The sequence below is a fragment of the Aulostomus chinensis genome, chromosome 11, assembly GCF_037954235.1.
Source record: "Aulostomus chinensis isolate RoL2024-O1b breed Wild chromosome 11, RoL_Achi_v1.0, whole genome shotgun sequence".
NCBI lineage: Eukaryota > Metazoa > Chordata > Actinopteri > Syngnathiformes > Aulostomidae > Aulostomus > Aulostomus chinensis.
In genome coordinates this window covers 6,787,891-6,910,497 of record NC_141330.1, presented here as the reverse complement: position 1 = coordinate 6,910,497, position 122,607 = coordinate 6,787,891, and the positions used below count along the sequence as shown (strand labels likewise).

Genomic DNA, 122,607 nt, shown 5'->3' with positions numbered 1-122,607 from the left:
GAAATGAATACTTTCCAAGGGCTCAAAAATTGCTGTTTTGTTTGTGTTTACCCCAGAAGAGGGCGCAACACTGTCTCTATTAAGCTTGTGAAATGGCAACAGGTTGTGCTGATCCGCGATTTTTCATCCCTGATTTTCTACAGCACAGAATTTGTGAACTGTGCACATAGGATATTAAAACAAAATGTCTTTTTACATGAATAAAGAAGCCTGGTTGTTGAATATTTTGATCTCAGGCTGAGGACACAATACACTGAAATGTTAGTAAAAAAAATTACTGTGAACTACAGCTAGAAGGAGCATTTAACAGTTCTGGTCTTTAATATTTTATTAGTGTGGCTGTTAATGTAGCATTTCTGGGTTTTTTTTTTCCAATATGATGGTCAAAATTAAGTTTTTCTGAATTTGCTGTGGACATAATCTAAAGGTCCTAAATGATGCCTTCTTGCTTATGAACGTCAGAGAACATCAAATTGAGGCCATAAATACGAAATCTCAATATGAACTGGCTCGGTAATTCAACCTTTTTGCTCTGTATCCATTTGAAAGAAATTTGGTGATTTTGCAGAGGGTTTGAGTGGATTTACTGAAAGGACTGAAACAAGCCTTTAGGCTTTTGCAGCTATAATGTGAGGACACTGTCTTTCCATGGTATGTTACAGAAGGGTGGCTCAAGTCCAATGCAAGGAAGTTCGTAGAGACTCCGGTCTGGAGAGGCGCCATTCAGTATTCGGTTTATACAGCAGGGAGACGGAGGAATGTTCTCTGTTCACTTTCATACAGATGAAATTGGAACTGACTGCATCATTAATCCACGGCAATAAATTATTATATGTTTTTAAATTAGATATGTAATTTTTTTCATGATTTAAACTGAGGCTGCACGATGGTGCAGTGGTCAGCACTGTCGCCTCACAGTAAGAAGGTTCCGGGTTCGAGTCCCGGCTGGTGCATGGGATCTTTCTGTGGTGTGTCTGCATGTTCTCCCTGTTCCTGTGTGGGTTCTCTCTGGTACTCCAGCTTCCTCCCACAGTCCAAAGACATCAAGAGGGGACGTGGCTGATTGATACTCTAAATTGACTGTAGGTGTGAATGGTTGTCTGTCTATATGTGTTGGCCCTGTGATGGACTGGTGACCTGTCCAGGGTGAACCCTGCCTCTTGCCCATTCACGCTGGGATAGGCTCCACCCCCCCCCCCCCCGCGACCCTTAATAAGAATAAGTGGAAGACAATGGACATTTAAGCTGAAATCCAAGGAGAATAAACAAAATTAAAGTTGCTCAATTTAGAATTTTTAAATTTAAAAATTAAATTCAAATTAAGGAGAGAAACAAAACTATTAATATAATCTATTAAAATGAAGTAGAGTGGACCAGAGGGTTTACTGCCGTCTTTTCCCAACCACTGGGCTGTGGCCCATGGCAGGACTTTGAGTGCCCTCTCGCCAGGCCAACCAGTACCATGAAAAATGATGCAAAAGTTCCCAAAGAGACAAAGCAACAGGCACAGCGTGGCATAAAACACAGCACTAAAATGAGCAAGATGCCAGATTCTTTCAATCTTATAGATTATCAGACTGCAATAGAGGAGATTAGCCATAATTTAGGATCTGGGTTTTTGGAAGACTGTCTAGATGGGCCTTGAAGTAGAGATGTCTTAGAGGACCCGGTCTACGGCACATAGCTGAACTGAAATGATCTGCTTGTAGTTGCAGGTCCAGGCGGGTGTCCCTTTCTGCCTTGATATCCACCTCGACCCTTTAAACTTTTACATCATCACAACTATTTTCCAAGTAGTTTCTGGTTTTAGTGGACCGATCCCAGTGAGGGCGGCAGGATTTTGCTCTCTGGATGGTTTGAAATATAAAATGCTGCTCCTGGTATAATCCGTTGCATACACGGTGTCACTTCAAGCCGTATTCATTTGTGGTTCACAGCTTTTTTTAAACCCTGATATTTACGATTGAATCAATTTGTAGGAACTCAATGAAATGAAGTTATTGAAAATTATTTGGCTACATCTTTTGTAAAACGCTCCACAGGTTAACCTGATCAACATGCTACCAAGATTACAGAGGGAAGGCCTCAGGCATTCTGTCATTAAATTAAATGTGAAGTATATTTTGTCTGTCCTCACCTGTCCTCAAACTAGCTGAACCTTGATTTCCATGAAGCATGTAGTTGGGAAAAGTGCTAACACAACTGAGAAAACAAATGTTCTGGACAGGACTTTTCATGTAGAAATTCAAGACAAGTGCTGACAGTCCTTCATGTCGTATCTATGACAGGGTAACCACAGCTTATGATCGATGTCCTCAACAGTGAGAGCATAGGATAACAAGACTCATGAGTGTTTTTGTACAAAGGAAACTGCCTAAATAAAGTGAAAAACTAATCATTTGCATGCCAAAAAAGTGGATAAGTAATTTCAGCTGCATTATTTTCCCCACATGAACAATAATGCTTCTTTACCAATCAAGCAAGTTTAGTCATAGTACATCATTCATGCTACTTTGTTATTCTGTCATTCAAGAACAAAACTGCGCACACAAAGGCAGCAAAGATTAAACTACTCTAATAAATAACAGATTTACGGAACAATTTTATGTTAAACACACAATTCTAGTTTTACACTCAATTTCATAGACCCATATAACAGGAGAACTGTTGGACACAGAGGAGCTCCATGTTCTTTGGCCTCCCATCAAGGTGCAGATGTTAGAGCACTTGACAGATGATGTGAAAACTTCACCCGATGCCTTTGGTCTCCTGGTTATGGAGCATAGCAGGCACAGCTTGTTTATTTCTGTCTAACTACTGTATACAGAGAGCCAACCGGTGAAGTCACAGCACCCATCTCTCAGGTAGGTATTGATTCAGCCCATCAGCCTCCACATGTGACTCAGAACTCAGGAGTTGTACGGGATGGAACGTCAGCAGTTAGAACACCTGTGTTTAATAAAGTTATGACAGAAACCTGAAGAGATTGATCCCTTAGTTCCAGCATGTGACACACAGGTTTAACATATTAGGTTAATTCCAGAATGAATTAGCTGAGGGTGTGTTGACTAACTGGCACGCTGTCGTGAAGGGAATTGGAGCACCTGCGGGAGAGGATCTAAGGCCCACGTAACAAATCCTTGAACATTTAAGATGTACTGAATGATTTAGACACACAATTTACAGTCAAAAACATTTTTTTCTTCTTGTTCCCACAGTTTAATGCTTTAACTTCACTGCGTACAATGATGTATGTGCGGGGATACACTGTCTGATTTTAAAAGGCTGTCCTATAAGCATGATTTGTGATATCACACATATGTAGGACTTGATCCTGGTCCAAATATCCATGTATGTGCATATGATGTTGAACTCTGACACCTTTAACAGGTAGAATTGATTTCATAGAGAAGTAGGAGACATCTGTTTTTTCTCTGTCAAAATATTTTTTTGCTTATTCATGTAAAAAAACAATATTTTTGATGAGAGGGAACAGAAGTAGACGGTGATTTGAATGTGATAATTATAATTATCTGAGCATGAATTATGTCAGACATACATCGCAGTATTGTGCAGACGGATCTTGAATCTTTCCATTTGTCCTGATCCTCTTTCGTCGAAAGGAAGTCTTGTAAAAGTGCCTCAAAATCATGAAATGAGAATACAGCACAGAGTAATAAACTGGGTTTTTAAGTGAGCTTTTTAATGGTTAATTATGGAAAACAGAGGAGATTCGACAAGTGGGTTTTAAAACTACATTGCACAGTTTTGATGCAATGTAAACTGTTACTTCCTCACTATTTCTGGGTGCGCTTATGATCCACAGTGGCGAGAATTCTAAACATTTGCTTTGAATGTGTTTGTGTCCCCACATCCCCTGTGCCCTTGCTGAGAAATGCCAGATGCCGAGGATTTTAGTGGGTAAAGGTGCACAGGATTTGTTTTAGATCAGTACACACAGTGAGACAGCAGTAAGTAAAATGGGGTTAGTGTGACAGATGCTGCTATAAGACTCAGTGACAGCGCACTGAATCCCCATCACTGTCCATGTGAATGCATGCGTATGTGGATAATATTTCAGCCTGGCTCACTTGCCGAGTTTCTGCTTTGAGTCAAATTTGGAACACCAGCAAGATGACAGCGACAGCCTCCGGCAGGCCTGACTAAACAAAAAGAGACAAATTGAGGAAGGAATGAAGGTCGCTCCTGCTTATAGCCTGGTGTTGAGGGTGTCTGCAGTAGAAAAGCTTCATTTTTGTTTCTTAACTGGAGAGAACTCCCAAGAGGCTGTTCTGTCATGTTTCATCACATTTTGCTGTATTTATTCAAGGGTCATAGTGCATCAAGTGTGTCACTCTACAGAAACGCATTAGAGCGCAAGGACAAAACAAAGTTACAGATAACAGCGGCACTTTATAAACATATTAGCCAGCTTGAAAACCCCTAACGTACCAGCATCTAAGTGGTATTTCCTTGAAATTTCAGGAATAACTAATTTTGGAGTCTGCATCTCCATGGAAGTATGATCCTCCATCTCTGAGGGCTGAGGTAAAGCACTCCTCTGTAGCCAGGAGCTCCTGTTTTCAGATAGCATCCACACCTCATTTGTATATACTACTGCCAGTTTCGAGAAAGGATTAGACTTGAAATTTTAGAGGCAAAAGAGCGAGTAATGAGAAGTAGGATCCATGAATCATAAAACAAATGAAAACAAATAGGAACAATCCAGATGGAGATGAAGTGAAGGAATATGTTGCGTCTCAAAAGAATAGGTATCGGGAATATCTTCTGTGTTTACGTATTTAGTTCACAGCTCATCGTGCCCACAAATTTCACACCATATAAATCAAAGCGTAAATTGGCGCCAAGCACCTTTGAGGAGTCATTCTCGAAGCCCTCTAACTAATGGTGTTTATAAGTACCAATCTGTGGCATGAAAATCATCAATTGTAGTCAAGATAAATTACAATAAGGTGGCACAAATTTATTTCTATGGATTGGTTGTTTTCTGTCCACTGTCTCGTATAAGTTGCGACATCCTAGAGAACTTCAAAATGAAAAGGAACTCACTCCCCCCCCCCCCCCCCCTTCATGCGGACATTCTAATGGAATAGAAATTTGCGGATAATCATTAACAGAACACTCCTTTAAGTACATAATTTATTCTTTCAAAACACAACTCTAAACCACATCTGACGTTAGTAAAAAGAAAACATTTTGTTTTGGAAATCCCTCAGCCGGTCCTCCAGGTGAACTTAATAAGTGAATGTGGTTTATGGAAATATGGGCTGTTACAAGAAGCTGTTTGGTACCCTGTAACTTGTTTTTCTTTTTTTCACTTTAGGTTAGTATCTTGCCTGATAAGACTGAGAAACATGTGGAAACTATTTAAGGAAAATAGGCCTAAAAGGTCTAAATCACCACGATTTGAAGGGATTTTAATGGAACAATGTTGCAGACCTCTATAACACTAAACCGCAGCACATGACTGGCCTAATGGCTGGCTTGTGTCTTACAATTTCCATGGCAACCAAGCATCAATGAGTTCTCCCACACTCAAGAGAGAAAGAATAAAAGTTGAAGGCTGTGTTTCTTCCTGGTGCCTAAAACAATCTTGTGGGCTGAAATGTCAAATAAAATGCAGCAAGAAAGGCATGATTGCAGGTTATCTCATGGTGGTTAGTGGAACAATAAAATAATGATCTGCTGATTATGAGTTTCTCAGAAACTTATTTTGAGTGAAATGCAAGAATGCCCGTAACCCCCAATCTTGATGTACCAAACCCATTTGGGTACTGCGCAAGCACTTGCTCAAAGAAGCTGGCAGCGCATTTGTCTCGAGTTCATCCAAGACAAACACACTCCTCTCGCTCAAAGTCCATCGATGAGCTGCCGTGGTGTTCAGACCCCTCTCTGCATGATGTCTCTGCATCTGGTCCGCAGCACCGCTTAACTTTGCCAGCGTAGGGTGTTCGGTGTTCGTGCAAACATGGTAGGGACCTCTATTATACTTGAGTGTCAGTTACTGGACTGCGGTTTGGGCATGATGTAAACTTGAAGCGTGAGCTAAAAATAAGTGTTGCATGCAAGTTTCAGGTGGGCTGTGTGCCTCGGTGCCCCTTGCCAACATCTTTCTCCATTTGAATCGAAACAGTGTTCGCCGGAGGTGGGCACCATCATTCCTCTCCCTTCTATCTGCTTGTTTTCCTGTGGCAGCTTGTCTCTAGTGTTTATCTGCTGCCCTTTCAATTAGATAGGGACAACAGAGAAGCCTGTTTGGACAGAGGTCTGTGTCACCTCAAGGCTATGGTTGCCATTGCTGAGGTCATGCCTTGTAAGGGAAATGAAGCACTACTGTTTCCCCTAAACACCCAGAAACACAAGTGATTACACTGACTGATCTTTCCAAGGGTCCCTGGTTGGTGAGGATCAAAGGCAGCCGGGAGACCACCTGGAACTTCTCTTGGCAGTAGACGTGGCCTGCTGAGGGATGAGAGGCTCTGGGAAAAGGCACACAAGCTCTGTGCCTCTCATTCTGGTCCAGATCTTCATGAGAACACTGGCTCTTTGATTGAGGAACCTTCTTTGCATCCAATGTGCTCTTTCTATGCATTCAATGTCACATTCAAATACATATGAGGATGAGTGATTGGGATGAAGCTAAATTTCAGAGAACTCAGCAAGGAAAGCTTGGCATCCCTGATTCAGGGCTTTACTCTTGGCCCAATCTAAGCTGACTGAATAGGATGGATTGCAATCATTAGTTGGCGTGACAAATCACACCGACATTCAACTAAAGTGCTAAAGCTTTCAAATGGCCAGTGTTAGGCAATGTTAGTACACACTCATTGCACTGACGACTACAATATTGACATTCTAAAATTTACACTCGCTCTGTAATCTCATCCTCCAAGAATTATTTTCAATTTCTCTGCGTCAACTCTGCAATTACACCTAGGTGTATTGAAACTTGTGAAAGAGACCAGATATGGAAAAATTCTGCAAATCACCGAGGGGCGTAACAAGACCAAGTAAAATGTTGGACCATTTAGCTCCGAAATTCCCATCTTTGGGCCAGTAGTGTGTTTTGGCTCATAGATAGTTTTACTCAGTGCAAGAGAAAAGAGGGGATACATTTGGTGCTGAGTTGCAGGTCTGTGTAGATGGCAAGAGAGTTCAACTCTTTCTACAAGCTGGGGAATAAAAAAAAAAAAGGAGACAGGAATCAAATACAAAATGTGTTCCCAGTTGTCTGAAAATATGTCTACACACAAACTGATATTGCATGCATACGGGCAATATTCTGAACACATGGCAGCGGTATACATAGCATTTACATGACCGCGACAAATCAATTCTGTACGCTTTATTAAGACCATACCAAATGGTTAAACAACATACTGATTGTATCTTATTGTGGTTTGTTGTTCTTTTTGTCCGTTGCAATGAAGGCAGGACAATTATGCTGACCAAAGAGCAATCGATGAGTGGCGGTATTAAATTACTTAGAAATATCACACATATCCACGAAAGAAGCAAGACCGTGAAAACTCTCAATAAACATGAAATTGATCAGACTTTTGTTCCTTTTTCCCACTTTGTTCATCACTAATACTGTGGCAGATTAGGAACTGGAAGCTCGCATGCGACTCCAAGCGGCCCGTATCTCTGTGCAGGCTGACAGCAGGAACTGCCTCTGCAGAACATCTTTTCAGGGCCATTTTGAGGTGAGAATTAACTCTGGGTTCCTCTGAACGGTCCTTCTGAGAGGCTGCTGGTCTCGATGCGGATAGACCAGACTCACAGGAATGTAAATGCTGAGTACACCACAACAATAATGTACATGTCACGAGGGAGCTGAGATAGCTCCTGCTTTGACTTTATTCTGCTTCATTTTGCTCTTCTGCTGCTTTTTTTAGTTTGCCATTGCATTAACAAGTTCCATCCCAGCAGACTTTGTCTCAAAACTCAGTAGTCTTGTTTGCAACAGAGGCAGAAAATTTGAAAGAGAAGCTGTTCCTGTACTTGTGGAAACTGCCTGTAGATGCAAATAAAGGGTCAAAGGTCACTTTCACCTTAGGGGAGCAAAATATAGCAGGAACGCCATAATGAAATTTCTTCAAAAATAGATAGATACCCCCTCGGATTCAAGGGTGAGCTGAAAAACTTTGACGGTCAAAGGTCAAAGTCACTGTGACACAACTATTATGTTTGATTTTCTAGTTTTCTAGTTCTTGTGACCCTTCCTCTTGCAAGTCTTTGTCCAGGTAATCGAATCATAAAAGGAGTTGGAGAGACTTTCCACTTAAACATAAAAGTCTGAATGATTCGAACACAACCTGTCAAGGAGCAGAGCCGTCGGCTCCGGAGGGTCCAGAGCACAAATAACTCTTTGGTATTTGTTTTAGTCATTTGAAAGACACGTTAGATGAAGGGGGAAAAGTTGAAAAACTGCATTTAAAACCGGGACTCATCGCAACCTGTTATTTAAATGATCAACTCATAATGTACCTGTCAACCTCACAAAAGTTTTATTTTCGTTTCGATGTCCACTGTTACTACATGAAAAAATATAAATTGAAGAGAACCACTCCACGCACAGTTATTGCTTCTTTTAAAGCTGAAATACTTCGATGATCATAAAATTGACAGATTAGTCCTCTATTAGTGCTGTCTCATTTCCATTGCTGTCCATTTGTGAATGGCTGCAAGCCCCCTGACACCAGCACAGCTGAGCTACACTATCTGAGTCATGACAGTTTACATCTGTGGTGTAAGGCAGAGCCCTCAGTGTCTGATACAGATGTGCAAGGCACCGTTTACATCTGTAGGGCTGTCAACGAACTCCAACGTAAAGCTTTTCAGAGCAACTGCTCCGGCCACCATGTTAGTGGCTCATTAATTCAATATCTCAGGAACAAGATGAGACACTTTCTTCAAATTTGGCAGAAATATTCACCGGGAATCCAGGATGAGCTAAAAAGATTTCGGAGACTACAGGTCAAAGGTGAAGAGTTCAGGTCACTCTACCTCGCAGAGGCCACTGCCAATGAACGTGATATCTGTGGAACACCGGGAAATTTAGTACAGACGTCCACCGGGACTTAAGGATGAACCGGAAAGAGTTTAGTGGTTTGGAACTGGTGGTCGCAAACAGGATCTGAACACTCATCTCTGGTGTCATTATTCATGGTTGTGAGAAGACAACATGTTGGTACAAGTACTAGGTAGACCAAGAGCTGCAGAGTTTCCCCGAGTTTAATATTTGGTCCGATCTTTTGAGGCCACAAATTGACTCACTGACGTCCCAGTCACACGAAAATCCAGCACTGACATAAACAGTTATTTGGCATTCTTGCTCGGAGCTTAGAGATTTGTCCACAAATATGCAAAAACAATGATTTACACAGCCCAGGCCCCCCAAGACTTGAGACCAGAAAGAACTTTGTGGCACCTAGACAGACTGTCTTAATCAAAGTTCCACTGAGATGGATTCATCTTTGCCAAACTCTGATTTGACTACACCAAGTTTGACTCCTTTTATAGCGGCCTAAAATTACTCTTAAAATGAAAAGTAGTTAGTCCGCGGTCCCCCTATGGAGAGCTATATGAGATTTGTAATACAGGCTTCAACAGGGGAGTTGGGATAAGGAGCCAACCTGCGTCTGTCTCCAGGAGGAACTAAACCTGAGTCTGAAGGAATGTTCCACACCATAGAGAGTTTCTGTGGTGCAGATCAGACTCCAGATGAACAGGCTATTGTGAAGGGATTATTAGTTCCCATGTAGTCCGTATGCCCTCCAACCCCCTCTTTTACTTCTCCACAACCGTCTTTGTGCCTGACTCTACTTTCTGGGTCCACCGTGCTGAGAAAATTAGGTTCTTCTCCTCAAAGATTCATGTCCATTAATTGACTCAGCATCTGTTAGGTGGTTTGATGTGCTGGTATGTAAAATAAAACATGACATTGGACTGCAGATGCGCGTTTGTGTCATATTTTTTACTCTTAAGAAATGCTTTTGACCTCGTTTCTTTTATTGCCTTGCACCTCCTCTTTAATGGTTTCAGTTTGACCTGACCTGAGGAGAAGAGAACAGTTTGCCATTGGCTGAGGTTTTGGCACTGAGGCATCCCAAGCCAACCACAACACTCTCCACAGTGGGCCTGAGGACCTGTAAATTAGACAAGCTGCCCCAAATCCCCTGTTTTTTGATTAATCGACTGAAGTGATCTAATAGTGTTTTCTAACTGGGCAGGCAAAAACAGCAGATTTGGCAACGCCCTGACAGGCTCGCTGTGCAGGGTCCCATAAATTTTGCGCTGAGTTTAGGTGTCACTGAGGTCGATCTGTCTATCTAGAGGATGAGGAGGGATGAAGACACTCAGCTTGCCCCTGTGATGTTATACGCTGGGGTATTGTTGCATTGAACCTCTCCCAAACCCTGGGCCTGGTAGCCTATTTATGGGCTCTTTCATGCCTCACCTACTTTCAAAAACATTCCATCATTTTTGCACCATTAAGTTTGGTGTCGATGGATGTGAGATTCCTTAGATCACTCTTTCCAGCCTCCCAATCTTGGATGCAATTTTGACACATTTGTAACTGCGTTTCTTCATTGTGGTTATACAGTATGTTAGCAGGCAAATATACGATCAACAAAAACTGTTGTAAAAACCTTTATGAGTTGTTTACGTGCAATACATGATACGTGGACAAAGATTATGATGCATTCAGGGGGGAGGGATGATACAGTTGAAAAGCCACATACATAAATATCACATATCGTAAAGCATCATCCTTTCCTCTGTCCTCTCCTGAGGCTTCGTCTGGTGAAAATGAAATGCCATTCTTCCTGCATTTACTTCATGTCTTTCTTACCCTTTTGCAGTGTTTTTGAACAATATGCATTGGAAGAAGTGACCCCCCCCCCCCAAAAAAAAGCCACGACATACACAAGGAGACAAATTCTTTCTGCTCAACCATCATTTAACATTAGGAAATCCTATAACTGCAAGACTGTTATAATTATGGAATTTACTACTGGTTAAATTAGCTGTTTAAGCACTGACATGTGTTTTTAAGATTATGATTACTTTGCCAAAGGGGATTTCAAATACCACATTGTTGGTTTTCATTAGCATAACCATTTTCCACTTTTGGTTTTTATATATTATTTGATTGATTTCCTACCTTCCAGACAGTCTATGGTTTTAATTCTGTACAGTCGAAGCCATATGAAAATCGAGAGTTAGTTTCATACAGGATATAAATCACAAAGAGAATTTTATCACTTGAATGTTTTCGTAACCAAAAAAAAAAAACCAAAAAACCCTAGTGATTGTGCAGATGAGACCAGAATTTGTGGTCAGCTGTATTGTTGGAGCGGAGCTGCGCCTTAAAAACTGTCTTTGTTTGTCTTCTCTGGTGCAGCAATTAAGAAAAAGTGTAGCAGAGGAGGACTCACACACACACACACACACACACACACACACACACACACACACACACACACACACACACAGAGCGAGCAAAAAACAGGTTCAACTACTTGCTACATTACAGGACTCGATAGAGAGTTGAAAAATATGCAAAGGGGCAAGTACTTCACTAACTATATTACTAGGAATTCAAATTTTAATGACAAAAGTATATTTATGTATTCCACTGTTCATCACCTGTACATGAACCTATGTTGCACCGTGCAAATAGCCAAAATCAACATTTTAATATTATTATCATTATTAGTATTATTATTATTAGTATTATATTACTGTGTTGTCTTGGTCAATGACAGTTCAGGAGTTCATCAGAACTGACAAAAATCTGATAATAATTATGAGAGGAAATTATTTCGGATTGAGAATAAATAAAACAATAAAAATGGCAGGATTTTTGTTTGTGAACAAGGACATCCCAATGTGTTCCTGACAATGTTGCTCCTGTACAGCATTTCAGAGTTGATCATCCCCATCTTTCCATTCCAGGACATTTTGAAAGAAATATGTTTTTGAGTCCTTCTGGAAAAACACGCCTGGAAGTTTTCTGTGATTGATCAAGATGTGGCATGTCTGCATTTATTGTGACGGTGATTGGCTCAGCAGCAGAGTTTGCGGTCTACAAATTGATGCCGGGATAATTTCCCAATTTTGTTAAAAAAATATAAGTTTAGTAGTGAGTCCCACAATATGAGAAAAAGATTGGGCATAAATCTCACTTAAAATCAAGTTTTGCCTGGTGTGCTGATACCTGCAGTGGGATTGTGTTCTCTCGTGTGTGCGTAAATGTGACCGGACTTGAGGAAGAAACTGCATCAGGAGACTTCTTTGAGCAAATGTAGAGATGACAGGTAAGAGGAAAACCGAAGAAGGAGGTTGAGAGAGTGCAAATGTCTGTTCCTGCGTATCGGTACATGAGGTGGGACGTTTTCGCCCCTGTTTCCTCACTCACCTCTGACATGAACCACATCTGGAAGGGATCAGCTGGAAGGGCCGGAGACCATGAAAAATTAAAAAGCACTTGAAACACAGCAAAAATATTTAAATTGAGTGAGCAGATAGGATGTGTGAACTACACCTCCTTGAACTGCAGGAATGTGGAACTGGAGAATCAATGGAACATGCATCTCTTGTTTGCTTTCTCCTCTCTTTGTAATCTAATATGCAATCTTAATGTTACGGCTTTATAAAAGCCCCATAAAATGAAAAACACCTTTTCCTTGCGTTCACCCTGTGTGGTCTTGGTTTTATGCTCACATAATATGGAACAATCCATTACCTTCCATCATTTCAAACCCATAATAAACGTAAAATGACACTTTGCCACAACTTTAGGACAATCTGAGTACATTCAAGTAGAACATACAAGACATACGCTTTCATTTTTATATATATATATATATAGTGTGTGTGTGTGTGTGTGTGTGTGTGTGTGTGTGTGAGTATGTGAGAGAAATTCGATATGCTTTCCACAAGAAAAATACCTCTTTTTTATGCTTTGCCCAAACTAATGATTTAATATCAGATGCAGAAAAAATAAAATCGGCTCCCTCTAATTTAAATCTGCAGAGGCATATTGCATTCTTGGGGGTGTGAAGCTAAGTTCAGTTGTCATGAAACAAATAAAATAAATAAATAAATGAAAACGTTGTAATGCTGCATATTTTGGTCAACTAAACATTTAGCTGAAGCATTTAAGCATATAAATTGTAACGACCTTAAGCCCCTCTCCCACTTAGCAAAAACTCAGTTTACGACTTCTAAAATCTTGCGTTTGTCCGCAGTGCAATTAAGTGAAAATGAACATTCACTCCCAGGTCCCATGTTTCTCAGCGTCTGTCAGGCAGCGGCATGCATGCTCTCACATCACGAGAGAGGAAACCCTTGCATTTGGAAAAATGGGATAAAATATCTTTGCTAACATTATTAACTGACCTGTAATAGTTGAAATATTTGTTTTTCTAAATAATGGAGCTTTTCCATGCAGCTGACTAAGAGGCTCTCACTTAAGATTTTTTTTTTTTTAATGATTTTCACATCTCAGTTACTCAAAAAAAAAAGTTTTTTTTTTCTCCATTCCAGTGAATGCATTAGTTTTATTTAAATCACAGCATTTCAAATGTTATTTTTCTCCCTACATTAGATATTACAAGCATAACACACACGACAGTTGTTACCAAAGAAGAGATGTCTAGTAATTAAAGTAAAATCAGATGTTACTGTGCATCTAGCACTGAATATAACATTACTCCAAACATCTGATCTGCATAACTGTCATATAATAATATTTTTATAGTCTATCAAACATGTTACAGGATATCAAGTGTTTTCTTCAGTTGCAGTGTGGTGGCTCTATTTTAACCAGCTGGGGTGAATTTGGGAGAACAAAAAGATCAGTGCCCTGTTTGTTGTTTTTCTTGTGTGCGCTGGTCTTGGATTTCATTGATGTCCCAGTCTTGTTTGTGTTCCTTTTATTTAATTTGTACATTGATGTTATCTCGTCAATCTTATCTAAAAAACAAAAACATGTTCTTTATTGTTATCACACCAAACTAAACCCTAAATGTATAAAGTTAATATTTGTGATGTTTATTACGGCCACATATTGTGCAGAATGTTACTGCTTTGAATATTGATTCTCGTATTAGTGAGCTTCCAGACAGATTTTCGTCACAATCTCCTGCAGATCAGCAATGCTTAAATTCTTGGTCAAACTATCGATGCAGGAGGTTTAGCTCCCTGCCAGTATTTCTGTTGTGTTCAACGTAGGAAAGAAACATTGAAAAAGTGAGAAAAAATGGAGCTGGCAAGGGAAGAACATGAAGTAAAAGAGGTGAGCGTGAGCATTAACTGTTCTGTGGACTTCAGAAGTTGACTGAAATACAGCTACGGCTTCCGCCTTCCTTATTTCTCGCAAATCTCAAAAAACACAGGAATTTGATTTAAAGGAATTTCCTGTCCGTGACATATCTTTCGTTACACAAACTAATCTTTTGGTTCCTCAACAAATCCTCACTGGCACCCTCTCTTTCTTCCCCTCAGTAATCAGTTATTTGATCGTCCATAGGGTCCGTCTCCTACTGCAGCACTTGAGCTCAATTATTGGGCTGTGAGCAATTTGTAGACAGTTTAACTGACTCATAAGCCCGTCGGGAGAAACTGAATCTTGTCAAGCGTTTTTTTTTTCTTTTTTCTTCTTCTTCTCTTTTCCTGTACTTACAAACTTGCATACAAATCAAATCAAAGTCATTCTTTGAGGGTCAATTAGGAGTTGTTAGGACAAATGTAGCGTGTTTATTGAAGGACTATCGGGGGTGCAGTGAGCCTGTGTGATCAGCTCTGATTTCAGATTTTTTTTGAAGTATGGTGTTTACTGCACAGTGACATGCAAAATCACTTGCACATTCCTATTTCCAACAGAACTCTTATGTTGTACTTGTACAGATGGGAAACAAGAACCATAAATGATTTATGCTCGGTCTTTGATTCGAGACACGTGCATGTTGTAAGAGTCAGCCCTGCTGCATATCAGATTTTTTTTCCTACTCTTTTGCTCAAAACACACAGCCGTGTATAAATGAAATGTTTCACTGATAATAAATAGGGTTTTGATGTTTGAATAAAATAAATGAGCCGGCCATAAGTATGATACAAAAAAGAAACAGCATATTCACAGTGAATAAAAATGTGAATTTGTCACGTCGGACATTTTGAATTAAACACAAAAAATGAACTCGCTTTGTCATTCGTTGCTTGAGACACCATCGCATCCACTGTCGAAATTCTGCTCTTTTTTAACAGTTAGCCAAAGAAAAACAAGCCCTTAAAACAGGCTATAACAGCCATGTACTCTGTAATAGTTTCACTGGAGCTTCATAAATGTCTTTCACAGTTATAAACTTTAAAGAAAAACTATTTCCATCGAGCCAAGCAGCAGTTTTAAAAAAAGATAATGTACTTACTGAAATCTTTGAACAGGCAGGTAATATGTCGTATAACAGTTACAGATACGGGCACCACAAAAGCGAAACCTGTGCTGTCACTCCACATGTTTCTGTAAATGCGCTGAAAAGTATATTTATTTAACTAAGGCTAATAGAGTTGTTTCAGATGGTTTGGATTCATCAGCCAGATTGGACATCTGTTCCTCGCGCAACCAAAGAAAAAGGACTTAACTTACAAAATGTGTTTATTTTGGAGTCTGCTTTAAAAGGCCTGTCCAATCTTAACAAGTTGTCAAGTTATACAACAGGCAGGTAAACTATACAAACTGCCTGCCTACCTGCTTCAAGACATGACTGCTATTTCAAGCGTAGAATTAGATATATTATTTTCACTTGGACATATAGTACTCTAAAAGACGTTTTACTGCAAATGAGGTCCACGGGAACACCACAGAAAGAAAACATGGGACTGGAAACAGTTTCCAATTCTGAAATTGATTGACAGCAAATGCGCTGTAACGTAGGGCAGTTAAATGTAATGTCTTGGTGCAGAAAGAGTGCTGCAGTGGTTAGGGAGGCCTTGTAACAGTGTGATTTTAAAGAAATGGATAAACAAGCAAGATTACAATTCTTTTGAAAGGGAAACCGGGGGATTGACACACACGTGCAGGGATCTCACAGGGAGCCAGGGAGTACGTCTGAAACTAAAATCTTTATTGTTAACAAGAGCAATAAGGACCAGGCAGTAGACGTAGAGCAGTGGGGAAAACAAATTTGAAAAGAAGCAGGACAAACCCAACAGTCCAAAGCACCGTTCACGAGAATAAACACGCAGCTGTCTGCAACCACGATGTGAGCCTGACCTTTGACCTTTACCTCTACCTTTGATCCCCGTTGCAAACGTGGAGAAATTCCTCTAAGGTGTTCCACGAGAATGGAACAGATATCGTGCACGTGTGAAGTGACAGGGACCGTGTCCTTCAACGTCTGACCACCAAAATCTTTTCCCTCAAGTCCCGCAAGAGATATTGTGTGAACAAGAATGGGACATACATGGAGGGACAACCTGAGGACGTAATACCTGGAATTAAAGGCTGTTGCCAGAGCGGGGGCATCGAAAAATGACAACAAAAAAAGATGGCATGGCTCCATATCTGATATTAAATATAAAAATATACGAGCACCTGAAAAGACAAGGCTGAAAAAACGAATTACAAACTGGAGACAAATAAGTGCAGAAAAATGTATTTCTTTAAATTCATGTATAAACAAAAAGGAAGACGCCGACTTCCCGTCACATGTGCTCAGAGTTGTTTGCTGCAGGCTGAATGAGAAGTGGTGGTAAATAACAGGGAAATGTATGCTTGATAATTATTTCAGTACAACAAGAGTCCCTACGTCAAATTTCATCATTTCATGTTGAGTGCAAGATCTTGAACAGGCCTCTGATTTATAGTGCGGATGAAAATACTGTCTCATCATAGTGATGCGATTGTGGGTTGAATTGTGCAATCAATTAATAGTCATTGTCAGCACTATAAATAAGCAGAGCCATGTGTAATGACAGAAATGGTGTTAGTTGCTGTTAGAAGATCCTGCCAGCGCTAGAATGGAAGCCATGCGTTCATCTATTTTGGAGGCTTGGTCCACTCTCCCCCACCTGTGGCTCGCACACTTGAATTGTGACCATTGATGCGCTTTTGCCTCGTGCTTGAAGTCCGTTTCATTCTTTCTTTTTTTCCCAGGGTAAGAAAAGAAGTAAAAGTGACAAGAGAAGAAGGAAAAAAAAGAAACTGCAAAAAGAGACACAAACGCACATGTTGTTCATCTGTTTGAAAGAGAGCTCGTGTGTTATCGGTGACGATCAATGGGCACGAGAAGCAAAGGAGCAGACTGGAAAGGTAAAATCACTCCACAATAGAGGAGCAATTTAAGCCAAATTTAGGTTAAAACCCCATATCTAAGAAAAGCTGTGGTATGGCTAACAGCTGTGCAAAGCTCTTGGCTTCACAAGCAGCACGATTATTTCCTCGTCACTATTATTTGTTCCTTAACGTTATCAACATCAAGTGACGCAGCGGAGTTCAGAAATGAAGCTGCATTAGGCTGAAAAGACGCTGTAGCTTCTGCTCAAACCAAACGGTGAAGTATGAAATACATAAATATAAATCAGATAAATACAGAATTGGCAGAGTTCTGTACTATTGCGACGATGGATTTCATATTTCACACTGCACACTGAGACAAAAACAGTTCTTTACTTTCAGGTACACTTTTGAAGAATGTTTCCTCTGTTACTGCAAATGTTTAATGGTGCAATTAATGAGAACTTTGTTTTGCATAATTGGATATGAAATTAGAAACAATCACACGATGTTATGCGCCAGAACTTAGATGCAGGCTCAGAGACAAGAGATCTGAAATATCAGGGTTTATTCAGTCCAGGATTGGGACACAAATTATCTGTCAGTCCAGGGAACAGTATAGAGTCGGCAGGCAAAAATCGATGAGAGTAAAGCTCGAGGGATAAAACTCAATAGACAATGACACTTGAGGGTGGGGCCAGGTAATCACCCACGGGGCAGTCGATGGAGGTTCTGAAAAGAGAACAAATAGATACAAATGAGGTGTACTATCACGCTGTCAGCTCTGCTACTGTCCAGCTTTGAGCTGAACTCTACGACATCACAAGGATCGATGCCAAGACTAGTATGCTAGCGTGCTCACATGAGCTGATATTTAGCAGGCATCATTTTTCACGTTTATATCATAATCTAAAATTCAATTTTGCTGTTGCTCACGGTGCAAATTATTGGACATATTAACATTAGGACTTATGGCACAAGAGTTTTCCAGGTTATTGGTTCATTTTGAAGAGGAAATAATGACAAAATGTTATGGGTATCCAAACAATAATTGTTGAGGAACTTGAATACCATGTCATAGGATTTGTTCTCTTCTGACCATGAATGTGAACCAGATCTCAACTAAAAAGAAAATTAATAAAATTAGTCAACCTGCTGGAGCCACAGATGAAGAGATCACGTAAGTCAAGAGATTTGATCTTGTAGGTCGTCAGTCTCTGCAAAATTAGGTAGTGGTTTGTAGTTTTGCCTTTTTATGTTTGGAGCTACAAGGCAGACAGATTGTCCAACCCCCCCCCCCCCCCCCCCAAAATGCAGTTATTGATTTAAGCCCAAATGTTTTCCTGTAAACTGTCTAATTCGATGTGACAATCAAAGCCATTTAACTATGACAAACTTACGTGATGACTAATCATCTCCTGCCAGCTTTCATTAACAACTTAAAAGATGACATTATCCAATTTTTTTTTAAGTTCTGGAGCTGCCTTTGAGGTCAAATACATGCAGCAGACTCAGCCATTCCCTTCCACAAAAGAAAGAGTCCAAAAAAATATCTGGAAATCGACAAAATATTATTTTAGAATTAAAAGTAATATATTGGGACTGCAGAAAATTGTGGAATAAATAATGATTTTAATTTTTGGTACTGAAGAGGCCGCTCATGATGTGGTTGAGAATGACATATTTTTCTTTTTATTATAAATACAAGCTTCCACTCCAGTGGGAACACCAACAGAGTCCCCTGCCAAAGCTTACATTAGATCAAGGCAGCTGACAGAAGTGATTTTCTATCGTGATCCTGCATGTGGGAGGATTCCCAGCATGTCGACACAAGGAGGCTCTCTCCAGCGCAGGTCAGATGAGGACACAAAAGAGTGGGTATACACTCGCGGTAGAGTTAGAGATAGCTGCTCCACCACTTGGTTTAACAGAAATTGTCAAAATAACTTCATGTTTTCTCGGAAAATACTTTTTGGTCACCACAAGGATAATGATAAGGTGACAAATAAAACGTTAGTGCTCTCTGAGTGGCAAGTTGTTTTTTGTTGTTGTTGTTGTTGTTGCAATTTGATGATGGCTGGAAATGTGGAAGCCATGTTCCACATAACTCCAAAGGGTTGCGTGCCGCTATGATTTATTTTACATGATAAAGTACATGCCAAAGTATCATAAAACAGGAGCGTACAGCTGCTGTGATTAGTAAAAGCAGTAAGAATGATTTGGGTTAAACCTGAGTGCTGTAATATTCCTCCATTCAATATTCTGACATTTAAATATAGAAATACTGCTGCTGAATATGGAGGCCAGCTTTTGAAAAGGTGCCATTAATCAAGACAGGGTCCTCAACAGGGTATTGACTTAGCCTTCTGCATGGGAGGACATCATTTCTCTCTGCTATGACGTCCAGGACCAGGATGAGCATCAAACCTGTGGCCTCTCATTGCCATTCATGATACTATAGTGAAAGTACACCAGTATGGAGTATCAGCATATTGCATTGTAGATTGCTGACACAGTGATTCTGCTCCAGTGTGTGTGCAAATTCTATGTGTGACCGATAAACATAAAGTGTCCATCTTACAGCTACTTGGAGCTAGCAGCCTGCTAGCACCACTGGAGTGTCAAGAATGCTGGGGATCGGCCATGTCTCGGTCAGAATAACAATCTAACAGTTCTTTGTGGCTTGCCCCCAGTCTTAGTTCACCAGTCTTGATGGAAAGACATAAATTTGTGGTAGGTATACACTTAGCTTTCAAAGCAAAGATTTAAGTCATCCTTATTCTTTCCGCAAATATGTAACTTTTTTTTTTTGAAAGCTCAAAACCAAAACTTAGTATTGAGGACTTTTGTTATGTTGTTAAAAACAATCACATCAAGAAAGAAAGAAATGATGCAGCATTCATGTTAGGTGGCAGGGACAATAACAGCAAAGAAAACACATTTATGTAAAAAAAAATTTAAAAAAAAATCACACAGTGAAGCTACCTGATTCCCTCTGTGGATTTGCTCTGCACACATTTCTGCGCATAAATGCTCCCACACAAATCAACATAAACACGCGACTCCTTGCCCAGCTTGCATGCCGTTCAAACATATGAAGCAGTTCGACAAATTATACTCTGACGGAGTGTGTGTAGGCAGTCAACTGAGCCCCAGCATGCTACTGCATATAAAGGGTAGAAAGTAATAAGTCAAGCAGGGCCACAGCTGGCAACGCTCTCATGAATCACTTCCCCACCTCTCACTCCTGCAGCCCGATGCCAACCGAGCTCACCCCCACGTATTGTACGTTACCTTGAGTGATATCTCTACTTGCACACAATATATGAAATCTTAAGTCATCTCAGACACTTTAAGGGGCCCCCTTTTACTTTCAAATGCTAATGAACTCATTAGCCCCTGGATGAGAAAAACACACCGGCCATGCAGAGAAGTTTGGGGGGAAGACTGAAATGACGCCAGGCTCCTTTACACCATGGAGGATGTTACTTGTGATTAACACCCCGGACAGTTCCAACACATCTGTGGGAGGCGAATCACGGTTAAGTGAAACATAAACAATATCAGTCAGAGAGAAGAAGTCTGGAGCTGTGTAATCCATGCACCACGCGGGAACGAGAGAGGAAAGAAACTCAAAAGTAGGAGTGGAAGAACAAAAAGTTGAGATAGAAATTCAGGTCTTACTCTGGTTTAACTTGGATTCATGACATCGCTATCTCCTAATGCGCCCCTCAGTGGGTCTTTAAATTGTCAGTTTTTATTGCAGCACTTAAATAACTACAAAAGTACATTATTTTATTAAATAAAACAAAGAGTGATGTCTTCCTGCCCTGATACTTATTTTGCCATAAATCCTTCAAGCTGCAGAGCGAGCATCCTCCAGAGCCATCCTTTGGACTAAGCTTTATGCATGGTTGGGTAAATAATTAATTTACTTTAACCTAGAAAAAAATATTAGGTATATCTAACCAGAATATGGGATTTTTTTTTTCTTGACATTGAATTTGTGGGAAATCAAGAAAAAATATTTTTTGGCAAAACCAAGATGCAGGAATGCTTGATGGTTATGCCAACAAAGGACCTGGGAGACATCATGTGTACCATTCTGAGCACATGCAGCACCTGTACAACAAACAAGTTCAAATCTTTCAGTTAGCACATATTGCAATTGGTTCATAATCTTTTATAGATCCCTGCAAGAGAAACCACTGACTTACCTGCAATCACTCAACATGCATTGATGAAAGAGGAAGTAAATGTCCAGTCTCGCATGACTGTAGCCCCTGGAACTCATGAAGATAGCGTTAAGGTATAGAGGCTGGAGTCTCGCTTTCGATGACCTCACACATCTTTCTGTTTTGTATAAGGCACATAACAACTCTATGGTTATGTAGCATGGATGTAACACACAGACCTTTCATGTTTACAGTAATGTTACCAGGGTGGCCCCATGTGTTGTTAATAAAAGCGTCAACTCCTGCCGCCTCTTTTCTTTCCACTCTTGGATTTATTCCTGTCTACCCAAACAGTAAACAGGTAAATCTCCGCTCAAAGACGCTCGTCTGTTTCCCCTCTGCTCTGCCTATGTTGCTTTGTTCCTCCTCTGTGTGTCATTGTAATTTCTGCGCGGGGATGTTGGTTGTTGTGGCCACTTTGATGGTGGCAGCTTCAGCATGATCAGGTGGTGCTGTACCAAGACATTCAGCATAAACATAGCTAGTGTAAAAAAGTAAAACCACTTTGAGATAAAAAAGATCAACGAACTAGATTGTTTACAAAGGGTACAGCTTAAATAGTTCACTATTGGTTGAAACCTAAACTAGTATGACAAAGGAACCAGAGTGAACTAAAAGCACCAAAAACACAAAGGTGTATATCCATTCTGGACTCATTCAAAGCTAATGAGAATCCAATGATTGTAAGTTGCAGGTGATTTTCCTCTAATGAAATGACCAAGTAGGGCGGTGCAGTGGTGCAGGGGTCGGCACTGTCACCTCACAACAAGAAGGTTCAGGGTTCGAGTCCTGGCTCAAGCACGGGATCTTTCTGTGGTGAGTCTGCATGTTCTCCCTGTGCCTGCGTGGGTTCGCTCTGGTACTCTGGCTTCCTCCACAGTCCAAAGACATCAAGAGGGGACTAGGCTAACTAGATACTCTAAACTGACTGTAGGTGTGAATGGTTGTCTGTCTACCCGTCCAGGGTGAACCCCGCCTCTCACCCGAAGGCTGCTGGGATAGGCTCCAGCCCCCCCATGACCCTTAACAGGATAAGCGGTAGAAAATGGATGGATGGATGTAAGTGGCCCACTGGCCCTTTAATGATCATTATAGTGGCAGTAATTATGTGGTGCTATTGAACTGCACAGGCCTACACAGTGACAGGTGTTCCTAATATTTCATCCATCTCATTAACATGAACTAGGATTGAGAAATCCCAACCCAGTACAGTTCAGTTCAGTGCAGTTCACCAGCACCTCAAATTTCAGCTTCCAAAATGACCATTAAGATAAATAAACTCATCTCTCAACCAGATTCAATAAAAACTGAACATTCTAATCTTTGTGAAGGGAGGATTTATTGCATGGCTGTTGTGTTATACTGCATTAGCGAGTATATATGTTCAGTGCAGTTCAGTGACAGATGATTTACAGAATACCACTTCACAAATTTAGCTTTATATTATCTATTTTCTTTTTATTCTGTGCTGTTTTGAGAGGAAATGGTTTGAGAATGTTTGTGGTGAAATCAGTGTGCACTCCAGCAAATATGTATTGCAGTGCTACTAATATGTCACCAGCCCTGATATAAAATAACAAACCGTAGGGTAGTATTGGCTGTCACAGCTGATTGCCACAGCAGTGCAGAACCTCAAACAATGTTTATTTATTGATCATGCATGGTAGCTCAGTGGTGAGCACTCACAGCAAAAAGTTCTTGAATTTGAATCGCAGCCCTCCCAGATCCTTTCTTGTGGAGTAGGCATGTTCTCCCAGCGTCTGTGTGGGATCCTGATGGGTGATCCTGTTTCTTCCCACCAGTAAAAGACATATAATGCACATTAGCCTGCGAGGAGTTAATACTGCTGTCAGTACCCCTGACTGAGACAATGGTGGAAAGACCCAGAGTTGGTCCCACTGTTTCATAGAGAACAGGTCAAATGCAGATAATACATTTAGTTTTCTTCTTTTCCTTCTTTTTCTATTCAAAAGGCTTATGCGTATAAAACTGTGACAACTTGACCACGAAATATAACTGAGATCTCCAAGATTAGAGAGCAAATTTGCAAGTTTGTCTGATCTCCGACAACCTAGACCAAATCCAAGACTGACATCATTCAGTATAGACAATTACTATTTCCCTGAATCTCATTTATTTTTGTATTGAGCGATTGCCCACTGTTGACCAGAAGGAAAAAATAAACAATTTTCTGCCTCTTGGCAACCAAATTTAACTGCGGTATCCATCTGAGGATTATTAAACCAAATGTGTTTTTTTCTGACAGGCCTAACAGATGTTTGTAGTCAGCTAAACATGCAGGGAGATCGCTCCCGCGATAGTAAAAGCCCCCTTGATATGATTATTATGTCCTCATATGCCATCTTACACATCTGATCCATGAAATAGACAAACACACCATCGAGCGCTAAAGTGGAATGATAAAATTTTTGACTGTGTACTGTGTATTATAAATGTCTCTGATTATTATATCTGTGTGAAATGTGGACATATAAAGTCTTTTGACGGCCCATTTGTTGTCTTTTTCAACTCTTACGATTTGTCCATGAATAACAGAACTGTTAAAACTGGTAAAACGGCAACTGTAAACTGTATCCCAGTACCAAACCAGCATTTTAAAATGTATGCTTGTCATCTTGTAGATAGACCTGACAAGGAAAGCACTCATATCATGATTATTTTGACTTTATTTTGATATGTTTATTGCTATTAAATCACAGCAAAATCCAAGCAGCAGTCAAATGCTACCAGTTCTTAGAGACGACTATGAAGGTAAGCGGACTGTGTGTGCCTCTGGATAATGACCCCGACAAGCACGAGCTAAGGGTGCTCATAGCCACCTGCTACAAAACCCCAGAAAAACTGTCCAACTATGTTTCATGCACATTGACCTTTCTATGCCATGTCTTCTTCATCCAGCTGTATGATCTGTAATCCAGAAAAAACGTTGATTTGGGCTCAAATCAATGCATACGGTTTGGCACTTCCATGAACAAGGGGGATGAGCACAAGTAAGTTGGTTGAAGTGAATGTTTCAGCTGGTCATATGGCTGGATGAGTGCAGAACTGGAAGGTTTAAAGTTGGCTTTAATCATAGATTACTGAGCATTCGGCTGGATAAAGAAGATGTGGGTTACACTGGACGATTGACTTGGGAGTTTGTTACCAGGCATTTTTGGACATTTTTCTAGTTGTTTGTACTGTAGCTCCTGGCCATTGAGCGCCATTAGCTTCAAGCTAAATGTGCACTGACGGCTCTTTCTGCATTCTGGAGGCACAAAAAAGTGACCCAGTAGTTGGTAGCAATTAATTTCCCCTGCAGTCTTTTACTCATATCATGTTCATGAAATCACAACCGCTGATTACTTTTGATAGATGAACGAATCATATGTTCATCATCATCTATTCACCTCAGTGAAGAAAGATGAGTTAAGGTTCCGTGTAATATAAAATAAACATATCCATTCAAGAGTGCCTTGGAGGGTAGTCTCATGCCAATCGATGGAGGGGATGTCATAACGAAGAAGATTTAATGATATGAGACCGCCTGGAATCTCAGCACCAGCCAGCAGCCAACTTGTCTGTTCACATTTCTTTTTATGACCAGTGAAGTAAATGATAACTTAGCCTTGCCTTCTTCTTTTTTTTTTTTTTTATTTGACATAAAATCCCAGAGAATTATTGTTTGATGTTCCACTCACTAATATAGATCATCTTGTTGTGCACCAGTCCAAGCACAACTGCAGAATTATGGCACTGACCTCCATGACCACGCTCACCTTGAAACACCTTTGCCCCTGCTCTGGATGTATGAGATGAAGGTGCGTCTAGATATATAGGTCACACTGCTTTACACAGCACTGTATATCATAGATCAAGCTAATGTCTGATTGCCCGAATATCTGTTTGCAAGATTATGCAAAAACTCTCAGGCCAATTTTCCCCTAGCGTGGTGGAGGCTTGTTGCATGGACCACAGCAGAATCTGCTTTGGTATGTTGGGTTTTTCTGACAAAGCCTTGTCAAGAGGGTTGCCTTCTCTGAGTGCCTTCTAACCATTTAAATTTTAGTAACTTGGTAGGGCAGGAGAAAACGGTTTTAAACACCTAATGAAGTTATGGCAGATGTTTTACGTAGCAAACCGTTATTTTGACCTGCAGCACAACAAATTAAAGGCTCCCTTACGGCCTCCTGTACTCTCCATCATCTGAGGTAAGTTTTTTGTCTTTACTGAAAACAGGTGCTGCAGTTAGAACATGAGAATGGCAAGGCTGTGCCAAACATTACATTTGTGGGCCCTAAACAAGCAAATAGAAACACTGCTGAGAGACTCTGAAGCTGGACGTAGTACTGAGGGGACGTGACGGTGGGTTCAACACTACATGTGACCCTTTCCATTACACTTCCTCATTCTTCTGTGATAAAAATATTATTATTTAATGAAGTTTTAAAGTTATTCTTGCAAATTTTTCATTCCATCCATCCATCCATTGTCTTCCGCTTATTCCTACATTAAGGGTCGCAGGGGGGTGGAGCCTATCCCAGCGTCAACAGGCGAGAGGCGGGATTCACCCTGGAAAGGTCGCCAGTCCATCTCAGGGCCAACATACAAAGACATACAACCATTCACACTCACAGTCACACCTACGGTCAATTTATCAATCAGCCTCGTCCCCTCTTGATGTCTTTGGACGGTGGGAGGAAGCTGGAGTACCAGAGAGAACCCACACAGGAACAGGGAGAACATGGAGACTCCACACAGAAAGACCCCCTGCTGGAGCCGGGACTCGAACCCAGAACCTTCTTGCTGTTAGGCCACAGTGCTGACCCCTGCACCACCATGCAGCCCCAACTTTTTCATTTTGATTCGGAAATGCATGGTTATTCAGGGTGAACAAACTCCTCATCCTGACCTCCGGGGGCAGCAGAGACACTTTTAAGAGTTTAAAAAAAAAAAATCTTACTGACCTTCACAGGTTAAATATACAGCAGTAATATCAATGTGTCCTCAGGATGTGTCAGTGCACTATATGACCCTTGGATGTGGTTATGGGTGTCATAAAGCACGCTTGATGTTGTGATGCTAGGTGTGGCCAGATGTGAAACAGACTAGAAACCTTCGATCAGAAAGGCCAGTGAATCACTGCTCTCCAGGCTGGTGTTAAATACTTACTAGTAAATTAGGTTGTCATTCACTGCACACACACCACCACAACAACGATAAAATATGTTATGTGGAGACAGTTACAGAACGCCAAGACATTGTTTGCACCTTGCAATAAAAAACCAACTGTGTTGGATAAGAGCAGCTGGATATTATGAAGAACTTTTGCAACATTGACAACAGTTTTACAACATTTATCTATATCCGCATTCACGTCTGTGTTTTACAGATATCTTCAGCTATTTGCATTCCTCTTTGTGGCTCAGTGATGCTATGGCTGGAATCTCAAAAAGACACCATTTCACCTAGTCTCAGCTAACATCAACTAATGCCCTCAAAATAAAACTTCACCCTAATGAAAATCATATGGACGGAGTTCAAATTGCAGATGAGTAATTGGAATCCTTTGAAGTGAGTAAATCAAATTTGTTTACTTTGGGAATTTTCTTGCAGTTGAAACCTTAGAGCGTGCAGCTCACCTGGTTCAAATTGTCTCAGAATAACAGAAAATGTTTATGTATCGTCCAAGAAGATGTTGCAGAGAAGAATTTAAGATTCCCTTTTCCAGGACGACGAGTTCATATTACTTTTTCTCGAATATTGTATTGCATTTCATTTTTACATGTTCTGTATAAAACGGCAGCAAATGGGAAATCAGAGAGAAGTGGCAGAAACCACAGCACTTTCAGTCATCGATGTACTGTTGAAGATAGGATGCAGAAACTTAATGGCCTCAACATTAAGTTTGTTGGCTATCTTGTAAAATGGAGTTGCCACATGCACATCGTTTCAAAGGAACCACATGCCTCGCGTGTACAAAAAAGAGGTGATATTCTGGTTGTTCACTTGAGGACCAATATGGCAAACACATGTTGGCGGCTGCTCACTTTCTGGGCATGTTGTTTCCAATGTGATCAATCTTTATTTTCAAGGGAAGAGTTTCTATTCACTTGCCACAATATCTTTTATTTAAGTGCTGTGCACATGATGTTTATGACTGCTTAGCAGGTCATGAATGTGCGGCTTGAAAAATGAACTTCCTTTTTCATAAACATCCCTTCAATGAGTGTTTACACATGTATAGATTTTTTTAAACATAATAATTGTGAATTTGAAAATTGCCTCCCCGTAAATAATGAAATCGCCCATTCAGACACTCATATTGGGAATTAAAGAGTGCTTGGAGTGTGAATTCTGCTGCCGAGATGAGCCGAGCCCAAACCCGAGCACATCCGAGTGAGCGGCTGGTCAGCCGAGTGAGAGGGTGGCGAAACTGGATAATATGTGGACTTTGCATGAAGCAGCACACGAGTGCATGCATCCATCCATTGTCGACTGCATCTGGTCGTGGAGGTAATTCCTGCTGGGAACCCCAAACTTTGCTCTCCCTGGCCACAATGACCAGCTCTGACAGGGGGATCCCGAGGCATTCAAGGCCAATCTGAAGCTCAGAGTAGTTCCTTTGCATCAAATAAGCCATTTGAAGTGGTTTAGGCAGTTGAGAGGGATTCCTAGTTGTCCTGGGTGTGTTCAGCTAGGAGAAGGCTGCAGGGCAGACAGCACCAGGACCAGGCAATGACTGCCCAGTGGAGCGAATATCACTGCCTTTACCTTTTAGGTGGTGCTATGACAATGACTTGATTTCAGCTTGTAGATGTTGTCAAGCTAGGATTCCCATCAAGTGCATGAAGTTCGGAAAAGACCATTCAGTGGGGAGTCCTATGACAGCAGTTCATTGTTCTACAGTCAATCGTCTGCAACAGTAACACCATTTAAGGAAAACCCTCAGTCTTCACTGTAACCCATGAATAAATTCTTAAAGTGTTTCTGACCAAATTTGAGTTCATCTGGTCAACCCATTTGGGTGGAGTTCATGAAAGCGTAAATAAACATGTCATCTCCTGTTGCCACAGAGAGGCACTATGACTCCTCTGTCCCAAAAGTGGATGTGTTCTTCCTGAATCCATGCCCCACATGTCCAACTTTGGGGAAAATCTGCATAATAATTTAGGTGGAATCCTGCTGAAAGTCAAACACAACCAAAGATATTACCTCCTTGTGAGAATGGGCGAAGTCAAAGCGGCGGTGCTGCTGCCTGGGAATGCAGAGCGTGGTCGTACGCTTAATTAGGGCCACACACTGCAGCTTTCCTGTGGCGTCACTGACACCATCTCTCCAGTGAGCAGCAACAGAGACCGATGACCTTGTAAAAGCTTGTTTTCCTCCTTTTTGAATCCACGAGAGCCGTAATGTACATTGATTGAAGTTGTTTTTTAAATGACATACATGTGGGGTGAGTGAACGCTGGGTGTCGTCTGCTGTCTGTGAAATTATTAATGTACCAGCTGACATAAAATGATCGTGTTATCCTGGAGGCAGAGAAAGATCTAAAACATTTTTTCTTCTCAATTTTTGTCAAGCTGCTGCAGATGCTCTTGTTTAAACTATTATTATTACTCATTATCTGTCTTCAAAGTCATGTCTTCATATATCACTCTTGTTGTGTTTTTCTTTTGGAGAGAATAGTCGACTGCTGAGTCACCGACTCGTGATTTAGCAGTATTGATCTCTGTTAATACTGCATCCGTTTGTTATTTAGCCGCATGTATGACTCACATCAACATCTACTTTGGTACTGCCCGTTACAAGCAGCACTGGCTAAAGAAATCCTACGATGATATTGGTTTCGGCTGGGAAAAACAAGTCTCACCGTTTGGTCTTCAATCAATATATGCATGTGAAATATTAATGCAATCCATATTAGGGTAGTTTCTGAAATGGGAAGTAGATCTTCTATGTAACAACAGGCCATAATTGATTTATGTCCTTGAGCTGCCAAAAGGGTGAAATATTGGTGAAAGGTTTAGCTTTGATAATGATCAATACTTTGGAGAGCACATGCAGTACTTCCCTCACAGCTTGATGTACCCTGCCAGTGACTATTCATCTTTTTGCTTTTTGGTGCGAGTTCTAAAAGGTGCACATTGCTGTGGTACTCAAATTCCATTTTGAACAATAATTTGTTCACAGTGTTTCTTAACTTTAACAATATGAAGCTAACTGGATTTTACTTGGCGGTAATGATGAATGATGATTTCTTCAGAATTCACTGGGCGATAACTGTTTCTGCTGCAGTTCAGTCTGACATCCACAGAAATCTGAAAGAGTTCAAGTGCAATAGATGACAAATCCTCAAAACACACAACAAATCCTTCAATTAACTTCTGCCTGAATTAATTCTTTACAGATTTGTTGATTACCTTGTCAGACATTTTAATACTTCAACATATTATGTAATTATTAGGAAATTGATGACAGTTTTACATTGTATTTTGGGGGTTTTTAATTTCAGGTGTTATTTTCTAGTATAGAAGTATTTCAAATTAGGTTTGGTTTCTGAATTGTGTCTCCTTGGCATTTAAAATCAGTTGGTTCCACACACTGCGAAGAAATATTGGCAAAGTCATTTTGGTGGTAAAATCACGCAGACAAACAATTTTTGATAAATGTCACAACACAGCATATGCACCACATCAAAGAGCCTGTGTGCCTGGCTCGCCTCCATACCGTTTAAGCTCCATGAATCTTCTCTGTTTTTCTTTCATGACATCAAAAAGCCATAAAGATAAGGTGATGATATTGTTGTCAGGATTCTCTTTATTTCTTGGCAGTTGGACAAAGAAAACAAACAGGCAGCACAGTAACTTACTTCTCATGATGAATCCTCGGGTACGGTAAGTGTAGCTGAGTGTGCTTTCTGTTTGTTTAGAAGTCTTTTTACAGTCTGAGGAATGATAATCAGATTCAGATCAGATCTCCAAGAATTGTTGCGTATGGCCCCCTGTTGGAGATCAGGAGAGGGTAGCAGGGGGACGAGCAGATGTCCGATCTCTTTGCAGGATTAAACAAAACCTACCGAAGACTCCTGAAGAATTGTGCATTTTTTGAGAAGAAGCCATTTCAGTTCCTCAATAATTTGATGGATCTGTTACGTTCATGATTGTACAATTGATTATTATAGATAAGTAATACAAATAAGACTCGCAATTATGGTGTATCCATGCATGTATTTCTTCTGCTTTAACTTGTCAACTAAAATCACTCACTGAAACATTTTAGCATCATCTCTTTGTACTGCAGCTGGAGCTCCATGTCTATTAATTCATCTGGCAGTCTATCTGATGCTTCAAATATAGGCACAGCATTATTGTTTTGTTTACGGACTGAATCTAGTCTCAGTGGTCTGGTGGATTCTTACATCATTTTGTAAAAGCTGTGGTCATTATACAAATTATAAATTCAGTCTCTTCTGGGAGTTCCAGGAATTTGGGCAACAAAAATATACCCCCCCCCCCGCAAAGCACAATCTTTTTGTTTGTGACATTATGTTTCACACTGGTTAATTCAATATTTAAACACATCTAATCCTAAAAATGGGTCCATCTCTGGTAGTGTCTGCCTTTTCTGTTTACTGAGGTTGACTGCGTCAGAAATCTGGGTCAGAGGTCATTGAGAGGAGCCCAGAGCCTATTTGTGTTTACTGCAACTGTTAAAAATGCGTGTAAAAGTATTTAGTATTCTTAGATTGGATGAAATTGTTGCATTCCATGGTATCAGGTTGTAAAAATCCCTCTACAGCAGAATTTAATAGCGTTCTTATCCGGTTGAAGAGGCTTTTTAGGACAACTTTTTTTTTGGTTTTTAATCAAATCAGTCTTTTATACGCAATTACACACAACATTTGTTGTTAAAGAGCTACTCGGGGAGATCCACCGCTGGTTTTTCCTCTCTCAGTGAGAATTGGAGGGGTGGGGCCTGTGTTGGCCCCTGGCAGTGCTGGGGCTCTGATGCAAACATCACGGCAATGACTCCACTTGCCTGAGTTGGAAGCAGTTCGAGGTTCTGAAGGGGATTTAAAAGCGCAACTCGCCAGAGCTTCAGCTCAAACACGCGTGCTGACTTAAGAGCACGAAAATTAGTCAGGCTGGAAGTTTCATCGGAATATATGTATATATGTATATATATATATATATATGTATATACATATATACATATATAAATATTAATGATCTTTTTTTGTAATTTGCAGGAATTAATTTGACCTGTATCAAACGTTTGTACATCTTCTAACCAGGCGAGGTGTTTCTTGAAAATTGTGGCAGTTGTGAAATAAGTAAAATCATTTTTCTCTCTAAATGATGACAGAGTAAAGAGGGTATCCTGTAGGAGGAGTTGACCAAACAAGTTACGGATTTCCCCATATAAAATAGGAAATTGAGTCCCGAATGCTCAACGAAAAGCGTTACTGGCGGACCCCGACATACAGGTGGGTTGATTCCTATTTATCATTCATTTATTTTGGATAAACCGGTTCAGATGTACATGTTCCTGATTTAACTTAATGAAGAGTTTCGAAATTTCTTGCCTTTATTATGTAATACACATATTTAGAATTATTCGAGCGTGTTAATCGTCTGCAAATGTTATATCCGGTTTGATTGTTCAGTTTAATTTCGCAAACATCAGAGATAAATTGTTTGAACTCAGCTTTAATGTGCTGTATTCATAGGTGCATATTAATGCTATTTTTTTGAGGTATTTTTAAAAATATTGAACCACGTTGGTGAAGGTGTATTGAGAATAAATGTGGGGACAGTTGGAAATATAAAAAAAAAAAAAAAGCTATGAGCTTTTGCACTTTCCTGGCTATCTAGCCATCAACACACGTCATCCTCTCCAGTTTCAAAGTGATGGGTATGGAGGCATTTAGAAACACAGAGATGTTGGACTCAGGGCAGGTGGAGAGCCGCTTGAATTCCTGTCCCTGGAACAGCTGCAACGATGTGGGAGCCTGTGAGGCAACGCTGAACTCCACTGAGATCTGCAGGAAAAATCCTCGTACTTGGTGGTTTGACTGGAGGACAGCGCTTGTGATGCTCCTCTCTGAGGGCTTAGTGAGTTTCAACTGTTGCACATTTGACCTCTGAGTCCCATTAAGCTGCAGAGCAGAGGAAGCGATTACTGGAGTGGCTGAGGCTTCTGAGGGTGCTGCCGGTGCAGCAGGTGTCTCTTCACACTCAGTCCTGTGATAGATAGGCTACTTTATATCTGCAGAATAAAAGATGTTTAGTATTATTTGCGCCCTCAGGATGGCGGTGAATCCTCCCGTTTTTCTGATAGAATTCTGCAGTCTTTCTGTTTTTCATTGTGGTCAAGGCTGGCTAGAACTCCTAGGGTTCATGGCTTGGATGTAGGAATAAGGAATTCTACAAATAGCAAAATAAATTGAACATGAATGCTTTCTATGACTGGATGAAATCATACACGTATCTCTACTATTTTGAAAGCTGCATACACAAAAAGCCCATTCTGGGGAGCAAAACTGTCTTATGTAGAGGCCAAATTTTGTGGTTAATTCTACTTTTGTTGCACATGTGACAAATGGCATTGTCAAAATAATTTCAAATTGAAAACAAGTGTGTCTTTGAGGCTAGGTTGCGAGGCGAAATGGCTTCCATCATTGTTGTTTTTCCCTGTGGGGAAAAAGACACATCTGTTGGAATAATTTCATGAATCCCTCTTTGTCTTGTGTGTCTCAAACTCAATTTTAAAAGGCACTTTTCTCCATTCTCAGCCGATTTGTGTTAGATTAAAGAATGTTGGAACTTTATCTACATGTTGATCATCTTTTTGTCTTCGATCATCAGGCTAGAGGTTCATTCATGGGCAGAAAGTTCATCGGCAGGTTACATTTGTGACTCTGGACACAGAGTTGTGGCACCTTCTTGAGTTCAATAAATTCCCAGAGTGGGAGCTCCCTTTCAGTGCCTGAATAATTGATAGATCAAACTTCGAACTTACTAAGGAGGCAATTTAATCTCCTGACTATTTGATGAGCAAGGCTCAGTTTCATCAGGCTCAGCTGAAAGTGGCTGCTAGTGAGGAAAGTCTTTCACTGCATGTGCCAGTTCAGCGGATGGGGAAGTAGAGATGGAACATTCTCTGAATACACACAGGTGCAACAGTGGCACCCTCAGGTGAGACAACTGCCTGTCGTGTGGCTTTGCAGCACAGATGGACTCCAATAATCAGTTTCTCCTCACCTCTACAGCTCGATCCTTTCTCTTATCTCCTGTGTGGGAGCAGATATGGATGGCTGAGTGGTGGCTTTTGGCAGTGCGCAGAGAGTCATGGGAGTGCTGGGTTATGAAAGAGGCTCTGGCACATGTCTTGAGTTACTCAGAGCTGGAAGCGTTGTGTTCAGACTGATCCAGAGACTTAGCGTGTCTCGTTCTCCAATCATCACTCTCTCAAGTAACAAACAGGTGCTGCAAAAGACTGGCTGCGCCACTCTTTTGGCTCTTTCTTGTAAATATGACTTCAACTGAAAGGTGTCAGTGACATTTTGAGTCATTAAGTGTTATGAAGTAAAAAAAATATGGCGGGGAAGAGAGTCTGAAGTGTATACCATTTAGGAGAAGATCCCCTCCTGATCCCTTTGGAGTGTAGTCTTAGTGTAAAACATTGCAAGGGAATTGTGTGCCATCTTGACTCGTTCTTCATACAGCAGATCCCTTCAGCTCCCTGAATCCTCCAGTGTCTGATTTCATAGAATTAGGATATTCTTCAAGGGACCCATTTTCTGCTCTCAATAGAAGAATGTTAAGATTGGATCTTGCCAGTAAAGAAAACTGATTCTTGTAAACTTTGCAGCTTATTTATGGCATCGATCCAAATCCAAGAAATAGTGTAAAGTGAATTATTTTCTCTATCACATTTTTGTACGCTGTAACAAAGAGTGCTGTTGTCCTTTACGTGTTTAGATGCACCAAATGGCATTATCCTTTGTGTGATTCAGAGCTACAACCAACTGCCAAATATGGTCCTATTTTCTTTTTTGAGCTGCGAGGGAGGACCTCCCATTGCTCGGCTCCTATGTGTCCTCTTCACACGAGAGCTGTAAATACAGGCAGTGTTTGACACTAAAAAAAGATCTCAGCACCAAATATGACAAAGTCCTTTAATCCGAGTGTGTGTTACATTTCCCAGAGGGAGTTGGATACAATGAATTTCAAAGGATAAACATGCCTGATAAATCATTCAAGTCCAAATACAGCTTGGAGTGCTGGGACCCCTCAGTATTGAATGATCCAGCCATGAGTCTGAGAATGCAGAGATTAGATTATTAAGAACTTGTTGAATCCAACAAAATCTAAAAAGTGTATTTTGCCCTCCAAGTCCTCTCAAACAGGTCTCTCGTGCTCACGACTTGTTTTCCTCGCTGCTTTATTTCATTTTGACGGCAGAATGCAGGAAGAGCCAGCCACATTTCGGTGTGTCGGAAGAGAAAGTTATTTTCTTTTCAGCTCAATTCAAAATGTTGATGTTATTCTGACCAGATTGAGAAAGCTTGAAAGTTTCTCAACAACTATTTTCAGGCACGTTTGCTGATGTTAGCCGCAGGCTGGCGTTAGCCTCCAGCAAATATATACATGGATGGCTCTTTCTAAAGTCTGATGTTACAAAGAAGTAATGTCCTCTCAAGACCCTCACTTGTGAGTACCTGGAGGTTAGCATATACTACCTGAGACTGAGCGTGTAAAGTAATGTTCGTACTGATTGGATTTGAGTGGAAACTGATATCAGTTTTTCACCATCAGTACTTACAACAACCCTTCTCCCAAACCTGTTCCTCATCTGTTTGTCTCTCCTCAGCAGGTCTTGGCACAAGCAGATGTGTTGCCACATGTAGTCGAGAACATGCATCCATCTTTGTTTCAATCTGCAAGCCCTTATTTTAGTATCCACCCAAAGCACCTTTAATAAGACACATGCTTGTGAGCTCAGGCAATCACTGACAACGAACCCTGCTTCCCTGCTAGCCCATGGGTTGAACCACCAGAAGTTCGGCAATCTCCTCTCCACTATCTCCTCCTCTTCATCCTCTGCACTGCCCGAGACCCCCCTCACACCTCCTCCATTCTCTAAACTTGCCCAGTCTACTTCCCTTGCCAATACTACCACCAGCGTGATGGAGTGTTTTGCCTCAGGCTTGTTTGGACTTGCAACCGCAGAATCACCCTCCACCACATAGAGCAGGGAACGCCGCAGCAGCCACTAGAGTGAAAGATACAGACAGACAGAGGGGGGACAAGGGAGAGAGCAGCAGAGAAAGAGAGCAGTTCCACATCAGAGAGGAAGGATCATCCATCCCAGAAGCAGAGGGATCCACCTGTCTCACAGAGGAAGGGGGCCCCCCACCTGATCCATCTGGTTGCAGAGGGGGACCCTGCGTGGCCGGGAAGGCAACTGGGACTATGCAGCTGGGACTGGTGGCGCTGGCAATGGTCTTCCTCAGCTCCATGGGTCACAGCGATGCTCTCAAGCTCTCTAAGACCAGACGGCAGAGACGAGGTGAGTAACCACACTTCTCTATTCCTCACTTTTTTGTTCCTCTTTAGCCTGCTGCCTTTCATTTCTGTGCTCTGAGTCACGGTGGTGGGTGTCTCATAAACATTTAACGTGAAAAGTAAAGATAACACGTTGTTTATTTTTTCATTATTCTTATTTGTTTTTCCAAGGCGGGTTATGTGCGGTTCAGCGTTTCCCCTGAATAGCTTGTCTTTCTTCCTCTTTTTAAAGATTATGCCTTTCACAGTTTATGTAAAACTTTATGGGTATGAGGATTGTTTATAAAGGGGGTTTTGATGGATTCATCCTCAAAGCCATTGCTCTTTTTGCTTGCTCTTTTGTGTGAAGCTCTCTGGGCACATAACAGAATGAGTACCTGACAGTTCTAAGCTCTCAATTGGACCATGACGGCTGTGTTGTTGTTGCAAGCATTTTTCTGACCTCACGCAACCAGAAAGATGGTGCTCAGGCACACTTGTAGTTCTTCTGTGGACTCAGACTCAGAACTCGCTGCTGGTTCTGAGGATGTACTGCTGCTGTTGCAGTTTGTCTTATGCAATTGTGATGAGGACAGAGGGATTTGGGTCACTCACTATATACATGAGTGCCCTCTACTGCGTCACAGTCAGCTGAGACTTTTCCCCTCCGGATATGGATTCAAATTTATGCCTCTCATTTACAGTTGTGGGTCTTTAATCTGTGTTTTCTTCTTCCATTCTTCCTGGTAGGCAAATAGCTAATGACTGAGGGAGCTATGTTTCCTCTGGGCTTTCTTTGTTCCCTTGTTGAATTCAGTATCATGCAGGGATCACACTCCAATCTATTGTAGAGCCTACAACCAAAGCCCTTGTATTTCCTGTCATTACGAATAAACCTGTCATTAAAGCTACAGTGCGGCATTTTTGTCGCCATCTTCTGGCAGTGTCAGATATTACAATCCCCTGTCGACACATGCTTATATCATAAGCTCCACTGTAGCCTATTCCTTTAATACTGTTTCTACTGTAAAGCAGCAGGTGACGTTTCCTAGCGCCACACTGGTCCCTGGAATCACTCTAAGAATTCGAATCATTTGGTCTGAGAAAATTTGTAAAGCCTAGAGGAGCCACAAGCATATGTTATTTTCCTTTATTTAGAAGAGGGCTTATGGGACAGCCATCTCAGCTGGTGTAAGTCTGATACATAAAAAAGAAGAAGGAAAGAAAGAAAGAATAAGCAGTCTCCAAACAGCACCACGCCACCACATACAACACTTCATAGACTGTGAAAGACAGAGCTTTTGCGGGCGGCCACCACCTTCATGAGCATTGTCAATTTAATTTAAATGAAAATATCATGTGCCAAGTTAATTTCATATTTCCTGCCTCTGTAGCTCCAAATTAAAATAATTTTCTACGAGAACACGTTTACTGTATTATGAAGAAGTCACAGTTTGTCAGCAATCTTAGCATTGACTGCTGTGTTTCAACAATAACGCATCTACAACCACAACGGTAATTTTCTCAATTCTGTGACAGCGGCACAGTTTGAAATGTTGCAGGGGTACAAGAACAAGACATATAGAAGAAGAGCTGCATGCAACAGGCTGCAGCTTCAATTCATCTTGGTAACTCACCCCTCTGAAGTGTTGAATCACTGACTGCACGTTGTGTGCAGACCACCATCGTCACAGACTGATGGAAAAAGGCCAATTCATGTCTGACTTCTTTATCACAGTGACAAGAGTTTGTGTAGTTCTCGGAATGCTGGAGAAACACCAGTAAGTGCGTTGCCATATCAACCAGGACAATCAACCATAGTACTCTTTAGGACCATTATGAATTTAGTGAGCAGTAAGGCCTGGCTGTAATTGTTGTATTTTAGGTTAATGTGACTCATGCCTGGTGTAATCTGTTCATGGGAGAACCCTTTTAACGCTTTTACCATGATACTTATCTATGGGAGGCAGGACGGCAGATGGATGGCTGTGTGAGAGTATGTATATTTAGAGCTGATATAACACAGGACTGTTAATTAACTCTGACAACAGTGGTTTTGTCTCTGAATGACCCCTGATTTAAAAAAAAAAAAAAGATGTGCACTCTGGCACACTTTTCCTAGAAATTATTTAGATCACTAGCTGGACACACTTTTTGGAAGATGAGGAAATTGGACTGATGTCAGGTTCTGAGATTCTAAAGAAATCAATGCATCTGCAGTGAATTTGTAGTCTTCAGATGGGGATGCTTGCTAAACTTTCCGTACTGCTACCAGTATGGAAAATAGCTCAACCTAATGTGCTGCGAAAACTTTAAAAAAATATTACCCGGGACATGTATCTGGCTAAGACACGATCACAGAGAAAATGGCATTTCTTATTTCGAGACAAATCAAGAAATCTCAATAAGAATATTTGTACTTGCTCCATTGGCTTAGCACATGCAGTATTCAATTCTCTTCCGTGTCTGTCACTACTGCGCTCTCTAATACCCAGTGGAGGATCTGTGTGATGTTAGTTGCCTTACTTTGACTGGTTCTTGCTCAGCTGTCAGCTCCAATTACCTGGGCTTCTCCAAATAAAAATCTGTTAAGGATCCCTTGCAAGCAGCTTGAAGTAAACACTGAGTAACTGTTTGGCCTGGCCTCCAGTTAGACTGCGAGCATTAACCCCTGCGTGTTGCGACGATAAAATGCCGGCTGGTTTACGGCTGTATCTGTTGAAATTAAAGCGGTTGTACTCGTGCAGGATGTTGTTAAGGTCATATCTTGCTGTGAATAAATGTTCTTTTCCTGTGATGGTTCATCAAGCTTAACCTGACTGATTCTTTCTCTGTCTTTACCTTATTTCTCCACAGTTAGTGCTGAGGGGTTGCCATCTTGCCCCAAAGGCTGTGACAGATGCTCTGAGTATAACGGCTGCATCAAATGTAAGCCCAAACTCTTCATCTACCTGGAGCGCAATGATATCCGTCAGATAGGTGTGTGCCTGGCCTCCTGCCCCATGGGGTACTTCGGCATGAGGAACCCTGAAGGGAACAACAGATGTACCCGTGAGTTTTAATTTGTGTTGTGCTGTCCATCAAATAGTGGTACCCCGTCATAAGCGTCTACATAGCTGATCAAGTCAAATCCATCCATCCATCCATCCATTTTCTTCCAATTATTCCTGTTAAGGGTCACGGGGGGGGGGGGGGGGGGGTTGATTTTAAGCTCATCCTCCCATGTTTTTGTACAATATGTGAGGATACCTGAGTTAACTCTGCCAAGAAGGTAATGTTTTCAGTGCAGTTTATCTGCCTTTTAGAAGAATTATGCAAAAAACTACGGGGCTTGAATTTCAACAAATTTGCTGCAGGGGTGTAGCATGGGCCAAGGAGTGATACGCTCAGTTTTGGGCTCAGTTTTGGGCTCAGTTTTGGGCTAGATCGCTTAAACATACTGAAAAATTGCATTTTTTTTTCTTTATATTGGGTTTGACTGAAGTTGGCTTGTTGGAAGTTATGTGTTCTCTTAGTCTCCTCCAGTTTTTGTCCTGTGCTTGTGATTTGTATATTTTTCTAATAGCAATAACACCAAGGCTGCACAGGTTTTTGTGTAACACAGAAGATGAAATATTACAAGCGCATACACTATACAGCGTGGATTTCTATATGTCAAATAATTATGTAAAAGCCATCCTACCTCGTTAAGTTTTTTTTTTTTTCTCCATTTACCATTTGTCTCTTTCATCTCTATTTATTTCCTGATTTGGTTGCACTGAGTTATCCCAGTGGATAAATGCTCAAAAAAGGTATTTGCTGAACAAGTGGAAAGTCATTTAATGTTTTAATTGGCTCATTAGGAAGCTTGGTTAAAGCGTGGTCACACTCACTCTACTTACCAAACTCACTGGTGGCAGCTGTCTGGTACTTCTAGCAGAGGAGCGCCAGCGTTCGGTCTGTTGTCTGTTTCTGTTTATTTCTGGGCAGAAAAAAGGATTGCAACAAAAATCCCAACAAAAACATGTCTATTATATTGTTGTTTACATGTTTTTTAGAGGATGTGTTTTTTATTTGTCCGCATGGTTCATGCCAGGCCACAGCTGTGTTGTTTTTTTTTTGTGTTTTCTTAATGGTGTCAAATTTATACATATTTTAAATGCGCATGTAGCATCTGACCTTTTAAAGTAATTGAGGAAATTACAAAACATGAGAAGGCGAAAAGTTTTTTTTTGCAACGGTAAATTTGTTAAAGCATATAACAGTAAGTATATTGAGAGCTGAGTGCTACCAGTGCTCGTTGTAAGAGAGTTGCTGTCTGGTGAGCAGCTACATCTCATGCAGCCTGTTGTGATTATTCTGCTACAGTAAGAAAAATGCAAACTATTCTCGCTCGAGATTTATCTCCAACTGTCTATTCCTTCATTTTATAATGTTTTTCAGGTGTGCTAAATACTGTTACCCTCTCGTTGCAGATTTAACCCTAGTTCTAATACTGCAATTTGTAGAGATTTAGAAAATTTGAGCTGTATTTTTTTTGTTTCTCCAGCTGTCACATTATGAATATGTCGAACCTTTTTTTGACAGGGGCGCTTGATGTGCCCCTTATTGTGAGTCAGATTGAATAAACTTCCAGTTTTATTTCAAAATATTTTATTATTCTAACAAACCTTTCCTTGGGATATTCCAACAGCATCTCATTGCAACTCAAGTTGTAGTCACATTTAATCTATCAGTTGACTTTCCATGTTCTTGGTGATGAACAGCACAAATTTCAATTGAAAATTTTCATCATGGTGGAAACATGTAATCCCTGATTCCATTTTTTTTTTTTTTGCAGAATTTATCTAATTGTTATTGTTATTTACTGACAAGAGTTTCCTCAAAAGACATTTTCTAATATTAGGATGTGCATATAAAGTTAAGGTTTGGTGAAGTTTAGGCACAAAAAGCTATATAACCTGTCACCTGTCTCCCACAATAAAAAAAAAAAACACACTTTGTTGCATCCCCCCCCTCCCCCACCACCACCACCAGCATAATGCAATCGGCTGCCTCATCGTTACGACAACTAGAAATGTGTGTACACGGTTCAAGAGGTTCAACTTTGTGCCTATTACATGAACTTCAGTGAGACTAAACTGGATATTTTTTTTGTTACACTGAAAATTACAGAACGTTGTTGTTACTAATGCTTGGCGTTTGAGTGAGAATAACTCCTCATAAGAGCAGCTCACACTTGGAATGGAGCGTGTCTGTTTCAAAACATGTTTTTGAAAAGTTTTGCAACCCCCTATGATAGTGTTTTTGTATTATGTCAAGGCAGTACTCTGTCCCGGTCATAACCTGTTGCAGAGCAGCCTGAATATACTCAGCAGATTCTTTCAAGAGGCTCTCAGTGGCTAATCTGGGTTATTATCCAATCATCTAACTGAGATGTCATCCCAGACTGTCCTGTTAGAAACATTTATCTCACATTATAGGTTATTAACCCTGTTATACACTTCTGTCAAATTTAGCTCTCAAGAGCTTAAATAGTATGTGAGAGCAGTAGACAAAAACATTAGGAAAGTCCCAGTGAGCATTTAGTGTTCGAACCCTTTGTGACTGACCAGATATAGTAGACCCTCTTATGTTCAGCCAACGTGAATAAAACTGTTCACGATCTGTATAATTTTTGTAATATTGACACGTGAAAATTAACAGGTTTCCGTCTCTGCTCTGCTCATGAGGAGCAGTTCGCCAAAATATTACACCTTTCAAGATGAGACGAAAGCTTTTTGGGAGTCTTTAGAATGTCTGTTTTTTGGTTTTTTTTTATCCTCCATGTTTTTAATTTCAACAAGTTGTTTGAGGTGTGGAGAAACCCACTCTTGAGACCCACTGAAGCAATAAGCTCCTGGCTGTACTTATTCACACCCCTTTACCAAAAAAAAAAAGGCCTCTGTTGCATGTTTTTTTAAGAGGAGTGTTACACATGAAATATCCCCCTAAACAGACCCTACGACCTCAGGAAACTTCAAGATCTTCAACTATTTGCTGTTTTTTCAGCCAAGTGAGTTCAAGTGATGGACAGTGTACAGGAATAAGAAAAGAGATTTCCTGAATAAGAATAAAAAAATTGGATAACACTGAAATGAAATGAAAGAAAACAATCAAAACCAATGTGAGTTTGAAATGATTTTTCCTCTCTTTTTTTTCTCCCTTGTGTCTTTCAGAATGTAAAATAGACAATTGTGAAGCGTGTTTCAATCGCAATTTTTGCACAAAATGTAAGGAGGGCTTATACTCTCACAGTGGGCGATGTTATGTCAGCTGTCCTCCTGGCCAGCGCACCGCTAATGAGACAATGGAGTGTGTAGGTGAGTGGCCTTCGAAGCAACACAGCCTTATTTGTCATCCTTCATAGAGACGAATGATAAGATAGATGTCATCCCTGTGGTTGCGATGGGGAGCTGAGACTGGTTGACTGCCAGCTTAGCGCAGGTCAGCATACTTCTGTCAGATCTTATCAGGCAGATAAATTTCAGCATTGATTTGCTCAGAAATAGCCATCCTCATCCTCTCTTACAAAGTCAGCCATGATGAGTAGCAGCAGTCGCTCTTTTGATGTGCTGGCTGAAGTTTTGAGGTGCTGTGTCAAATCAGTGCGCCCAGCCAGGAAAATAGTTCCAGCTATTTGTCTGTTCCTAAAATTACAACATCTTGTAAACTTAAATTGTTATGTCCTTGTTGCAAGTGTTTCACACAACCCTATATGTGGTATTTCAGGCATGGAAAAATTGTATTTAATGGCTGTTGATAGAAGTAGGCTAACTTACCCATTCACTACCATTCATTGTGCTAAGCTAACTAGTTAGTCGGTCTCTGTGGGTCTCAGCTTCCTAACACACACACGGGAGAGAAGGGTATCTATCTTCTCGTGTGGCTCTGGGGAGGATGAAAATAAGGTCTATTTCACAAAAAGTTGGCATGTCTCATAAACATTGTGCTATTTACAACCTGCAAGCTTTAACCACTGCTACCTTGAAAGCTACTTGCTATAATCAACAAGGAAATAGTATTCCAGTGTCTACTAGCTGGCAGCTCGTAGGTGTGAGGCACATGCTGCCTTTGCATTCATCACTTCATCTGAGGAGCCAGCAAATTCTGGAAGTGAACTCTTGATAAAACAAACAATATCTTTTCAGCTTCCCTTTTTTTTCCTCTCTGCTGAAAGTAATTCTGCCCTAAGTCAGAAATGACAGAATTATCAGTGAAATCCAGGCAACTTGGCTCAGAGCTGCAAAGACCTGGAGCCTTTAACTACATTTTTGCCTCATTTGCTGTTCCTCTAAACTGAGCCTCGTGGTCCTCACAGCTATACATTTTTAGTACATTTTCCAGTTTACAACAACCTCACCAGTCCACTTTGTCTAGAGATTTTGACTTAAACTCATTGACCTGAGCTAAAACGGCTGAGCTGTAAAAAGCAAACAGGAAAGCTAAAAAGCAAATGGGAGATGTCGGCGCTGTGAACCTCTCACTCACCTTTATTTTTCTCTAGGTCAGCGTACTGCAGAGTGTGAACTGGGCGAGTGGAGCCAATGGAGTTCTTGTATGAAGAAGAACAAAACTTGTGGATTTAAGAAAGGCTCGCAGTCTAGAGTGCGTGAACCACTTCCACCGGTCCACAGCTTGGACACCTCGCCAGGCGTCATACCCCCTCAGAACTGCTCTCCACAGACTGAAAAAAAAAAGTGTATTGTGACCAAGATGCCCTGTGTGAGAGGTAAACACAAATGCATGACAATGACAGAAACCAGATAGGAAGCCCAGGAGGTGGGTGATTATAAAGTCGTTCGCTCAGATCAGACAACAGTACTTAGAAGGTAGATGGACAAGCTGTGAGCTCTTTGTGCCTCATCAGTTATTATCATGACTGATGGAACTATTACTCAACATCCAAAGGGCTGCATTCCCGCCAGTGTGTCTGTGACCCGCAGCATGTTGATTGGGTTTGGTTTGGCTGAGCTCACAGAGGGATACAGAATCTCTCGACTTCTCAGCATGTAAACAATAAACTCCATCTTTGTGCCAAGCAGATGAAGGGCGGACATTACGCATTGCAAAGCTGGACAAGGATCAAAGCTAGTAAGAGCTATTTGTTCTGAGGATCGTTAAAGCGTGAGGTTTACATGACCATGACATGTTTGCTCGGGCTCTTATCATCCACACAGCAGCTTGCTCTCCAGCAGGTTAGCAGTCATTCTCACCAGTCAATAGTCATTATCAATTATCAAACAGCGTATTAGTCGCTCTTGGCCTCAGTTGCTGCTCAAGCTTGTAAAAGAACAGATCTGGCTAAATAGTCCAGAGTTTATTAGATGAAAAAGTGTAGCAAAAACAGCAAAATCGGGGTACGAAATCTAATATTTACCAGCAATGGGATCATAAATTTTACAAAACATAGAAATACGAGTGGGGCTGTTGTTTATCACATTAGTAGGTTTGGTCTCTGCAAAGAACAAACTTAGTTCAGCCCGAGTTGAAAAGACTTAATCAGAGTGACATTTCTCTCAAACAGATCCAATAAAAAGTAAACCTGATAACCCTCATGAAGGCATGATTTGTTTCAGGGTATTATACTGCATTACTTTGACTTTTTGTGCCTAATAAATTGGCAAGTGAGTGTAGCGTTGTGGTCGCGTCAAGACGGAAAAATCCTGACACATTTTGTTGTTGCTCAAGAAGGAGCAGGCTCCTCGACGGAAAAGCAGTGACGGTACGATCTGAGAAATGAGAAGGAAATTCTCTCAGGTTGACGTCTGCATCCTGGAAAGAATTTCAAGTGTTGGATTCTGGAGAATAATTTGCTGTGAAATATTATAAACTGCGCTATAAATACTGCAACAATAGGTCACAGCGGAAAGGAAAGGAAGAGATGAAGTGTGAGGTGTCACCAGATGAGTGATCCGTCTTATGAGCTTTAGTTTATTGTTGAAATTAAAACAAGAGTTCAAAAATATACTTCTCTCCTGTGCTTCTAAATAAGCTTGAATTAAAAGACGGACATTCCTGCCAAAATGCACAGGAACATGTTTTCGTCTCCGAGGTAATTCATGGGTAATGGTACCATGACTCCGGTGAACCAGTTCGTGTGGGTAAACTCACTCGGTGCAAAAAGAGCCCAGCTGTGGATTCATCTGTGGGAGTTGGCTGGCAGGCTGGCTATATAAAACACTGGGGGCAGACCTTGTATAACATTAGTGATTTAGTGGTCTGCAGATCTCACGCTTTGTCTTGGTTTGACTACAATTTTTTTTTCCCACTTTCTTCAAGTTCTTCAAGAGGTTCTCACGCAAAAACAAAATTTCCTGGATGTGTTGTTGCATTTGTCAGGCAAAATTGTTTATTTTGAATGGAGAGGAGGCGCAATCAGGGTTGTCATAAACCGATGGAGTCCCCCTCTATTGGACCCCATTAGAGATTTGTTAGAAAATTAATTAAGTCCTTACACATGAGGAACATCAGTTCAGATGCTGGAGAGTTTGTGAAAGGAACTTTTGCAGGTTCCGCTATCATTCATTATGTCTCATTCATATAAACTGAAACTATAACTGCTCAGCATCAACTGCTTTTGTGGATACTGGCCAAAACATGGTCACAAACAAGTTTATTGATTCAGGACAGTCTTTGTTTACAATTCTTCGTTCAGTTCACACGAATGCATAAAATGAAAGAAATTTGAGACCTTGATTTAGATTTGAGTCTGTCAGTTTTACCGTTTTGGCTTCAGTCACGCGACTTCATTATGTATTATATTGGAATCATCAATTAACTATTCTACACACCAATCAGCCAAAACTGGAGGCGTTCATAATGTTCCTGATATTTATCAAGAACTCCTCTCAGTGTAAGACAGCAAAGTTCAACAGCTTTACAAATTACAGCCTCCAAAATGACCGTTAAATTAATTAATACCTCTCCACTTCCCGTCCCTTGAAGGGGGACTTACTGCAGAGCTGTAGTATTATACTTGATACTAAATATGTCAGTGATTTTAATGTTTTGGCTGATTGGAGTGTAGTGTAGCCAATAAATTATTGCATGGTTAGATGCGCTATATAATACTTGCTGTGGTTGCGCAACGGGGTCTGTGGCTGGCTGTAGGCAACTCCCTGGTCCAAATGATACAGTCCAGTCATGATTGCAAAACACAGAAATGGAAAATTAGAATAACCAGTTGATATTTTTTCTTCAAAAATAGGGTTTTCCATAAATAGCACACAAACAATTAAAAACTATGAAGAGAATCATTTATGAAGTATATATAAAGTGGTATTTTTTCTTAGCTTTATTCATATTGATGGCATGAAAACAAAACAAAGAACGGCAAAATCTTACTCGGACCCGAACGGCTGTAATGTTTTCAGCAGTGATAATGGCACGAGAAAACAGATTCTAAGATCTTCCTGTTTCTGCACTCCATGCTGGCATGTAGCCCGCTAGCTTTCAGAGTCAAAAGCCACTGTGCCACGATGGAACTGTGGTCAAAAGTTGTTTTTGTGTTAGGTCTCTCCACATTCACATCGCTGAACGCACGTCATCATCATGTAATGAGTTTCATCAGTTGTGTACAAACATGTTTCTGGTGAAATTTGAGAATATTATACCTTTAGGCTTTTTTTTTTTTTTTACTTTTGCACGAAAACCATAGAATCATAACTGTTTGCATGACAAGTTTCAAAATGCCGGTAGGGAAATAAACACAGACCTACAGTTATTACAGCACAGCAGTAGACAAACATGGTGGCGCCATAACCCGTGCTGTCGTCAACTGCATAGCGAACACTGTCCAGCCCTTGGCACGTGTTCACTCAGTTTCCAGGATATGCAGGGATTCTCAATGCACAAGTTCATAACAACATTCACCACTATAACTACCCTCCCACAGACATACAAAACTGAATAGTTTTGAGTGCTGCCTAAACAAGACTATATATTATGTCCATGTCCACTTTGTAACTGCTCTTCATGTCCTTCTGGGCCATGACTGTGACTGAGATTTGTGTCACTCGACAGTCCTGATTGCTTTTATATTTTACAATTGTGCTGCATTTGCAAGTCAGAAGAACAAATCACTTTCCTTTCCTGAACAGTTTGTATTTAGAGAGCAATTATACGCTGATGTGTATGAGAGGACCAGTGGAGAGGCCGTTGTGGGCAGTTTATGTGTGTTATTTAGTAGGACAAGAGTGTGAACATTTGTTCAAATATAAATTTACAAGACCAACAGCCCACAGCTTCACTGGCAGTTCTGACAAGCTGTACTTCAGCAGAGAGGAATTGGACATATTATATTAAATTGAATTATATCTATGACCTGATGATGGCACTAGATGAAAATTCAGGGGACCACTTAACAAATTATCCTGAGGGGAACATGAATGTTTGTGCCAAAAATTACAGGAAACCCATCCAATAAAGACATTTTATGAAAAACCACAAATATAAACCTCATGGTGGCACAAGAGGAAAAGTCTGACAATGACCAAACTTAGTTGGATGCATCCTCAAGGGAGCAAAAATGTTGTGGCAATCCACCCGACAGTTATACAGACACTTCAGCCCAGACTAAAGTTGAAGGCTGAATGAAATAAAAATATTAAATGGAAACACTTAAAACAATAGTTGTTCCATATTAGAAATACAACAGTGTACTAATGAAATGGCATTTTAGAAAGATGGGTTTTGAAATGTACAAAGTGTCACTGATCCTCAGGAAGGGAGATGCAAAACCATGACTGCAAGAGCCTGATCACCTTAAGACTTGAGATGGGACACTAAAAAGGTTCCTGTCCAAAAGGAAGGGAACCAACTGCTTGAACAACCCCCGTAACCTGTTTTTGAAATGTGAGGCCTCAATTAAAAGATTCTAACATGTTTAGCTTTGGCAGTTCTAATGTCAAAGTGGCATGCAGAACAAGGAGGGCCCAAGAATGGATCCTTGGGGAACACCACAGGTCAGAGGGGCCACTAATGAGGAGGCATTATCACCCATCCGTGAAAAAGTTCTGTCATGAATAAAGTCTGGGACAAAATCCCTGGCACCAGCGATGTAATCTGTTCTGTGTATTCGGGTGGTGCTTTTTTTTTGGCTTGACTGGTCAGTACAACTCTTCTCTAAAAAGGGCTCTGTTTTGGAAAACATTTTTTTGAGAAATGGGCAATGAATTTGCAGGATCTTGCCTCGTGACTTTGATAGTTTGATCTGACTGTCACAAGCCGGACTTGCACAGGACAGACTGAATTTGCATGAAGTAGAGGACCACTCAAGATATTGCAAATTTAGATTCTGAACACTACAACACCTTGTTTTGGTGTTCCTCTACCTTGACCCTCCTCAAACATCCTCTTCAGCAGGAGCAATACGAAACACAGTGGGCTAGCTTCTGATTTCTACCACATTAGACCCAATGGCAAGGCAGCATCCAAATATGAACAAGGCACTGCAGCTAAAATCACAGGGCATTCAGCCTAATATTCCAAGGACTTTGTGCTGTCCATAGGCCAATATTTAAGCCCCCCCCCCCCCCCCCCCCAAAATGCTGACGTGATTATTATATGCAAATATTACATGGAACATTTGGTCAGGTTGGTTTTAACCTGTCCAAGTAGAGGTCAGCAATGCTAGCTGCGGTATGGAGTACATGAGCTGCCCAGGAAGTGGTCTTTGAGGTAGTCTGCTTCTATGTTGTTATATATATATATATATATATATATATATATATATATATATATATATATATATATATATATTAAGAACCACCCTGTGCTGCAGTTGCACTGAGCAATTTCCAAACGTAGCAAAACCCAGTTGATACAAATACTGTTTTTGTACATGGTTACTCAAGGCTGAACCCAGCCCCATCCTAATTGATGGGAATTCCACAAAGTGTCCTTGAATGTTTGAGTCAAGTCTCCACACCATACGCACTTTGAAAGACAAAACAACTAAAGAGTGTGCCAGCATTTTAAGACAAGTGGCTGAATCTTATTCTGCCATTCATCTTATCATTATATTTTTGCCATACTCTCCTATTGACAGAGCCAAGAGAAACCTTGATATCGGGCTGAGGATTGGGTTGTAATGTACTGTCCTCCAACATTTATATGAGACAAATTTCAGGGTGTGCAGCCTCGGTTATGATACAAATCCTGATCTTTTTATATGTCTCTCTGAAAATGACTTGCAACCTGTTCTCACTCTTGTGAGAGGCTAAAATATGGAAAGTGTCAGTATACTGCAGCACATCCTGCCTCATATAATCTTTAAAGATGAGGAATTGTGAGTGCTGTGACGTGACAGGACAGGGGAATTGTCAAAACCAACCTTCTCTTAAAAGTTAAGAATAAAAACTCTTATGTGTGAAAAATTTAAAATCCAGAGGGTCAAGCCTTAGCCTAAAAAAGATTTAATGTTAGTTATAATCTGGTAATTGTGTCCTTTGACAGTAAAAATGCTGGAAAATGAGTCAGACAGTTTGAAGGGTCACAGAATACAGAAGCGTCACAAATGAAATGACAAACCTGGAGTTTGGATGTATTCATTTTATATGTAAAGAGCAAAACATTACTTGCAGATGATGGCAAAACACTGGGATACAATTTTCAGGGTGCATTAGGCGGCCCAGTGATGACGCTTACTCTATTTCAAACTTGTAGAGTTTTGTTATTTGGCCATCTGAGCTGTTTGCAAATAGTTGTGATGATATGTCGATGAGATGGCGGAGCTGGAGGCCTGACGGGTGGACGTCTCAGTACCTTCAGCCTTGCCGTTTAGAAATCTCATCCACCTGATACCCCAGAGTTCTCCTCATCACCTTGAGCTACTGATGGCTGCTCCAGTGTTAAAGTGGACTGTACCAGGATCTCTTAGACCAGGGGTGTCAAACTGATCCAGTAAAGGGCCGTGGGGCTGCAGGTTTTCATTCCAAGCAAGCAAAAGCAACACCTGACTTGACTTAAATCAACTAAGATGTGTCCAGGCGTTGCTTTTGCTTGGTTAGAATGAAAACCTGCAGCCCCACGGCCCTTTACTGGATCAGTTTGACACCCCTGTCTTTGACTGTGCAGATTATCACCCATGCTGCTAACACTAGAAACATTGGCCTATGTATTATTTTGTCCTATTAACTGCTTAAAATTGTTTTCTTGTCTTTGTGGAACACTGAATGCTGCTGTTTTCTCGACATATGAATTTAGGATAATTTTCTAAATTGAATGTTCCTGTTTTAAAATTGTTATGATTGTATTATAAAACACACAACCACAATTTCTGATTACCAAGCACCTATCGTCCACTCTCATCTGTGAATGATCTCTGTGGTTAATTTTGTTTATCCAAGAACGGGCACTTTCACACACAACATCCAATGATTGCAGATGCTTAACAAGAGTTTATTCGAGCTATAGTATAATCTGGTAATCATGCTTTCTGCATGTGATCACTTCAGACAGGAAGAACAAGGGAGACCGACAAGATGATGCGAATGGTCGAGAGAAGGAGAATGGACGCGGACGAGAAAGCAAAGATGGCAGTAGAGGAGGTGGAGGAGGAGGAGGAGGTGGAGGTGGAGGAGGTGGAGGTGGAGGGGAAGGAGGGGGGAGGAGGAGGAAAGGCCAGAGCAGGACCACCACTGTTGCTAGTATCACAACCAGCTCTGTCACCTAAACTTGAACGCCTGCAGGATGAGGCTGAGAGAACAACAGAGACAATATCTCAGCCGGCATCACCAGCCATTCATGAAAAACTTCACGAAGAGTGGGGTGATGAAGGAACGGAGTAATGCTGCTAAGCATTGTAGATGATGCGCAATGAGAACTGGAGGACTGCTGCAACACAAGAGCCTTCCAAAAGCTTTTTTCTTTTAACAGCTATCTAGAAGAGAGTGGCATCTTAGTGGTACCCAGAAAGACTCGCTGACTTTTCTTCTTCTGTGAGGATCACGGCTGGACAGCAAAGCCACATATAAGATCCTGGTTCAACGGGGTTCTTGTCGTGAACCACTCTTAATCCCTTTTGAACTAAGAACAGATCCTTTGTTTCAAATGCAGCAGTCAAGCTGGAAGCCTGGTACTGAATGGAGGGTCTCCTCTGGTCTATGATGTATTTTGTTCCAGTCTGACTTTAATCACAATCTGGTCCCCATTTGTGTTGTGAGAGGTGGCAGATGGATTTTCTCAACAGCCGGTACGTGATGCAAAGACAATGAATAGTATTAAGTCCTGATACCTTTATTCCCTATTGAAAGAAAAAGAAAAGGCACTGGAAATCATTTGCGGTTGCCGAGGACAGACGGTTTTCGCTATATTTTTTAGGAGGGAATCTGTTACATAATAAGCCTGAAAAGATGTTGAGGAAGATGTTGAGCTCAGCTCATATCTCTCCCGGAGGTCACGCAAAATTGCCATTCGATAGTTTACTTCAAATTTAATATCAGACAAAAATAGCAAGATTACATGTGCGTGCCTGAGAGTGTGCATGTGTGTGTGTCTGTACCTTAAGTTGGAACGTTTGTGTATTTTGTATGCATTTCTGCACGGAACTGAGTTGTTTGTCGACAGAAACTAGTTACGTTGTGTACATGTGTGTTTACGTTTGCACATGTGTGTTAATATTGGTCTCTGAGACTGATGTAATAGTGTCTGGGAAACAAGATGAATAAAATGTAAATGCACAGTGATATATCAAATATGCAGTAACTACAAGCCACAGATTATTATTATTATTATTATTATCATTATTATATTTATTGTTATTATTATTACCATTATTATCATTATTATTATTATTATTATTGTTATATGAATTATTATTATTATATAAGCCATCAAATCATCAGCTGCTCAGTAATCGTGTATTTTTGCAACAGGGTCTGAATATTTTTTGCACAACCATGTTTCCTACTGGTCAAGTTTTAAAACTCAATGAATTGTACACATTCATACTCTGGCTTCATTATGTTGCAGATAGAGATTTTTTTGTTTTTGTTGTTGTCCTTGCTTAAAAAAAAATTGTTTTCCATGCATCCGTTTGCTTTACACAAGATATTATTTTCAGGTTACATGCTACATTATTCATTCATATTGTGATGCTGAATATGTCAAACTGTGTTTATCAGCAAACATTAGTATCATCCTGTATAGCTTATTCTGTGAAAAGCCTAAATAAAGTTCAGATGATGGTGATTAAACTTCAGTCATACACTGATTTTGCAAGTCATCTGTTTCATTTTGCCTCCAAGTGATTGGCCGTTCCCAGCCTCGCTGACATGTTTCTTCCTATCTGGTTTTCACCGCTTCAGCAGATCTGTGAATTCCAATATCGGTAATTGCTTTAACAGTGTTACAATGGCTAAAACTTTGAAACTAAGATCCAATTTGCAGTGAACTGGAATCAGCCGTCCAAGAGGATAAGTCAGTCATCAATCTGTTATGGATAAGTAATCATCCATTGATATTACAGACTCAGCAAATGCGTGACAAGGGAGGTCAGTCTCTCTGACTGCTTTGACAGTTAAGTGTCAGTGCTGCTGGGATATGATGCGTCGTGTGCCCTCGGTAGTTATGGTATTGTCCTCCACAGGCTACAGGAAGCCATCTTGGAAGGTGGAAGAGCTTCGATGGTGTGATAACCCCGATCACCGGCCAAATGCTGGCGCCTGGGCAGGGGTCGTAAAAGCAGAGACAGAAATAAAAACTAATGGTGTGTCATAGCCAGAAGGGAGGGGGTATACCCTGCCTTGGACCCTACAACAAAACAGCCGTTTCTCATTACCAAAGGGGAGGGCAGGGGGAATGGTAGAGTATGCACCGTAAATTACACATTCATCTCTCTTCCTGACCATAAATTCTTACCCTGGCTCCATTGAACGGAGCGCTCCCTCACCTCCTTCTCTCTCTCTCTCTCTCTCTCTCTCTCTCTCTCTCTCTCTCTCTCACTCTCGTCTTTTTCACACTCATGTTCTCCACTTCCATGTTTTCCAAAAGAAATGAATGGTAAGTCTTTTGAGTATATGGGCGCCCTTTATTTGCCAAGATCCATAACACTGAGTGACTTCATTACCTCATTTCGGCCTCTGGACTCGACCTCGGGGAGAGCATCACGTCAGAGAGCACCAATCAGATATCAGTCAATATTCCTGATGATCAGCTCATTTGAGAACGGACGAGCGTCTCCTAAAATGTTAAATTAATAAAAATGAAATGAAATAAGAAATTACACAACCGGTACATTTGAATCAATTTTATGTTTATTTATCTGCTGGACTCTTCATATGTCAACGAGCGTGTACCTCCACTACATCGCTCATATTCGAAACCAAATATTGCCACTCCAATTCAAGCGAAACTGATTTATTCCCATTTTCTTACGCTTCTTATGATTTGTCAGACTCAACAGGTTTGATTTCCAAGAGCTCTGATCCACATCTTGCTGCCGTCATCACCAAATGGATCTGGCTGGCGCACCATCACCTGGAGTGTGTTGAAGATTGACTGTCAGATGTGATTGATGGGTCTGAAAAACCGCTGGCGAACAGAGATTCAGTTGAAACGATCCAAAGGTCAAGAATGAACTTTCATGCTCACGTTGTTTGTTCGTGCTTGTATACACTGAAGGAAAAAGTCATCTCAAAAGTACCAAATCCTCATTTTGCACGGCAAATTCATGCGTGTGAAAACTTCAGCTTCAGTCTCATTTTAGAGTTTTCTTTCAGAGCTAATAATTCTTTTCTTTTTTAAGTTATGACGTACAAGTTTGACAATAACATTTTTGCAATTATTGCCAAAAGGGAAAAGGCTAAAAAGTAAAGGATTCATTTAACTGATAGTGCTATTATCATTTCGATAAACTGTTATAGATGCAGTGTAGTAATACACTCCTTCTCGTGACTATAATGCAACGCAAAACTGTTATCAAAATAATAATAATAATTGTGATAATGATATCATGCTAATGATAATAATGATAACTATAATAACAATGTAAATGGTCACCAGGGAGCTCTGTGTATTTGTGAGTAACTGAAACCTGTTAGAAGAGACCAGATGCCTCGGAGATTTTCAGTATAACTTCAAAAACCATGAGGAACGTAAACCCTCACTCTTTATTTGAATTTTTCGGCTCCAACTCTCTCCATCCTACATCCTACAAGCTCTGTCAGATTGCAACAATATTGTCTTTGTCATGCTGCTCTGTTTCATTCCACAGCAAAGCCTCAGTGACATAATCCTTGCTAAACTCCCTAAGATGTTCTGTCAACAGTTGGGTACATGAGACGTCTGACTGGGGTACATGAGGCCACGACTTCTCGGTGGTTATCATTAACTTCCAGCGGTCCTCCCGGGATTCTTTCCTCTTTGAAAACGTTTCCAGCTCTTTAAAGATGGCCTGCAGTAAAGTCTTCCTCTTGAGCTCTTTCTGTGGGTGAAAATCTTTGGGAATCTCCAAAAAGAGAATGTCTAATATTCAGTAGAAAAAATATAATTAACCTCAACTGCCTGACATTGTTGATCAGTAACAGTTATCCATGAAGTATCATTGATATAAACAGCCTAACAGCAAAATATGAGGGAGAAAAAGATGCTGAACATCTAACAGAGGTATTATTACTGCAATACTTAATATATACTGCCCCCTTTTGTACATAATCAGCATCGTCTGACAGTTTTAACCGCATGGTCTGAAATACAGTTTTTTCTTCTGTGCACTTGATGAGCTAGCTGCCAAAACAGCACTGCCATGGTGCTGCATGACTCCCGGGTCATTTACTCACCAAAATCTGTCTTCTCATGAGTTGCTTCTACATATGGAGGCGCATATAAAGATTTTTGACTAAATTTGTGTGATAGTTTTGCTCTGTCATTCAAGTCTAACCTTGGGTTCAAACTTCAAGGGAATAGATGATAAATTGATAAAATAATATTTTTGTTTTTTCGGATTTTTTTTTTGTATGAAATTCCGCAGAGCAATTGCGTTACAGTGATGTGCTCAGGAGGTGGATATGATTCCTATGTATTCTGTAGATTTGCAAGGGAAAGCATTGACCACTAGAGGGTACTATAACTGCATAAAACATGAGCTGTTTCAGGTAACACTCTTTATCACTGTTCATGGAGGTAAAAGGCTTCAAGGACATTATGTGTGACAATTTTTGGAGATCAGGACTGGGACCTTTTATTTTTTAACCTCATTACGTTTTTGAATTCTTCACAGGGGAGATTTATCGTGCTTCTTTCAAAATCTGCTACCACAACAATGTGAAAAATGTCTTTCCTGTGCGACCTCGCATTTGCCCTTGCAAATGACGACAGTCTTGACTGTTCGAATAATTGGGTTTATATACTGACCCTGTGTATCACATCCACATTGTTGCATTTATCAATGTGTTTTTCTCTCTTCACAGAACTGATAATGATTTTAATTCCATCCATTTTCTTCCGCTTATTCCTGTTAAGGGTCGCGGGGGGGCTGGAGCCTATCCCAGCGGCCGCCGAGAGGCGGGGTTCACCCTGGACAGGTCGCCAGTCCATCACAGGGCCAACACATATAGACAGACAACCATTCACACTCACAGTCACACCTACGGTCAATTTAGAGTATCAATTAACAGAGTACACTCTTGATGTCTTTGGACTGTGGGAGGAAGCCGGAGTACCAGAGAGAACCCACATAGGAACAGGGAGAACATGGAGACTCCACACAGACAGAGAGGAGCCGGGACTCAAACCCGGAACTTTCTTGGTGTGGGGCGACAGTGCTGACCACGACACCAGTGTGCTGCCTGATTTTGATTCATCTGAAACAATTTGCACCTTCACTTTAAGCTTAATTCATTTATGCATTTACATTATTATACTGTTAACAATAGAAATAAACCCCCCAACTTGTCCCAAAAAGCCGACTGTGTGCTCAATCAGATTTGACCCTTTACCTTCTATTCAGAGTGTGGAGGGTTACACAACTGTTTCTCAGTAGGCGGTAGGTCAGGTATCATGTAACTGGTTTAGTTGTGGAGGACAGTCAAGGCCATGAGACCATTTGTTGAACTTTACAATCCATGATGCTCTAAATTAGTAGCAGTACCAGAGATGGTGCCTCTTTCACTTTCTCACCTAATAACAGTTCATGACAGGTGCTAAAAGTCACTCAGCTGTGCATTAAAGAGCTTGAATGTAGTCTAACGTAAGAGACGCGCTGCACACGGCCCTCCCCCCTCTCTGATTTACCGATGTCATGAAGTCGTGTTTGAATGTTTTACAGTCATCCTCCCTGCCCAGCTGTCTGGAAGAATATTTCCAACATGGTAGTTATCGATGTGTTTATGGGGGACAGTTGGACATCTCAAACACTCGATCGCTCGATGAAATGTGATTCATGTTCATTTGTATTATTTGGGGTGGGGCAAGTACTCAAGACCGCTGACAGCCTCCACGAAGCCAGAGCTGCTCCTCCGTTCTTTTGTTTGGTTGGCGTCATGACATGATGTAAAACCATACTAGAGGCTTAAGACCTTATGTAAAATATATATATATATACACTGCATATATATATATATATATATATATATATATATATATATATATATATGAATAAAATAAATGAAGCGCTGCCCGAAAACTCCTGCGTTACTCTGTGTTTGTGGTTGCGGTCTAGGAGCCGGGTCATAAATATATATATATATATATATATATGTATATATATATATATTTATATATATAAATACATTGCTTCTAAGACTTTTATTATAAACCTTTTAAACCTAACAACACTAATAACACTTAGAAAAACGCCTACAAAAACCCTACAGGACTTTGTAAAAAAAACAAAACCTGATGGTTTCCTGGAAAACTTGATTTGTAAAAAATCTATTAAAAACTCTATTTCTTTGCCTTTTGTAACAGATAGAACAACATTTGCCTCGGCCCTATTGCCCTTTTTTATTCTTTTTGATGAATCAATAAACATCATGTTGCATCAGGCCTACACAGAATAAAGACAGAACGGCATAAAAGATTGATTTGATTCTGTTGTTTGCAGTTGAATTTGGTTGGACTGATATAAACGATCGACAGAATAAAGATGAATAAAATAATAAATAAGCTGCTCATGACGCAGTAGTTTGACAGTGCTGATGGTTACTTAGTAAAAGTGAAGTGCAGAGGTTAAAGACTTGTGTTTTTGCGAGGATCATTTTGTATATCGACAGAATAAAGATGAACCGTGTACAAAAATGACGTCATTTTTGTACACGGTGATGTGATTTGGCACCGGAGTCGGCGCTGTCGTCGTCGAAGGATGGAGCCGCGGTTTCAAGGTCCAGCCTGACTCACTCATGAGCAACTGGTTAACTGAACAACTCATTTTCATGGTCAGAAACAATCACCCAAATCATTTTAAAGCCAGAAATCCACAACAACAACAAAAAAACAACAAAAAAAATGAAAGGAGAAAAGCAACGGCTTTGCAAGAAACTGCAACCTTTTTGAGACAAATTTTTTACCACACCATGCATTATGAAAGAAAAAGAAATTCCTTTTCCTTTTTTTTTTGCTGAAAAAGTACATAAAAGGTGCTTTGACTCTTAATTTTCTCCATGTGTGCCCACAAACTGTCAGATTTCACCGTCCTTGTTGAACTCTTGATGACAGGCATGAGACAAATTTTTTTTTTTTGTCCTGACCATAATTCTATACATTCCTGTGTGTTTTTAGGGCGATCCAACCTTAAAAAGTCATGGTCATCTTCATCTATTCATCTTATAACATTTACATCTTTGACAATGTCTTCTAGACCTCAATCTCAATTTCCCTGTCTGAGTAAATCCTTTAATATCAATAATTTCATATGGATAATCTCAAGATATACAATTTCAAAATTCCTGCCTTGGTCTTTTTTTTTTTTTCTTTTTTCTTTTTTTTTCTCAGTGTCAAGTGAGTCAAGATCAGATCACCCTTTGGCAAATAGCTGGAGAGTAGCTGAAGTATTTCAAAGTTAAATATTCCTGATGTTTGGAGTTACAGTCAGAGATAGTCATACCACTCCTTCGACTGTTTGAATTCCATGAATCTCGTCTCCAAACAGCTGTTCCACAGGGCTGATCTTCCGACATGGAGAGCAAGGAATTATTAAAGAAAAAAAAAAGCAAAACCCACACCTTTTAAATGTACCCCTGTTTCACAAACCCCTCGCAGATTCAACCACATCCAACAGTAGAAATACTTTCACTGACAACAAGCGATCCCGCTGAAGCAGAAAAGTAATTAAGTGGTTTCTCATTTCCTGTCAACAGCTTTGGCGCTTTTGATCTGTCTTTCAGCAGCATGCCCACTGCACTCACCGCTGGCCTGATTCTGTCTGCCGTATTCTCTCTCAGCAATCACCGGAGATGCACTGAACTGTGATCTGTGCTCCATTGTTGTCTTGACTCCTGTTACTGCTTGATACAAGTTGTTTCTCCACCCTGCCTATTGCAGTTCGAAAAAAAAAAAAAATCCCCATTACCTCCTTCTCACCCTCAGACAAGCTGACGGCTCTTCTGGGAGACAAATGCGCAACTCAACATGTAAGTCAGGTGAAAGGTTAAAAGAAAAATATCTGAAAAACAGAAGAGAGGGTACACAGAATTTCTGCGTGTGTGTATGTAACTCTTTCAAAGAATTAATACCAATCCCAGAGTGCGTGGATGTTTGCGTGAAATTACAGTAAACAAATACACAACTATTGGGCAAGAAAATAGCACATAAAAAGGTTTTACTGCACATTTATGGCATTGTATTTCATACGGTTTTCAACAGGGTGGGCGAAGATTGAAACCACAGTCAGACAATAGATGAGGTTAAAGTCCTTTTTCCCCCAAGGATGTTCAAGTCTGCTTTATAAGAATTCATCACATTTTTCTGTTCCCACATTAATAGACAATTCAAAAACACTTCAAACCCATAAACGGGTAAATATGAATGAGAAAGACAGCGGAAGATTTTGCAGTAGAATGTGGGAGTTTGCAGTGTGGTGCCTTTTATCTGCAAACCATCTATACGTAGAAGTGTTTCCACACAATTTCTCTTGGTGGTTTTTTTGCACATTACAAGACATGCCGTATCCATATTCATCTGCTTGTTTAAACAGCACCAGGATCTTTGCCAGAGACCCAGTTGTCATCAGGCAACCCCGGAACTGGAGGGATTTTATTAAGGGAAGTCAGATAAGAGTGTGGACGCGTCTAACCCCGAACCCTGGAAAAAAAACGAGGCCTTGTTTTCCTGCTGAGACGGCTCATTACAAGACGATACAACAGCTTCCCACAACCAAGCACAACTCCTTGACCTCAGATGGGAGTGAATGGAGAGGACGAGTGCTCGGGCCAAGCCGCAGAGGCAAACTAGAAACCTCGCCAACGAGCACCAGCTCCACAACAGATGCATGTTGTTTTTTTCCTTTCTTCATCCACATCACACGGGCCCAACATGAACCACTGCAGTTGCAACGCTGTTGTCTTGCCTTCTGTTATGACGCTACAGCCGAAGCAACAGAACAAATAAAGAGGAATTAGCTTTTTTATCTCTTCACTTGTCCTCTAAATTCTGTGACTGATGGACAAAAAAAAATAAAAAATTCAACCAAAAATGTGTAACTCAGGTGAGTGCAGAGTGAGTAACAGTGATCTGTCAGTCAGTGGTGTAAATGTTCAGAGTTGTGTTTGCTCAGCTTGCGTTCACCGGGATGAAGACATTTAATTATCAGTTTAAACTATGAACTTGACAAGCTTTGCAACTTAATTTCATTCCAATTTTTCATCACCCTGATTCTCCAGCTTCTCCAGTAGCAAACATGCAGTTAAGTAGTCACTGAGGTATGCTGAATTACCAATGAGAGTATAATTTCTCAGACTTTGGGGTTAACCCATGTCTGCTGAGGTTACATATTACAGACATGGCTGTGGTGGACCAGAACACTTTGTCAAGTGGACAGCTAATGCTAAACTGAGTAACAACACGGGCCAGGGGAGCCGAAACCATGGAAATGTATACTCAGGTTTACATTTCAACATTGACAGCTGTGGTCATCTTCATGTTCCACAGTGGAAAACATTTTTGTGTGTTCAAGTCAATGTCATGTGCTTTGTCTTGATAAGAAGCTCTTTATTTTAGTCATGTTTAACTACATAGGTAAGGGGGAGACGGCGTCCATGATGCGTATTTGGGACTTCAGGGAAAGGGAACAAAAACTGTCAGGTCTGCTGTCTTACGTCCAACATGGGTGTCAAAAGCATTCTTGGTCTGGTTCCTCAGGTTTTCTGGAAGGGAGACTCGGTACTGTTGAACATCTTTAACAAGTCTGCTGACATTCTCCTGGAATAAAAGATGTGTGTACAGGTGTATGAAAAACATATTTTCCATTTGCTTAGCTTACCACGGCCTTATTTTCCCCCATTAAATAAACTTAGACAAATGGTGGCATTCTGGAGAATTTTCTGTGGAACATGATGAATACTACAGCTAGCGACCAGAAAAAATGGAAAAACCGCTTTATTGATGTACGTTTCCGTTTACGTCCCTGTCACAGTCACTTTGACTTTCAAAATGTTTTCAAACTTGAATTCCAGTGGATATTTGAAAGATACTGGTAGAAATTCCCTCCAGACAGTCCTGAGACGCAATATTCATATTATGTGACAGTGACCTTTGACCTCTGGCCACCAAACTCTTTTCAGTTCATCCTCTTGTGGATGTTTGTGCCAAATCCCTGAGATATCACATGAACGGGAATGAGGCAGCCCTACAGACAAAAAACCTGGAAACATACAATGCCATAGTTTCCAGGTTGTGGTGTTTTTACAGAATTTATACATTCATGCACTTCTATGAACTTGTATTCTTTATGAAATATTATTGAGTTCTGTGAGATGCATAAATGTATAACTGCTTTGTGGTTTGTTTTACCAAAAAAACAAAAAAAAAATTGTATTTTGTTTCCACACTGGCAAACTGTCCCTGGGAAAATGTTTGATTTATGCATCAAATAACCGATTGCTTGGTGTGCAGACGGCAAAAGTCAGTTATCATGATCATGTGAGCTGCTCTATCCTTGCCTTGGTCCCGTGTGGTCTATTGAAACTCCATAAAAACAATGAAAGATTTAATTTAAGTAATCTGATGCTAAAAAAGTAAGTGTGTTTCACATGAAATCGGCTACTTTGGAACGAAATATCTTAACTAGATTTGTTTGAAATGACTGATTTTATTACTTCCACTAGGAGGTAATGTGATCGGTGCCACTTGTCTGGTTGTATTTTAACAACAACATTGGGTAACAATTGAGGCATATGAGGCTAATTTCCACCAAAGCTGGTGGAGGGGTGTAGTATGAACCCATTGAAATGGGGGCAGAGCCCTTTAACAGTTTGCTTTGCTGAGGTTACCTTGGTGGAAGTACAGTATTTGCTCTCTGAGTCGCCCCCCTTTTTTCCGTTAAGTCTTATCAAGTAAAATGAGGTCCCCCAGCCGCTGAATTTACTTATTTTAAGCTTAAGCATGCGTATCGTGTGGCCTTGAGACAAGCAGGGCTTTTTGCAGCGTATACCCACCGCTACCACGTCACTCATCACAGGTGTGTTTAATCATCAGCAGGTGAGACGCCCTTGACAAAATTATTGCTTCTTCCAGGTGTGTTGGTTCTTCCTGATGTACTCGGAATACATAATGAAAACACGGGACCTTGCATTAGTCTTGTCCTCAGCATGTTAAGAGAAACTGTTGAGACATTTTGGATGTGTTGCTAGCTGACTCATATGTTGTCTAGACGATACACAACACACAGGATTGACCTTTACACAGCAGACATAGTGGCATGAAATAATGGGTAAACACAGGTGTTGCTAGTTGCAGTGATAAATGATCTGTAACGTGTCTTTACAAAGGTTTGAATTCAGCAGTCATCCTGGTAAAGTTGTTGTCTTGTTTTGTTTTTTTGCTTTTGATACGTTTGAACACAGAATAACGTTTGGGTCCCTCTAAGAAGGGGACTGGGATAGCTGATAAATGCTACGTTCAAGGTAATGATGGGAATCAGTACATCTGAACATTTCCCAGTCTAATCTGTTGGTAGGACCTCTGCTGCTCATCACTTCAAGTCAATATTGTTAAAAATTGTATGACTTGATCTGTGCACAGACAACAAGGGAATATACATAGATGTGCTGCCAAACAATTATTGTTTAATAGACTCCCTGAAATTGCGGCACAGTGGTGCAGTGGTTGGCAGTGCTGGTCCGAGTCCTGGCTCCAGCACGGGATCTTTATGTGTGGAGTCTCCATGTTCTCCTTGTGCCTGCGTGGGTTCTCTCTGGTACTCCAGCTTACTCCCACAGTCCAAAGACATCAAGAGGGGACGAGGCTGATTGATACTCTAAATTGACCGTAGGTGTGACTGTGAGTGTGAATGGTTGTTTGTCTCTATGTGTTGGCCCTGTGATGGACTGGTGACCCGTCCAGGGTGAACCCCGCCTCTCGCCTGAAGGCAGCTGGGATAGGCTCCAGCCCCCCGTGACCCTTAACAGGATAAGAAGAAGAAAATGGATGGATGGATGGACTCCCTGGAACAGTTCATTAAACAAATTAGAAGCTCAATGCTCCAAATTTTTCTTCAGGTTTAATGGGGATAAAACTGAAGGACGTCACAAATGGCAGTTTTAAGTTATTAACAAAAAACATAAAAGGCATTAGACAAAATGTAAAAACAAACAGGTCCAAAATACTTGTCTGACAGTGGCCGTTCCAGACCAGTTCTGGAATAAGCGTCGTTGTAAATATGACAAAAAGGAGGAGGGGGGATTCCTTTTATAATCATTGAACTAAAGTGTCAGAGGAATATTTAGCCAACAAGCAGATTAGACCCTGGTCCATGATACAGTTCGTTAAAAATGTAATATGTTGCACATTAAAAAAGCCTCTGTTCACACATCAAACCTGTAAAGGAGAATGGAGCAGAAAATTGTAACCCTGGAATCCAAGTTCCTACTCAGTTGGATGCTTTTATTTTGAACTGCACACAAGTGTTTTTACTTATAGTAGATGATTAGGACTCTTTGGCAGCGGGGGAGGTTAGGACGGGAATACACAGGGTCTTACAACTTCTTATAAGTAGTAATTCTCATTCCCTTTCAACCACGCACCCTGCATGCTTTTGATGAATTCACGCTCCTGCACACCTGATTCAAATGAAGGGATCGTCATGCTGATAACATTGACTCAGGTGTGCTGTCACAGTATGAAATGTGCAGGTAAAAAAAAAAAAAAAAAAATAGAATGCATGATCACAGCGAAGGGTTCTAGTTTATGAAATAATTTAGGTATATAAAATAAATCAGTCAGCTCCTGCTCATCCTTTAACTCCTTCCTAAGAAAAGGGCGCAAGGGTCCTTAAATCACTGCACCAGTCAGGACACACAAGTAGATAGACTCTGTTGCTTTTCTATAAAGTGTCAGATCGAAATACATCTTTTATGTTATGAAACATCCAGACCCCCCAGGTCATCCAGGACAGATTTATTGAGTGCGCTGAGTTTGTTTAGCTTTCTGTTTCTATGCTCAGAACAAGCTGCCTGAATACCGGAGCTCAGTTAAAACAATCAGTGTGCTTTTTAAATCTCTTCTTACGTTGTTTTAATTTCTATTGTCCTTTAAATGCAATGACCAAACCCTATGCATCACATATGCTGTACATGAACCATAAATATATCATATTCCTACTCCAGATTTTACAAAGCTTAAGCTATAAGACTGTTCACCAGGATTTGTTAGATTTAAACAATAATTACAGCCCATCGCATTCACTGTGGACAGAGAAGCATCAGCGATAAGTTGCTCTGACTGGGCTGTAAAGTGAGACCAGGGCAGGATAGACATCTGGCATCGATATGGATGAGGTATGTGCTAACCGTCCCTCACTGCTGGTTTTATGGATCAAACTTTCTTTAAAGCGTCGGGATCTGAACCTCTTTTAACATCATGCTATCAGCCGGATTCCTGATACGTTTTATGGACTTTACAAGTAGCCCTTCCCTTCACTATTCAGGAGCAATGATTCATTCAGAAGTGCATAGCTCCCATGTAGACCTACCTGCATGTGGTAACAATTCATGACATCTTTTGTATATGCTCAAACCCAATGGAGCTATGAAAATTAATGACACAAAAAATACAAAAAAAGAAACGTTTCATTGAAAGTGTTCATCTAAGGCAGCACAAGCTGATTCGGAGTTGATATTTGACGTGACGGTTAAAGTCTGAATGAACGCAGCACTGAATGGAGTAAAAGGAACAGTGGTTGGTATATCTATGCATGAAATGTCTCAAGTGACTTGTAATGTTCCACATTCAGTAGCCTGTAAACTATGACTTGTGTTGTTGTTGTTTTTTTATAATAAGTAATGTCACCGTCTATTAGGCATGATGGCCACAAAACACAAGTCATTTACAGGATGTTCCGGTGAAATGTGAAGTCAAGTATTAGATATGTAAGCCTGATATCTGTGTGAAGCGACACACTTCTTGAAATACAATTATAGATCATAAATGGGAGATTGACTCAATTCTGCAGTCACCATTGCCTGTCTGCATGTCAGCTAACAGATAGTTAGCACACAACATTGGCATGGTGAGTGTTGCCACTGGTTTAATACAAAAAAGGTGTAGCCATGGCGTTTATCTCCACTGCACTGGGCCGAAGGTTGAGGTGTGTTTGGGGTGTTTGTGTGTTGGCAACGACCACACAGCACAGTGTTGGACAAGAGGGAAAATTAGCATCACATGTTGCATCATGGCAAACTGTGATTAATACTGATTTATCACTGGAGACAAAAGCCTACGCACATAGCAGTTAAAATCTGGCCCAAACGTGGCACGCATCTGTTGGAAGGTCAGTTCTCTAACGGCCCACATTTCAGCTTGGTTGATGGCTTTGACCCATAATGAGTGTGGTTCTCTAAACTGAGCTACAGGTCCCCCTTATATGGTCCATATATAACCAAATTCAAGCTCTCTTCATTAGAATTTAGGCCACATCTGGCCCACACAGCATGTGCCAGAACCTGAGTCAAACCTGGCTCATTAAATTTGGCTGTGCTTGTCCCACACAACACTTGCCAGCACCGTAACTGAGCCGTAAGTGCCAAAAGTTTCCGAGATTAGGCCCAAATGTGCCTGCTATCTGGGAGGTGGATGACACTGTCCTGTGTAAAAGGCAACAAGGGAGTGATGCGGTTTGCAAGATGGTGTCATACACAATCAATTCAGGGCTCCTCTTTCTGTCAGACTCGTCCTGTTTTCTAGAATTGTTGTTGGGGGACCCTGAATCTCTCTTTGATACAAACTACATGAAACAAAAGGACTGAATAAGATACTGTTGCTGTGAACCAAAGAGATCAGGAGGCAGTTTTAAATGTCATGTAATGGTGTGTACATCTCCACAGCTCTCCCTACGACCCTCTCTGCTAGCCGTCACCTCCCAGCCTGTGTCCTCCTTCCAATAAATCCAAAGAGACTGTGTATGGATATGAGAACCCCCCCCCCCCCCCCCCCCCAGTGAAAGTGCCATGGAGCGACTCCAGATGTGAACATCCTCCTTCTCTTCCTCTCTTCCCTCTCTCCCACACTCTTTTCTCTCCCACTTCCACCAGCAGTCACCCCCTCCTCCTCCCCCCACGCAGCTATGAGTTTTCCATTTCCTTTTTTGGTGAAAAAATCTGAAACGGAGGCAGGGAGGAGGACAGTTAACCAATGCCAACAGGAGAGTGTATCTGGCAGTCTTTATGTGTGTGCTTCATCAAGGTGACGAAACAGTCGACTCAGCATAAACATCAGTGTGTGTATGTATCCACACTCACGCCCGCGCACACGTACACAAGCGTTTACACCATTGTTATTGTACAGTCCCCTTCCCTCTCTCAGACATACGCAACACATCACATCTTGTTCTTTCAGATTCACACACTCTTTATTCCACACTCACACACCATCTTACCATTATGTGCATTCTGGATTTACACAAACACACTGGGATCTTTCCTAGAAAGACTTCTCAAACCCACCAGAGAGGTTTTCTCTGGCTTAGGCAGCGAACAGAAAGTTATGACCTCATAAACCAGTAATGGAGACTTCACTACAACCACAAAGACAGAATATAAAACCATCCAGATCAGTCCATTTATTTCATAAAACAAACAAAACTAGGTATTGTAGCATTTAGCCATATCATGTGATTTACAGTAAGGTCTTGTTGTTAACGCCTTTGACGGGCTATTTTCCATTTTAAAATGCATATTTACCAACTCTGACTCACCAGCATCAAAGCTGAAATAGTGAAATAAAGTAGTTGTTTTTTTAATAATTTTGTCACATACATGTTACAGACATACAGGAACAAATAGTAACAGCGGTAACAGTAACACAAAAAAAAAAGACTGACAAAGGAAGACATGCATACTCTGGCATTACATAAAAGTAATGCACTTCAGCTTCTCTAGGATTATAATGCCGGCTCCTTAAGCAATGGTGATAAAAAAGATTTATTACAGCAAATCGAAAGGGACATACAAATAATGTAAATGTAAAAATAAGTGTCATTGCAAAGTTCATTAAGCAGATAAATGACAAAAAAGTGGTCTGTGTGTCTTGTGCCATGTAGCCTAGTTTGTATTTATGTGCACATAACATGGTAGCAAGAGAATATCTAGTCCAAAGTGCAAATTACTTTTATTAATCATGACTACAAAAGACTGACTACCTCACTGAAAGCAATATCAGCACACAAAAGATCTAATGTTCTTCTTGTTCTTGTTTTTTCTGACCTATTTGGTAAAATTGCTTTAATTTCTGCCACCTGTCTAAATCACAGTGTCACCCCTCCTTCTATGTTATTATATACAGTAATCTGTTCAAGATCCATAAATCAAGTCATACATTACAGACACGTGGAAAAGTAACATTCAAAATACAATAAAACAGCAACACCACCGTATTTTGAAAAGGTTTTATAAACAATAATGTCTAATCTCTCCAGAGATCAACCTCTATCTGAAATGGAAATTTTAATGGCATAAAATATGAAGGAATAATTTTGCAAAGTGACTCGCATTTTGCATTTGTTTGGCTCCCTATTACATAACATACAGGTAATGTTACTCTTAAGGCACTTGTTAAAGAGGAAATCTTTTGGTTCATCGAAACAATGCAGCATCAAAACAGGATTTTGCGCACTGGATGAGACATTTGTCCAGACAGTGATCAAGAAGCTGATCTTTGTAAAAATGACCTGAGAGGCAGCATTTGTTAGCCTGGGTTACCTTCCTTGGTACTGACTCGGGGTTCTTGAAATGCTGTGATGAAGGGTGAATGTTAAGTCAAGGAAAGGGGCGAGCGGTGGGTGAATTATAGGTTGCCATGGCAGTCACGACACAGGATCCTCTCCCCATTAGGGAAGAAACCAGCACCCACCAGAGAAACCGAGCACTCGGAGCAGGTGAAGCAGGGCTGATGCCACTGGCGCTCCTCAAACGAGATGTACTTTCCTCCTCCAAAACCTAAGACAGACGACAAATGACATTAACTATGTTGAGCTTTGATGGGGCTACAAAAAGTGTTAATTAAGAAAAAATACAAGTTTAATTTTCAGTGGTTTGCTTTTGGAGGATTTTTTAAGAAAATTCAACAAGGTGACATACAGAGTACAAGACTCAACTGCAATGATTACAAAGATTTTCTAAGTCCTGTTCCGCCTGAAAAATTCATCCCCACCCTACCGTGTCCTCAACTTCGACAAATGGCATTCGCAGCTCTGACGGCTCGGCTAGTACTGCTAATATTAATGCTAGCTCTGTCACGCATGCACTGGAAACCCCGGAGCAGATGGTTTTGACAGTCAGGACAGTGCTCAGCTGTTGCACTGCTCCCATGGGTGTGGGGTGAGATCATGGTAACTGTTTATCCATATCTGAGTATGCTAGGTAACATATTGGGTGCTTAAGAGCCTCATTTGCCTGACCCACTGGGAAATAGACACAGTCCGCCTGGGTTTGTCCCCAGACGACACACCAGTGGCCCTACTCTGACTCTGATTGGCTACTAGTCGGTGCCTTTAGGCCTGAGGAGTGAGGTGGATCAACTGTCTCTTCAAAGGAAGAGAAAGAAAAGGTCATCTCAGAATAGACAAAAAAACCATAAAACACTGATTTATTTTTGATGGAGGATTTTGTGAGGAAACTGCAGTTTTTTTTTATGTACTGGGCTTACATGTACCCCAGTTCAGGAATTACAAACCCACTGCATTGGCTGCCAATCACATAAAAAAAAATCTTGTTAAGTTTGTGTTCGGTTATTAGTCCTTAATTCTAATTCAGTATCAGAAGTCGTTCCGAAGAAAGCACAAATCTACTTCACATAATGTAATCTTGCCTGTGATTGGTTTGCTGCATGCCTCACACTTCTTGGCATACAGGCTTCCAAAGCACTTTAGGCAGTAAGGGGTGTCGTCACGGGAGGTGAAATGTTGACCAGCCAGCTGCATTTTACAGCTGGCGCACACAAAACACTCCTTATGCCACGGCTCATCTCGATAAGTCACGCCGCCTTTAGCCAGGGTCTGAAAAAAGAGACGAGACAAAGCGTCATCATGCTTCAAATACTCTTTCATGACGTAATTCCACTGCAGTTTGTAGTACTGTTGGTATACTAACTTTTTTACAACGTGTACAGCGTGGAGCGAACTTATCCTCGTAGCAGGGCACGCAGTAGTGTTCATCCTTGTCAGGGATGAAGGACTTGGAGCCAATGGGCTGCTCACAGCTGTGGCAGATGAAGCAGCCCTCATGCCATGTAGAACCTGCATACTCCAGCTTCCTCGTACCTGCAGAGGGACAGAGAGATGCCAGGGGCAGAGATGGAGACAGTAAGGAAGGGCAGTTCAGCTTTTTGTTTATCAGACATCTTTAACTCGCCGTCCAGGAATTGTAAAGGCCCTTTTGGTATTTTTTGTGGTAATTTTATTGAACTACTGAAATAATACACTTGAATTACAAGAAAGCATAAAAAACTTATTTTATTTCACGGTTTTATTTTATATTAAATCATTACACCACAGGCCCCACACTTCTTTCCCACTACTGGAAACTGGCGAAAGGCTTTACAGAAAGAGATAATGCTATTTTCCCCTTTGTGTCACCAACCAATTCATCTTCTAGCCCTTGGCTGTTGAGTTTTTTATTATACTTGCTGGTTTATTCTATGATGATGCTGTGGTTTGGGCCGACATTTTGTATGACTGCTGTCTGTAGATTGCAACATTTCAGTGCGTCAGGCTGTATGCTGAAGCGTCTCTAATCGAAAACTGCAAAAATCCCCTTCCAAACCATTCCAGGTTCTAAGCTCAGAGGAATTACAGTGGCTCAAAGAGGACCGTATTAGCATTTTGGTCTGAATGAATTTGGCACATACAAAAAAGTGAACAAGCCATTTGAGGGACAAAGGCACAAGCCTTCCAGTCAGCTTAATAAAAAACTGTATCAATGGAATTCCATCAAAACTAACAGAAAAATAAACTTCTCTCAATCTCAATCTGTAAACTACAAGTACCTCTAATACAACTGAAAAACAAAGCCAAAAGTATTCTCAATGCTGGTGGCTGTTTTGGTCTTTTGGGCGTTTTCTCTTCATTGGATTCTCTATGTCCGTCATTTTATGTTTCCAAATGGATTCATTTTCAATTTCAAAATAAAGCTTGAATCAGGTACTCAAACACAATTTGTTGAGTTGGAAGTAAATTCTTTCAAAAAGATTTTTGCCTCATGTCAGAGGGATGGCGTATTATTTTTAGACCGACCTTGAAGTTAACACCACTAAGGGTTCACCTGAGCTAGCTTTGTGCTTCTTCAGTTTTTGACCTTCAATATCTGTGAAAACGTCTGTAGTCTCATTTAGCTGCTTGTTAGAAGCTGCCGTTTTAAGAAACATACAAGCATAGAAATTCACAAATCATTTACTGGCCTATTCATCTCACAAACAAAGCCTTAAAATATCTCAAGCTAGTGTGACCAAAAACCCAATAAAACAACCCACTGACTTTGAGATGAGGGAACTGGACGTTCCAGAATTCTAACTTAATGGACTAATTTCTTTGTCATTCTGTAGATCATTGGGGAGCAAAACTGTAGCTTTGTACGGTGACCATAAAGACCTCTTCTGGTGTATGATATCGGGATGTAACTGTAGTTCTATGTGCGTATGTGGAGCCCCCTAACTACATGCCCAGCTGGCCCCCGGTATTTTGTTGCCCAGCTACAAAGTGAGAGGAGCAGCAGAGGCGTGTGGTTTTACAGGAGGCGGGGGTGCTACCTCCTGACTGTGAGTGTAAAGATCCTTTCTCAGATACGGAGGAAAAAGCCTCACAGATTGTAAACAGTGAAGACGGCTCACTTGTATAACTTATAAATGTGTGATCATAACAAATAGAAATATGATTACCTGCGAGAGAAATAAAGAGGACTATCATACTCTTCCTGCACTCTTTTTCTGTTTTATGAGTGCTGGTTAAGCTGCCACAGGGTCTGGAATAACATAGTTGCTTATCTCTTGTTATCATCAGTCTGCTGGCGGCCTGCCAGCCGTGGGGATCTGGCTTACAGTCAACAAGTCAAGCAGACTGGCAATTACGCTGTCACATTCAGCTCTAGTTGCTGCTCAATCCTGGATCCTCGCCTTCATCATCCAAGTCTCTGTCTCTCTTTCCTTCCCCTCTCTATTTTCTATAACCTCTTTCTGCTTTTTGTATCTCTTATTCTGATCTCTTCATTTGTCCCTGCTGCCTGGAGTTTGCCTTGTCATCATTTTCAAAGTTATTTGCCTATAGCTTGAAATTTGAATTTGCATACTGCATGGAAACTACAATGTGGGACAATGAAGCAAAGGCTCAGTGCGGAATTTAAGTGCTTTTTTTTTTTTTTTTTACTAAAAATGTCTTTCTACATTGAATTTTCTTTTTATACACTGAGATTTCTATATAAAAAAAACACAAACTATTTTTGAAAGATTAGCGCAGAGGGTACACGTTAAACGAGCCTTAAAAATCTCAGCACCTAAGCACCCTAGTTCCCTGGTGATCCCATGAACAAATACCTCAGCACTCTCCCGTTTCCACCCTCACCTGGCATGACGATCTTGTCGCAGGCAACACACTTGGAGGAGAACTCATTACAGTAGCAGTCGTTGCAGAGCAATGCGTCATCCTGGCTGGTGAAGGGCTCATCCGCCAAAGAGCGATCGCAGCGGAAACAACGGAAGCAGTGTTCGTGGTAGTGCCGGTCCTCGTAAAAGAGCTCCTGGTAGAAGAGCAGAGGAAAGAGGGATACATACACTTATTAAAACATTACTAAAAAATAATACATAAAACAATAAATAAAATTACTTTGGGCCTCATGTGTTGTTTGTATGTGCAGATTTGATCTTGTAGTGTGCGTCTGAACAAAACTTATGTTGCTCTCTAGTTCTTGCTTCTGCTATGAAATATTAATAACTGATGAATAAGCAACATGCTCTACTATAATTTACAAATAATAATGATCATCACGTCTCAAGCTGATAATGGCTAACTGAGATGTTCATGAGTCTGGACTATTACCTCACAACACATGTCCAACTTTTAATTTGAAGAGTTCTGCTACCTCATTAGACAACACTTATCAGCCCAGCAGGAGGTTTCCTATACCCAGACGCTGACGCACCCACATGTGCTGGAGTGCACCATCGGTATACTTAAAGGCTGGTGACTGCTGAGACACAGCAGGTGGTAATCTTTTATACATCCAGCCGATCACCGCCATTTGACCAAACCAGACCAGGAAGAATATAAACCATTGCATGTGTCGCGCTTGTGCATTGTTTCTGCTGGGTTCATGTTTATTCTCTTGCCCACGTGTGAAATCTAGTGCAGGAGTTAAATTTTAGCCTCATTTTACTGCTTTTCCTCTAAAGTTTGTGGCTGCAATCATGTAAGATTGTACTGTGTATACAGTTTATCTCTGTGTTATCTGCTTCGGTGATATTCCATTTTGCTGTTACATAGGGAGATATTTCATTTCTGTTGCCTAAAATTCCTTGTCGCACCGGGCGTCGTGTCCACACAAACACTACATCAGAGAAGGGATGACGTAGGTTTTCAGAAGTAGGAGAAGGCCATGTCCCCATTTCTCAACTCCCACGCTGAGTTGAGAAATGCACATATCAAACTTATCAGCAATCTGTGTGAGTATTTCCTCGTACCCGAGCAAAAACTCTTGAGACCATTTTTAAGGGTCGATGTAGTCGACAACCATTGCAATAGGATTTTTCACCAAATCGTGCAGCACCAGTAGAAATACACGTCATTTACTTGTAGACTATAACAGAGGCTGAATGCAAAGGGTTGCATGAGTCATGTCCCAGCACTAGAACCCCCACACATATAGTCTGGATGAATGCATGTTTCTGCTTAAAGGCCCAAGAAAGATTGTCAACAGGGCAGGAAGTCAAGAAAATGCTAACTTTATTTATCATCTGCCTGCGAGGATGTTGAATCCTCATTGGCCAACTACTCAGCACTGTAGCGTGCCACATTCCTCCACCTCCACTATGTTGCTCTTAAATGATCGACTTCTCGAGACGTTCTCTCATACTGCATTTTTACAATCCAAAATTACAAAATTAGCTCATTGGCTTTTGTAAACTTGGTGGAAATTGCCTGTATAATTACATGTTAAATTAGCCCTCTCTCTGTCTTGACATACAAAATATATAGAACACGCTTCATTTAGCAGGAATTATGCATCATTAACATGACATAACTTCTGATTTAGCAATCCAAGACCATGTCAAAACATGGTAAAAATGGCTTAACTGTGTGGAAAGCCTGAGGTCATGTGGGATTCATTCCAGTGTATGTAATGCCGAACCTAAATGCTACCAGAAACGTTTAGGTCCTAATGTTGTTTTTGTTAATTAAACAAATGAAAGACTATTTTTAAATAGAATTCTTCATGTGCTCCATTTGTCACTGGCATCCGATGGCCGCTCGCATGTCTGATCACATCAAGACGGGTGCCTTACCCTCGCATCATGGCCGATCAGCTCTTTGCACTCATCACATGTGTTGGAGAACAGGCTGTCGTAACAGGGGATGCAGTAGGGACTGTCATCTGACTGGATGTACTTGCGGCCATACAGGGACTCTTTGCAGTTGTCACAGTCGAAACGGTCAGCCATTTTAATTTTCTGTAACAATGAGACACAGAGAGGAGACACACTTGTCAGCAACATTTTCAAATCCCAACAAATCCAAATGAGGACAAAAAAGAGAGGGCTGGGATGATAGGGGAGGAGAAGAGAAAAAAGAGGGCGTCATCCTCTCCAAAACAGCAGTTGGACATCAGTATAGTGTTTCACTGCCAGTATTTATGTTGTAAATACTTATGCTTGTACCAGCAATGGGCCTGAACTCAAACAAAACATGCAGCACAAGTGGGAGCAAGTGGAAAAAGAAAGAGACAGAGAAAATGAATGAGAGAAAGTGACTTGAGAGGCAGTGCAAAATGCCTATTAACTTTTATTGCTTTGCAATGAAAGTGTAGCGTAGGCAAGAGGAGTGGATGGAAAAGGTATCTGTTGTTCTCTTAAAAACCGCATGTGGCAGATTTAAGCACCATTCCAAACAAGGTGAGATGTATTTTTTATGATTACGCGGGAATAAAGAAGTGCATCTTTCCATGTGAATCCCCCAGATGGCATACACCTGTAAATATTTATGAGGCAAGAATTTATTTGTGATTACAGCGTGGACCACCAACGGATACAGAAAGCTCACGAAGCCTGAGCCTTTTTGAGCGTTTGTATGTCAGAGGAGCCAGACACTTGACTCCTTCCATTCAACATTAAACTGTAAGTGCAGTACTGATGTAATACCATCTAAAAAATACTTTTTAGCTGCATGATTGGTCACTTGATCATGACTGAGCACACAACAAAGTGACAGAATAATATTGTAGGAGCATTACGGCAGTATCAGGTTGCTAAAACATTACAGCATGGTTGGAGGAAAGCCCAGCGATAAGTGATACGGTGCTATGGCACGCAGCGTGCACGGCTGGCTACTCATTCCCAGCACCCAGTAATAATAATCACCTCTGATATAATAATAAATCAAATGTCACACTGGCCCTGTGCTGCCTGTCTTACAATTGCATGTCTGTAAACAAGTGCAAAAACAGGATGCACAGGGACAGTTTGTACATGCATGGAAGACTAGACTGCACACACTCACAGGATGACGCATAAAAAGGACCAAAGACTAACAGCCAAATCACCTGGGATCCATCATCAAAGAAAACATTAGCCCCAGACTCTCATGTTTCATCTGTCTCAGCCCTTTGTGAGACAAAGTTCTTAATGAGCTGAGGGTGATAAAGATCCAACAGATCTCACCTGCTCACAGTCCTCATATTTAACCCAGGGACAGGCTTTTTTGCTAACACAACAAAACTTCCCCCACACCAGAGAGGCACTCTCTGCCATCCTTAATGACCTCAAGACATAAATTAGACAGCGCAAATGCTCAACAGCCCTGCAGTCGTGAGTGTTATTACGAAGGTCTGTTCACAGGTCTGTAACAGCCATCCGTCAGCTTCAGCTGATCCACAACACTGCTGCCAGGTTCTAATAAGGACCAGAAAAGCTCTGAATATCAACCCCGTTGTCAGATCACTACATTGGTGACAAGTTTCTTATACCCTACTTCGACAGCACTTATCCGCAAACATGCAGGTTTTTTTAAACGTGTGTAAACAAACTGAAAAACACTTGATTTTTTTCCCCCGCTGGTGCATCGGATGAGCGAAAAGAAGATTCCCAGGTTTGCGTCAGGCTTGAATTTGTGACTAAGATGACAAAAAGTCACTGAAATTTTACACATCATACATCACTCTAGAAGCGGAACATAAAGTAGTGCCTTCATCCGGGTGTGGTGTTCACGTCAATGGCATGGGGAGCCAGGGTTAATAAATACCTGTGTCGACTGCAGGGATACTGCCGGGACTGAATACAGATCAAATCCTTTTGCACCGAAGACAAAAGCCAGATGTTAGCGGGTTTTCTGGCCAGTGAAAAAGACTTTACATAAAAGATTTTGCTAAAATTCAATTTGTCCATAAATCACTGGATGGTTTTTATCGAATCGGATCAGACCTTTTGACCCTGTATGAACCTCTCGTACTGAGTGCTGCTACTTTTTTATTTTTTGTATGTATCCCTGTTTTGTTGTTTTACTTTTTTGGTTTATTCTTATTTTGATTCTCTTTTTTTTCTCCCTGACAGCTCATTTTTACTACTTCTGCAATTTTTTTCCCTCTGTAAATTACTTTGAGGTTGCTAAGGCATGAAATGTGCAATACAAATAAATTTGCCTTGCATGGACACTGGTTAAGATCACTCGACCACCATATCTCTCAATTTAATGACTGAATGCATACATCTTACATATCTCATGTCTCACATTATAGTATCCATGTGGAGGTTATGGATAACATCAGAGCAGGCAGCTGCGGTTGGCCTGTGTAATGTACTGCAAGGTACTGAACTTGCAAGCCCGCACTTTAAGATCCATTTCTGCACATATGACACATAGTCGATCAGAAAACTCCAGCCATCGGCACACGTAACCACAAAATCAAGATTAGATCAACATAGTAAGAAGATGAAAATGAACACTGTGACCTTAATGTTATCTGCAGTGCCAGGCAGGTATGCGCTGCTTTTGCTTGCCAGGTAAGAAAGCGAGACGAGGCATGACTCACAAAACCGGGAAGCCGGGGCTATGACGTCTGATGTCAGCTTTAATTTCCAAAGCAAATACGGCAGCTGTTAATTGCCCTCCCAAATTCACATTCATCATCCACATAGCCATGTACAAAGAGGCTGCAGAAAGTAGGTCAAGTAACTTTTTCAGATAGGTAGTAATACAAATTTCCTGTGACAGATGTCTAACTAGCTAACATCCATATACCTGGAAAGGATCAAGGCCGTTCCCAAGGTTACATTATTGGCTTGTCTCCCTTTCCACTCATTTTTTTATGGTCTCCAGAGAGATGTGGGTTTGAGCAAGAATAACTAGCAATCAGGTAAGATTAAATATCCAACAACTCACTGGAGGGGGACATAATGGGGACATTACACTTGAAGATTCAAAAGACTGATAAATAAATATGCATTACTTTCAACATTAAAAAGCTTGTTTTGACCTCCAGGTCTTGCAGTTTTTGTTTTTTTTTCCATTTTAGAGAGATTTACTTTAAATATCACCATGTGGAGCCTGAAATGAACTCCTGATGCTACAGATCCTTTCACACAGAGAGAGGTATGACGTCAGTACGCTGACCTATGGGGTGAAAGACTAAGATATGACTACATACTGAAACTGCTGACCCCAAAACCCTCAATCCACAAGAGAAGAGAAGAGAAGAGAAGAGAAGAGAAGAGAAGAGAAGAGGAGTTGGATCTGGGTCACAGTAAAGTCCAGTCTGGATGATGGTTCTCACAGGGCTTTGTATCTACTACTGTATATTCTGTTAACTTCCCAGCAAGGGTCCATCGCCTTCATGTCCTGGATCCAATGACTAAGAACCCTGCTCTGGGTTAATAACATTCCCGAATACCAGAACTGTGACTGAATTCAGCCCCCTGGGAATAGTGAGGGCTTCAAGGAAATCACCACTGCCTCCATGTTGGATACCGGTCCAGAAATACTGAACAGAGTTTAATTACAGTATTGCAGTACAAAACAGGGATGTCTGTATATAGGAAACCATAAATTCCATTCACTATAATGATCCAGGGGGACTTCATCTGAGACGGGGACTCAAATATTAAATGCAGCTATATGGGTCACTGCGATTGACTCTGCTGAGTGGTTATTTGGGACTTAAACTCTTTTATAGTCTGTCGGACAAAGTGTCTATCAGTCTGCACGTTCAAAGCAGAGTATCGTAACAGAACTATTAAAAAGTCATGTGACATGAACTCTGGGGCTTCATGGTATGAAGAGGATGACTCTTCTATCTGAATATTCTAAGCACTATCAATGTCTTGACTTTTCTTGAACTTGCAGTGGGTTTTTTTGGTTGTTGTTTTTTTTTAATTCACCAGGTACATTCATGCCCCAAGGTACAATGTGATTGTGGTTTTTGATGAAATTTGCCAGAAGGATAAGTCATTTGATAAGGAACAATTGCTAAACCTTTGTAGTTGATCTGATCCAAATTGTAGTTCCTGGATCCTGATGACTCTTTTAGGCCAGTGGGTTTCCAAGTGTGAGTCGGACCTCCCCAGACAGTTTCACGGAAGTCTCAGTGAATGGGGAAAGATATCAGTGATGAAGATAATTATCACAGGACATCATGTGGAACAGCCTAAATAAATGTTGGTTAAGGGATAGAGTAGTTTTAGTGGAGTTTTACAGTGTTTCCTACTCTCCAGGAACAAGAAACTGATAAATGACCCACGACAGACCATGCTCAGGTACTTGGGGTACTCAGGAGTTATATAAAACAACATTATTAGGATAGCTTTACAAAACAATAACTCTATAGAATCAAGGCAGACAGCCATTCAAGCCTTGACTAAAGGGAGGCCCACCCTCTGAGACACTGAAAACCCCTGTTTCAAGGCCACTGGCAGTACGTAGCTATTAGCAGTATTTCTGGACATGTCGTAGATGAATTATGATCAAATTCCTTGCCGATATATAATCCAGAACAAAGTTTTTGGCAGTAGGGAAGAAAATTTATGAATGGATTTTGATGATACTGTGTGGTGTGTTCATATTCTGTATCCACATATCATCCTTGGAGGAGATAAGTGCTCTCTGAGTCCTTTCTAATTCATGGATTGATTCTGTGGCCTTTTCTGAGGATGAATACTGCATTTAGAGCCAAACCACTACAGCAGACAATCAGAGCCCTTCCTCAATACTGTTGGGGATCGTGATGAACTTTGAGCTTCCAAACAAACCTTTAGACATCTATTTGTTTTCACACATCCGGCTGAAAGATAGGTGAGGAATGCCAAGGCTACGTTCGACTAGTCATCACAATCTTTCCTGACTGGCAAACAGGATGAAGTTCAGGGCCAATTGAGAGACACCACAAAGCAACTGACCAATGCCATGAAGCAGACTGTACACTGTTGCTGAGCAATATAGTCATGCTTGGTTACTGAGGGGCTACAGCAGATGCCCTGTCCAGTCCGGTCCCATAGGCAGGCCTGTTAATCCCCAGCCCAAACTCTGCTTACGCTCTGGTTGACTCCAAATGAAAAGTCCCTGCTCCCCGCTGGGAACAAGCCTGGCTACTCATCCCTCCTTCCCTGCATGCTGTCTAGTAATATAATCTGCTTTAAAGTGTGTTTTACGATGACTAGACAAAGCATTTGACATCATGTTACATCAACAGAGGAGAGAGAGCCTCATCTTGACTGCAGCAAGCATATGCTACAGATCATGTGCTTGTGTATATCTTCTTGTCTCTTATTGAGATATATCATGGTGATGCTGTAGAATGAGGCCTACATGCAACACAGTTGAGAAGAAATCATTTCTATTCTGCGAGTGCCCTCCTTAACATTTACAGGTCTATTGTTGCTGTGCAACTGATCTATGGTGTGTTTTACTGTGCAGGGTACAGTCTGATTAAACTAAAAATTAGCTGCTTCAAAAGCTTCTCACCTTTAACTGTCTGGATGTTTTGGCAGCAAATGGATTCACAAACCAGAGGAAGGTCTGTGTTGTTGAGCAGGGCCTTTTTTTCCCCTTTTGTACAGGTCCCAGAGAGAGTGATAAAGTAAGAGGTGAAATCAAACAGAACAGTGGGACAAGAAAAAGAGAAACTTGAACAAGGTGACATTTAAAGGCAAATGAATGCAGAAGCAGGATCTTAAAACCATGACAAGTCTTAAATCAAATAAGAGGAAAAGTGAAATGGCTGTGTTTGGATAAACACATATCATCACATTGCGTCTGCCTGGTGCCTGGACAACTTCCAGACACAGTAAAGCTCCTTGGCTGACTTGAAGATGGATAAAAAGAAAAGCACTGGACCCTTAAATTATATCATTTGAGGGCCTGGTTGAGCATATCAAAAATAAAGCACAATGTCAAAAACACACTTCAGAAAGTTCATTTGTATTTCTGCCCTGTGGCCACTTGAAAGGAGCCTGCTGGAGATGTCATCTGGTGTTATTTATTCCAGAGTCTATTGACCATAGAGGACCTTCCATTTGGTGACTAATGCAAAAAGGCAAATGCATGAATTGCACAAGACTATTTTTAATGGTTCAGAACTTATGTTTATGACACAATGTCAGAGGGAGTGAATTTATATTATTTTTCAAGAGACAGGCATTTGAGGCCAGGTCCTTCTACGGAAGCTTCCAGATCTAGTCATGGACTAGTCAGGTCATTCCACAAGCTGAGTTGCATCAGCACGACTAATTGATTTCATGAATATTGACTTAAGTTGTCAGAACTATTCAGGTCAGACTGAAACAACGTAAGAGTTGGACATATTAGTCAGATGTTTGGTGTGCTGTTCCCAATGGATTCTCCTGCATCAGATCAATGAAGTACAGTAGTTGACAGGATCCACTGAGGCAAAGGATCTTATCACAGGAGGAAGAGGAAACTGCTCATGAAGGAGATATAACGCGGCAAGCCTATTCATAAACAAATCTGTGGTCATCAGTTTATACAAGAAGGTCAACACTCAGTCACAATTAAGACGTTATTGGTAAACAACGATGTCGAGAACTCCTTTTCCCTTCTAATAGAGAAGAACCTGGGCCACCCAGACTCTCAGGACACCGGACACGAGAGGGAATGAGGAAGCAGGAGGAATGCACAGCAGTCATGTTTCCATTAAACTGTCGGGCGAATTTTCCTTCATCTTTGAAAATGATACCAAAAAGGAAATACAAATTAAGCACATTTCCAATGACTGATCTGGAGCGGAAAAAAAAAAACCGAGGCTACGGAAAGTGTGTTTCCTTTAGAAGATAGCAGTATAGGCAGCAAACTGGAGAAAGGTCTTGATGAATTACTTTCAGTCGGGTAAGCTGTATTTGCTTTTTCATGCTAGCTAGTGTTTGCCCTGACATTTTGGGGTAATTTAAGCTCAATTTGTGCATTCTTCGAACAAACGCACTGATTATTAGCATCTTACATGGTACTGCAGGGGTTTTGAGGTCATATTAATGTATTTTACTCTGAGGTAAGTTCTGTACATGTAAATACTGTTAATATAAATTAACCCCACAATCCCCAGTTTAGTCTCCTAAATTCCCTTACATTACAAATTTTGAACATTCACAGAATATTGCAATTCTATAATGACACCTCAAACTTCTTGAAATCAAAATCTTTTCCTCATTTCTATCAATATTTTTCTAAATACACAATTCAGTGTGAAAAATAATGTGCGGATGGAATCATAAGAATTGACCTATTTCCCTTAAAGTTCTGGAAGGACAGAGGGGGGTAAGAGGTCAGTGTGGGTGCAGGGAAGCGGTCCGTGGGAGCCTGGGTCGCACTGGAGGATTGAGTACAGACAGACACTGGAACGCTAACCTGTTATTGCTCCTGAGCATTTAAACACCACCTGGTGTGGAGTGGGAGGTGACAGAGTGCTCAAATGAGAGCCAACAACATAAACATGAAGGAAGAAAATGACTACCCAGAGGAGAAAATGTCACCAAGCCTTTGTAATTTGTTCCCTCTTGGCAACTTTTAATGACCATGCAAGTATAGGGATGCAACTCGATGTCTCTTAATACAGGGCTTGTGTGCTGCATGCTGGAACAATGGAGGAAAGCTAATGGTGAATAGCAGCTGACTTGAAAAAGCAACATCACACCTTCTGGACATTGTTATTAAAAGGATTTGATAAAGTCTACAAAACATAAACGACACAGTCCCACACTGAGGCATGTTTAGTTGCACTTGAAACATAAATCTGACACTTATTTGACACTTGAACTTGCTAGCATGAAGGGCTGAAAATGCTATTGTCTGTCAACTCTTCCACAAGCTCCCGCAGCCATGTTCCACCTTACTCCACCGACCGACACCAAACAATAACATCGCAATTACTCTAAATCATACAGTACTCTCCTAACCACCATGAGGGAAAGTTCGGAATGAATGTGAATTTATTTTTACATCGCTGTGTGTGTGGATAGCCAAAAGACTACATTTTTGGCCTACATTTCTCTTCCTTTGAAGAAAAAAAAAATGCTACCATACATTAGTGCTTCACATCTGGTTTGCATTGGGGAAACTATGCAGTTGACTCCTGTGCGCCAGTAGAGGTTTTGGAGAGTCACTGCTTGGAGAATGCAAGGTTGACTTTTTTTTTTTTCTTTCTTTCTTTCTCTGTGCTGGTATTTGCTGGTAAATGTTTAGATGGCAGAGAGACAACTGGGGAGAGAGAGCGAGAAAAAATAGAGTAAACTTTTAAAGTGAGATTTTGTTTTTTCCTTTTTGTTATTTTGCAGTCTGGTAACTGATCTTTGGATGCGCTTTGAGATGGTAAACAGAGTGATGAGACGAGAGGAAGGTAAGAAGTAGAGAAAAAAAGATTTAAAAGCTGGTGCGCTGAATTCAATAATGACTATTTAAAACTGATGCCTGTTTGACAAAACCATACTGTCACTAACTTAAGCATATTTTTATATTAAATGGAAAAAGGAGAAAGGTGCTGAAAGATCTCAGGGTAACAGTTACATTTCTGAGGGTCTCACTCAAGTCGAGAAGGGCTTCTTCCAATGCCTCAGTGCAACCGTATGAGAGGAAAAGTATATTATTTCTGTCTGAATAAACATAGCCATTAATCCAAAGAACCCATTTACGTCCAAGTTTCCCAGGGCAGCTTTTCGCTCTGGCAGCAGGATGGTACAGAGGTTGGCAGAGTCACAGCGAGGACGTTCTGGGTTCAAAACCTTTCTGTGTGTTTCTCAGGTTGTGTCTGATATCCTCACATCTTCTGTCTTGTCTGTCAGATTGAACCAACAGGACACAGCATCTAAAGACTTCAATGGAGAATGGCGTTGCGTGACATGTCAGAATTTTCCAACTGGCCATTGTCAGTCGTGCGATTGCTAATGCATTTCTGCAGCTGCTGAGGGTGGGCGGCATCTATTCCATCCCTGGCTCGCTTTGGAGCAGCGTATCGGGAGTGTACGTGTACAGGCAGAGCAGACGTGCCGCTTCCTGAGGTATAAAGGTGAGACTGATAGACTGATGAATCTTTAAAAAAAAAAATCCTCAAAACCAAACAACTGTTGACCGACTCAGTCACTAATAGTCAATACATTCACTCGAGCAGCGAACCACCTCAGGTTTGTTCAGCACGAGTTTATGCCAAAACAAAAAGAATTCCAGTACGTGGAGTTTTATAGCACCTTGCGAGCCCATCCAGTGAGCAAGTTTTAAACAGCCCGGCTTCCATTCAAATCTCAGCAGAAGGAGAAGTATGCGGGCAGGATAATTTTACTTGCAAGCTGAGTGATTCAGTTATGGGTTTTCAAGCCTCTGGGGAGGATGCAGTTTTAACAAAAAACAATCTCCAGAGGGAGCGCAGAAAGAGCTATTCTGATGCAATATCGTCAGAGCAAAAAACAGATCAACACATTTGTCCTGGTCTCCGTGGGCAGGCAGACGCAGCCGTGGCACCACGACAAAACTGCTCCTCCACAGCAAAGTGCCAGAGCTCATTTGTTTATGGGGCAGTTTGTCCTTCTTTGATTTTGAAGGTGCTAAAAATAATCATGCTATGGATATTTTGACCATGCCATGACTCTACAGATCCTGGTGTCCCTGCTTTAATTATGATTGAAAACTGTTAATAGGATCGATAGAATTTTTAATTTTCTTCCGCTATGTCCTCATAGATTACATTTGGTCAAACTGTCATTGTTTTTTATCCACAAAACTGGTGTCTACATGTTAGCATTTCATGGTGGCAGGTCTCAGAAACTACAATTTGAGAAGAAAAAAAAAAAGATTAAAATAAAAAAATAAAAACCTGTATTTCTGTTGTTTTAGTTCTGAAGACTTGGGATGATACATTTTGGTTACACTGCAATAGACTACCTACAAAATGAACACATGTTGTGACTGTATCATATGTATATTCACTTTAAAATTAAAAATAACTTAAAAATTAGAATATCCAGCGAGTGTGATAATAATTAGATCATCATTTGAACACATCCTGACCTGCTGCTGTTTACACTGTGAAGCAGAACACACACAATGGCTCCTGCAGGCTGGTCATTCCCAGGTGGTCTCCTAATGTTGCTGAGTCAGCCCAACTAGCCAGGACATCAAGGGGCCAAGCCAAGGTTTCACAGGCTGCAAACTCAGCGATCTAACCACGCCATGCACAACTGTGCAGCACACGCCTGCAACTGCTAGTAATTATTTATAACTCATTCAGACTTGCAGCTCATGGCTGCGGTGATGGCACCTGACCCTGAGGTTAATGCCTCGACAAGATGGGTTTCTTACTTTAAAAAAAACAAAAAGATACACTTCAATTTCCCCGAACATGAATATTCAGCATGTTGTTATAAGCAGGTGGATATTTAAGTCTCTGTGTGTCAAGAATTCTTGACCAGCTGCACAAATGACCTTCCACAAGAGACCAAAATATTCACCACTACCCCGGGTCTGACTCTCTAACCCAGAGGAGAAGGGCTTGTATGAAGGGGAAAAAAAAGAAAAGAAGGTATTATGCCGGCTACAAAAAACGGAGGGGGGGCTGCCAAATGTGAAATGACGGATGAACATCTCAGAAGTCATTTCCAGTACATACAGCCATTTTCCCCTACTCAGGGACATCTCCATGGCAACGTGTAAACAGCACCCTCATTCCACAGGACCATAAACCTCTTGGCAGTGATGTTTAGCTCTCATTTCATCCTGCACAGCGAGGGCACAACCCAGAAGTTTATATGGGATGTTGTGGCAAAGTGCAAATTGATGTGCTGCACCATAAAAAATATGAAACTCACGAGGGAGAACAGACACATTATCACGTTCCAAGCTGAGGAACTAATGATGCGTAAATAGAAAATCAGGTCAAACTAATTATTTTGTCAGTTCTCTACTGTATACAGTCAAATGCATACTTCACGTGTCACCAGACTATAAAATCCCTCAACAATGATATAAAAATAGATGGGCTTAAGTGGCTTGCACTCTGAAACATCCCACTGCACCATTTAACTGTCATAAAATATAATGTTTTCTTCCTTTACGCTGGTATTTGAACCAAAGTTGGGTTCACGTCCTCCTGGGCAATGACCCTGTTGACAACCATTAGGAATCTAAATCAGTATAGGCACACTCCACGTACATCTTCCTACTGCTCCAAACACACACACACACACACACACACACACACACACACACACACACACACACACACACACACACACACTTCTCCGGGACTTCTCAGTAAGATCATCAGTCACATTTATAAAAACACATTCTGAATGAAAAGAAGACATATGATGTCTAAACACACTCGCAGCATCCCGCAGAAGGACAAAGACACCTGCAGCTACATGAATGAGCAGACACACACCTCTAGTATTATGCATGCACACACACACACACACACACACACACACACACGTGTGAATACACATACAAAGCTGAGAGCTGAGGGAAGATAGAGGGATCAAACAGAAAATAAACACAGCAGCCCTACTGGGGGGACAATGGGTGACTTGTGCAGGAAGAACATACACAACTGAGCAGCTGCATACACACGCCCACCGTTTGTTTTAAGTTTCTTTGTGGGGACCTCCTGTTGTGTGTAATTACCACTCATATTCATGATCTCAGGCTTTTCTGCTCACATGAATGAAGCTAATAAGATCAAACAAATTTGATGTATTTAGGAAATGAGGTTCAGAGAAAGAAGGAAGATCTTGGTAATGAATAATACACACACACTGGGTAGATTATGAAGTCAAACCAGACTGACGTACTGGGACGGACTATTGCCAAGCCACCCTCCTTGGTCTTCCATCCTCACCATCAGAGCAGAGGAAGCCTCACTTATTCAAACAATGATGTCACCATTGATGGGACTACAGAGGAAGATTTAAACTGCTATGGATAATAAAAAACAGTTTCCATTCAGACTCCACTGGAGATACTATAAAGTTCCCTAGATAATTCCACATACTGAAGCAAAAAAGAGCTGGAACACAAATCTCTTGACCCAATTTTTAATATTCCAAAGAGAGATCGCCTCCTTTCTCTTCATTATTATTCTCCCTCTTTACTTTGACCTTCAAATATATTACTGAGAATTCAGTCATGTGTTTCTGATTATTTTCAAATACCTGAATAGGTTTTCAGTAATAAAAGCTACGATTTAATGCAACGTTTGCCATCTTAAATACACACTTCCTCTTGTTTTTCTCAATATCTGGTAATAATGTGTCACTATTGTTTGAAGGTGGTGGTAAGGCACTGCAAACTGCCATTAACCAACTAAAGAGGAAGAATGGGCTACTACTACTACTAATTATTCTATTATGATCCATAAATAATATCTAAAAAGTTCCCAATGTATATCGAGCAGTATTTTTCTTAAACTGTACATCCCTAACTTGTCACCGTGGCTGTCCATGTCATTGGTGTGCTTTTTTAAATTATTTTTCCTATGTTATATTTAATATTGATGATTCTGATCTCATGTATGTTTGTCATTGCGTCTTACTTGCCTTTTAATGTTCTTTTGTTTCAACATGAGTCTTTAAATGTTCTCCGGAAATGAACTTTACCTCCTTCATTACTGACCTGCCTGTCACATGCCTTTACATCTTATTTTTGCTTGTTGAAAACCAATGACACACTGATGAATTGTGGCAAAATCAGAGAGTGTATATGTTTGTGGTACACCAGTGGAGGTCAGTGACCTCTGGGTCGTTTATCCCCCTCACGATCACAGCCGAGAGAATGTCCCAGCTCTGAAATGCAGCAGGCAGGCCTTGTGGCTGGAATGAGCTCACTTCAAAGGTGTCCATAAATCATGCTGCCATGCATCCCAGGACTGCCTCCACCCGCCACATCCCCCAACTGTGCACCCACCTACCCTTTTTCTCCTTTCCTCTGTTGTCTTCCATTCTTGGTTCGAACCTTGTGCTTTGTTTTGCAGATTTCTCCACCATTCTGTTCCACATCATCAGTTCTCACTTGTTATTTGTGGGCTTTTGAATCAACCTACGATTCACAGCTGAGTTGGATTGTGAAGTATAGTGAGAAGATCATGTCCAATTGGTAGTAGTGGAGTTGTAGATGCACACATCTGATGACTTAAAACTGATTAACACTTGTATCAAAGAGCAATACTCCCTATAGATCTCTGTGGATTTATCTGATGTTCATTTGAGTTTCAAGAAGAGCTGCAAGTACGGAAAACCTATAGCTAGTTTCTCGACTTTGCCAGAAGAGAACGGCAATCCGTCAGGTCTTTATCTCCCAGTGTCACACACTGGGATTTCTTTATCATGCAGCCATGCAAAACACCATTCATCTTCCACACCTAATTCATTATCAGTGATAAAATGCAAAATCCCAGCCGCAGTTAAATGGGGAGGCGACGAGAAAACAGGTGCTTTGGTAAACACTGATAGCGTGGTTGAATTATGTTGCTTCCCAAGCCGACCTGTCTATCTGTTTCAATCTATCTACAACAACTCTATCCCAACTCCTGTTTGACCTCATTCTGCTTTTGTCTCTTTCCTATGTGGAAGGATACTTGGTTTCCAGGAGTGCAGAAACATCCCTGAACAAAAAAACAGCCACAAACAAAGTGAGAAGCTAGCTGAAGGTTCTCGTAATGGCTCCGCATTGTCTTCATCAATCAAGAGAAGTATAAATGAAAGTCGCACTTTGTAAACCAATGCAGCTGCCATCGCCATGATGATATTATGTGTGTTTGAGGGGGTGGAGCCGTGGGTTGTGATATCACAAGGCATCAACGCAATCCAATGTTGAAGTGAGGATGCCACCAAGCCGTCAAATCATAATGCGACTATCATTACCACAACATGCCTCCCCGTTATCTACCTGCGGAAGCTGACTGACAGCTGAAAAAACAGTTTAGACAAAAGAAGAGCGCACTTTCTGTGCAACACACACTGCATGCACGCAGAGATTTCTCTTTTCTACAGAGGTTAAATCCTGATTATTGGACTACAAGATCCACTTGCACTCACTGTAGCAAAACCTTCAATACAATGAGGAGCTGCGGCCTTTAAATACCCCCCCACCCCCCCAACAGATCGTGTGACCAATGACTATCATCATGCATGACTTCTCAAAAAATGGGGCAGTTTTTCTTCCATTCTTTCCTCAGCAATTAAACTCTAAACAGTTTCCACTCACCGGTGGTGAGAAAGCATGCGATGGGATGAGGGACGGGGGTTTGTAAGGGGGTTGAATACTTCCACAATGAAGTCATGGTGCTTGTGTCATAGACCTTCTGCTTTGCTTTGCTCACCGTCTGGCCCCCATTTTACCCATTGATCTAATTTCCATTGCAAACATTGGATGTGGTTCTGTTTGAAGCTGGATGTTTAGTACCATTAAAGCAAAAACAGAATTGCTAACGTATGATGGACCTCAGGAAAAGTAAAGGAGAAAACACTTTTGTGATGTTTGCCAGACTCTTGAGAGGAATGAAGTAAACAGAATTTACAGTTCTGAGTCGCGTTCGGTGAGAAAATCTACTTTACGCCTGGCATTAACAAGCTTTTCGCATCCAGATAGTGGCAAGCTCTAAGCTGGTTTTAATGAACATGTGGCATTACCTCTTCTTGTATTATTTAAAGCAGAGTGTTGGTCTGCTCTTTCTCAAGTTCGTTTGATGTGTTCTAGTGTCTGGCCCAAATCTCTGCCAGTTTGAACTGTTTGTGCTTCTAGCTGGGATAAGCATGTAGCAGCTTATGTCCATTTTGGCTGACACGTGTTACATTTGCACATTGCCGGTGCGAATGTGGTCAAGCGTCATCTCTGTTGGTGGTTTGGCTGACTGCCAAAGAGGTATACCGGGAGTCTGGAGCTGTCACATAATTTCTCCATCACTGAGACAACTTCATGTGGATGTGCAACAGCAGCAACTAAGCAGAATGCTCAGATATCACTTTTACCACACTCTGCTTAACAACACTATAAACCTAATGAAGTGAAATCCTCAGCTTCTGCGATGTTCTAGAAGATACAGATGTCTTGAGGGGTGCAAGAAAACAATTTTATGACATAAAAAATATAACTTTCAAGGTTATAACACTGGATACTATGAGGAAAAGATAACTGCAGCCAAATCACATTAAATTCTGGCAAAAGCTCACCAAATCACTGAGCTTCTATTTCTAAATGTCTTGCTGTGCCGCACGCACCACAGCAAGTGCTTTTGTGTGTGCCAGAGACGGAGTATTTAGCATTTAAGACTTGTGTATTCGGCCCAAAAGTCAGCCAGTGTAATATAATATGTGACTATGCATGCATGTGTTTGTAATTTCAAAGAAATGTGGTGACAGCTGAATGAAAGATTGGTAGCCTCAAAGCACTGCACTTCTTGAATATGCAGATAATAACAGTAAATCGAGATGCTGCAATACATTTTTTAAAAAAAGTCTTTATTCTCACTGATGCATTTTAAGTTTCTAAGGGGTTTCTTTATATCATTTTAGGGGAATAAATTGTTAAATTTCATCATGTTTTGGAGTTGTGCATAAACACTACAATGAAGGGAATATGCAGATCTAAAATTGGGAATGCAAGTATATTCTGGGAAAGTACCTCAAAACTTTGGACCTACTTGGTTACAGCTAAAAACAAGTATTTTTGGTAACCCCTTTAGGTTTTGTTTTGTGTTTTTTTAAATCTGCGAGAACAATGGCATACCAGGTTGATTTTCTGCTAGCTGAGAATCTTCTGTCATTGGAGAAAAATTTAACCTTCTTCTGTACTCCGCTAACATACGTAATTGTACATGCTGCATTATCATTAACTGATCCCACTGAGACGCACAGACTTGCAGCTGCAATTTTCTTTAAATACTTGTACTTGTTGCTCCTGAAGAGTCAAAGAAATTTCCAATAATTCACTTGCCAACTGCTTAAAATGAATGCGATTAGCTAGCAACAATCTTGGCCCAGCTTCACATGAGATGGACCAACCTTTCAGGTGGACCATCTATTGCCATTTTTACTGACACGCTGTGTTTTGCTTTATGACCTCTAGCCAGCTAGACTCTTGTTTTCAATTGTTTATCTGCTTTATTGGGAAATTAACAAATTGATATCCACCTCTGTGATACCACTTATCCGCAATTGTGGTTGCTTTGTTTTTTCAAGAAAATTCATTCAAAGCTCTTGGATATGTTGAATTAGCTTGATAATACAGGCCCCCGTTCTCCTTCTGGACTGAGTTATGTCCAGTTACGAACAACCTGAGCTGGTATGACCTGCTGGTTGTTAACACACTGTCAAACAAACCACTACTTCACTGTAACAACCTCATGGCACCAATTTAAGAACCTTAATTATGCATTGGGGTGTCAAAACATGTTCTTTCTTCTCTTCATTTGTTGTGATAAGGGTGAGAAGTTGCTGGAATTTCTGCAGACTCATTGAAAGTGTTTGGGAGTAGAGAGGTTGCACACACAGTCAACTATACACAGTGGGGACTTGCATTTGTCTTCAATTGAGCTTTTTCTCTGAAAGCCTGCTGACAGATGCGCCTATGGGCAATAACGATGTGATCAGCCAAACGTCTCCTCAACTCATCCTTTCATTCTCTCTTCACTTCTACCGAAGAAGCCAAGAACTCCCTCCTTAACTCCCTGTTACTTGTCCCTGTCATAAATCAGTGTCATCTTCTGGTTGAGGAGCTGAAGTCCTTTTATAGCCACACCAAGGACACTTAATGCCATTTATGGTTCCACTGTGACACTGTAAGAAAGTTGGCCCGTATTCCATGAAGGTGAGAGAACACAGGAAAGCAAAGAAATCTGAGACCCATCCTTGACGTTGCTTCCTTTCTCCTCAAGGCAACTTTGACAGCTTTACAGATGAGCAGCGAGGTGTGCCCCAGCAGTGCCAAGAGCACTCTTCTCTGTGTATCTTTAAAGGGGGCGGCTGACGTATTAAGATCAATTTATGGATTTGTGACAAACATACATCCACGCCTCAAAGTAGGCATGTCTCAAAAACAAATACTACGGTATTAAGTCAATGCCAAACCTGTGAAAATATGACACTTTATTTTTTGTTCTAGTACTTTAAGTCCTTGGAGGAAGTTTGGGTGCCTGAGACATGGGAATTATAGTTGTTCACAAAACCCACCAAATCTACTGTTCTGTGTGGAGTTTGCATGTTCTCCCCTTGTCAGTGTGGGTTCTTTCCGGGTACTCCAGCTACTTTCCAACATGCCAGAAACCTGCTTGTTAGGTTAACTGGAGAGTCTAAATTGCCTGTGGGAATGTGAGAGTAAGTGGTTGTCTATCTCTATATGTGGCTCTGTGATGGCCTAGTGCCCTGTCCAGGGTGTACCCAACCTCTCACCTGATGACAGCTGGGATAGGCTGTATGCATACAATTGACGCTAATTCTTGATAAGTCGATGCCAGTTCCAGTGTTGTGCATGCAAATAGCTTAGAGTGAGGATGTCAATAGCCCTGACACTACACACTACAGCGTCTCACTCCATGCGTTGTACAACTTTCATATGCATGGAGATTTTCTTTAGAGATGAGGACTGGCTGTCAAAGTGAAAAGCTGTGCTCTCTAAAACAGAAAACATGCCACAGGTGTTTATTTTTAAGCGCAACAATGTCAATGTAAACTGGTACTGGGAAATGTGTACATTCAGCGGTAGATGTACCTACGTCCAAGTCTTTGGTATGGTAACAACACTACTTCAGTGTACTGTATGTAGCTTGTCTCACTCTGTCTTTTCTGCAAAGATACTGTCTCTGAAAAACAATATTGAAGACAAAAGTGAGGGTACATCTAAATACTCAATGAAAAGAACGAGAATGACACAGGAAGAGATGTTGGAAGCAGGACTCTGGGTAAGGAGTCGCATTCTTGGTCACTTGCTAGTTTCATCATGCAGAGCAGGGATTTGAAGTGTTTACTTTCAATGAGAGGAATGCTCTCACTCACAGCTGCTCTCCAAATAAACAGTCATGAATTTATCAGAGACAAGATAATACACATCTAATTCGAACAACTAGCAGCCCTCTCAGGCGGTTCAACAAGTCATGTCCTTGGAGAAGAGTTGCACAATAGAGAAGAAACCACAGACAAGAAAAACAGCAAATGCGCATTCAATAAAAATGTGAACACACTAAACACCTTGCCACACGCCCACATTCTCATGACTGCATTTTGTCTGCCATGATTTCACAGTCTGGGTTCCTTCTTTGCAGATGTGGAAGCCATCCCTGTTAATGTTTGGGAAGCAATCAACACTAATGCAGTTGGCCTTGTGGCAAACTAAAGTAAAGAGCCATATAAAGTCACAACTACCCAGCAGGGGCGAAGGTGGTAGCATGATGGAACAAACAACACACAAACACATACTGCCAAGGCTAAATTACCTCTCGAAGACATCTGTTAAGAGAACAGTCACGCTGGATGAGAAATACTTTGTTATTGGCCCAGGCCCACTCTCTCTGGGGTTTATGGTGTTTTGAGAGGTGACATTTTGAGCTTCAGGCATTGTTGCTGTGTTTGAGGCCTGCTGTGTATCACTGTGTGGTTAAGGACCGCCTGCCATATGGTCTCACAGCATTGCCCAATTAAGTTAGTGGGGAAGAGCATCCAACGGAAGGATGACGACACTGCTGCCCTCATCGAAATAAAACAAATGTGACAGCTACATAGGCGAACGGTTACCATTAAATGATTGAAGACTTATTCATAATGCAGTTAATCCCTCTTATGAGTCCCACTTCAAGCTATCAAAGTCAAGATTTGGAATTTTAGTCTACATAAGCAATCCATATAAGTTAAGGTCAAAGAACCAATGATCCCTTAAATAATAAATATCAAAAAGGGGATTGCGTTTGCATCTTCGACATAATGATGCGGTGTTACAGCATTGAGTATAATCCTAGTTTTTAGATTTTCTTTTCGTTTTTTTTATACCTTGTGTATTGGGAAAAAACTACCCAACTTTTTTTCTCCCATTAACTGTAGGTAATCCTATGATTTAGCCACTAGCCACAGCCCAATATGACCATTAGTTATATGGATTCTTAATGCACATCACTTTGCCAGTTCTATGAAAACCACTGCAATTTGTCCGCAGACGTTAAATGTGTGCTTCCTTGCCTCTCCCTGCTGCTTGATGTGACTTGCACAGATTGTTTTGAAAGCCAGTATGCTGACAAAATATTCCCAGCTGTCATGCTTATTTGTGGCATTTGCAACAGTTATTTTGTGTGTGTGTGTGTGTGTGTGTGTGTGTGTGTGTGTGTGTGTGTGTGTGTGTGTTTTCCCAGGGTAACATCTTTCATGGTTGCTGGTGTATTGTGCAAACTGTAGAATTAAGCAACACTTTGGCAAAGTTGAGTCTTACCAACCCACTGTTGAAGTGAAGGTGTTTTTCAAGAATACAAGCAAGGTTATCTGAGAGCCGTTTTCCCAAGAACAAATCAAGTCAGGTTAGGTGAATGATATGGGAGTGAGTAACTGCCGCACTTTTTACATCATAGCATTCCTTTCATCATGTCCTGTAAAAGTGTACATGCCAAACACCTCTGTTAGAACATGACCTTACCCACATCCCTTTGGGCAAGGGAGCAGGGAAACAGTCACAGATGACTCACAGGGTTCCTCCTGGGCACAATATGACAACACGGACACAACGTGATGATGTAGCAGTGAATCGTCATGGTTCCTGCACCAAAACAACACCTGTTTCACATGAGGCAATGAACGGGAATCACTGATAAAGTACAAGGGGTGCCATTTATTCAACGTCTAACAAATGGATCAGACAAAGACCAGATGAAAGATGAAGTGATGCAGACCTATTATTAACATAGAGGGCACTCTCACAGCACTGTGGTACACTCATCCAAAGCAAACATTAAAAACAATGCCATTTTTTTCACTTGGTTAAACAGATCTGCCCCAAAATAATGGGTTCCTCCTTGGTTTGGTAAAAATCAGCCCCATAGTTCTTGCACAGTCCTGCTGATAGACAAACAGCACTCAAAACATTACCATTATAATTATTGTGTATTTATAATTAAGTATGAAGTTATGACGCGTAATTTGGTATTTCCTCTGAAAACAACATTTCCTTTGAGAGTAGCAGGTAAGTGCTAGGTGTAGACCTGTAATTGCATCCCTGGAGGAAAGTAATTACCACATTAGCGCAGAGTCACTTGCCTTTTAGCCTCCTTAGCTGCTTATATAAAGTTTATGTCCTCTTAACATAAAATCTTGGTGTGAATACTTCAGCCAGAGGGAGAAAGAAGAGAGGGGAGGAGAGCAAGGCAGGATGGCTGGATGGGGGGGGGTATTACCTCCCACAGGGGCCCTGGCCCAGAGGATCAGGTTTCAGACGTTTACCAACAAAGCATACAGGGAGGAAGTCTTGTGCCCCTCACAATAACACCGCAGCACCTGGCCATCCCAGAGCAGGAAATCTGAGGTCACTTCCCCCCTGTCAGGGAGCGCAGACACACTCCTGCTGCCAGCCACGTGCCCCCACAGTTGCTTTAAAAAGAGGGCTCATACAAAAAAACTAGACCAGAATCCAGAACATAGAAACTCAAAGCGATGGGAGCTCCATAATTTCTGTTCTCATGTGTAACAAAGATGAGATATTTACAAATCAGACTGAATGGAATTTGGTTGCGTTTTGTTTTGTTTTTTTAATAAACACGAGTGAGTGGTGGGGGAAAGGAATGCACACTAATTACTGAGCTGGAATGTTCAATTGTCAAAAATGGAGCAAAGACAGGAAGACAGAGATGATAACAAGTGATTAAAGAGGTTAAAAAGCAATAAAAGCTCGGCAAACACCACAGTTAAAATGTGACAGCGTATTTCAAAACAAATAAGCGGATAACAATTGAAATCTGGAGCTCATATCACCCAGTTTTACCAGCTATGTGGAACCTTAACTTGTGGCTTGTGCCTCAGATACAATGTGACTGAAAACAGAGAGGAACATTCTAGAGGATCAGTACTGACCAAAACAAAGCGGTTCAAAATATCTCATTAATGTGATCTAAAGTGGTTTGTCAAGCTGGAAGTGCTAATTTTGTAGTATTGCCCTCCTTCACCTCAGCTGGACTCTTCAAGTATTCTGCAGCAAAAAAAAGAAAAAAAAAGAAAATGGATGTCACTTTAAGTTTAAACGCTCATGTGTGCTAAATATTCACTAAGCTCCTGTGCTGACTATATTAGCGAAAAATAAAAACAGTGTGGAAAATATCAAGGGAGCAGTTTCTCAGTTGCCTCTGACCATCACTTTAAATGATTACAATGACAACTGTTGCCTGCGGCAGATTTTACCAGCTCTCAATAATTAGTGTCAATTCTATAAGTAAAGTGCTGACAGGGCAAAACTGAACGATTTCATGTTAAAGTTGAGCTGAAAGATAGTAAAACTATCCACTGTTGCATCATTCAAGTGTCTCATTAGTTCCACTAAAGCTAACAGAGTGAGCGCTCTTCTCTCTAGCACATCAGAAGTCACATGATTCACTTAAACTTTCACTCGTATCCCGTCAGTTACTTAATATTATACAGTAATAGTGTATCCAACATTTGGATCTAGTGAAAAATTAGCTGGGACAAACTCATATTATAATACATATCAGGATTGCATCGGGAGAATACATCCAACATTAAGGTTTCAGATCGGGACGAGGGCGACTAGGGACATGGCAGGGAGAAATGACACCAATGCAAATGTGTCCAGTGTGTCCTGAAACAACACCGACGTGCAGCAGCAAAAAGTCAAAAGAGAACAGCTTCAGCACAAATCTACATTCTGCTCCTTTCCACCTGCAACCACTTGACTGCTGATTCTCCATCATTATCGTTGGCCTGGTTTCAAACAATGCCAACCCATAAACCAGCCACAACCAGTCCAAGTCATTTAGTTGTAGTTCCGCTGCAGTTTAGAGCTGGCGCTGCTCCAACTGCTATGCATAGCTAAACTTCAGAGAGCACGGAGACCTCTGAAGAATACGACCACGGTCAATGAGACAGGGAGGGAGGAGGAACGCAAACAAATACATTATACAGCTCGTGGGCTCTGTCAAGGCAAACTTCCAAGATGCTAAATGGGACAGAATGACAGGCTTTTGGGAGTTTTGGGGTTTTATCTGATAGTTATTCAGACCAACAGTTTGTGTAAAAATATCCTCCCAGTGGTAGTGATGAAAACAAATTCCTCCAAGGTGTAATTTATGTTGTAACAGGCAGCGACATCATGTCCGCAATGCTGAGGTCGTAATTCTGCAACCACTATGACATCCACTGGGTTTAGAGGAAGCAGGGATTTTAAATCTTATATTTTCTGAATTCTTAATTTGTTAGCACATTTTCATTCTTTTATATCTATGATAATTACTATTATTGTGCAAGTGACAAGGAGCAAGCCAAATCTGCACTTCCTCTGAGCTCTACGGCGCATTTTAGCATCTATCAGCTCATTGTTTTGGTTTAATGGCCTGCAGACTTAGGCTTAGTTTTACTGCAAACCACCTTCCCAGCTTAAATAAGCTGTTCCAAAATAAAATGAGCGCATAGCTCAGCCAAGATGACCTCAGCCAAACCCAATGTAAAAAAAAAATAAAAAATTGCAAATTTTCGCAAAGGGATTTGGTACACCCTTCAGAAAAAGAATAAACATGCAGCACTGAATACTTTACCTCCTTCCAGGTAATAAACCCAATGTAAACTACCTGTCCAGCACCGAACTGCAAAATCAAACAGGAGCAAACATGAAGCGAATTAATGCAGTGGGGCATTTAAATTCTAAGTAGGTGAGGGGGATTAAAAATGAGGAACAAAAGGAGCATTAAATATTGAACTCTGTGACAGAGTCCAGTCTTTGCAGTTAATCCACGTTCAATTATCTTTGAGTCTGAACCCACAACAGACAGGTATGTCAGCTTGTCACATTTGAACATGTTGAAATAAATTCAATTTTACTGAAATGTTCCTTTTCCACAGCAACAATACAATATCCTTGTCTTGCAACTGTCCAAAACCGTTGTTACGTGATAGATAAATGGAGGCAGATGATGAGAGAGACAGATTCTCGAAAGATTTTGGTTCTAGATTCCTATCTTTATCTCCCTAAATAGGGTGTCAGAACAGCAGTGGCTTGCTGTGAGGCAACTGGAGACATTCCCAGTGTGTGAAACGCATTAGGAACCCCCAGGCGACACTTTCAGAAAGACCCCAGAGTTGACTAAAGCGCATGGCATCTTTCTCTGGAGGGAAGTTGGTGTAACGGCAGATTATGTACTTAAACTGCCACTGTGGTGAGGTTACAGGTTGGGTAACGGTGGACTCAGGTTCGAGACTGGTTTGGATGACCGTTCGCTGCTTTTCCTACACACTCACATTCCTCAGGGTTCCAGAGACACAACTAGGAGACTATTTTAACTGCTTTGAATGTGCTGAATGTGTAAAAACATTTTGCTCACAAGTGCTCATCAACAAACAAATATTTGATGATGTGTTTTTTTTTTGTCTAGCTGGGATGGAGTGTACCATCTCTGTTCTACATCCTTTCGCTCTACAATGCAGTAACAAAATCTTAATTTATGACCTAAAAACTTGACAAGAGCCCCATCGAATGTGTCACATAATGATTTAGACCAACCCCGTCAATACGTTTTCCCACAGTACACATCTCACCCAGATGACGTCACATGTGACAGTTAACAATCGTCAACAGGATGACGCTATCACTGTGCTCAGTGATGATGATGATGATGACGATGATGATGTTTGCCCAGGACAAACCCAGAAGCTGCAGCACAGACACACCCATCACAGATGCACACTGCCATATCCCACTTCCTGTTTCTAAAAGACAAGTTTAGCCACAGGGACTTTGCCCTGTGAGGCCTCCACGCACCACTCGGGGAGCTTCTTTGACACAAGGGTTGTTCCTTAATCCTTTTTCCACACAGTTCAACGGGTCACACAATCCAGTGATTTCTGCCACTGAGGGGTTATTGTTTACTTCTATCACATGTGTCTGCACATTGGTCATAGAGCGATATCTTGAGGCTGACAGAGAAAAGAGAAGTAAAAGGAAAGAGAATGCAAACATGCAGGCAGATAGAAAATGTCCAGACCCCACGCTTGTCACAGGAAGTGGTTTTTCTTTTGTCAGGGTTTAACTTCGCAGGCTTCTCCCCAGGCAGCGTGTTTGACTAAGGTGTGAAGAATTAAGGCTCGTCATACTGTCATGCCCACGCTTGCTTTTATCTTCACAGTCACTGATAGCAGAAGTCATCAGCAAGATGAGCACATATGAGGTTGCTCAGTAAAATATTTCAGGTATAATTACTGTGATACCAGTACTATGCTATAACTAATAATAAGACATGATAAACTATTATTCAGCGGCCATGGGTAACTTTGACCTTATACTTGATATCCTGCAACATATTTTAACCTGTTCTAAAAGTCATTGAGTTAAAAGTGACTTGAATTGACTTTACAGATTCTGAACACCATTCATTCTCGTTTAAGCCACCAAGTTACGTGTAACTCGTGCAAATTCTCAAGTTTATCAAATAAACTATTCTGCAAAGTTATTTCTCATTATTTGACGTCAAAAGAGTGTAGTTAGCAGCTAGAGGGGGGGGGGAGAGAAAAAGAAAATTGTGTCCTACCAGAAATAATGTCTGAAGGCTGGAGGCACCTTTGCAGCTTGACAGTGGTAACCCGCCTCCCTGTCTCTGTCAGCGGACACACTGGGACCAGTTTGCAGGCAGCGGGTCGCTACTCCGACGGCTCAGGAGCGTCGCCCTCCAGTTGTAAAACTTTTCTCTTTCTTCTGACTGTGGTCAAAGCAGTGCAGTGAAGAGTGATGCAGGCTTACCGGCTACTTTTGTCCTACTACTGAGGAAGTTGCTGGTGAGTCACAAGATCCCGCCCCTCCAAAAAAAAAAAATGGGAAAAAAATCCTCCCTCTCTCTCTGTTCAACAACTTCAAACGACACCAGTAAAGCGCGGCAGACAGTGAGGTGGAGGAAGCTCCCCCCGGACTGGATTTGTGTCCCTGGTTGTTCAATTTTGATTAAGTCTAATTGTGTTTAATTAGCGAACCCTGCATGTGTCTGAACTGTGTCGGCCACCATGTTCAGAAAATACGTTCTCAATTTATGAATGAATTCATGAACCACTTTCAGTCACATAAACAATCTGAAAATCTTACTTCAATCCCGATTAATTGCAAATATATATATATATATATATATATATATATATATATATATACATATATATATATATATATATATATATATATATATATATATATATATATTCCCTCGATCTGGAGTAATAGATCATTCATACTTTATCCATGTTTAACCTGTGATGTATGGAGTCCCAGAGTAGCCAAAAGAGGAAAAAAAAAAACAAACAATGTAGCAATAAGATATGTCACACCTGAAACACGCTGGAGTCACTTACAGAAGCTGGTTTTAAACAACTGCACTGTTTCAGTTTCTTCCCTCTAGCAAAAAAACCAGAGACTTATCTATGACAATTCTGTCATTTTAAATTCCTGGAGGAGCACATCATCACACAATGAGGAAAGAAAAATAGACCTGCCATGAATGAAATAGTAGCAATGTGTCAGGCAGGGAAGAGTGTGCTCAGTGTCACTGCTCCAGTTGATCGCAATGTTGAAAGAGTGCAGCGACCATCGCTACTCTCCTGCTGGGCATAATGGAAAATGCCATGAGATATGACTTTTTTCAAGCTCATATTAATGATATATTTTGATAAAACTTTATCTTGTGGCCACAAATGCTTCAAAGTATAGGAACAACTTTATCTTGTGGCCACAGTTTTTTTTTCTCCCTCTCTAAAGGGCGATATAATGTCAAAGTCAATTTATCCATCCATCCATCCTATACCGCTTATCTGCTAAGGGTGGGGGGCTGGAGCCTATCCCAGCTGACTTTGGGCGAGAGGTGTGGTTCACCCGGGACGGGTCACCAGTCCATCACAGGGCCAACACATAGAGACAGACAACCATTCACACTCACAGTCACACCTACTGTCAATTTAGAGTATCAATCAGCCTCGTCCCCTCTTGATGTCTTTGGACTGCGGGAGGAAGCTGGAGTACCAGAGAGAACCCACACAGGAACAGGGAGAACATGCAGACTCCACACAGAAAGATCCTGTGAAACCCTCTTGCTGTGAGGCCACAGTGCTAAGCACTTGCACCGCCATGCCACCCAATCAATATTCAAATTTAATTTGCTGGTTTCTTGACTCGTCTTACCTCATTTTTTACTGGTAAACTCATGATGGTGGGTCGTCTCGCTCAGAGACTTGAACCCCTACAAGCACATCATCACCAAGATGTAACATGAATATGAACAAAGTGTTTAATGATGCAAAGGAGTACTGTAGGTAAAAGATGTAAAATTCGTTTATTGAAGTTAAATCTGGGGTTCTGTGGTTGGGTCAGGTGAAATTCATTTAAAAAAAAAAAACCCCAAACAATCAGATTGGATTTAAAGGGGAACTGAAGTTGCGGTCGGATGATATTTTGTGCGATGATTCATAGCCGCTTTAATTCAAACACTGTTTCACACAATGATAAGGAAACACAAATGTGTGAACATGAAATCTGGCAAGTTTCAAAGGCAATAGTCTTGATATTTATCTACATACGTCCTGCATGTGTTTGACCTTTATCACTCTTACGCCTTGACATGTCCAAACAGGGTAAAGACCTGATGAATTCCACTTCCCTATTTTACAGTGTGATTCCTTTCACCAGTCCTGGTGTTTCATTTTTGTCATGACTCAACAAGTGAGAATGACGCTTACCGTGGATCCAGCTGGCTGCCTTTTTGTCATACATAGAAGGAATTTTATAGTCATTTGACTCATTACAGCAAATCAGTGTAAGAGTACTGCATTAAAATACAATTTTGTTGACACAAGCACCACCCTGTCTGACAGCACCATATTGTTTGCGTAAAATGGTTGCCAACGGTATCCAGCTTGCCTCTCACCACGCAGTTAGACAAATATGAGGATTTATAGGCTGACCAAGGCTGTAGTCACCCCAAAGAAATGTGTTAACCAGAATTACCAGAATTCAATGTCTCACAATTGTGTCCTATGAGGAATAAAACTTCTACATTATAAGCCTGTCTTGATATTATAAAATACATTTAACATGTAGTGAAAACTACAGAACGTTTCTGGTGAAAGTTAGATTCGTCTTTTTCTCATGAAGCTACAGTTACAAGTTACAGTTAGCGGTTAGCTTATCCTGGTACAGAAACTGGAGGAAAAAAGTGGACTAGCTAGCTCTGTTGCTAAATTGTAATAATCTCCATGTATAAGCATGTCTAAAGTTAAATAACAAACAGGTTTAAATGATGTATAAAAATTAGCAGAATTTTGGGGCTAAAAGGTTTCCAGTCTTTGTTCCAAATAACTGACACTGCCAAGAGGCTAAAGCAAAAGCTAATTGGTTTGTAGCATTAGCACCTGTATGCCGCAGCATTTTCGACTGAAGAACTTCCGAGATAAATGGGCACATATACAGTCAAGAAACTTAATGACATCGCTTTTGACCCCATACTTCATTCTTCATCTTTTTTTCTTGTCATTCTGTAGATGTTATTCTGTGCTGTTGACGTAAAGATGTAAAAAAGATGTTGGCAGTACATTTGTCAGAAAACTAACAGTTTCCCTTCTTGGGCTTCTTTGCTCTTTGTAGTAAGATAAGCTAACCAGCTGTTGCCTGATATAGAAGTAATGGTATCTAACTCAATCTTCTCCAGCTATTCTTCTAAGGTGATTTAAACTGATTAATTTACCACTGTTTACAACACTTCCAAACAGCCATCCATTGAAGGTGAGAGGGAGCGCTTGACATCTTAAGTGCCATAAAAACATTCAGATGGCAATGCAAGTGCTCTCTTACATCATTCTTTTTTGGAAGTCGATCCCAGTGGTGCACGATGGGGGGACTGATGTGCGTAATGGAGAAATAAATGTTTACTGACACATTTAAACTATCTCCTGAAATTCAAAACTAAGAAATAGGATTTTAGAGAGGCGATTGTCAAAAAGTAACATAAACAGTCAACAATTTCAGTCAAACTGAAGTTTATGTAACTGGAGTATCAGTAGTCAACAGCTGGCTGATTTCTGCTCCAATGCTTGTCTGGGTCAAATTCATATCCTTTGTCACAGATTAACAGGGGGGAACTAGACCTAAATGCAGACAGCAGCCAAGGGGAGTGTAACAAAAAATATTTATTCCAAAAATTCAAGACAACACAGGGGGTTCAAAGCCCAAAGGAAGGGAGAAACACAGTAACAGCAAAACTGGTCAACAGGCCTGAGTCCTGGATGGATTCGAAATACAAACAAAACTAAGGACTTATAGGAAAACACGAAGAACAGGGGACATGAAATGAAAGGTGACCATGATGAAGACAGTGACAATGGGAATGAAACACAGAAGTTAAATACATGAGGAAGCAAGACACAGGTGGTGCAATCATACACAGGTGAGACACATGAGGTAATCAGACAAGACCTGAACTTCAGAACAAAACAGGAACTAAAGACAAAGGGGATCACACAGGAAGTGTACTTAAACAAAACTACCCAAGAATTTAAGAAACGTCATGGAGAAAGTGATGTGACTCTGTTTAGATAAATCCTCCATCCATCCATCCATTGTCTTCCGCTTAGTCCTATTAAGGGTCGCGGGGGGGGGGGGGGGGCTGGAGCCTATCCCAGCAGCCTTCGGGTGAGAGGCGGGGTTCACCATGGACAGGTCACCAGTCCATCACAGGACCAACACATAGAGACAAACAACCATTCACACTCACAGCCACACCTACGGTCAATTTAGAGTATCAATCAGCCTCGTCCCCTCTTGATGTCTTTGGACTGTGGGAGTAAGCTGGAGTACCAGAGAGAACCCACACAGGAACAGGGAGAACATGCAGACTCCACACAGAAAGACCCCGTGCTGGAGCCGGGGCTCCAACCCAGAACCTTCTTGCTGTGAGGCAACAGTGCTGACCCCTGCACCAGCGTGCCACCTAGTAGAATAACATATTAGACAATTGTGGCTTTACATCCTCTTTCTAAAAAACGTGTGCTGTATCATTGGTATTGCTGGATGACCCCTTATTACTAACTTACAATAAGATTGGCATCACTTAGACATTTGTTTGGTCTTTAAAGCCTTCAGCACCATATATTTGATAAATCCTCAGCATCAAACTTTGTACTAGCAGCTGCAAAAAAATTACACACAAAATATTTCAATTAACATAGATCTTTCTACATAACAGCGCAAACATGTGATTCTTCTCTTTCATGGCCCTGTCACATCTGAAGGAGTGTGATGTGCTCTGCTCTGACCCCTCTCCTCCCCACAAACCCCTAATTATAAATTCTAATTTTGCACGCCGAGGCGTGGTCCTGCCATGGCACACTGTGTCAGAGCATAGATAATTAGAGGATAGATGCCCGTCAATTCATCATGGGAAAAAATAGCCTGATGAATCCCTCACGGTTTCTTGCTCTGTGAAATTAGGGGAAGTTCTCTTGACCTTGTAACTTCTCTCACGTGTTTGCTTGACCATAAGGTTGAGGAAAATGAATCTGTATTTTTGGAGAAAAAAAAAATTTGTTAACCGACTCAATTAAGATAACAATATTGTCCAGCAATGAATAAAACCACGCGAAATGAAACAGTAAGTAAACAAGTAAAAAATAAAATAAAAACATTTCATTAGTGTTTTAATTTAAAATCAAATAAAGAACTTGAAGGTTTTTTTTTTTTTGCAGCCAAAAGTGCATATTTTAAATTAAACTTTGTGGGGGAAAAAACAAACACTGAATCCAGAGTGACTGACATGCTCTGGTAAATACAATTTAAAAGAATTCTTCACACTTTTCTGGGATGTGTGGTCTTAGAACACCCAGCTGTAATGAGCATTATGACCCAGAGCAGCAGACTAATGAGGCAATTACACTGTTAAAAAGCAACACCTGTAGGTATGACCGGTAACACCATTAATCAGGACAGACTGGTGAGTAGAATTTGACGTTTCATCTTTTTAATGTGTGATGATGTTCTGAATTAATCACAAAGATAAACAAATGAAAGAATCGTCTGATTATGTTGATCGTACTTGTATGTATTTCATCTTTTTGTTTCGGGTTTTTTTTTGTTGTTGTTGTTTTTGTGAGAGATCTGAAAACCCACCCACTTCTCACAACTTCTCTGCAGTGATTGTCCGGACTATAAAAAAAAAGATCATAATACATTATACACTTTAACACTCAAGCAGGGAAAATAAGCACTTTTTTTTTTTCCTCTTAATTGCAAAGAATTTATGTTTTACAAGAGTTTGAGGTTAAGAGCCTACGGTGAGAATCCCACCCAGGAATGCACCTACTGTATGGCTGGTGACCAGGCAGCAGAGGAGCCTTTTAGAGGCTGGTAATGCGGTAAAAGAAGTATTTAGATAAGTAATTAAATATACGGGTGCCACCGTGTAAAAACCTCGTACTCTATGGCAGGTAAATTTTAAAGTATTACTAAGAAGAAGTAGATCTCAAAAGATAGATCTAAGGATATGTGAAATGTTTCATTGGAAATAAGATAAGACAGATTCTTCTCTGAGCTTCTGTTTCTACTTTTATCTCGTTCGGCTTCAATCAGTTCGCGAAATTATAGCCCAAGAATGCAGCTAACAATACAGAGAGGTCACATGTAAAAAATGACAAGAAGTCTTTGGCCTCCAGGTGGCGCTATGACTTTGCAGAGCGTATCAAGTCTAAAAGAAATGTAATTTTGTGTTGCGACCAGGTAGCAATGACTCGTATTTGACTTGTATCATCCTTCATCCATGCTTTGCCCCTCCACCAGGTTTGGTGAAAATAAGTCCCTTAGTTTTTGCGTAATCTGGCTAACAGGAGAACAAATGACTGAATGACACCAAAATTCAAAATAACATAAGCTGCCAAATACATGTCGTACAATTAAGGACAAGGACAGAATTGAGGACATGTTTAAACATGCAGAAAATGGAAATACTTCAGTGAAGTACGAGAAAGTACCTCTAAATTGTACTGAAGTAAACATACAAAGGCTTCAGAACTCTCAACCTGTCTTTCAGCTGCAGCAAAATGATCACAAAGAATGAACTCGTGGGTCAGGCATTTCTCGACTGGGCTGGCCTGCCGGCTCGCTACAGATGGGGACCAACCATGGTTAGCGGAGACATACCAAAGCCCTGACCTCAGCCCAAGTGCAGCACTATACCAGTATATGTCAGCAGTGATATTTTTACAGGGCCATAGCAGAAAACCAAATGGTTCTGCATCTGTCCCATGAGGGCATTCCTCCTTCGATGACCCCGAACAAACTCTCAAACTCTCATCCTCCGGTTTTTGCATCAGCTCGTTACAAGCCCCCATTTTCCAAAGTAGTATTTACCCCTGGCGTTACTCACCGGGTACTTCACTTGTAATGATAAATACTCCTGTGAATGAAACAGCAAGGAGCCCAGTAAGTCAGACTGTAGACGTTAACCTGTAAATCCTGGCTGCTGTCTGTGTTTGCCTGGTTAAATGCATGTTAGCGGGTGAGAGGATCAGGCGGGTCTTGGGCTGAAACCTTCATGGGATTCCGGGTCATTCGCCACCCGACTGATAAACAAGCCTGTGACATAATGTGGAAACACTGATCCTATTCATTGGTCTCATCACCCGCAAAACATTCTGCATGCTGGGCAAAACTCACACATATAAAACAAATTCCTTGCGGTTGGAGGGGGGATAGTGAGATGCCATGGGGGTAAATGGCTGTTTGGTGGAATATCACTCTGTCCTATTGGTTTCTTCTCGCTTCCACACACACAGAATTGGGAGTCTGTATGAGATTAGCTGACTGGTGCCGTTGTGGCTTTGTCTTTGTGTCTCCGCTCTCCAAAATATCTTGTCAGGAAGTGGATAGTCTTTCCCCCTAGAGGAGAGTGGTGACCCCCAAATCTTCCAAGTACTTGCGGCTCATTCTTCTCTGAAAATGGCGAGAAAGCTTTTCATATGCAGCCTTTTAATTCTACTTGTTGGCTACGCACAACAAAAAAATGTTTGATTTTTACTGACATAGTCACTGTTTACTTCCTGTAGGACAATGTGTGGATGTTAAAAGAAAAATTATGGACTTTCCATTTGATTTATTTCAGGTTTATTGGTCTGGACATGAATACAAACACAAGACTGGTGGAAATATAAACTAGTTACCAATTAGTGTTAACCAGCCACGCCAGGGAATGGAGTCCCTCATTAAAATGACCAAAATAATTTGGTGCATGAACTGTGCAGCCAAAAAGTCAGCAGATGACCGTCACTTATTTCAGGCCTTTCTTCCTCTGTCTGATGCAGCTTCAGCATGCAAGATGGCAACCAGATTGATCTTTTCGTTGATTCAATTTCCCATTCCCAGTAAGCCCTTTAAAACAAAGTATTCCTATTGTTCTGTTTAAAGCCAAATGAGGGCATTGAACTTCAATTAGACAAAATTTTGAGATTGTTCTCTTCTCTTCTGTTAAATTTATAAAGCTCTCTATCATAACAGAAGTTATCTCAGGACACTTTTTCACATAGAGCAAGAACCCCTCGTGTTTATACATTTACAGTGGCCCACCAATTCCAACTCTTCAACAGGAAGAAACCTTGAGAAAAAAAACAGACTCTTTGTGACTGGGGAGGAAAGAGACATGGCACAACTTACATTACAGTTAGCTAATAGTTATTATGAGGGGTTGTATGGCTGATGAGGGACCTACTCATCGGAAGGTGACTGGTTCGATCCCCCAGCTACCCAGATACCCAGCTGAAGTGTCACTGAGCAAGATACTTAACTCCTTTGCGTGGCTGCCTCCACCATCAGTGTGTGATTGTGTGTGTGTGTGAGAGGCAGTATGGCAAAGTGTTTGGGCACTACAAAAACAGAGAAGGTGCTGATGAGGCACATTTGGATCACACACACAATACCAAAGATCTCCTTGTATTAGTTACGTATGATTATATGCATCAATATGGCCCATAGACCCAATCGATCTTTATTACAACCTCGCGTGTGTCCAGAAATGTGACATTATTCAGTCGTGCTGCAGCATGCATTGGAGACAACACTTGAATTTCAGATCTTGTCAGTGTGAAGCTGTAACTGGCCGTCTTCGCCTTTACATTGGCAATTTCTCTAAACAGTGGTTGATAACTACAAGGCTCAATGCGGATAAATAATAAAGTAAAAAGTTTGAAATGAAGTCATTCAAATAAGCCTCGCATTGAAAAAGTACTGTGCAACAAACTGAAAACAGCCACGAGTACAGTATTGGAATAAATGCTCTTATTTATAAGACTATTAACATTCAAGTCAAAGGCTCTCACAGTGGAACTGTACAACAGGCTGCTGCTCGCTTCATGTCAAGGTTTTAAAGTTTGTGAAACAGTGCCACCTGCCTTTTATTGAAATTATTACAGCACACCGCGCTAAATTCGATACACTTTTCACGTATTTGTTCCGTATGTGTTTCCTCTTATAAGACCTGTCTAATTATTATTCAATTTTATAATACTTCCATGGGAGTCACAACTCCTAATTTGTTGATGAAACGACATTTACGCCCCGTAGATTTGATCGAATCTGCGGGGAGGAAGAGGAAACGCACTTCACCAGGCTGGACCCCACGTGTCCCAGCCAGCAGGAAACCGTTGGACCTGTGGAAGAAGCGAGGGTTCCCTCAGCGTCTGTGTTTCAGAGCCTGTAGCACACATATATCTGCTTTGATTTGTGTTTTCTTTTGGCTTAGTGAGGCCGTGGGGCATTTCGCTGACATGTCTTCGTTCAGGAAAGCCTTGAAATCCCGACAGAAAAACCACCATGAAAGATCTCAGGTGAGAATTCAGTAAGTTGTTAGCATGCTACCCGGTCAAGCTAGCCCTCGGTGTTTAGATGTTCAGTACAGGAACACAGAGTGTTGATTTCGACTTGTCGTCAAGCTCATTGAAGAGATTTGAGTTCATTGTGATTCGGGAACAAATAAATATGCTTAACCTGGTGTAACTTCTTTCTGCTCACCAGCCTGGCTTTAGGAAACACTTGGGATTACTGGAGAAGAAAAAGGACTACAAACTACGTGCAGAGTGAGTTCACCTCCAACATGTCGTGTTTGACATGGTTGTTGAATAAGTCCTGTCATGAGCTTTCTGTGTGTGTGTGTGTGTGTGTGTGTGTGTGTGTGTGTGTGTGTGTGTGTGTGTGTGTGTTCATAGTGACTACCATAAAAAACAAAACACTCTGGCTGCTCTGCGGAAGAAAGCTCTGGAGAAGAACCCGGATGAGTTTTACTTCAAAATGATCAGCTCTAAGCTGCAGGTAAGACGAGGAACAAGAGGAGCGTCTGATGAAACAATGCAGTTTCTAATACTTGATATTTTGTCACGTCCCCCCTGATCACTGTGGGATTCTGTGTGAATACTTTGTTTTCTACAACATTGACAGGATGGAGTTCATGCTGCTAAAAAATTAAAAGAGGAAGTGGAGATGACAGAGGAGCAGAAGAAAGTGATGAGGACGCAGGACATCAAATACATAGAAATGAAAAGGGTGGCCGAGGCGAAGGTGGGTTTGTTTTAGGTGTCATATGCAGTCCATCATAGAGCTGCACAATTAATTAACTAAAGAGCTTCTGTTTTTACTCTCTGAAATCTCCGTTTGTCATTCACTTTCAGAAAATTGAGCGGCTGAAAGGAGAGCTGCATCTTCTAGATGTAGACAGTAAACGGAAAAACAAGCACACTTTTTTTGTGGATTCCAAAAAAGAAGGTAAATAAACGTTTGGGTGCGTTATTAACGGACGTGAGTGCCAAGATAAGAACTCCACCGACGTTCCCTTGGTCTACACAGTCTTCTTGACTTAGTGATATTCTGTTGTTTTGTTCAGGTTACTTGAAAGGTTGTAAGGTTTTGATGAAAGTTGTTTGGTGTCCCTTCAGTGCAGGAGTTTGACCTGGCGACCCACCTCAACACTGCACCTGAGCTGGTGGACCGAGTCTACAACAGACCCACTCTGGAAACCCTGGAGACCAAGAGCATCCAGGGAGCTGCAGACCGTCGCAGTGTGAAGGTCTGTGCATGTGCTTCGAATAGATCCCCCTCCCGAAGAGCTATAATCTCTGCTAATAAATACATGTTTTGATATTCGGTCTTTATTTAATAAAGATGTATGCTTAGATCTTGAATACGATTTTTTTTTTTCATTGACTGAAATGAGGCTGTGAGTTTTACAGTCGTGTTTTTCCACCCTACCTGTAGAATATGGCCAAGCAAAGGAATCTCCAGTACAAGATTCTTTGTCAGAGGATCGACAGGGAAAAGAAAATGTTCGTCATCAGCCAGAAGATCCAGACCCGCAAGGACCTACAGGTGAGCACCGATTCCAGATCCGCCACGAGCGTTTCAACTGCTCTTGACCTTCAAATGTATATTTCTTCGTTCCTCTGTGCTCCAGGACAAGACAAAGAAAGTGAAGGTAAAAAAGGAGACGCAGAATGCTGCAGCTATCTACAAGTTTGAGGCGAAGAGGAAACGTTGAGAAGGGGAGTCATCTTTAAACTGAGACATGAGGCGAGAAACAGGTGAAATGATGGACTCGATTCACTGCAGAATCCTGGGATACAATGTTTTCTCTCCCTCATATATTGTTGCAGTTAAGCAATTTTGTACATACTTATGTAGTAATATTAAACTTTCAAATTGGTGTGGACGTACAGATATAATTTTTTGTTTGATGGGGGGGGGGTTGATGTGTGAAAAAGATCTCAGCTGAATATGAACCAAGGATTTGAGTGGGATGTGCTCCAGCTGGGCCAGGGTGTGTTGTATTTTCTTCATACACCACTAGGTGGCATTAGTGGTCTTTATGACACACTAAAGGTTATTTGCTTTTTTGCTTTTCTTATTTTTTAAGGCACTGGGACACTTGAATATAAGTAGACTACATAGAGTCCTTGGGAGTCACTCGTATGACAGAAACTCAGATTGAAAAGCCAGATTAAAAAATATGAATGTAGGTCACTTTATTTGAAAACTGTCTGAGAAGAACTTGATGTTCTTCATTTTAGTGAGTAAGTTGCATTCACATTGTCCTTGTCCGTTCTTAAAGTCAGGAAAGAATATTTGCTCTTTCCATATTTGCCAGACCTTTGCTCCCATGTGCTCGACCATTAATAGGAAAAACATTGTGACGTGAACTAATGGAAGGCAACTGCATGGTGTTAAAGTGTTAATAATTCAAGCTAAGCAGGAACTCTTTTCAACAGTCATAAATAAGACTAGTAAAGAAAATTGAGTAATGTAATTTTTCCATTTTACCTGCCATTTAAGGGTAACCTCCTGGTTTTAAATCTGATCGTTTTGATGTCCTGGGTCAAACAAACGCTGTCAGTTGTGGAGGCTGGATTGTCCTGTGAGTGAGGGGACGGGTTCAGCTTGGCCTTCACATCCTCCCAAGGGCGCCGCACCTTTGTGGGCTGCAGCCGTTGATTTAGGATGCAGCGTAAGCTTTTCCACATGTCTCAGCAGGGAAGACACAGCTGCAGCTTAAACAATTAGGTTTGTAAGCATTGATAATATTGTTGTCAATGCTTGCTCATTAGCTTACTGTAATGACAATGACTATTTATTAGTTTTACTGGCTGCAGCTGTGCTTATATAATAATACCTCGCTCTCTTGCAGGAAATTTTACTTTTCCTTCAGCTTTATCAGTTTCCACGGATCGTAGATTCTCCCTCGAGGTGTGGATTGTTGTTGATGAGCGACATGTCAATCGGGTATAATTGATCAAATTGGTGCCGATAGCCAGGCGCGATCAAAATGTACTGATAAGCTTTGGAGTGGTGTGACAAGCAGGTGGGATCAATACAGTTAACCGGTGGAAGTTCTTGTTATGTTCAAGTGCCAAAAAAACCCATCAAAATGCTGCAGCACTTGTCTTCTGGGAAAATCCCCATCTGAACCAGGCTCTCACTTGACGTCACCGGTAGGTGGATATCAGGAGAAATGACAGAATTGTGTGTCACTGCATTTATCCCTGACTTTTATTGTAATATTCTTTAGAAGCGTCATCATTTTCTAAACCCAGTTTGTTGTTGGCAATCTCAGCACGGTGAAAAGGGATTTTTAAGCCCACTTCAAAAGCATAAAAAGACCATCAGGTCAAAGCCGCCATGTAAATGATGCATTTTTTGGAGTCCTATATTGTCTCCTGTCCTCTTACATCCTTCCAAACATATAAAATCCACCTCTCATCAAATGTTGGTATTTGCTTAAGTGTTTCAAAATAAACACATAAGAGGCGTTCTCATGTGCTCATGGCAATCAGCTCAGACAAGGTTTGTCTGTGTGTGTGTGTGTGTGTGTGTGTGTGCGTGTGTGTTGGCTTCCTCTCTCCTCAGTTTGACCACCTCAGACGCTGCAAAAACCCTTTTTATCGCTTGAATCACTGTTGCACCAAGATAACGGTCCGAAAACATTTCAGGTGACACTCATAGTTCCATGATGTTTGTTGTTGATGATTTTTGAAGGCTCACGAGGAGAAGAATCTGTATTCTTTGTAACTGGTAGCAGGGAGAATGTTTGCATCACCACGGTGGTTCAATACTCACTCTGACTGCCATGTTTTTTACCCTGAGGACGAAGGTTCAAGACCAGGGTGGGGTGACTACCCTCACTGACACATGGTTGCATAGAAATCTATGACAAATTATCCAACCTCTCACTCCATTCGTCTTTAGAAAAAAACCTTCTAATGAGGCAATAGTTTCAAGCATGTTTGAAATAATTATAAATATGGTATGATTTTGATTTTTATATCCGTGCATTCAGAATAAATCATAAAATAAAGCAGGATGTCCTTTAGGGTGTGGCCACTTTGTGATTGACAAGTTAATATCTTGGCAGCACTGAATCAGGAAATGCTTTCCAACAGCTCACGCCAGTCTTGTCTGAAAAAAAAAAAATTGAAACGGTGACACCATCTACCAAACAAGGGCTTCAAAGCACCAATGTTCTGCTGGCTACATCCACTTCTTTTTAACAGTCTATTATCTTGATCTTTTTCTTAATACACAGATTTGCCACACCAGGTTTGCTGCTGTTGATATGTGCTGGGATTGCCGTGCGTGGTTTCTAATATTTTTTTGTCCATTTATTTTACTTAAGGTGACAATATATTAGGAACACCGTTCACTATAACCCTGCACAGTTCAACAGTGCCACAAATTACAGCCTTCCAACTGACCATTAAAATAAATCAACACCTCTCTTAAACAGATTCAATAAAAATGGAACAATATAATCCTCATGAAGGGAGGATTTATTGCAGGATTGTTGTATTATACTTTATACTAAACCTGTCAGCGGTTTAATGTTGTGTCTGATCAGTGTATGTGCATGTGGCGAGTACCAACAATGAGTATGCATGGCTACTTCCTGCTTATAGTGTAAAACAGGCTAAAGGCCTGGCGCCCAGCAGCAGATCACAGTGACCCAGCCTTGATTGATCGCTGTGGTGGCAGCGGCTTCATAAACAGGGCCAATCCATCAGCCTCTCCTGGGAGCCACTGGAGGGGAAGAGGGGCGAGAGGTAGCCAGGCAGAAATGTCACCAGGCACAGAGAGGTGGAGGGGCTGGAGGAAAGGGGCCAGACGACTTGGCCCAAACAGTGGTGACCACAGTAGAGGTGAGCCAACACCCCAGAATGGGCCAAAAGAGAATGAGAGATGGTGGGTATTCATCTCAAAAACATTGCACGAATCAAAGGATTTCTCTCTAAACAAGACATGGAAAAACTCGTCCATGCATTTATTCTTAGTAGGCTAGATTATTGTAATGGTGTCTTTACAGGTCTCAGTAAAAAATCAATCAAGCACCTGCAGCTCATCCAAAATGCTGCTGCCAGAGTCCTGACCAACAGTAAGAAAATGGACCACATGACACCTGTCCTTAAATCACTGCACCGGCTCCCTGTGTGTCAAAGGATTGAGTTCAAAATCCTGTTACTGGTCTATAAGTCACCAAATGGGCTTGGGCCTAAATACATGTTAGAGCTGCTGACTGGGTATGAAGCATCCAGACCCCTCAGGTCATCAGGGACGGGTCTACTCAGCGTCCCCAGGGTCAGAACCCAACAGGGTGAAGCTGCTTTCAGCTTCTGTGGTCCACACCTGTGGAACAAACTCCCTGAAACTCTGAGGGGGGCACAAACTGTCAGCTCATTTAAATCAGGGCTGAAAACACTGCTGTTTACTGCAGCCTTCTTACAGTATTGATTTGGGATTAATGGATTGACTAAATATTGATTTGTCTGCTGTCAAATTGATCTTAAGCTGTTTTATTGATTTTATATGATTTTTGAAAGTTTTAATTCACGTTTTCGATTTTAAACTGATTCTAACTTTCAATTCTCTCTTTATTTCTGTAAAGCACTATGAATTGCTATACAAATAAATCTGCCTTTGCCTTTATTCCCTTTACTGCCTTAAAGAGCAGTTAAAACTTAAAATCTATGTGCGCATTGAAGTTTCCGTCACACAAATCCTGTCAGAATCAGGTTCTACGCATGCAGTCTGTGAGTGAATGACGTCCTCTGCCAGCTCCCCTCCCTCTGTATGCCTTGTTCCTGCCTTCTGTTACTGCGTCACTCTGCTGAGAGAGCGTGCGTGGATCAGGACCCTCGGGCCCAGCATCCATAAGCGGAGGGGGTGGAGGTCATTTAGTAGAGCCAAGGGGTCAAAACACTGTGTGCGCAGTTCCGGGACCCCTATCTGACTGTGCAACCGAAGCACAGACAAGCTACTGTTCCTCCTCAAGCTCTCCTTTCATTCCCCCCCAGCAGTGGGACTCTTGCGCCGGGGTGCAGTGGCAGGGCTCAGGGGTTGGCAGTGGGCGACCTTCTGATTTTAAAGATATAGACAGGAATGCCTCTAATGTCAGAAGGCTTATAATTCATTTGACGACTTGCACAGGCCACCCCGTCCCCCTCAACAACCCCATCTCTAAAGTTAATGACCCCGAAGGTTTGCTCACAAATAGTTTTTGGAATCAGGGGGTTAAAAAGGTTGAGTGTTATGTGGTCGTCACACAGCTGCAGGATATGACACTGACCCCGATTTATAGGAAGTGTTTGAGAGTGAAAGTGTAGCCTGGTTAAGAAGGGCTGCGCCACAGTAGATATTTGTTCTCATACATCTCGTTATCTGATAGACCCGAAAAAGAAATGTGCTGCACATTTTTATTGTCAAAAAGGGAATGTAAATTCAAACTTACTCTAAATAAGCATTTCTTTAAATTGCCCCTCCCCCCCCGACAATTCTCTCACACAAAAAACTAAAATGTTAAATGCAGTTGCTTCTTGGGAACCAAGTGCTTTAAACACTAAAACTGTAAAAATACATATGGTTTCATTCTTTCTACTGTTAAAAAACATATTTTGATATGATATATTTTATGAGTAATGCACAGAATTCATGAGGATCAGTTCCTTTTGCCACAATCATCCCGAACTTCATCCAAAGCAAAAAGGGAGACTGGAAAGTGTAGTTCGAATGTAAACAGTACATTTAAATATCTGTCACAAACAAGAGTCCCTCTGTACTTTACATTGCACACAGCTGGAGACACAAAATGTAGGGCAATAAAACCTAAAATATAAAATTCATTCAAAAAAAACAACCACCAACCCTTTAACCTCCAGGTCAAGTGCAGGACATTGTCAGTGATATTTTCTTCTTTGTGATGATACAGAGTGTAAAAATGTGTCACACCCTTTTCACCTCCCCACATGGCTTTAACCTAATTTGATCCTTGTAAACCGAGAGCACTGCACCTCTGACACTTTTTCACCAACACAGCTCTGCCGTGCTCCAAAGCCGGCTGAGGTTAAGGATGGTTAAGGACAGTGCTAATCGATCTAGCAATTACAGAGGGCTGGAGAGCGAGAGGTGGGGAGAAGAGAGCCGGTACCCTGGGGTTTGAGTGTTGGGAGGGTGTCTCTGAATGTGAGAGGTGGTAAGGTGGGGGATGAGAGGCAGTCTTTATCCCCGGATCCCTCTCTCCTTTAACTTGAAGCTGGGTGTCATGGGGCTTTTGAAGTAGTGGATAGAGAAGGAGGGACAGTGGGGGAGGAAGGAGGGGGGGCTGGGTTTCGCTCTGTGCCAGGGGGTAAACGTCTGAAGGAAAATCTTTACAGCCTTGACAGTGCCCCTGACACGCGTGCATTTTTGTGTGAGTATTTGGATATGTCTCTTAGCATGTTTGTGTGCCTGAGTCGAACGTCTGGATCATGCATGAGGTGGGGACACGGAGCCCCCTTTTTAAATTGCTGCTAATGAGCCCTGGCTGGTGAGAGGTACTCCAATTGATTAAATTTGCATGGGAGCCTAAATCATGATGGGGGCCTCATACTTGTGCCCCCACCTCTAGATACACACACACACACATACACAGCACCCTAGGGTACCCCCCCCCCCCCCCACACACACACACCCTGTGCACTACCTCCACATCAGACCTACAGGGGGTAGCTCTCTGCAGGGGAGAAGGGCATCAGGGGGAGTGTGTGTGTGTGTGTGTGTGTGTGTGTGTGTGTGTGTGTGTGTGTGTGTGTGTGTGTGTGTGTTGAACAGGGCGTGGAGCGCACCCATCTGCCCCGGTATTACTGTCAGTCCATCATTCAGGGGAATGCCAGGCGCGCGCCTCGGGGATGTGTTCATTACACTTTAACTACCGGATCTGTCCTTGTCTTGCAGCCTCCCTGTGTCATTGTCTGTCCAAGATTGTGTGTGTGTGTGTGTGTGTGTGTGTGTGTGTGTGTGTGTGCGCGTGTGCATGCGTGTACGTGTACGGGTGCGCGCGCGCTTGCATCACAATTTAATGCACCCAGTTCATGCAGGGTCTTTTTGTGCTTTGAAGTTGCGCAGTGATGTGGCATACCGGACACTCAGCTGCTACTGTCATGCAGTTCTGGACCGGCATTCATATCTGAGTTTGCTCTCCCGCCACGCTGCCTTCCTCATTAGAATATTCTCATTGTCTTAATTTTTTTAACCTGTATCACACCATGCACTTTATTGTCTCTTGTGTTGCATCTCTAATGGCAACTTCTCTAACGGTTACCTCTCTAATGGCAACTACGTGATGATGCGTGATGAGAACAACTTTGTGTGTGCGTCTTGTAGCTGCTCAACAGCGAAGCGTTACTGTGTGTGTGTGGATGTGGGTGGGGGACAGTGCTTGTGCGTGGTTAGCCCGGGTGATTGCAGTAATCAGATGGGGGGGTGTTAATCAGAGTTTGTTCGTCAGTGGCCTGATGAGGGGCGATGAGGACCGCTGATTGTAATGTGATGCTTCGATCGGTCTCTGACGACTACAGAGACAAACCGCCAGGAGAATCATTATCATGGTGCGCACTCTTCTTCTTTTCTTTTTTTCTTTTGCCTCTTCTGAAACATGACGGCAGACTGTAAATGTAAACAAACAAGCAAAGCAGGGTACTTAAGCAGTGTGTGTGTGTGTGTGTGTGTGTGTGTGTGTGTGTGTGTGTGTGTGTGTGTGTGCATGTAGCTCTTATTATACAGGATGTTTTCATTCCAGTGGACACAATGAAGCACTCTGACACAATCGGTTATATATCACCATTTAGGTGCCAGTGTCACCCCTATTGAACAACAAAAGCTGGGGGGAAGGGGTTGAGTTGGGGTTATGGGGTTTGAAAAGATGTTGAGAGAAAGGTTGGGGGTAGGGAGGTAAACGTGACCCCGTGGTTTATAGTCCTGTCTTGTCATAGACTTACTTGCATCAGAGCCCCCTCTTTAATTTTTACCCTTCTTTTTCTTTCTTTCTTTTTTTTTTTTTTTTGCTGGAGGGGGGGCACTGACGCCATTATGGCTGCCTCATCAGCCAAGTCCCTACAAGGACTGATACAAATTAATTAACCTAATTAGGGGCTGTGATTGCGGGTGTGATTATAGGGGCTGGAAGGGGAGGGAGGGATGAGAGTTGGTTCATGGAGGTGGGGGTGCGCTGGCAGCCAGAGCCCAGGCGATGATGAGCCGTGAGGTGTGGGAGAGGAGCCAAGATGCTCTGCATGGCTAATGAGTAAAGCTAGCTAGCCTCAACCTTCCCTCCTCTTTCTCTTTCCAAGTCCCCACCTTCTGTTTAATTCAGTTTTGTGTTAGATTTATTTCTGTCTTTGCTCTTTCCCAACTTTTGATGTTTCCTGTGATTTTTACATTTCACATTTTTTACAATCACATTATGTTCTCTCTTTAGCTCTTCTCTTGTGCTTTTATGCTAATGGCGCCCATGTGAGTTAGACGAAGCTCCCCGTTTTCATTCACGTTTCTCCTCAACATACAAGACTTTTTGCAGGAGCTGGGAACCAAGTGTCAGGCTAGCCTGGAAAAACTGACTCCCCATAGTTGCACTTTAGGTCAAATAAATAGAAGACTCACCTCTTCATGTTTAGAGTATTAATGCACTGCAGTAAAAATATGTTAATATTCCAACACCACTTAAATCACAATTCATTTTGACAGCTAACTCTTTTCCAGCTTAATCGATGCATATTTCAATAGTCAGGACTTCATACTCGTTCCCCCCTAAAATCTACAACATCAAAAAAATTGACAAATGGGCGAAAAAATTGAATAAAAGCACTGAAATTCAAACTGTACAATTTTCTTTCCTATTTATTAGAAAACTGAAAGGGCACTTTCTTACACATGGCGCAAGCTGGCACTCGGTCAAGTGCAAGCGTTACTGCCAGTTTCTACTGGCCACAAATGATGTTTTCTCCCTTTAACTGGCAAATGGACTTTCACTCCTTCTGCACCGCTACATTATTTATAGTTCATCAAACATACCCACTTGCACATGTCTCAATCTGGCTTTACTAGGCTTGCCTGCAGACTCAAATCATTGAGACTATTTCCAATTGTAAAGCAGCAGCCTCCTTTACAAAATCTGTACCATATTTGTTGATGTTCTGTGATGTTATGTTACGTGGGATGCAGTGCAGTACCTCCTATTGGTCACTTCAGCTGTTCTCTGAAGGAATCGATATACCCTCCTCAAATGCACAGTCAAGCTCAGAAATCTCGTCCTTGCACAACCAATCACAGCTCAGCATACAGATGATGCACAGTACCCTCTCCCTCTCTCTCCCTCTCTAGCACAGCAATATTCAAATCTCCTATTTGTATTGGAAACAGAACAAAGATATTCTTCAGACCGAAGCAAAATGTGTTTTCTTGCCGGCATCAGCAATTCTAATGTTTCTAATGAGTTGGAGGAGAAGAGGAGCAACTGGAGGCAGTTAGGTACCAGTAAATAAACAAACAAACAAACAAACAAACAAACAAACCATAAATCCAAAGAAAAAAAACACCAGAAAAGTTCCTCAGAAGAAGTGCTGTTTGGGGCATCAACCCTCCTGGAAGTGCAGAAACGTGTCATGCTGTTGCTGTATCAAACTAACGTGCAGAGGATGATGACAGTTGATCCAAGATACTGCCTCCTTCCATCTCCCCTTCTCTTCCGCTCACACACCCTCCCTCTCACATTCGGTTTCCGCCACAATGTCAGTTGCAGACACAAGATTAGGTAACCACTAGCAAAGAGTGATAACAGGGAGGTGTTTATATCACTGTTCAAATCTGGAGTCCTGGGAAAGAGACCCTTTCTGTTTTCATATCCCGAGGTTCTGCATGGAAAATTATGATTGTCATTTAGTAAAGATATTACATGAACATATGAGATTGCGACTGAAAAAGGTTGATTTGGTTCATATTTAATCCAAATCAAATTTGCTTCACATTTCTCAGTAGCCTAAATGTGTAACGGACGTAATGATTTATTGTATTTTCAAACCTCTTTTGGCCACAATTTACTTGAGCCTTCGACCCTTCTGCCCTCTACTCTACCTGGCCGTCACAGCTTGTGATCCTCTCCTGTTCCATCTGAGGGATCAGAATCTCCCTGAGTCCGACTTTACCCTGGACGCGAACCACTCCACAGTTAACACAGTTACCGTGTGATAAGCTTGTCTGATCACTTTCAAAACACTTCTGTGTTAGTTACATCTTGACAGGGGAAGATACTCTGAGATGTTCCAGGCTTTGGTTGTGCTAGATTTTTGCAATCATTTTGAAAAGTCAGTTAAGGTTGAACGCACACTGCTGTGTTTGCTTTTGTCTTAATGAAATGTAACAAATGTTGATTTAGTTCAACTCTTTGTTTTTTGGAATTTAGATTTCTGAAATTGAAAAGGTCCAGTGTGTAGCTGCTGTGTTCCTTATGTGTCAAACGAAGGAGAGAGGTGTGACAAAGAGAGCAATGCTCAGTTGAGAAAAAATGTGTGTGTGTGTGTGTGTGTGTGTGTGTGTGTGTGTGTGCGCATACTGAGGTGAGACACGTGGCCTGAGCGATTACTCAGGCCTTTGAGAAGTCCCTGTCTCTGGACTCCAGTTATCTAGCCTCACTGATAAGCATGAGCCTTGTCAGAGGAAAGGTAAATACAGCACTTAAGGATTCCTCTCTCATTTTGTAGTCACACTTAATTAAAGCCAGAGAGAGTGAACAAGAGAGAGCGATAGCCCTGCAATGAGCCGATGCTATCAGGGGGCCAGGCAGGTAGAAGCACTGGGACATGAGGGGCTGAGATCTGGCCTCCAACCGGTCAGTGTATGCCTGTTTGTTAGAAAAGAGAACAATGCAGTGCATTTTCAAGCATGCATGTTCTTGCACATATGCACACCTTGGTTTAAGTGTTGTTTGTGTGTATGTATGTGTGAGGCGGTGAACGTTGCTCTCCCAGCTAAACAGCTGTAGCGAGGCTGCTATCAGATATTTATAAGCGGCTCATGAATATGGATGGGCGGCGAGATGGGACTGATGTTTGTCCTCTAAGAGGGGATGAAAGGAGAATGTGCTCTTTTCCCTGAGAGACCCAGTCAGGGCTGCTCACAGTGCAGGGGATGGGAGCTCTGGATTGGGGGTAAAACTGGCAATGGGGTGCTGATATTTCAGGACAGATGGTAACATTTAATGAAATGTGATTTGCAAAGAATTCCCCTTATGCATCTTTGAATTAAAAAAAAAAAACTTGTGGTGGAATATTAAGACTCACACAACGGTAGATTACTGACCTCCTACATAAATAAATCGTTTTACTTGGCTTGATACTTGCACTCTCAGCATCGTTCCTAGAAAGCCCTCAGAGAACATTTCCCTCCCCCAGGAGCAGGTTTTAGGTATCCATCACATCACGTCGCGGGAGAAACCAGAAACTTATTTGAAACAAAATAGTAGAGTGATCAAGTTGCAACGGTTAACGGATATGAAAGAAAATTAGTTGTCAACTGTTTTAATAATTGATTAATCGTGTCTGTCAAAGCTTTGCCGGTGCCTAATCACAAAGACGTGCAGCACTTTGTCATTTATGGCCGAACATAAAGAGTCTTTGGGTTTTGGACTGTTGGGTGGCCAACATGAACAAGTCGTTTCAGATCCGAGCAATTTTGATATCCATTTTTCAAATATTGAAGTTTTATATATGAAACCATTCATCAGTCAGTCGTGGGAAAAAATGATGCTAATAACTATAGCCTGCCGGTGGCTAAGGACAGTCTTCAGCATCTCAGATCCATACTTTGATTCAATTCGATATTACACACTCTAAAAGTAAATCACTTTTTCCTTTCTTTCCGCCACGTTTCATTTAAATCTCTCAATTGGACTTTGAGATAACAAACATATCAAATTATGTAAAATTTATTCTGCGCAAAACTTTGGTCTTTTAAATATTATTGGACTTGTACTGTTCATGTAAGCCTGTTGTTCTTGTCTACAGGAGTTTGCACATGTGCGTCTGATAAAGGCTCTTACGTAAGGTTCCAGGAACGAGCATCAACATGCTGCTGTCACTCTTTTATGCCACTGTCCTTCTGGCAAAAGTATGAAACGAAGACGGCAACTAGGTTTGTGGCCCTCTAAGAAATCGCATCAAAAATTCTCTTTTTTTGTCCCAGTGAATTACAAATGTCCTTGTCCACAGTGGTCACTCCGAACATTCCCAGCAGGATTGTACATGACTACCTAAGCGTCCACTGTAGAGGTCAGAGCATTGAGAGATGGGTTCAGGGGACAGCAAGCATGAGGGCAGGCAGCAGCTCTGAACTACAATGTACCTTTCAATGCTAATCACCGAGTCATCTATCAGAGCTAATACATGGGCGCTAAGCAACCTGTACATGCATTAGGCCTCACCAATTACCATAATGGGTTGGTTTTTAATATGGCTAATAGACTGGCATGACCTTGCCCATTCACTCTGCAGGTACATGTACCCAGACGATTTGAAATGGACATATTTAGAGACTAAATGACCATTAGGGACTTTTAGCTGTTATGGTTCCATAGTTATGCATCTGAGAAAGGAAGCTTAGATGGATAGGCAAATGGATAAATGACAAACAAGAACATTTGTGGGCAAAAGTCAGTAAAATGAGGGGAAACATGCTGAAATGGGGATGTTGAAAGAATGGATGTTATTGTTGGGCTTTCTCTTTGGAAGTACACAACATAAAATGCATTATAGCGAGCCGCTATGTAGGAGTGCCCTGTGGGCACCACTGGAAGTACGTCAGTGTGGGTGCTAAGTGGTACCAGGAGGGCGGATGGGTAGAGAGGAGGAGAAGGGGCAGAATTTGAAAAATGTATCCCCGCAAATTCTCAGAGGTTCCCATTTTGGTTTTCTCCGAGTCTTTGTAGAAGTGGACAAATGATCCCAGGAGTCAGACAATAATGTTTTTATGGGACTCTAAATGTTGAGCTCAACAAGGTCATTGTGGGTGTGTAATGGCCAACACGTGGCCAGGCTTGAACTCCAGCAGCCTCGCAGTCGGTCCGGGGGCCAGAGGGGAGGAGAGGAGGTGGGAAGAAGGCAGGGACTCACCCCTCTCGGTTTCTGCAACAAGCACTGACTTTGTTCTTGAGGAAGACAACAGCCACTCAGAACATAAAGTACCTTAATGACCAAACAAGCCCAGGCACCGCCAGACTGGGGCTTGTAAACCAGAGAGATAATATTTCCCTGTAGCTAATCTGTGCCTGGCTGCCCACGTCCTGGCATCCAATGAATAACCCCTTCCGGCTTCAAACAAGAATCCCTTTCTTTGTCTCTCTCGGGACATCTTGGACTTTAACTGTCATTCCTGTGTGAGTGTGTGGGTCACTGAGTGATTGTATCTAAGTCAGGATAAAGAACTTTTCAGTGGCCTGGTGGTTGCTGTCACTAATAAAATGTGGAGATATGTGTGTTGGAAGATAGGTGTAGATTTGGATGACTTCACTTTGTGAGAAAGAGATTTTCATGGCCCTTTTAGTTTTCTCCAAGTTTTTCACTTCTTTGAAAGGCAGACTTCCAGTGGTGTTTGTTGGGTTTATTAGGAAATATTAACCATTAGAACAGACCCTCTGAAATACAGTAACTCTAAGAAAGACTTGCAGAGTAGAAGAAGCTGTGTGCGTACATCTGTTGACAGTAAGTGTGCATCCACAGTCCATCCCTTTTTGTCTTTTGTCACTGAACAACATTCCATCTAAAAAAAAAAAAAAATGCCGATGCGTGACGATAAATTATCAAAAACCTTTGAATCTCAAAATACGTTTGACCAAACATTGACTCCTACATTTGCTGAACAGATGCTGAATAGGACAAAACTTGAAGGCGCAGCTTCATCTTGTCTTTCTCTTCGTCTGACAGTCCTGGTGGTGAGTAGATGGACCGATAGTGAGTGAGTGTGTGTGTGTGTGTGTTTGTGCGCGCGCATGTGTGTGTGTGTGTGAGTGCGCCTCCGAGGCCCCAGCTTCACGGTCCCTTGAGTGAAGCTGTATGTCTGCTGTTAAAAAGGCCTGCAGTGTAGACACCTAATCAATAGATCAATCATAACATTTCCACTTCAAATCATTTACGCCGC

At 41.3% G+C, this 122,607-nt stretch overlaps 3 protein-coding genes across 6 annotated transcripts; 2 read left to right on the top strand and 1 right to left on the bottom strand.

Moving 5' to 3' along the window:
• Positions 1-31,610: 31,610 nt before the first annotated feature.
• Positions 31,611-52,273, top strand: rspo1 (R-spondin 1). 3 transcript variants are annotated; one of them, XM_086217117.1, is made up of 6 exons: positions 31,611-32,029; positions 35,586-36,117; positions 38,949-39,143; positions 42,290-42,433; positions 43,618-43,842; positions 50,570-52,273. In XM_086217117.1, the coding sequence occupies exons 2-6, from the start codon at positions 36,021-36,023 to the stop codon at positions 50,785-50,787; spliced, it is 879 nt and encodes a 292-aa protein (XP_086073243.1). In that variant the 5' UTR covers positions 31,611-32,029; positions 35,586-36,020; the 3' UTR covers positions 50,788-52,273. The 3 variants fall into 3 exon arrangements, with proteins under 3 accessions (XP_086073243.1, XP_086073241.1, XP_086073242.1); XM_086217115.1 differs by having other exon boundaries at positions 35,422-36,117; XM_086217116.1 differs by having other exon boundaries at positions 35,419-36,117.
• A 13,873-nt stretch (positions 52,274-66,146) lies between these two features.
• Positions 66,147-99,003, bottom strand: fhl3a (four and a half LIM domains 3a). The gene is made up of 7 exons (XM_086217997.1): positions 98,937-99,003; positions 98,156-98,323; positions 73,248-73,412; positions 71,311-71,485; positions 68,849-69,018; positions 68,568-68,754; positions 66,147-67,696 (listed from the first exon to the last, which is right to left on the bottom strand). The coding sequence occupies exons 3-7, from the start codon at positions 73,401-73,403 to the stop codon at positions 67,545-67,547; spliced, it is 840 nt and encodes a 279-aa protein (XP_086074123.1). The 5' UTR covers positions 73,404-73,412; positions 98,156-98,323; positions 98,937-99,003; the 3' UTR covers positions 66,147-67,544.
• A 2,522-nt stretch (positions 99,004-101,525) lies between these two features.
• On the top strand, positions 101,526-110,862 carry utp11 (UTP11 small subunit processome component). 2 transcript variants are annotated; one of them, XM_086217998.1, is made up of 9 exons: positions 101,526-102,040; positions 107,378-107,462; positions 107,650-107,711; positions 107,841-107,943; positions 108,070-108,189; positions 108,300-108,393; positions 108,564-108,694; positions 108,883-108,993; positions 109,079-110,862. In XM_086217998.1, the coding sequence occupies exons 1-9, from the start codon at positions 102,003-102,005 to the stop codon at positions 109,160-109,162; spliced, it is 828 nt and encodes a 275-aa protein (XP_086074124.1). In that variant the 5' UTR covers positions 101,526-102,002; the 3' UTR covers positions 109,163-110,862. The 2 variants fall into 2 exon arrangements, with proteins under 2 accessions (XP_086074124.1, XP_086074125.1); XM_086217999.1 differs by lacking the exon at positions 101,526-102,040 and adding an exon at positions 103,564-103,582.
• The last annotated feature ends 11,745 nt before the right edge of the window (positions 110,863-122,607 follow it).

Excerpts from the sequence above, each read along its gene's own strand:
- rspo1 (XM_086217117.1), top strand. The coding sequence starts at position 36,021 with ATGCAGCTGGGACTGGTGGCGCTGGCAATGGTCTTCCTCAGCTCCATG. Across the intron at positions 36,118-38,948 it reads GACCAGACGGCAGAGACGAG|TTAGTGCTGAGGGGTTGCCA; the intron begins GTGAGTAACCAC and ends ATTTCTCCACAG. Across the intron at positions 42,434-43,617 it reads TGAGACAATGGAGTGTGTAG|GTCAGCGTACTGCAGAGTGT; the intron begins GTGAGTGGCCTT and ends ATTTTTCTCTAG.
- fhl3a (XM_086217997.1), bottom strand. The coding sequence starts at position 73,403 with ATGGCTGACCGTTTCGACTGTGACAACTGCAAAGAGTCCCTGTATGGC. Across the intron at positions 71,486-73,247 it reads TGATCGGCCATGATGCGAGG|GAGCTCTTTTACGAGGACCG; the intron begins GTAAGGCACCCG and ends CTCTTCTACCAG. Across the intron at positions 67,697-68,567 it reads ATGCAGCAAACCAATCACAG|GTTTTGGAGGAGGAAAGTAC; the intron begins GCAAGATTACAT and ends CGTCTGTCTTAG.
- utp11 (XM_086217998.1), top strand. The coding sequence starts at position 102,003 with ATGAGGAAGCAAGACACAGGTGGTGCAATCATACACAG. Across the intron at positions 107,712-107,840 it reads GACTACAAACTACGTGCAGA|TGACTACCATAAAAAACAAA; the intron begins GTGAGTTCACCT and ends GTGTGTTCATAG. Across the intron at positions 108,190-108,299 it reads AAAGGGTGGCCGAGGCGAAG|AAAATTGAGCGGCTGAAAGG; the intron begins GTGGGTTTGTTT and ends ATTCACTTTCAG.